Raw genomic sequence first — 144179 nt, 5'->3', positions numbered from 1 at the left:
TTCGAAGTTAATGTTCACTGCTTAAACATTCGATGCATGATATCAACATTGTTGATAAGTAGAAGCTTCTATTGATGGAAATGTTTATAAACACTATGAATGCTGCTGGCAGTTGCTACAGACCGTTAAATTCAAATCGCTAGTGCAAATTCGTAACAATACTTTAATTACTTTCAATACTAGTCAGTTATGGATCCATCTTTACAAAATTGGTATCGCATTACCAATATTCTAATAATATATACTTAACAATTTAGCAGATATACAATTCAACTTCTCTATCTGAATTTGTATTGAAAGCAAGGTGAAGAGTTAGATCATGCATTAAGAAATATTATCGAAATATAGTATTCGGGGAGTATATCCACTAATTCACTTAGAATTAAGGGAAAATATATAGAAATTTCAAACAAATGTCTATCTCAAATCTATTACAGAATATCTATTAAAATTCTAGTATTTTAAATTAAGTAATAGATCGAAAAATCCTCATCGTAATGGTAAACATTTTAACATACAATATTTTGAGCAACTAAAAACTAATAATTTCATTAATATTCCATGTTTTCTTCTAGCTCTCTTTCACTCTCTTTACTTTTGTCTGTGATTCGCTCTTTCTCGCTCTCTCTCGATCTCCCCAAATCTCTTAATTATTGGTGAATTGTATGCAATCGATCAAATGCAAAAACCAAATGTAATATATTTTTATTTTTAGCTTTTGATTTAAAAAAAAAACAAAACTTTTTTCTAATCTGAATTTCAGCCTGTTACATTGACATAGAGAATGACGATGATGCGACCACAGACACAGTTGACGACAAGAATAGAACATATTCAAATTGGAATAATCTGCCCGATATAGTGCTGGAACAAATCTTTACATATTTATCACCCAGAGAACGTTACTATGCGGGTTTGGTAAGTATTTGAAATAATATAAAATACCAGAAATTTTAAATTGCTCTGATTGGTTTCCATTAGGCCTGCAAACAATGGTCACGGGCTTTTTACTTGCCCACCGTTTGGGATAATTTTCTAGTCGATGATCGCACCTTGACCCGGCAAAAATACAATTATTATTCTGGCTGGCAATACTGTTTGGATCACATGCGCACACAGAATTGTTTGGCACGCATTGGCCGTTACTTGAGAGGTTTGGAATTTCGGCCCGAAATTAGTTTCAATAATATCTATCAGTTCATGACCATGTTGTCATGGAGCATGGGCAAGGCTGCCGAGGTAAATGGTCCCAAAGAGATGAAGGGCACTGGCTCACGTATACGTTCGTTGGTGTATGTATTTCCCTGCAACATGTCACAAGCCAATGATCCCGAGGGTATAAAACTCTTTGGTACGGGCGGTCAACTGCTGAAGGGTTTAAAGGATTTGCTATCGAAATTAACGAATTTAAGAACTTTGAAATTAATCGATTTTGTATTGGAGCGTTATGAAGCTAAACATTTGCTGGACGAAGTCTTGGATGCCTGTTGCACGAAAATGCGTGTCTTGAATTTGGTGAATGTGACTACTTTGCATTGCCCCATAATGCATGTGGGTTTGTTTTTAAATTTGCAGGTATTTCAAAAATATGATGAAACAATTTTCGTTTTAATTTCAAAATATCCTTTTATAGAATTTAACCATTTCCCCTCAAAACATAGACGATGATGTCTTATTACTGTTGGCCGATACCAAATTGAAACATTTACATTTATTGCAAAATTGTTATACCCTTTCATATCTCACGATTGGCCATTGCAGTGTCAAGGCCTGGCGAATATTGAAAAGAGACAATCCCAAGTTAAAGGTTCACTTAAGAGTCGAATCTATGAACGATGGTGAAATTGTCTTTCAGCCTGAAGCTCCGGTTTATAGTGTGACTTATGCTGCTCCCAAAACCATGGTAATTTTCAAATTCTGAACTTTATGTATAATAAAATATATTGTCTCTTTTGTATTTGTTAGATCCATCCAGATATTGTTATGAAAATGGTGGATCATTATAAAAATCATTTGGCTGTTTATGGTTATGAGACGATGCCACGTTTTTCTAGTCCCAAATCTTTTCACAATCGTATCGATTCGTTGATGTTGTTAATTTGTAGACAATGTTTTAATTTACATACTTTGGTAAGTTTTGAAATATTTAATACAAACTAGGATTGTAAAGCTATAAAACTAATATTTATTTCTTTAAAAAACCCCAGTTGGTTCGCGAGAAGGTCTCCACCTCAACTGTGCTTTTAATAGCTCGTACTGCAAAAAATCTTCGACGTTTATATGTGCGTCGCTTTGGCACCATAATACGTTGCGATTGGCCCCGACATCCCGAATGGTCCGATGAGTTTAATATATGGCTGCGTCGTTCATCGCGATCGTACGAGTCCGTGGAACGTGAAGTTTCACAAATTTTAGGTTACAGTTGGCACTTTTTAAGCGATCAGGAATACAAACTAGTTACAGCGGACGTTCAAAATGAATGGTGAAATAAATAGTTAAGTAAATGTGATATTGTTATAAAAGAAAATGTTGTTTTTATTTATTTTATTAAATTATTATTATTTTTTTAAAACACTTATGAAACCAACCACTTTTATTTGTATGCAAAGAATTTAAGCATCTTTTCACAAAATTCAAATTGGGATTTACATTTGAGTACAAAGACATGCTCAAAATGACTTTACTAATTTTACAGACTTTTGAAACTATTATCCAAATAAATGAATATCTATAGTAAGTGAAATTTTACACACTTTTAGGTACTATTTGTAATATTTGTAAATTTTCATTTTTTGTAATATAAATGTGGGAAATTTATACAACAAATAATTTTATAAGTTCCACAAACCATGGCCCCTTTAAAAAATTTGTACGTTTTTTCATACAGGCAAACATTTTTTTAATGTAAATTTTTTTAAACACCCTAATTTGTAAGCTAGATTTTGATAAAATAATATTTTTACTGTAATTTTTTTGTATTACTCTTTTAAATACATTGCATTTTATATTGTTTTTCTGTTTTCGAAATAAAAATTTTCAAACGCGCCTTTTTTATTGATATCAATTTGATACAATTTGTCCAATAACCGATCAAATTAGTTGTTATAATATTAGAAAGGTTCCTTCAAACCAAAATTCTTAAAAATTTGTCAAAGTTTCTTTTGAAAATATTCATTAAAATTGGTTGAATTTTCTTTCCCACTGCATGTTATGACACATCGTTCCAAATCTTGTATAAAATTAGTAGTGGCATATTTTTAAACCAAAGATTTAGTAGCATAAGCCGATTTGAGAATAATCAATTGTAAATTCAATTTAACATTACCATCAAAATTTATTTTAATCTACGCATAAAATTCTACAGTTAGAAAATTGTTTGGAAATATTGATTTGGATCTAAAGATTGTATTTATCATATCTTATGTTATGATAGGTACATTAAATCGCATTAAACATCTCTATTTTCTACTCAAAGAACATTAAATAAAGTTCACTTATTGTTAACTTGCTATTACCGATAATAAAAACAAACCTATCGTAAATAATTTATCCCCATAAAATCCCCGAAACGGACAACTACTATATTCGAATTCTAGAGCTTTCGAAGTTAATGTTCACTGCTTAAACATTCGATGCATGATATCAACATTGTTGATAAGTAGAAGCTTCTATTGATGGAAATGTTTATAAACACTATGAATGCTGCTGGCAGTTGCTACAGACCGTTAAATTCAAATCGCTAGTGCAAATTCGTAACAATACTTTAATTACTTTCAATACTAGTCAGTTATGGATCCATCTTTACAAAATTGGTATCGCATTACCAATATTCTAATAATATATACTTAACAATTTAGCAGATATACAATTCAACTTCTCTATCTGAATTTGTATTGAAAGCAAGGTGAAGAGTTAGATCATGCATTAAGAAATATTATCGAAATATAGTATTCGGGGAGTATATCCACTAATTCACTTAGAATTAAGGGAAAATATATAGAAATTTCAAACAAATGTCTATCTCAAATCTATTACAGAATATCTATTAAAATTCTAGTATTTTAAATTAAGTAATAGATCGAAAAATCCTCATCGTAATGGTAAACATTTTAACATACAATATTTTGAGCAACTAAAAACTAATAATTTCATTAATATTCCATGTTTTCTTCTAGCTCTCTTTCACTCTCTTTACTTTTGTCTGTGATTCGCTCTTTCTCGCTCTCTCTCGATCTCCCCAAATCTCTTAATTATTGGTGAATTGTATGCAATCGATCAAATGCAAAAACCAAATGTAATATATTTTTATTTTTAGCTTTTGATTTAAAAAAAAAACAAAACTTTTTTCTAATCTGAATTTCAGCCTGTTACATTGACATAGAGAATGACGATGATGCGACCACAGACACAGTTGACGACAAGAATAGAACATATTCAAATTGGAATAATCTGCCCGATATAGTGCTGGAACAAATCTTTACATATTTATCACCCAGAGAACGTTACTATGCGGGTTTGGTAAGTATTTGAAATAATATAAAATACCAGAAATTTTAAATTGCTCTGATTGGTTTCCATTAGGCCTGCAAACAATGGTCACGGGCTTTTTACTTGCCCACCGTTTGGGATAATTTTCTAGTCGATGATCGCACCTTGACCCGGCAAAAATACAATTATTATTCTGGCTGGCAATACTGTTTGGATCACATGCGCACACAGAATTGTTTGGCACGCATTGGCCGTTACTTGAGAGGTTTGGAATTTCGGCCCGAAATTAGTTTCAATAATATCTATCAGTTCATGACCATGTTGTCATGGAGCATGGGCAAGGCTGCCGAGGTAAATGGTCCCAAAGAGATGAAGGGCACTGGCTCACGTATACGTTCGTTGGTGTATGTATTTCCCTGCAACATGTCACAAGCCAATGATCCCGAGGGTATAAAACTCTTTGGTACGGGCGGTCAACTGCTGAAGGGTTTAAAGGATTTGCTATCGAAATTAACGAATTTAAGAACTTTGAAATTAATCGATTTTGTATTGGAGCGTTATGAAGCTAAACATTTGCTGGACGAAGTCTTGGATGCCTGTTGCACGAAAATGCGTGTCTTGAATTTGGTGAATGTGACTACTTTGCATTGCCCCATAATGCATGTGGGTTTGTTTTTAAATTTGCAGGTATTTCAAAAATATGATGAAACAATTTTCGTTTTAATTTCAAAATATCCTTTTATAGAATTTAACCATTTCCCCTCAAAACATAGACGATGATGTCTTATTACTGTTGGCCGATACCAAATTGAAACATTTACATTTATTGCAAAATTGTTATACCCTTTCATATCTCACGATTGGCCATTGCAGTGTCAAGGCCTGGCGAATATTGAAAAGAGACAATCCCAAGTTAAAGGTTCACTTAAGAGTCGAATCTATGAACGATGGTGAAATTGTCTTTCAGCCTGAAGCTCCGGTTTATAGTGTGACTTATGCTGCTCCCAAAACCATGGTAATTTTCAAATTCTGAACTTTATGTATAATAAAATATATTGTCTCTTTTGTATTTGTTAGATCCATCCAGATATTGTTATGAAAATGGTGGATCATTATAAAAATCATTTGGCTGTTTATGGTTATGAGACGATGCCACGTTTTTCTAGTCCCAAATCTTTTCACAATCGTATCGATTCGTTGATGTTGTTAATTTGTAGACAATGTTTTAATTTACATACTTTGGTAAGTTTTGAAATATTTAATACAAACTAGGATTGTAAAGCTATAAAACTAATATTTATTTCTTTAAAAAACCCCAGTTGGTTCGCGAGAAGGTCTCCACCTCAACTGTGCTTTTAATAGCTCGTACTGCAAAAAATCTTCGACGTTTATATGTGCGTCGCTTTGGCACCATAATACGTTGCGATTGGCCCCGACATCCCGAATGGTCCGATGAGTTTAATATATGGCTGCGTCGTTCATCGCGATCGTACGAGTCCGTGGAACGTGAAGTTTCACAAATTTTAGGTTACAGTTGGCACTTTTTAAGCGATCAGGAATACAAACTAGTTACAGCGGACGTTCAAAATGAATGGTGAAATAAATAGTTAAGTAAATGTGATATTGTTATAAAAGAAAATGTTGTTTTTATTTATTTTATTAAATTATTATTATTTTTTTAAAACACTTATGAAACCAACCACTTTTATTTGTATGCAAAGAATTTAAGCATCTTTTCACAAAATTCAAATTGGGATTTACATTTGAGTACAAAGACATGCTCAAAATGACTTTACTAATTTTACAGACTTTTGAAACTATTATCCAAATAAATGAATATCTATAGTAAGTGAAATTTTACACACTTTTAGGTACTATTTGTAATATTTGTAAATTTTCATTTTTTGTAATATAAATGTGGGAAATTTATACAACAAATAATTTTATAATTACAAACTTCCTTAAGTAAGAGAGTATAGTCGGCGAATCAGACCATATTATTAATAGAGAGAATTAATATACTGAAAGAACAGTTTAAAGTTCAATGAAGCTTTCTTGAATTCAATTATTTGAAGGTATTGGAAATGAACCAGACTATAGGAGCTTGGGTTCAACATAAACTATATATGATTTAATTCAAACAGGTACATCAACTTAATCTATAAAAATGTAATTTTTACCTTATACTACCACTTGGTATATAAAAGTGACGATACTTTTAATTTAATTCGGAGGTTTATACTGTATATATTCCCGTGTCAATCTTTCATTTAGCGCTTCCTATCTTCAAATTCAAACAAGCAAGAAAAGAAAGTATAGTCGGTCCAGCCCGACCATATAATACCCTACACCGCACAGTGGTATAGAATAAAAAGAAGGAAATAAAACTGTAACTTATTAACGGTTAGTTGGGTTTGAATGAAATTTCACATGCGCAAATGTGTTTTCGAATTTAATTTTTAAATTTGGACCTCCTTCCTGACATGGCAAGGGTTCACCAAACTCGGACACCTCGGGTATGTTAAATTTTTAAAACGATCTTATTTCTACGTTTGTGTTTCGATTTTACTTACTACAAAAAACCCATCCTACTCCAGTTTTATTTATAACAGCGGGTACAAATATTTCCCGATTTTCTCCATTTTTTTTGTTGGACTACCAACACATGTATATTAGGATGGCCCTTAATAAAGGAAAGTTTGATTGTTCACAGTCTCAAGAGAACGTACCACCTTACAAGCAAAAAAAGTCACTAATATAAAATATTTTTGCAAGGCAGTTTAAAAAAAAAATCAAAAAAATCCCAATTTTGGGATTTTTGAAAAGTTTTTTTGGGAATTGTGGGATTGTCATTAACAATTTACAAATATTATGGTCATTTTGGATTATGGTCAAACGTTTCTATATAGATGTAAAATTTCATTAAAAACTATTCATAAACAAAACTTTTATTTCATTTTAAAATTGAAAATTTTCCAAAAAAATCAGCTATTTTGGAAAAAAGTATTCTATCAATTTTTTAATTCTTAAAAATGTTGAACATTTTTGAAAAGAGGACAAATTTCGTATAATCCCACAATTCCAAAAAAAGCTTTTCAAAAATCCCAAAAATGAGATTTTTTAGATTTTTGGATCTGTTGAAGGCATCAAGCTCGGAGCTATGAAATCCCTTTTCACAATATTGAAGACCATATTGTGATATACAAATCAGGTTTAATTTTTTGAAAGCAGCTATGTGATTAGAGCAAATGTAGTCTAAAATTTAAATTTACATACAAAAATAGGTCTACTTCGGAAAGCTCTGGACCACAGAATAATACGAATTTTGATATTATTTAGCTTTTATAATATTTCCCAAAATGTTATCTTTCAAAAAAATATAAATTGTACATTATTTATCTTTTTCTTATTTTCTGTATAATTTAAAATTAATGTAAGTACTTTTTTCGAAAAAAAAAAATGGCGAAAAAACGACTTTTTTATTTCTTTTAGGTTTGAATGCACATAACTTTTGACTCCATAAAGGTCTTTACACAATTCTTCTTACTATTATTAATAAATTTGTTGTTAATTCAAAAAAAGATATTTCAAGAATAGGATCCGTTATTAGCAAAAAAAGCAGACCAAGGTAGGTAAAACCAAGTAAGAGAGCTATATTCGGATGAGCCGAATCCTATATACCATTCATCAAATTATACATAAAAATATTTTTATTTAAAAAAAATTAAAATTTTTTTTAATTTTTTTAAAAAGTTTTTTTCAAATTTTTTTTTTTAATTTAAAAAAATTTTTTTTTTTGGAATAAGAATTTTTGATGAAAAAAATTCGGGTTAAAAAATATTTTTCCCGATTTTGACCCATTGTAGGTCCAACTTACTATAGCCTTAAGGTAGGGTCACACATGGCAAATATTTGACGAAAAAGACGTAACCGCTAAATAAAATATAGTTTAATTCTTTTATTTATTGTCAAAAACTCTTTTTACTCCTTTTACAAATATTTAGTATTATTTTATTTGATGCTGTTTGATCTTACAAAACACTTGTAAGAGTAAACACGTCAAACAAATTTGCGCTATAAAAAGTGATTACACTTTTTTGAGTAAATATTTGCCACGTGTGACCGTACCTTTATAATATAAAGTTTATATACATCGTTGAAATGGACTTTGAAATATCTATCATTAGATATCCATATTGTCTATATTAATGACTTAGTAATCCAGATATATGTAGGTCAAAAATAGGCCAAAAATCGAGGTTGTCCCGGTTTCCAAAATGGACCCTTTTTTAAATTTTTTTTTTTTTTGCTCAAAAGAAAGCTTGGGTCTAGTCCTTTAAGATCTATTTGGTCGCTTAGTGGGATGCGAGTGGGATATATAGCAAATTAAATGTTTTGTAACTCAAGATATACAATCCACTCGCATCCCCCTACGAGACCAAAAAGCTCTTAAAGAAATAGACCTAAGCTTTCTTTTGAGCAAAAAAAAATTTTAAAAAACGGCCCCTTTAAAAAAATCAAAAATTGTATATCTTGAGTTACAAAACATTTATTTTGCTATATATCCCACTCTCATCCCACTAAGCGACTAAATAGATCTTAAAGGACTAGACCCAAGCTTTCTTTTGAGCAAAAAAAAAAATTTAAAAAAAGGGCCCATTTTGGGAAAAAGTTCGATTTTGAAAAAAAAAAAAAAGTGAAAAATTGCATGTTTTGAGTTACAAAACATTTATTTTGAAAGATATCCCACTCGCATCCCACTAAGCGACCAAATAGGTCTGAAAGGAAAATATCCAAGCTTTCTTTGAGCAAAAAAAAATTAAAAAAGGGTCCATTTTGAAAAAAAAAAAAAAGTCAACAAAGTTTTTGATTTTGCAAAAAAAGTCAAAAATTGCATTTTTGAGTTACAAAATATTTTTTTTGATAGATATCAAACTCGCATCTCACTAAGCGACCAAATATATCTTCAAGGAAAATATCTAAGCTTTATTTTAAGAAAAAAAGTACCCATTTTGAAAAAAAAAGTTTTTGATTTCGGAAAAAAATATTAAAAATTTTTAATTTTTTTTTAAAATATTTTTTTTTCGAAAGATTGAAGAAATAGCTATCTAAACTATTTGGAACACATTTTGCTTAGAACAATAGATAATAAGTTACATGGATGAGAAAAATCACATGTTTGGTCTAAATGTCAAATTTCTTTGGGGCATTATAAGCCCAAATTCGAAACTTAAACGTTTTATTAAAATCGGGCTATTCGTTTAGAAGTTAGAGATTTATTTATTTATATATTTAGTTCCCTCACTGTGCGTTGGGTTGGACTTTTTAAATTGTTCGTTATATCTTTGGAATTTACAGTCGGATCAATGATATATATTAATGTTTTTGACTCGAGAAGACCAATGTTTTACTCTAAGGGCATTTAGAGCAAAATATTGGCCTTTGGAAAAGTTTCCATTGTATTGTTAACCACTGTATAAGATTCTTAAATTATATTAAAAGTAAATTTTTGATATATTTTTATTATATTTTATAACATTTAGTAAGAGTTTGTTAATTTTCAAGAATTTCAAAATTGTTTTGCTCCCATACGTATGATTGATATTAATTCACACTTAATTAACATATTTCCATGTAATTTTTATTATATTTTTAACTGAACGCTTTTTAAAACTCCTTAGATATGAATTTAGATAATATATGAATGAAGGGAGGAAACAAAATTTTTCTAAAAGGTATAGGACTTCGTTCGTTCCAAAATTGTTAAAACTTTGTACAAAGAATGTTTATGGTCATACGAAATTTGAAGTTGCTCAAAAATTCATAATAATGACTAACAGTTCTTAAGTTATTTAGGTATTTTGCACACACGTAATAAAAAATATGAACATTGAACCTAAATAAAAGCTAAAGCGAATTTTGAAACAGGTTGAATAATTTCTCTAATCTAGTACGAAACTGTCGTTGTCGTAAAACGACTACGCCTTACATGATAAGGCTGATTATCGAATTCAGTAGAGTAAAGGTTTAAAAAATACTGTTTGTTTTATCCCAAAAGTTAAATTAACAAAATTCTAAGTAATATTCAGATTAGTTTATTACAACCTCTAATCATTATGGCACATTTTATCTCTTTCAAACAATTAATAGGTTCACTAAATGATTTAAAACAAAACTTCTTTATCCTTCTTTTGTTAAAAATCCTTCCACACTATAAAGTACACAATCTCTTTTCGTTTATGAATAACATCAAAATTTATACTGTAATTCTTACACGTAAATTATTTTATGATCATTAAAGCCAAATATCACGAATGCAACATTATTAAACATTAAACAAAATTTAGGGGATTTTTTATTAGTTTAAAAAAAAAAAGAGAAAGAATAAATAACAGGCGAGTACTAAAGTAATGTTTATTTTTTTGACTTTTTTCAGTAATAATATTTGCATTTACAATTTTTATAGCAAATATTGAAGAAATTAACGAATAAAAACAGACATCAACAACAACAACAATTGGGAATACTAAATGAATTCGAAAAATAAAATAAAAAAAAAAAATCTAAATCACAAAATTTTACAACAATAAAAATGATGAGATCTTTCTCATCTTCGTCATATTTGCTTTAAAATAATAATGAAAAAAAAAATAAACAAAATTTGTAGCAACTGAATTCGAGTACGAGTATAAATACTTTGGAAAATTAAATTAACACTTCATACGTTAGTTTTGTGATCAAGCGTCGTCGTCAAGCCACAATGAAATTAGTAACGGTCTTCGTATTTGCTCTCGCTTGTTCTTTAATTTTATTGACTCAATCACCAAGTGTTTCAGCCAGTTTGGTTGTGGTGCGACCAGTTCCAGTCTATCATACTCGACCATATTATCACTACCACAGTCGACCCTATTATCCACAGTATCATCACCATCATCATTATCATCATGGAGGATACTACGGTGGATATCCTGGAAGTTATGAATATTACTAAAGGAAATTTTGGTCTAATTTATTGGATTATTTGGGGAATGTAGGTGATATTTTGATAGAAGAGCCTTTAGTATTAATATTTAGAATAAAGTTAAATTTAATTACAATATTATAAAGTTATATTAAGATGATATCAATGTGAATTAGTGAAGAAATAAGTGTGATCACTAAAAATTTAATTAACGAAATTTTTTACTGTGTTTTAATTACAATCATATAAATAAAAACATTTTAATGTTAAATAATAACGTTTTTGTTTAATCGAGTTATCTTTAAACGTGCGCAGTTTGATTACTAAATTCAAATAAATGGACAGAAAAAATATTCCAAATAAATCTGTAACTTCTAGTTGAGGTGTAGTTAAGTTTATGTTTTGAACTTGGACTTTAAACACCAAGGGGCCTCAAGGCCCTAAAGTCGGGTATATCGGGTTCACTCTGGAAAATGCATGTAAATGTATTACTATAAAGTATGTAAGTTTTCATGTAAAATGGAACAATATGCGTAAATTTAAAATGTTATGTGTTGATCTGCAAAAATACAAACAAAATGTAGGCGTTTTTTGGATGGACCTAGTCCGCTCGCAATCAAAAATTTTTTAGATAACTTAAAAAGAAGAAAAGTAATTTTTTCCAAAAAGCTATCGAAAAATCGACTTTTTAAAATGTTTTAAATTAAAATGCATATAACTTTAAAGTCGGTCATGATTTTTAAACAATTCTCTTTCCGTTTAACATATGCTATTGTTGTTAGTCCAATAAAATAAAAATGTAAAATAAATCGGGCAATATTTGAAACCGCTATTATCAAAAAGGTGGAGTAGGGTGAGTAAAAATTTTGAAAATTGAATTTTAAAATGCTGTAAGAGATAATTGAGAGCATTTAGGATCGTTTTAAAAATGTAACATACCCGAGATGTCTTACTTTGGGTACTCCTGGAAGCGCGCTTGGTAGGGCCATGAGCTTCAAACTCAAAACTTAAACTCGACAATACTTCCTCCTCATGTCAAAGCCTTTAGAAGTTGTTGGTTTATATCCCTCCATTTTTTGTTCTATACCACCGCACAGTGGGGCAGAATTAAAATTTTTTGGAAATAAATCTGGCATTGATGTTATTTCTAAAGTAGGGTACCTTCGACATGTAAATTTTTTAAACACGTGCAATTTTTTGTTTCCTATCCGATTTCAAAGATTTTTATATTTTTGGAAAGCGCTCGGCTAGGTCTTGAAAAAACAATTTGGATCAAATTGTTCCTAATATTTGCAATCCTACTAAAATTTTGTTATAAATTTTAGTTTTAGAAACTCAACGAATATGTAATATGAAATAAAATCTTTATTTATTAACGAAACTCAATGAATTTTTTTACGTGTTTTATGTTTGTCATTCTAAATAACAAGGTGTAAAAAAACGTTGCAAAAGGTCAAAGACAATCCCGCAATTCCTAAAAATTGGATCGAAAATCCGAAAAATGGTATTTTTTACAATTTTACCTATAGGGTCCACATTTCCTTTGGGGCTGGGAAAATACTTTGGCAATAAATAGGGAACACATCAAGGTTTCCAAAGCTGCTTTTCGTTTTCTGATCCCAGCTTTGTGCTTTTAGAACATGTAGCCCAAAGTTGAATTTTTGATAAAAAATAAATCAAATTCCGAAAGGGTTAGGGGCGACATATTTGAAAAATTTTACATGTTTTTTATACCAAACTGTTCTCCGTAAAAATACCGTAGAGAAAAACATAAAATTGTTATATGTTCTTAAAGAAAGTTTTTTTTTAATAAATAAGAGTTAAGTCACCTTTTCGCCCAAAAAACAGCAAAAATCTACTATTTTTTTAAATATTTTAATTGAAAATCGTTTATTTTTGAATCCATAATAGATATTGACCTCAAATCTTTTGTATTATTATTATTATTATTTAGTTGTCTAACTAACAAAAAGAATTCGAGTCCATTTTTTGGTCCAAAATTACGCCCTATATTTTTAAAAGACCGGGCCAAGGTATGGCCAAATTTTAAAATTTAAATTTTTAATTGCCTCATGATACAATAATTGTAGAAGGTAGAATCACTAGGGAGAGTTTTCAATATTTGGCCCTATAACGTCAAACTTTGATTTTGATTTTTTCATATTTTTTTATATTTTCTTTTGTTTGACGTTACAAGAATTGTATAATTGAGAATTTATTTTCTACTGGGTGTACCTTATGTTGTTGTATCATGTAATTGCCTATAACTCGAAAATTAGAAGAGATAAACAGCACACGCAAGTATGAAGATTGAAGACCTAGCCGAGCGCTTTTCAAAAATATTAAAATCTTAGCAATCGGATGGGAAACCAAAAAATGGAACGTGTTTAAAATGTTACATGTCAAATAACTTAAACTCGAATGCTCCTTGGCTACGCCCACGTAAAATTTTATACCTATCGACCAAAAAATATCGATTTGCCCCACTGTGCAAAAAAAAAAAAAGGGCCAATTTTTTAAAAAAAAAAAAAGTCAACAAAGTTTTTGATTTTGCAAAAAAAGTGTTTTGAGTTACAAAACATTTATTTTGATAGATATCGAACTCGCATCCCACTAAGCGACCAAATAGGTCTTCAAGGAAAATATCTAAGCTTTCTTTTAAGAAAAAAGGGCCAATTTTGAAAAAAGTCAAAAAAGTTTTTGATTTCGGAAAAAAATTATTAAAAATTTTTAATTTTTTTTCAAAATATTTTTTTCGAAAGATTGAAGAATATACATATAGGTAATAAGAACAATAAGTAATAAGTATGTAAACACATGTTTGGCCAAAATGTCATATTTTGATCCCCTATAACTAAGAGAGTTCTTGACCGATCTTGTTGAACAATTGTGTCTGAATTACTATCCAATAGGTCTAACCTTGGTGCAAATTTCATCCCGATAGGAAGACATCGATTTTAAAAATTGGTTCACTTGACATGAAATCCCCCATACATATATTTGTACGAGAATGAAAAATAAATAGCATGAAGATCTTTTTGGGGAAAAATGTAATAAATATTGCTATTTTAAATGTTCCGAACTTTTCCATCGTTTGAATTTGTTAAACAAAATTTAAAAAAAAATATGAAATTGGCGAAATGTGTTAATCAAGAAATTTGGAAAACTTTAGCTAAACAATATTTTTAATCGATTGTAAATTTTGAAATCTCAAACCACCGAGTGTCAAAAATATGTCAGTTTACTTCCTGCTAACTAAACTGTCAAAGTTGCAGGTCACTTTAATTTAAAGTGTCAGAACATTAACTATCACAAAGGCCCGGTAAAATAAATGGCGTCGATTTCCATTCCCCCCCTAGGCACATGCATAGAAACTAGAATTTAAAAAAAATCCTTTGGGGTTTGCCATTCAACCATAGAGAAACAAGTCAAAAACTCAAAACAAAAAATTACTCAATACAACACACATACATAGGTGTGTTGTTTGACTGGAAAGTTTCCGTTCTATATGTATTTAAACTACATGAAAACATATGTTTAAAAAGCTTTTGCATCTAAAGCTTCACACAAAAAAGCTTTTAAGAAATGCACTTCACAGATTGTGTCCGGAAAAATACGAAATGACCTTGACCATAAAGGGAAAAATCAATAAAAAGCGCAAATCATGCACACAACAAATGCAAGAAAGAGCATAAAAATAGCAAAGAAATGAGAGATGTAGTTTCAACTTAGAGGAATTTTAAATACCCTACAGCTGCATAGGGGAGATTTTCTTGACTGAGTTTTAAAAGTGGCATATTTTTGAATCTAATTGAGATACTTACTTGAATTAAAAATTAAATTATCTAACCAAAAAAAAAATTAGTTCGGAATAAATGTGGATGAAATTGGTCCTAATATTTGCAATCCTATTAAAATTTTTATACAAATTTTAGTTTTAGAAACTCAATAAATATGTAATAAAATATTTATTTATTAACAAAACTCAATTAAATTTGTTTTTTTAAATTTGTCATTTTAAATAACAAAGTGTAAATAAACTTGTCAAAAGGTCAAAGGGAATCCCGCAATTCCTAAAAATTGGAGCGAAAATCCTAAAAATGGTATTTTTTACAATTTTGCTCCTAGTATCCACATTTCCTTCGGTGCTGGAAAAATGCATTGGGAATAAATAGGGAAAATATCAAGGTTTCCAAAGCTACTTTCCGTTTTCTGATTCCGGCTTTGGGATTTTAGAACATGTGGCCCAATGTTGAAATCTTGATAAAAAATAGGTCAATTTCCGAAGGGCGCAAGGCCAACATATTCAAAAAATAGAACATAATTTTAATAGAAAATTGTTCTCCGTAAAGATACCTTACAGAAAATTATAAAATTGTTATATACATATTCTTAAAGAAAGTTTTTTTTATAAAAAAAGAGTAGGGTTTTTAATTTCACCACCTTTTTTGATTCCCGGGAATCGGGAAATTTTTGTTCTACATTCCCGGGTACCCGGCTATTCCCGAAATATAGAATGATAATGTAAATTAGGAATATTATAGCCAAATTTCGTATAAAAACTTAGTGTTATAACTATTATATATCAGAGCTTCGAATTAATTAATACAATTTGAGCTTAATTCACTAAAATCTTAATCCGCAGTTAAAAAATGTCAGCCTTTAATTCCATAAATCCATTCCCAATATTTAATTTTTTAAATTCATTCAAAAGCCTTTGTTTAAACTAATGGCGTTTTCTTTTCTGGCATAAATGATGCCTTTATTCTACCTTTTACCCTTTTCTGTGTTCTTTTCTAAAAAAAAATGTAGTTTGGTAAGGGTATAACGTGTTCTTTTCAAGTAATGTTGCCCTAAAACCCCGAAGATATGCTACACGTTTCACCCTCAATTTTATCAAAGGGTTAGAAATGCAGCACTTTTTTAAACAGCAAAATGTATAGTTTTACAACATTTAGAAGGTACATAAAAGAAAATTGCATAAATGGTAATGGTTTTTGTTCTATTGTGATCGTTAAAAATGTAAAACATTATGAGGGTATGGGTAATCTTTAATAAATGGTACAAAGTATGTTGGCAACATTTTGTGTCAGAAAAGAAAACGCTATAAATTAATTTTGTAGAGAATTTTTGAAACTTTGAATGATTAAATTTTTGTTAATTCAAATTGAGATAACATTTTTTATCTTGATTCAGTTTTGTTTTTACCATTTACAAAATTAATTAAAAAAATTGTCATAAAACTTTTTTAATAGATTTGAATTGAAGAAAAATTTAATCATTTCATACATTTTTGAAGCTATGTTGTGGATTTGAAGAAGAAATTTTAAGAAATTAGAATGATTCAATAAGAAATAAATTCTATAAAAAATGAATTCTGTTTTTAAATTTTCATACGAAAACCGCCATATAAATAATAACGATAATAAGCGGTTTATTATTGCCGACATATAAGCAATAACTGTAAAAAACATTTCACTGTTTTTTGGTGAAAAAATAGAGTTCTAACTAGTTTTCTTTGTATTTTTGCCAGTTTTTAATTCCTGGGATTCTCGACTAAAAATCCCTGGAATCGGATAGTGAAAAATTGGCAAAATTCACGGGAATCCACTGGATAAAAACCCTAAATAAGAGTTAAGTCATCTTTTCGACCAAAAAACAGCAAAAATCTACTATTTTTTGAATTTTTAAATTGAAAATCGTTTGTTTTTGGATCCCTAATAGATATTGCTCTGAAATCTTTTGCGTATTATTGGCAATTTGGTTGTCTAACTCGAGTCCATTTGGTCCAAAAGTACGCCCTATATTTTTAAAAAAGCGGACCAAGGTATGGCAAATTTTTTAAATTTTATTTTGAAATATGTACCTGTAACTCAGAAATTATAAAAGATAAATAGCACACGTATGCATGTTTTTTCAAGACCTAGTCGAGAACTTTCCAAAAATATAAAAATCTTTGTTTAAAATATTTACATATCGAAGGTAACCTACTTTGAGTCCTCATAGCGCCATCCCTGGAGGATTTGTAGGATCCATTTTAATAACTTAAACTCGAATACTCCTTGGCTACGCCCACGTCAATTACGCCCACAAGATCTTATCTTTATTATTATGGATTCTACCAGTTTTGGATAACATAAATTTTCCATTTATAGAGCATTTACATATTTTTCGTTTTTATGTGATTTAAAAACCTCCATATATTCGATACGAATAAAGTTTTTAGAAAAGTTTTATGCTGAATACCCAAATTAAAATTTTATACCCAGATTACAAACGACATACTTAACTGGTTATACATCCTATTACAGTAGGAGCAATGTGGCATGCTTTGTATTGCTTTTTTGCCACACATGCAGCCACATAAAATAGTGAATGTCAAGGTTAAAGAAAAACGTGATAAAAACAGCATGTTAATAAACGTTTATAAGAAAATATCCAAAATTAAGTAAAACAGCACAAAACAGTGAATTTTATAACAAAAGCAATACAAAATCTAAACAATTTACTTTAATTAATTCAACAGCCTAAAAATATGCAACAGTTTTTATAGAGCGTTAACAGTTGACTGTTAAATGTTCGAAAACTGTTAAAATTCAATAAAAACAAAATCATTTTTTTATAGCGCCAGTGAATAAAGTGCATTTGTTTATAAAACAAAAGAAAATCAAGAAAATTCAATTAATTTGCAACTTTGTGTAAATTTTGTGTAAACTATATTTTTGATATTTTATTGAAATTGACCGAGAAAATTTTAAACAAAACAAAAAGTGAAATTTCTTTTTTAGCAATCATTAGTTTTTTATTTCATTCAGTTTTTATTTCAAGTGTCTTAATTCGTTAAACGTTTATTTCTTATATTTCGTTGTTTTTTTTTTTTTTGATTTTCTATTTGTCTTGGCAGATTTCAGAATTTTTTCTTCATAAATGCAACATACGCGTTTTGATCATGACCGACTAAAGAACAAAATTGTGAGCAAAAAAGAGAAAAAAAAGTCAAACAAATTTTGAACTAATTATTTTAGTTTTTTTGTATAAAATAAAAAAGAAAATTGAAACTGAATAAGGAAAATCGCCAGAAATTGTGTTAAAAATACTACACTGTGATATAATTTTTGAAAAAAATTCAAATGTTTTTTTCCCTTATTTTAAGAAAATTGTGCAATTTAAATTTAAAAATACTTAACTAAAGAAATATTACAGCATTTGGTGTTTGTTCAAAGAAAACGTTTTGATCTCAGTTGAACATTTAACATGAATAGAAAATGTTTGCACTGGAGCTATTTAAATTTCAAGGACATTCCTATGGACTTGTACTTGTACGAAGATCTCGAAGAGGTTTATCTTAAGGAAAACTATATTGCTGCCATACCCAAGTGGTTTTTGAATTTGACAACTTTGAAGTTTATCCACTTGGCTGGAAATAACATCACAGCACTGCCCGATGAAATGTATTTGTTGGAAAATCTGGAGTTTCTCGATGTTTCGAATAATCAAATCACCGAATTGCCAGAAGCAATGGGTTATATGACGAAATTGCTGCACTTGAATGTTAGCTCCAATGATTTGACCGAATTGCCAAGCAGTAAGTATTTAGAACGAATTGAAATTATGTGAGTAAATTAATTAAGGATGTTAGCTTCAAAATTTTAATTTTGAGCCCAAAAAAAACTGACGAAATCTAATCTGTTTTGACAGATTAAGATACGTTATTAATTTCACTGACAGCTGTCACTCATTAGGAATATTTTGCCATAAATAAATTTAATTTATTCATTAGTTTACACATTTTCTATTAAAATTTAAGTTTCTATTTATTTTATATTAATTATTGTGGAAATATTGAAAAATCTCGTAATTATTTAATTTTTCGTCAGTCTGAAAGGACTATAAATGGAGTAATATAATTTTTACTGGACAATTATAATAATGTAACTAATACTTATTAGTAAATATTACACTATCTTATAAACAAAATCGTTTCGACTTCTTATCTACATCCAAAACTTTTAAATCCACTTTAAAATAGAGTGAAACATATTTATTTTGTTCATTTGAGTAGAAAGTTATTGTCTTCCATAAGGTCAAGGCCTACACACAACATTGAATTGGCACTGTCAATAGAACTCAAAGATACGAATTTCAAAACATACAAAATACCCCGCCATTGTGTACCACACTTTATCCAAGTACTTTGACATTTATTTGTTATTGTTTATTTATATTTTTGTTGTTTTGTTTTCATATTTAGTCTTGTTGTATTCTGTGTGCAGTAATTTTGTTCAATAATATATTTTAAATACTATACGTACAACAAACATATTTCAGTAATAACAATATTTAAAAATAAATACATTACGTTCCACAATTAAATCAGCAATATGAATATTACCCCCTGGTTATACCTGATAATTTTTTATCATGATAAACTTCAAAATGGTTGTCTAAATAAAAAATTATCAGGTATAGTCTCCATTTATTAGTATTATTTCTTCGTTATGATAAAATTGTTAGTGCTTTTGCTTAGACAACTTTGTCTTGACAACAAATGTCATTTATTGTTATGATGAATATTTGTCAAGTATAGGGGGTTAGGGTTTTTTGGGAAATTTCGAACAACTTGTGGTCGGATTATTGCGATACTTGAAAATCGGAAAATTTAACATATCTGAAATTTAACAAAATTTCCCATCGCTATAGAGGAGGTGTAGTTGAGTTTAAGTTTTGAATTTGGATTTTCAAATTGGATCGAGATTTGACATCATTTTTAATTTTTTATATACCCGATGCAACCCACTTTAGGGTCTTGAGGCAACGACGCCCCTACCCTTGGTAATTAATGTGAAAATTCAAAACTTAAACTCAACTATCGCTATAGACATGAATTATTTTTATTAAAGTAGGACTATCCGTTAAGTTTAGTTTGGAAGAGTTGTGCACTTCCTCTCAGAGACCATTGTGATTCCATTCAAGGGTTAAATTCAGAGAAAAAGTATGCCATGTCTAAAAAATGAGACATAAAGAAAAGAAAAAAAGAAGAGAGAGATTTTTCTTTTTGTTTCTCCTTTTGCTATCTGTAAGACACTACACAGATAGCAAAAGGAGAAACAAGAAGAAAAATCCAAATTCATCGTAGAATATCATTCAAATATCAAACCGACAAAACCCAGTATGTTAGCCAATTTACAACCAGCAACACTCTCAAGTTCATCTAGAAATATAGTATGACTCTATAGTCTCGGTCAGCTGCACATAATGTACTCTACTGTCTCCAACTCCTCTACATCCCCACACACTCCACGAAAATTCTGTATGCTATTATCACATTTACCTATAAAGGACCCAATTGAACAGTGACCTACTAGAATTTTGAGACTAAACCTATCTAACCCAACTAGGGTTTTGATTGTCTTTGCTTCCAGTTCTTATATTCCAGGATTGAGTGGTTGAGTCACGGAATAGTTCAAAGATTAGTTTGTACTAGTGACAAATAAGATATTTTACTAACTGGTTCCTAATACTATGGTCCAGATCTGAGCCATGTCTCGTAAGTTCATCTGCTACCTCATTTCCTGGTATGTTACAGTGCTGATCTGATTGATTAGTGAACTAATAACTCCTCAAGAGATCTCCTGAAGTCTTCCATTATACTAGATTTTAGAGCCTTAAGTGCCGTCTGACAGTTTACCTAAATTGTCACTACATACCCCTATCAAAAAAGGTCCCTTAATACTTGGCTCAACCCTATAAAATCAGCTCAACTCTTCACCCTGTATTTCCTGGTAAAGATCAGCAATTCTGTCTTCGATAGGTTTACACCCAACCCGTTAGTTCCTGCCCAGGGCGAGAGATCACCAAGTGCTGATAGTGGAGAGAAAATTTCTTTTAATCAGGATCACCAAGTCATCCGCTAACGATAGGCGACTATCTTCCTACCTTTAAACTCAATGATTTTGAGAATAGAGTTTAGCCACTAATGATCAGAAAGAACTCCACCTTGCGGTGTGTCTCTTGTAACTCCTCTAATTTTAATATCCCCTAGGGTTGAGTTGATAATGCTGCTATCCAGCATTGAAGCTATCCAACTCACCAGGAAGTCCTGAACCCTAAGTTCCTCTACGAATCCTTAATAGCCTCTATCTTTATGTTATTAAAGGTTCCATCTATATCCAAAAATGCAGCCAAAGTATATTCCTTATGCTTCAAACTGTGCCCTATACAATCCACCGATCCACAATCTAGCATAATGGAAGATGTTTTATAGATGTTTCAAAGTCTGTTTTGTGCACATCTCAAAATTGTCGCATGTCTGGTATTTTCGGACCTCCATGCCCCTACAGTACTGAGCTTGACAATATAATTTAGGACCAATTGTTTCATCATCTGCCAGTGTATCATTACAAACATTACTCGCAATGGATTATGCTGGTACATGAAGGGTCACATGGTCAAATCCAATCTGATACATGATTTATGCGAGCCCTAGACAAGGTGATGGTACACTTCGAGGTAAGACTGTTTAGGATGATATTAAGAGCAATGAGATTGCGAATGAGCATGCCAGATAGGACTCGAAATAATCTTTGTAGGTGAGGAAGGAATTGATGAAACCGGGGTTTTATAGGGATAGATTTTGCTCAGGAATAGCTTCGAATGATGACGTCTACTGGATCTGAATAGAAGCAGTGTTATCATCATGAGTAGTGCTAAGGTCATAGGTGAAAACTAAATAGGTAACTGAGAACCAATATCCTACTACTGTTGTGAAAAACCAAATTCATGACAATGTTTTTTTAATTTTTTCATTGATATTTCCGTCTCAGTTCCTTCTATGAATTTATTCTATGGTTAAGGCTATTAGCACCCTGAACTGTTGTAGGATGTGGGACTGCAATACCACAAATTTAAATGGTTAGGTCGACAATTCCATGAGTGATTCGAAGATTTTGTTGGAATAAGGTGGCATAATGATATAAATATGCTAGTTCTAAAAAGGTAGTTCTTTCGACTCTTCTCTTGTGTTTGTTTGGGACTTAGGTTAGTTTATAAAGGCAGTTAGTATCAACTTGGGTCCATGAATTGGTCCCTTTGTGTTACCCTAAAGGATCATTTCAGAACTGACGCACGAATGAACGAATCCATCCTCCTGACATCCAGAGTAGATAGATCCGCTAGGCCGTGCAAAAATGGACTACATATTGTCGCAGTCCGAGCCCCTGCTAGGGCAGGGCAAAGACAAAGGAGATGTTCAATCGTCTCATTCTCGTCTTCATCATGGCAACTCATACAGAAGTCATTATATGGAGTATTCAGTCTCCTAGCATGCGCAACTATCAAGCAGTGTCCCGTGAGTACTTATATCAGAGCTCGTAGTTTAGCCCGAAGTAGCCCTATGATGGTCAAAAACGGGCCATGTGAGTCTCGATATCGAGCAATTTGTCAAATTAGACCATCTGAGCTGATCAGACTCAAATAATTTACGCTGTATGATTGACTTGTTTGGGACATATTCCTTGGACAATTTTAAAACTATATTATCTTAATATTTATCTTACGAAATATTACAATGTAAAATGGGGCAGAATCAAAATATTTTGGAAATAAATCTGCCATTTCTAACACGAAATTTCGCATAGGCGTAGCAAAGGAGCAATCGAATTTATTTTTTGAAAACGGACCCTTCAAGTCTTAAAGCACTCGATTAGACCTATAAAAATTATAGTTGCATATGCAATTTATCTCTAATTTATAATATAAACGCATTTCAAAAATCAAATATGAAAATTTCGACATAACTTGGACCCGTTTTTCATAATATCGAACACAATATATGACCGATTTCGTAAAAATTGTTAGAATAAATAAAAGCTCATATGAGGAGCAGCAGAACAAAAATTACTTTTTTGAAAATTTAAAAATTTTGGGAAATTGATTTTTTCTAGAAGATTTCAAACCAAATATTATAAAAATACCAAAAATCAATTTGTAAAAAAAATCGAAAAAGTACCATTTCTTCTGCGGCTCCTCATATGAAAAAAGTTTCAAAGCAATATATTTTCAAGTCCAAAAATGATCGAATTTGAATTTTTAAAATTGAGAAAATTTTGAATTTTCGTTTTTTTTTTTTTGCCGAAAAACTGCTATTAATCTTTGGTACCTACAAAAAATTTTCTAGGGACCTTTTAAAGCTTTTATATTTGTTTGATGGTATTTTAACAAGGGTAGCTTTAAAATAGAAACCGCCTAAAATATACTAATAGGCCTTGACAATAAAGATTGTTGATAATGGCCTTGACAGGGTTGAAAATGCATTCCAATTTGCCAATTGTTTAAAATAAATTTTCAGTGATTTTCTTGAATTAATTAAAATTTTAATTTCAAATTCTTTAAGTAAGTTTTAAAATATAATTATTTTATTGTTTTTCTTCCCTTTTTTCAGCTATTACCTACATGAAAAATCTGGAATCACTAAATGTCTCCAAAAACCGCCTAAAACGTTTACCCTTACAAATTTGGGAATGTGGCCGACTGAATGAATTGAATATCAGTGATAACATAGAAATATGGCATATACCGGAAAGAATTTCATACATGCAATCACTGCAAATGTTATCAGCCGATCGTAAGTTTCTTTAAGTATTTTATTGTACTAAAATTTCATTATTCTAATATGTGTTGTTATCTATCTTTAACAGGTTGTTCCTTAATTTATTTACCCGTGGCTTTGGCAAAATTCATAGACTATTTGAGAATCTTTAATAATGCTGCCATCACTCACATACCCATGATATATGAGAAATTCTATCAGAGTTATTATGAGACACCCACAAAATCGGCACACATGTAAGATCATATGATCTTAACTTCCTTGTAAAGTTGTTGAGATATTTTTGAAGTTTTTTTTTAGAAATAACTAAATAAAATTTGTCACTTTAACATTTACTTTCATTTCTTATTATATATCTTTTAGACCTATAACACGCGATGATTTCTTTTGGGTTATAGAAAAGGAAACCTTTACCAAACTCCTACTGCCCATTGGCACTAAGAAAGTCTTTCGAGTGCCCTCAAAAGAGAATCAAGTTACACTTTATGATGACTGCCTAAAAGCTTTGGAATATTTAAATAAACTTACGCAATTTTATGAAAATCCAGTATTGAAGTATATACTGCCCGAAAGGTATATGGTGGATCATATTCGCAATGGACCCATAGGCAGGTGTACGGTATTTAAATGTTCGAATCCACTATTTACAACATACTATTTTATGGTGGTAAAAAGGTAAGAGATTTTTATTTAATAAACTGAAGTAAGTTTAAAATACTTATGATATAATTTCTTTCTGCTATAGACGTGCCAGCAAATCCAAACAGCTGTTTACTTGCTATTTTTGTACAAATTATTGTGCTAATATGTGGTTAATGGATAATCATAAAAAATACTATTGTGTGGACTGGGAGGTGTGTGATGATTAAGTTACTAAACTTAACCCTATATCTACTAATGCTTCAACTACATTTAGCTTAAATTTTTAGTGTCTAGTTAGTTAGAAACCAACATTATAGTACAATTATATTTAAATTGAAAATAAACAGTCTTTTATTAAAATATTTCATAATTTAATCTATTTGGTTTACAAAATGTTGCTGCAGAAAATCCTATCTCTCATCTAGTAAAAAATGTTTCACCTTGGGACTATTTACACAATTCATGAAACGATTAAATGGTAACGGTAAAGCTAATTTATATTATATTGGTAGCGGGTTTTTGGCGGTACATAGAAGTATTTTATATTATTTCGGTAACGGTATTTTAGCGGTGACCGTAGTTGCCATTATTTCACTAACGGTAATTTCAATCTGACTTACATCTGCTTATATATAAAAAGAAATGTACATTTTGATGTCACCACTAACTGCAAAAACGGGTCGACCAATTTCAACCAATTTCGACCAATTTTCAGGGTACGTTGGGGATGGTCTGTAGATGGTTTATGTGAAGTTTGCACGAAATCGGCATAGTGGTTCCGGAGATATGGCTGGACCGATTTTTATCAAATTTTCAGTGAATCTTCAGATTTTTGATTTTCGGTCTGTGGGCACAGGGGCGTGGTAAAATCAAATTTTTATTTCAAGGTAAAAAAAAAAGTTAAAAAAAAATCCAAAAAAAAAATTGTCAAAAAATTATTTTTATTTTTTCATTCCAACGATCAAACAATGCTAAACATTTTAATTCACAGTGGTGTACTCTGAAGCGAATGATTTGGTGTAACATGTCCGGTACATACCAAATTTTCATATCGTTCGATAAAACAAGTAGGCCGCTGTTAACATTGTACTATAAAAGTGCTTTTATATTATCAACCGATGATAAACAAAATTTCCGAAAGTACAACTAATATAGTAAATGTTCACCAAATTTAATTGAGGCAACAATCATCGGTGGCAGATTAAAATGCGAAGACGTAATGATTTCAAGCATACCAAAGATTTCCAAAGACAAAGCATATGGCCAATCGTTGACTATTGCTTACATTTGGAAAATTCATGTTTTGTATGTGGTTTGCTCCCGAGTAAATAAAAAAAAAAAAACGTATATCCCATTTGCCTTAAATACATCCGTGTCTTTTTTTAAGGGCATATTATGCCACTGTACTTATAGATATCTGCTACAACTTTGTCAAATGACCACCTCAGTGTTTCGGGTGCGATGTCAGGTCGACACTGTATATTCAAATCGAGATGTAATATAAAACAGAATTATTGTACGGGCCAGCAACGCGGACCGGGTTCAGCTAGTTTATAATAAAAATTACAAAAATTAAAGATTGACATACATACATTGGTGGTATTATTTAACATTTTAAATTCTGATGCTATCAAAAAACTCTATTATTGAGATCAAAATGTTCATTTTCATAATTTAAAATTTATTATAGGATAACAGTAACGGTATTCAGAGGTAATGATTATATCGTTAACGGTAATTATAGTTATTTCTGTAACGATATCTCAGCGGTAACGGTGGACATTTTCTCAGTTTCAACTTGAAAAGTTGTATTGGGTGTATAAGACCCCTTTCACACTAGGCAATTTAGTTGCGCAAGTCTCTTATGTTTGTAGATGCCAGAGGTAATGCCGGGTTAAGGAGAAGAAAATTTTACATGCTGTTTTGTTGTTGGGCAAGAGACTTGCGCAACTAAATTGGCTAGTGTGAAAGGGGTCTAACTTAAAAATTCGTAGTTTTTTTTTTAATGTTCAGCTTTTATGTTTCAAATTTGTACAATATAAATTTATTCAAAGTATTGGCCATTGTTAGTTTTGACGTTTTTCCATCTTTCTAGCAACATATGGATTCCGAGCCAAAAGAACTGCTCATCTTTTGAGGCCAAGAACGAATCAAGCCAATATCGGATACATTATTCCAAAGTGAAGCGTATCCGACAAAAAGCGTTCTCCATCGATCGAAACAAATAGTAATCGGACGAGGTACGGTCTGGACTATAAAGCGGATGCGGTTAACAGGTATTGCAACATGTGGGCGAGCGTTGTCATGAAATATTACGGTTTTATGTCTGGCCGCATATTCTGGTAATTTTTCAGCCAATGCTGGCTTTGGTGTCGGTGCTTGATTTTATTTTATAGCGTTCAAACAGCGTTTCAGTAATACAAAATCGTATTTCAAGGTCTCTCAGTTTCGTATGGTACCTAATTTCCCTTCTGATTTTTCAAGCTCTTATTAAGTTTTACAACAATCTTCATGGAGTAATGCCTCCAATTCTTGGTCTTCAAACTCTTTTGGCTAGCCGCACATTGAAACCGTGTTGAGTTAATAAAATGACAAAGGGCTCTCAAAACTTTTATTTTCTAATAATATGTGTTAAACTCTGCTTCAATATTTCAGTTTCATCTGACACTTTAAATATCCAATTATGGAAATTAGGACGCGTAATTTATTTCTATATGAAACTTATTTGTGTTGAATTTTTTCGGGATACCAACACTTTTAGGAGTTTTATGCTCGTTTAAGTAATTTTCGGAAGAGGGCCTTATATGGGAGCTATGGTCAATTATGAATTGAATTTTTAGGTGTAATTTATTTGTAAAAATGTTATTTAATATCTATATAAATCAAGTATTTATGACGGATAATGTCTTATTTCTGGAGGACATTTATATGGGGGCTATGTGAAATACATGGACAACCAGCTAGACAGACGCATGGAAGGACATCGTTAAATCGACTCAAACATAAAATCTCGAAAACTGGACGATTTTAACATATTTATGATTTTAGTGTTATTAAATAACTTTCTTCCTCTGGGTAATTTTATAGCAGCAATAATATAATTTTTAGTTAACTATTAATTTTGAAACGAATCAATATAGCACTTCTCAAATATTTTAAATTTGGTAGGTTTTGGTAGTTTTTAATTAGAAATTTGGTAGGAAAAATATTTTATGAGTGGCAACGCTGCATCCAATAGTAATTTTACTCTTTACTACATTCAGATCATGAAAGAGGCGTGTACCAAGATATCATAGTCAATGCTTCTATTGAACGGGATAGTGATATAGAAACAGTTGATTCCTGTTCTTTACAGGAAATGTCTGCAATAGTTGTGACGTGGGTAATCCGTAAGAAGCATAGTCGAATTCATATCAGGAGCCAAATAATTCTTGGTTCTTTTCTGTGTCAGATCATTTTGGATATTCTATAAGTGGAAATCGTAGACCACCTGAATTCCGCCATTTTCAACTGACATTCATCCATCATATTATGTACCGCAACTCTGGGCCTTTTCGGAAAAGCATCACAGCGCTGCATTTAATGCGCATCTGTGATTAGTTTGCGATGCTAATGCAAATCAGCTGAAGGCTCTCTGTTTCGTTCAAGGACGAACGAAACATCAGCTAATTTCCCCTAACGCCTTTATGTCTTGGAACTCATACTAACAAGACAAGGTGTTGTCTATATTGGTCCTGCGAATTTATGGAATTGAGAAGATATTTCGACATTGGGAGCCTTGATTAATATAAGGCTGTTCGCGTAAATTTCAATGGTCGACGTCTTAAGATTTAATTCTCGGATTCTTCTCGGAATAAAGTACAGATACAGGAGCCCATACAGCTACAGGAGCTCTCCACCAGAAATTAAAAGTCATAATAGGTCCATGTAAGGTTTCTTACAAGTATATAAGACACAAAGTGCCTTTTGCTTTCAACTCTCAACTTTACGCTTAGAGTTACGACTAGGTACTCGTATTTAGCTTCCTTTGATAATTCCGTAATGATATCATCAATATAAATTCCGGAATTTATAATTTACTTTAGGAAGGAAGTAAATTATAAATTCCGGAATGGGAGACATGATACCATCCTGGATATCTTGTCCTCTTTCTAGTTTCCGATAATGCCATGGTAGTTGAGGCCCATATTATCTCAAGGATTTCGCATTTGGTTTAAAAGTTTATTTCATACTTACATTGTAAATAATCGAGAAATTGTGCAGAATTTTCCAAATAATGAGAAATATACAGAATATGTTAAAGGAAGCTTAAAAAAACAGGGAAAAATATTGTTCGATATTGCTTTGAACCATCGGAAAATTGTTATATTGCCTCAAACTAAGCGACAGGTAAACATTCCTCGAATCGTTTTTTGTTTTGTAAGATAAATCACTTTCATATGCTCTGGTCAGTTGGGTGGGATCTTTCATATTCGTCCCTAGTATAAGTTATCCTTACATTAACTAAATTGTCTTTTCATTTTAATAACACCATTAAATTGTCAACTGAACAAAAAATCTATAGATTTTATGAACCAACCATATAGATATCTTGTTCTTGCGACCTTGAATTCATCTCATTCAATATACGGTACGTAAAATAATCTGAACTGTCCCAACAAAACACTTTTACTTCAATCAACACTTTACTCATACATTCGTACTCAATACAAAGATCAACCAACAGCGTAAATAATGTCGTTGAGTATGGAAATGTACGAGTGATCATATGGATAGCAATAACGAGAATTTATTTAATTATTTTCTTGACCTTACTCAAATGTGTTGTTCTACGTTCTCCATTCCTTTGTTTAAAAATACACTCATCACACATGAGCACATCGGCATCCTCATCATTGGCAAACAAATATTGAGCTTACGATATTAAAATCATTTTCTCTCTCTTCGATCACAACAGTTTCAGTTTTTTTATCGTCACAACAACATGTTGTTTATTTTTAAAATTTAAATAAAAATAGAAATACAAACATACAAACAAATAAAGAACTACGCAAATCTTTAAAACAATTAAGTAATTAAATTAAACAATTACAAAGTATTTGCTATAATTAAGAAGAAAAATAAAACAAGTGGTTTTCAAGTTATTATTGAAATATCTCAAACCATTGTATAAATTGTGAAATAAATTATAATAAAGATATCAGAGTGGAAAGTAAAATTTAAAATGTTATCTAAATGTAATGATTATCGATTATGAAATGTTATTTCACACATAATGGGAATTAATGGCATTTTTCTGGATGTAATGGAGTCTGTAGGGTCTGTTGTGTATTGGTATTTCTATATGCGGTAATTTTGTTTATTAACAAACCCGTTAAGCCAAAAATATGCCTCATCGCTGAACACAATTTTGCGATAAAACAATCGTTGCGCAAATCGATGACTGATTTTCAAAGTAAATTTAGATAATTTCTTAGCGGGAAGAACTGAGTTTAAAGTGTCATATTTTTTAATCTAATTGAGATATTGACTTAAATTTTTTTTGTAAGAACAAAAATTAACTTATCTAAACAAAAAAAAAAGTAGTTCAGAATATATGTGGATCAAATTGTTTTCTAATATTTGCATTCCTATTAAAATTTTAATACAAATTTTAGTATTAGATGTAATAATGTTTTTATTTATTAACAAAACTCAATGCAATATTCAACGTTTTTTATACCCTTCACCTTCGTGAGATGGATATATAAGTTTGTCATTCCGTTTGTAATTTCCACAATATAATTTTCCGACCCTATAAAGTATATATATTGTAGATCCTTATAGATAGCGGAGACGATTAAGCCATGTCCGTCTGTCTGTTAAAATCAACTTACCGAAGCCCCTAAATAACTTACATACACCATTCATACATCAATATCTCCGCAATTCTTCCGACTCGGTTGCTTAAATTCGAGAAAATCGGTCCACAAATAGCTGAGATATAAGGATAAAACCAGGACAACCTCGATTTTTTACCTATATCTGGATTACTAAGTCATTAATATAGACAATATGGATATCTAATGATCGATATTTCAAAGACCTTTGCAACGACGTATATAAGACCATAGTAAATTGGACATACAATGGGTCAAAATCGGAAAAAAAAAATTTAACTCGAATTTTTTTTTTAACAAAAATTTTTTTTCGCTAAATATTAAAAAAAAAAATTTAAAAAACAAACATTTTTTTTAAAAAATTTAAAAAAAAAACAATTCCAAAAAATTTAAAAAAAAAATAAATTTTCTTTACCTAAAAATATTTAAAATTTTTATTTTGAAGTAAAATTTGGTGAAGGGTATTAAGATTCGGCACAGCCGAATATAGATTCTTACTTGTTAAATTTGTCATCTATATATATAACAAGTAAGAGTGCTATATTCGGCTGTGCCGAATCTTATATACCCTTCACCAAATTATACTTCAAAATTTTAAATATTTTTAGGTAAACAAAGTTTTATATTTTTCCAGTTGTTTTTTTAATTTTTTGGAAAAATTTTTTTTTGATTGTTTTTATTTTTTTTAAATTTTAAATTTTTTTTGTTTTTTGAATTTTTTTTTGTGAAAAAAAAATTCGGGTTAAAAATTTTTTTCCGATTTTGACCCATTGTAGGTCCAACTTACTATGGTCTTGTATACGTCGTTGCAAATGTCTTTGAAATATCTATCATTAGATATCCATATTGTCTATATTAATGTTTTAGTAATCCAGATATAGGTCAAAAATAGGTCAAAAATCAAGGTTGTCTTGGTTTTTTCCTCATAACTCAGCCATTTGTGGACCGATTTTGCTGATTTTAAATAGCAAAATTCTCGAAAGCATGTCTGACAGAATTATTGAAGATTTGGATCCCGATATCTGGGGTCTTCAGAAAACTGATTTCAACAGACAGACGGACGGACAGACAGACAGACAGACAGACAGACAGACAGACAGACAGACAGACAGACAGACAGACAGACAGACAGACAGACAGACAGACAGACAGACAGACAGACAGACAGACAGACAGACAGACAGACAGACAGACAGACAGACAGACAGACAGACAGACAGACAGACAGACAGACAGACAGACAGACAGACAGACAGACAGACAGACAGACAGACAGACAGACAGACAGACAGACAGACAGACAGACAGACAGACAGACAGAAAGACAGACAGACAGACAGACAGACAGACAGACAGACAGACAGACAGACAGACAGACAGACAGACAGACAGACAGACAGACAGACAGACAGAAAGACAGACAGACAGACAGACAGACAGACAGACAGACAGACAGACAGACAGACAGACAGACAGACAGACAGACAGACAGACAGACAGACAGACAGACAGACAGACAGACAGACAGACAGACAGACAGACAGACAGACAGACAGACAGACAGACAGACAGACAGACAGACAGACAGACAGACAGACAGACAGACAGACAGACAGACAGACAGACAGACAGACAGACAGACAGACAGACAGACAGACAGACAGACAGACAGACAGACAGACAGACAGATAGACAGACAGATAGACAGACAGACAGACAAATTTTTTTTATTCGATTCGAAATTTTCAGGAGATGGTTTGTGAAGAAAAAAAATTTAAAAATGACGGCTAAAACCGGCTTTTTTGAGTCCAGTCAACTGTAATAAAAAAGCCCCAAAGTATGCAGTACAAATTTAGATATTTTATTTGCAAATAAATAAGAACAGGCAGGGTTGGCGAAATTTGACGAACTAACATTAGTAAATGCTACCTGGCGAAGCCGGGCGGGGCGGTCAACTAGTTATAAATAATAAAGTGTAAAAAAAACTTGTCAAAAGGTCAAATGAAATCTGCTTACCGTTTTCTGATCCCAACTTTGGGATTTTAGAACAAGTGGCTTTAAGTTGAAATTTTGATGAAAAATAGTTCAAATTCCACTGGGCGTAGGGGCGTCATACTCGAAAAATAGGACATGTTTTTTATAACTAAATATTCTCCGTAAAGATAACTTAAAGAAAAGCATAAAAATTGTTCTATGTTCTTAAAGAAGGTTTTTTTTAATAAAAAAGATTTAAGTCATCTTTTCGCCCAAAAAACAGCAAAAATCTACTATTATTTGAATTTTTAAATTGAAAATCCTCAGGGTTTTTTCCTCTATCTTTTCTCCCCTAAGTTGTATCAATTTATTTAAATTTGCAAGTATCTTATTATAAACAGGCCTGTATTTGCTGCAATACTTATTTTAAGTTAAACCTCAAGCTTGTAAATATAAAAATTGTAATATTTTTTAAGTGTACTGATGATAGAAAAAAAAATAAAAAAAAAATTGAAAATCCTTTATTTTTGGATCCATAATCGATATTGCTCTGAAAGCTCTTGTATATTATTGTCAATTTAGTTGTCTAACAAAAGTACGCCCTATATCAAGGCGAATTTACTTTACAGGTGGCTTTAACAGCACAGTTGATCTACTTTTTTTGTTTCGCCTTGAGGGCAAACTTGTCAAAAGTTGTTTACAAAACGAATTTATTTTATGTAAAAAACTGTTTTGTTTACTTTTTTAGCTTCAAAGAAATTAATTGTCCAAGAGTCTATAATAAAAAACAAATCACAATATAATGAAGATATTAAATTTATGAAGTGTTTTCTCCTTTATTTATTGGGCCTTTTTAATAGAAGCCGTTTGTTTGGCTGCCTTGACAGGTATTGAATTCTCTAATCATTGTTTGTACAAATTGTTAAGACCAAACGTGGCTCCCATGGCTGATGCCTTTAGCATCAGCTGACGTGAGAAACCGCAATCCGAGATGCGATACTTTTGAGCAATTTCGGGAAAAGGCCTACATCAATTATTCCAAATTGTACTCAGCCGATATTTCGGCCAAAATGGATGTAAAATTTACACGGCTAGGATTCCGTACCGCATGAAAGCCCATAAAATCACATTTGCTACTTTTGTGAAGAAGAATGATGAGGAAAAATAGTTTATCATTGTAACACGGCCCGTTTTGCGGCTTCTTATCATTATCACAACTAGCAAAAAGAACAAAATCTCTGTTTCTCGACTGTCAAGGTCGCACATTTCTTCTTCGCACCCATAATTGAATATTCTGGAGCAAATACTTCTTGGAGATATGTTCTTGTTGGAGCTGTCTCTTGTTTTTCATTGGAAAACATTTTAAAAATATTTTTTTATTTTTATTAAATTTATTATTATTTTTGTTTTGCTGCTTTTGACACATTTGCCCCTCAAGCAGCAGTAAAACACAATGTTGTTTTTGCAATGTTGTACTTGTTGTAATATCAACGCCACCTGTACAGTAAATTCGCCTTGCCCTATATTTATAAAAACGCGGACCAAATCATGACAAAATTTTTAAATTTCTGAGTGATAAATGTCAAAAAGTGAGCAGAGTTAACCCTTTCGTAAGTTCTATCGGGCTTAAAAAACCACCTTTATCTACCAGATAATATTAAACATAAATTACTTATTTTTAATACCAAACATATCAATTTCAGATCATAAATTACTAATAGCGAAAATCTTATCAAATAGCGAACTCAAGTGATGAGTAACTGAAACACTTTAGTCAGGGAAATAATAAAAAAAAAACATTGCAAAATTTAAATATTTACAAAACAAAAATATTATAATTGTGTTATTACTATTTATAAACAATATGCAGCAAGTTGGAAATCAATAATATTTATCTAATCAAACTTCTCGGGTTTCGGGAGAATTTCAACGATTTAGCTGTTCGTTCAACTACTCCCAATACCCAATAAAAACAATTTTACACACAACCAACTACGCTATATAGCGCATCACAAATCATTTACTATCTTGTCAAACTTACGAATAAAGTGAAACCAAACTGATCAGTAGCAGAGGGTATATAAACAAGCTGTGCACTAGACCTTAGAAGCATTTAGTGTTGGAGACACGAACATGTTTATAACAAAAATAAATTTGAGCATTATTTTGCTCTTGGCCATATCTAGTCAATTGATTAGTGGCCAGTTTAATCCCAATTATGCAGCGGGCAGAAATACCATAGTGCACTTATTCGAATGGAAATGGGATGATATTGCCAATGAGTGTGAAAATTTCCTGGGACCCAAGGGTTTTGCTGGTGTACAAGTAAGTAAAGAAACTGGTGCCGAATTAACGCATTCGATATCGAGTAAAATCGATCGTAAATTCCTTATTTAAGATTATGGTATTCGATATCAAGCAAGAAATTTAGTACATTTTATTATAATTTCAATACGATTGCTTATTGGATCTCGAATACGATAATTCGGTCCCAGATTGCAAAGTATCCTATGAATGGATTTCAAACGAAAAATTCTAATAAGTATTTATACAAAAATGTGTATTTCTTTTTAATCTAAGGTTTCTCCAGTCAATGAAAATGTCGTGGTGGCCAATCGTCCTTGGTGGGAGCGTTATCAACCCGTCTCTTATCTCTTGGTTACACGTTCCGGCAATGAAGCCCAATTCGCCAGCATGGTCAAGCGTTGTAACAACGTAGGTGTTCGTATTTATGTGGATATTGTTTTCAATCATATGGCTGCCAGTCATGGTTCAGTTGTGGGCACTGGAGGCTCTACTGCCGATCCCAATAGCAAGAGTTTCCCTGCTGTTCCTTTCTCGTCCACGGATTTCCATTCTACCTGCGGCATTAACAACTACAATGATGTGAATCAAGTGCGCAATTGTGAATTGGTCGGTTTAAAGGATTTAGATCAAAGCAAATCTTGGGTTCAAGATCGTGTTGTTGAATTTATGAATAAATTGATATCTTTGGGTGTGGCTGGTTTCCGTGTGGATGCTGCCAAACATATGTGGCCTAAAGATTTGAAGGTAAGTTAAATTGTTTAATTCAAAAGTTTTAAATCAAACTAAACCCCTGATTTTGAAACACCGAGAGAATTTCCGTTCATGTTTCCGGATCAGGCCCGAATCAAACATGGAAGGAAAAATATTTGTAAAATTGTTCAACACCAAGTGAGCAACATTAGTACACAAAACTCAATAAAATTTCGTATTTCTTCCACTTTGCAACAGGTTATCTACAGTCGTTTGAACAACTTGAACACAGCCCATGGTTTTGCGGCCAACAGCCGACCCTTCCTTACCCAAGAAGTCATAGATATGGGCGGTGAAGCCATTTCCAAGTTTGAATACACCGACTTGGGCACCGTCACCGAATTCAGACATTCCGATTCGATTGGCAAGGTATTCCGTGGTAAAGATCAACTACGTTGGTTGGTTAACTGGGGTACAGCTTGGGGTTTCATGCCCTCCGATCGTTCTTTGGTATTCGTTGACAATCACGACAATCAACGTGGTCATGGTGCTGGCGGTGCTGATGTACTCACTTACAAAACAGCCAAACAATATAAAATGGCTACCGCCTTCATGTTGGCTCATCCCTTTGGCATTACGCGCATCATGTCCTCCTTTGCCTTTGACAACACCGATCAGGGTCCACCCACCACCGATGGCAACACTATACGCTCGCCCACTTTCAATGCCGACAACTCCTGCAGTGGCGGTTGGATTTGTGAACATCGTTGGCGTCAAATCTACAATATGGTTGGTTTTAAGAATGTCGTTGGTTCGGCAGCCATTCAAAATTGGTGGGATAATGGCAGCAATCAAATAGCTTTCTGTCGTGGCAATAAGGGTTTCATTGCTCTCAATGGTGATTCGTACGATTTGAATACTTCTCTGCAAACGTGTTTGCCAGCGGGTACTTATTGTGATGTGATTTCGGGTTTGAAATCTGGTTCGAAATGTACTGGCAAATCGGTAGTGGTTGGTTCTGATGGTCGTGCTACGATTACAATTCGCACCTCGGAGGAAGATGGTGTTTTGGCCATACATGCTGATTCAAAATTGTAAATTTTGTATTAATTAATAAGAGATGAATAAAAAGTGATAAATTTTATAAAAATTTAAACCAACGGATTGTAGTTTAGTTAAAGGTTTAAGAGATGAATGATTTCTAAACAGGGGGGTACTTCGTATTTTGATTTTAGAGGGAATAGTGTGAATTTTCAATGTATTTCAACACACTTTCTTTTCGAATTTCTCTTTTGCGCCCCTTATACCGAACAATGGACTAACCAAACATGGTAGCATGTGGTGACTGCTGAAGTTTTGTGAAACTGATGCAGTCGTTAATGGTCCAAATTTTCAAACTGCCATTCATATGAGAAAATATTCCTCAATCTTTCAGGTGGAAATTTACAACATATGTAAGTATTCATATAAGTTTTAGGGGTACAAGGATTATTGTAATAACCGATAGTCAGGCCTTATTATCGTATAAAGTAAGAACGAACTAAGGAAGCACAATTAATTTACATTTGGCAGGATCGGTTGCTTCAAATTCAATTTAAGTTAGTTCACTAAAAACAAATTCTTTATTTAAACAATTTAAAATCAATATTTTGTACGAATCCAAAAATAGGTGACTTTGAAGTAGAATATTGATGAAATTTTTAACCCTAAGTATCACTAATGTAGGGATTCATTCATAGCCTCTATCCTTATGTTATTAAAGGCTCCATCTATATTCAAAAACGCAGCTAAAATATATTCCCTATGATTCAAAATGTGCTCTATACAACCCACCATGAAGCGCACTCTCTAGTCGCCTATGCGGATGACGTGGTGATTTTAATTAAAGGAAAGTTTCTCTCCACTATCAGTGACATCATGCAGGAAGCGCTTGGCGATCTCTTATTCTGGGCAAAAACTAACGGGTTGGTAGTAAACCCATCAAAAACAGAATTGGTGCTATTTACCTGGAAATACAAGGTGGATAGTTTCAATTTGCCGAAATTAGACGGCGTTGAGCTGATTTTATCAGGGGCAGCCAACTATTTAGGAACCTTCCTTGACAACAAATTGTCATGGAAAATAAATACTCAGGAGAGATTTAAGAAGGGCCTTAATGCCTACTATACATGCAGGAACTTAATTGGCACAAATTGTTGTGGTGGGAGGCAATGAGGATACGTAGTTATAGGATTATACTCAACAAAGTTCAAAGGTGTGCTTGTCTGTGTATAACAGGTGTCATTGGTAGCACCCCACAGGCGGCCTTGGATGTAATCCTATACCCATTGAGAATTATGTTGAGAGTTTTGCACCAAGGAACTTTCTCAGGCTATTTGAGTGTTCTTTAGTGAAACCTTTGCGGATAGGTCACACTAGGATACTGCATGAGACAGGTCTTATCGGTCAGGACATCATTCCATCTGGAGTTTCTGATAATAGGGTCACGATCATTAACTTCGGTGCCTCACCCCCAATAGAGTTTCCCAATAGGAATAATTGTGTTGGATCCAAGATGGACTCTGGTACAGGGGCCGGGGTATCAAGGATATCAAACGTTAATATAGACTCGAGTGCAGTGTCTTCCAGGCAGAGATCTTCGCGATTTGGAAAGGCACAGATTTGAAAAAGGCACACGTCAATGAGGGGTCTGTAATGACTATATATGTGGACAGTCAGGCGGCACTTAAGACTCTGAAATATCATTTAATACATTCCAGCTTAGTGGAAGACTGTAGGAGAGCTCTCGAGGAGTTATTGGTACACTACTCAATAATGAGGTAGCAGATGAACTGGCCAGACATGGTTCTGATTTAGATCATGGTACTAGGGAACGGGCGGTAAAAAGTCCTATATGTCACTACTACAGGCTAATATTTGAAAGAATCCGTGACTTCACCAACCAATCCTGGAGCAGTAGGACGGGCCTTTTGGCAAAAACTGAATGCAAATGCAACCAAAACACTGATTTAGTTGGATAGGTGAAGACACAGGATTCTAATAGGAGTGATAACTGATCACACCTCAATTGGGGCCTTGATAGGCAAATGGGATAATGGCACACAGGATTTCTGTAGGGTAGAGCACATTATGTGCAACTGCTCCAGACTACAGAGTCATAGATTTAAATGCCTAGGAAACAGATTTCTTATTGTACTCGGTAGTGTTGCTGGCTGTAAACTGAGTAACATACTAGGTTTTATCAGGGGAATAGGTTGGCTTTTTAAAGAACGATCTACAGTGATTTCAAATCCGCAAAAAAATTTGTTTTCTCTATGCAGATTTGCATTGTTCTTTTTCATCTTCTTTGTTCACTATATACTCTTGAAGGGAATCGCAATGGACCTTATGGTCTCGGAGTGGAAGTGTACACCCCTTCCAAACTAAACTAGTTATTGTTATACCCTACACCACCGTATTGGGGAGGGTATTATATTTCAATAAAATTTGACACATATATTAATTTCGGCCCAAGGACGAAGCCCATACAATTGTCCTCCCGAAATAGGACTTTATATGCTTGATTTATAAAGATATCCACACACATTTTTCCACAAATGAGTTTTATATAAAAATAAATTTCTCCTAAACATTTTGTGCAGATCAATTCATAATTGAACATAGCTTCCACATAAAGTCCACATCCAAAATTACTTTAGCGAGAATAAAACTCTTAAAAATGTTGGTTGGTTTCCAAGGTGAACCAACCAGATTCTCTGATGAAGAGTGGATGCGTCTTAGATCTATACTTGATAACTCATCTAAATACGAGATGAAGGGTGTTCCAAAGATATGTTCCCTTATATGTTCAGAAAATATACATACATATATCTCCAGATATTCGATAATACTTTAGCCAATTGGTTGCACGTTTTATGGCAGTAATTTCCGCCTGAGGAGCAGTGCAGAAGTTAGATAACAGTTAGAAGAAACCTCCACCGATCTAATTACCCCTTTTAGAACAGTCAGTATATACCCCTATGACATCGTCAGGGGACTCCACCCCCTACCGAGAAACCATATACCCGTGTTCGGAATTATAATATGGAATTACATGTCAAAAAATGGTTTTGCGATGCAATAGTCGACATTGCATTCAGTATCTTAGAGTGCCCAACGCCCTTTTTAGTCCACGAGCATCCAGCATTCATTCTCACAGCAGAGTTGAGAGCCATTTGTATCAACACCTAATCAACTGGTACTCCATAGAACAAAATGGGTTTAACAACTGCCTTGAAGATCCAATTGATACCCTTCGGCCCAATACCTCAGTTAGTACCAATTGCCCTCTATGTGGCTATGTAGATAGCCACATAGGTTTGTTAATCCTGTTCTGAATGTTCAGGTTCCAGGATAACTTACATATCACAGTGGTTAACGAGCATAAAACTCTTTAAAATTTTAGTATTAAAAAACTATTAAATATAAGTGGGCTCGCAGCACGGAGGAAAAGACTAAAATATTTGCCGATCACTTAAGTACAGTCTTTCAACCAAACTCGCCAACAACTGTTTTTGAACTTGAAGAGCCACCTGTGTCGACATTATCTAATGATGACATATTAGCTATAAGCCCAGAAGACATTAACGAAGTAATCAAGGATAATATAATATTAAGAAAATCACCTGGAAATGATTCTGTTACACCTACTATGATTAAAAACCTACCGAGTTTGGCAATAATTGTGCTGTCTACAATATTTAATGCGATCTTTAAACATGGAGTTTTTCCGACAAATTGGAAAACTTCTCAGATAATAATGATACCAAAGCCAGGTAAAGACTTGACCGTACCATCCTCCTATAAACCAATAAGCTTGCTTCCTTGCTTATCGAAACTGTTCGAAAAAGTGTTTCAAAAGAAAATCATACCATTTTTAAATGAGAAAAATATAGTCCCAGTTCATCAATTTGGTTTCCGGGAACGCCACGGAACAATCGAACAAGTAATCGTATAACCGGAGAGATAAGAAAATTCTTTGAATTAAAGAAATATTGTTCAGCTATATTTTTGGATGTCGCTCAAGCCTTCGACAAAGTATGGCACAAAGGCCTGGTATATAAAATAAAATGTTTGCTGCCACCATCTACTCATAAACTATTGGAATCTTATCTATCGGACCGTATATTTACAGTTAAGTACAACGATTACGTGACAAGAGAATATAGGATTGGAGCAGGAGTACCACAAGGAAGTGTTCTTGGACCTACCCTCTATTTGAATTACACCTCTGATTTGCCTAAGAGCGATGAATTGACTATTTCTACATTTGCTGATGACACCGCAATTATTAGCTCGCATGAAAACCCATATATAGCATCTAGTATACTAGATGGCTACTTAAGATGTGTGGAAACATGGTTAAACAAATGGAGAATACGTGTAAATGAGTTAAAAAGCAAACATGTTACGTTCACACTGAGGAGGGGATGCTGTCCACCTGTCACACTTAACAATGTTAATATACCTCAGTCCAATTATGTTACATACCTTGGTATTCACTTAGATAGAAGACTTACTTGGCGCCGTCATTTAGAAACCAAGAGACTTCACATGAAGTTAAAAGCATCTAGCCTTCACTGGTTAATAAGTGACCAATCAAAGTTAAGTCTGGACTATAGAGTCACCCTGTATAAAATCATTTTAAAACCAATTTGGACATATGGAATCCAATTGTGGGGAACGGCCAGTAATTCCAGTATTGAGCTTATACAGAGGTCCCAGTCGAAAATTCTTAGGACCATGACGGGTGCATGCACGGCTTCTCGCACAGAGCCAAACCAGATCAAGGCTTTGTAGAGGAGATCTACCACTACGCTAAGATGAGGTCCATGCATTAAGCAATGCTCTCTTTAGAGAGCAATTAGTTTTAATTTTAGTAATAAGATTTAATCACTTATTGTTAGGCCTAATGATATAGGCAGATTCAATAAATAAATAAAAAGTTAAAAAAAAATATATATATGTATATAAATATGTTTCAAATTTCATGGCGATCGTTTCATAATTGGTCATAGCTCCCATAAAGACTCACAAAAATAAATTATTGAAATTTTAAAAAAAAAATATTTCTGCTCATTTTCTAAGTGTAGGGTTTGACCGAATATACTTTTTTAATTGTTTTTTTTTTATCGAAATCGTCTTGCACGTTTGGTCGAAAAGTGCTGATCTTCCTTGATGTTGGGTGATAATAATGTGCTTTTCATTAGAATGAGACTATCATTTGCAAGACAGTTTCTCCTTTATTTTAAGTATCTATTCGAATACTGTTCGTTATCACAGATTTCAAAAGTTAGGTGTTGTTTATCCGTTTTATAAAAAAAGTTATAATTAAAATAACAAATGGATTAAGAAGTACAAAACCAGTGCATTTTATGTTTATTTTTTATAATGGAACCCTTTGAATTTATACAGTTAATAAAGGCTGAAACCTAAACTTGCAATTTCTTGAAAATTGTCAAAAATCATTCTTTATTTTTTTTCAATAAAACATTAATATCTTGATTTTCAAACAAAATAAGTGGTTATTACCTTGGAAACAATAACCTGAACTTTGAACAAACACTTTCAGAATAGGGGTACATATTCCTATAATAACAACATTGATCCCTAGCAACCTTAAAACAAGCCTTGGCAATACTATAGAAATTTCAAATTTTCACAATTTGTTTGTTCTATAATTTTTCTTTTCAAACAAAAATAAAACGAATATACTAACGGGAAAACTATATTTTGAAATAACTTTAAAAATACTTATTTATAATATTCATAAAGAATTTTCAAAGATATAAAAATGTTGCGTATACCGGGCATGCCTTTTTTACCGGGCACGGTATTTAGAGATGTAAGTAAAATTATGATTTTATTTAGAATTTTTTTAAATACTTTCCATTTCTAGATAACCAAAACCCACTTTCCCAAACATCAACATCTTATGCACCATAAAGGCGTTAGCATGTTGTCGGATCGTAAGCCACCAGGTTTAGTAGATGCCACTGGTATGATTGTCGATCCTAATTGTCCACCCGTGCAAATACCTTCAATATATCCACCCAAAGTTGGACCTAAACTACCACCTTGGATAGCTTACGACAAACAAGTGCTTTGTTTCAATGCCTACTTTAAGGAAACTCTTCAAGAAGTCTATCACTGCCCCTATCAAGTGAGAAAAGTTAAGATAATGTATTACTTGGAAGATGGCACTATACAGATAATCGAACCTAAGGTTAAAAATTCCGGTATACCACAAGGATGTTTGGTACATCGTCAACGCATACCGAAACCGGCACCTTGTCAAATGGATTTTATATCGATTTTAGATTTAAATGTTGATACCACAATCGAGATATTCGATAGGGTTTATCATATAACGTCATGTGATAAATTCACGCGTCATTTTCTCAATAAGTCTGGTATACCAGTGCCAGATCCAGTGGATGAACCAGTGTAAGTTAATTTTTATTTGGTATTTTTATCATGTGTAATTTATAAGTTTGTGTACAAGCAAAATTTATTGTTATTCTATATTGTCGACTAAAGAATAAGGTCTAAATTTTGTCCGAATACCAACACATTCAAAAAGAAACAAGTCGGATTGCTATATTCACCTGACAGTCCGGTTTTCAGCTAATTTCTCCGGACGATTGAACATCGTATTATACGTTAAATTAAAGTTGAATTTCTTGGTTGTACACTACCTTTATTTAGATATTTACTTATACAGCCCAATCATGAATAAAAAATCCGCGGGAGTTTTTTCCCTTTTCCCATTTTTATACCCTACACCACCATAGTGGGGAGGGTATAATGCGTTTGTGCAGATGTTTGTAACGCCCAAAAATTAGTCTAACACCCACCTTAAAGTATACCGATCGACTTAGAATCACTTTCTGAGTCGATTAGACGATGTCCGTCCGTCTGGCTGGATGTCCATGTAAACGCAGAGAACAGGTCTCAATTTTGAAGATATTTCGATCAAATTTGGTACATATTATTTTTTCGGCCCAAGGACCAAGCCTATTGAAACTGGCTGAAATCGGTCCATTATTTCACCTAGCCACCATACAAATGTCCTTCCGAAATTGGACTTTATCGGTCATAAATGTTTAATTTATTAATGTATCTCCACAAGTTGCGCTCCAAATAAGTTTTACATATACAAAATTCATGTCACCAAATTTTGTTACGATCGGTCCATAATCAGTCATAGCTCCCATATAGACCCGCTTCCGAAAATCACTTTAACGTGCATACATCGCTTAAAAATGTTGGTATACTCACAAAATTCAACATAGTAAACTTTCATATAGACATAAATCACACGACCTAATTTCATGGTGATCGGCCCATAATTGGTCATAGCCCCCATATAAGGCCCACTTCCGAAAATCACTCAAAAATATAAATTATTGAAATTTTAAAAGAAAAATGTTTTTGCTCTTTTACTTAGTGTAGGGTATTATATGGTTGGACTTGACCGACCATACTTTCTTACTTGTTAACACTGAATTTGAATAGGAAAAATTTAAAAAGGGAAAAAGCGTCCAGCGGATTTTTTATTAATGATTGGGCTGATAGAGTTTTTTTCAAGATTTTTCAGACCTTCTACAAAAAGTTGGGTTATTTACTTGAAACTAACGTCGTTATACAGCCCAATTATGAATACAAAATTCCGCGCTAGTTTGTTCCCCGGGAGTTTTTTTCCCATTGATTTTGAATATGAAAAATGAGAAAAGGGAAAAAACTCGCGCTGAATTTTTATTCATAATTGGGCTGATAATAAATAAACCAGGTCTCGCCGAACATAGAAATTAATGTTAAACACTGTCAACCAATTTCTGAATTCATGATTTAAAATATCAATTAAAAATCTTTTAGTAACAAAACTGTCTTACAACTAATTTATTATTATGGTTTTCTATTCTTTTCAGAGATCCCTCCACAGAAATGCGTAAAAGATCTGGCATTAAAATAAGCAACCCCATTCAAAAGAAACATTCATTTGCACAATTTTTAGAATACGATAGAATGGTTTTAAAATTCCAGGGCTACTGGGATGATCGTTCTGAATTTGGGGATGTAAGGAAACTAGAAGTGTGTTACTATCTATCAGACGATACCATAGATATCAAAGAACATTTTCCTCGTAATTCGGGTCGAGAGGGACCCTCAACATTTTTGAAAAGAACCAAATTGCCCAGGGTAGCCAAAACATATAAGATTTTAATTACATTATTAAAACTGTTAACACAATTATTTCTTACCTCTTTAGGAGTTTAGTGGTCTACCTTTACCGGGTCAACAAACTCCCCAAAGTTTGTTAAATGTATTGGGCACCAATATGCGTAATGTACGCTATGTAACCGATCCTCTAGATGCTGGACGCAAAGAAACCTTATATTACTCTGATAAAGATTTACAAATTGGTACGGTATTAAATGTTTATGGCAGAGCAGTGGTTTTAACCGATTGCGATGAATTCACCAGAAATTATTACCGCAAAAAAGTAAGTTGAAATATAAAATAATTTGTAAAACGTTTTAAATCTGCTCTTTTCTTCCCTTTAATAGTATGGCATAGAAGATTTCAGTCCAGCTCAGGTGCCCTCACGTTCAGACGATTTTGTGCCTGCTAAACCACGTCAACGTATTTTACCTCCTTACAATGGTTGGGGTTCGTATGAAGATTCCGAGGGTAATTGCACTTCGGTGGAACCCAAACCACCTCAAGCTGATTTTAAGAAATTCATACAATTGGATCGTTATGTTCTGCGTTTCGGAGCCAAAATGCTTTCGACCATTAAGGAGAATTGTGAGCGAGTTTTTATTATTTCCTATTATTTGTCGGATGATACAATACAAATATTTGAAATTGCTGCCAGAAACTCTGGTTTCTTGGGTGGTGAATTTTTAAAACGTACCCGCATACAATTGCCGGGTCAAATGAAATTCACTCCCAGAAGACCACAATATTATCAGCCGTATAATTTCTATATTGGTGGCACTGTCAGTTTGAAGGATCATATATTCCATATAGTATCGGCTGATGAGTATACTTTAATTTATATGGAACATCATCCTAATCAGGTGAGAAAGTGAATTTTTATAAAACATAAGCACTATTTATAAGAAAAATGTTGTATTTTAAAAATTAATCACATTCTTTTGAATATCGAAAAAGAATCAGATTCTGATCCTTTTTCCATACGGAAATTAATCAGATTCTGATAAAGTTTCTTTTTTATACCCAAAATGAATCAGATTCTGATCAATTTTCATATCTTTATGGAAAATTAATTCGAATCTGATTCATTTTCTTTTCTATACGGAAAATTACTCAGAATCTGAGCCATTTTCTTTTCTATATGGATCAGATTCTGTTCAATTTTCTTTTCCATACAGAAAATTAATCATATTCTGATCCATTTTCTTTTCTATGCACAAAATGAATTAGATTCTAATTCATTTTCTTTTCTATACGGAAAATTAATCAGATTATAATCCATTTTCTTTTCTATACGGAAAATTACTCAGAATCTGATCCATTTTCTTTTCTATACGGATCAGAATCTGATCAATTTTCTTTTCCATACAAAAAATTAATCAGATTCTGATCCATTTTCATATCTGTGCAGAAAATGTATTAGATATCTGATCCAGTTTCTTTTCTATACGGAAAATTAATCCGAATCTAATCCATTTTCTTTTCCATACAGAAAATTAATCATATTCTGATCCATTTTCTTTTCTGTATACAAAATCAATCAGATTCTAATACATTTTCTTTTCTATACGGAAAATTACTCAGAATCTGATCCATTTTCTTTTCTATACGGATCAGAATCTGATCAATTTTCTTTTCCATACAAAAAATTAATCAGATTCTGATCCATTTTCATATCTATACAGAAAATGTATTAGATATCTGATCCAGTTTCTTTTCTATACGGAAAATTAATCCGCATCTAATCCATTTTCTTTTCCATACAGAAAATTAATCATATTCTGATCCATTTTCTTTTCTGTATACAAAATCAATCAGATTCTAATACATTTTCTTTTCTATACGGAAAATTACTCAGAATCTGATCCATTTTCTTTTCTATACGGATCAGAATCTGATCAATTTTCTTTTCCATACAAAAAATTAATCAGATTCTGATCCATTTTCATATCTATACAGAAAATGTATTAGATATCTGATCCAGTTTCTTTTCTATACGGAAAATTAATCCGCATCTAATCCATTTTATTTTCTATGCACAAAATTCTAATCCATTTTATTTTCTATAGTGAAAATTAATCAGATTCTAATCCATTTTCTTTTCAATAGAGAAAATTAATCAGAATCTAATCCATTTTATTTTCTATAGAGAAAATTAATCAGATTCTAATTCATTTTCTTTTCTATAGAGAAAATTAATCAGATTCTAATCCATTTTCTTTTCCATAAGGAAAATGAATCAGATTCCAATTAATTTTCCTGAAAACGTGTCAGATTCTAATCCAAAACAATCCATACAGAAAATTAGTCTGAATACTTCAAATCCTTAACATTCTACACGAAACTCATTCCAATTTTCTTATATATTCGTATCACTAAGGCTCTGTTTAATTTTACAGTTCCCTCTAGCCGACGTCAGAACAATAATGAACAAAGTACGAGAAGCTTTGCGCCAAAATTACAAAGATTTCGTATGCAAATGTCTAACGGATGGAGGTGATGGCGATCATAACGTAAATCGCTTCGTTGGTTACGAAACTATAAAGCAAGCGCTGGTCCATGCTTTGGGTGATAACATCACCAATCATGAAATTATTACCTTATGTCGTCATTTTTCAGCTGAACAGATACCTCCTAGCACATGTAATAGAGACACTATACGAGCTGCTGTACATCTCGAACTCAAACGCAGTTTATGGAATGCCATGGATGAGCTTAAAGAGCATTTATTCCATATTAATCCCTTGAATAAAGCATTTTTGGCTGAAGTTAAATTGAGATCAGTATTGAAAGGCTGTCGCTTACCATTCACTCAGGAACTAATCGACAATATAATGATGGTATTGAATAGAAATGATTGTGACGAAATAGAAGTGTGCGATTTTCTCAATTTCCTGGATTTGGGTTGTGGCAAGACATCAGATATAACTCCGGTTAATTTAGCATTTGAGCTGTGTCCCAAAATTCCATTCTTGCACAAAGGTAGATTGATTAATTTCCAATGTTTCCTAGATCATTTGGGTTTGGAAGAGACTCTCAAAAAGGATGGTGAATAATGCAAATCAAATTCCTTGTAATTTGTCCATGAGGCACTCACTATCTTAAATAAATTCTTCATGTTTTATACAAAAATTCTTAAAAACACTTTTTATTGTGAAACTTTAAAAACAAAAAATGATTAATTAATAATTAACTATATAAAAAAAGGAATGATTTTCGTTCTAATGCACAATTACTTTAAAGTATTAAGACATTTTTTTTACTCCACAGTCACAATACAGATGACATCACACTTATTTATAACAATTAAAAGGATTGTGTTACAAATAGCTCTCCATTCCACCCAGCTGCTACATTTAGAATTTGATTATTATTTTTTTGTTTTATTTCTTTTACAATTTGGATTCAGTTAGCCAATTAAACGATTGTGGTTTTCTGTCAGATGCAGGGCTAATAGCCACATTAATAATGGTTGGTTGATTTTTCAATTTTTGTGCTTCTTTGACGGCAGCTTGCAATTCGGGAATAGACTTGCAGAAGTGACCTTTCAAGCCGAACATTGTCATCATCTCTTCGTAGTGAACCTGAACACCCAAAGCGGATGGTGGAGTGCTAGAAAATATATAGGAACAAGTTTAATAAGCTTTACAAAAGCTTTCGAATTTGCAACATTTTAATTCTGACTGAGTATTTTTCTGAGATTTAAAACATCATACTTACACTTGTGTCAAATCGCCAGAACTGCGAATGGAATCAAAAGTGTCCTGATCGAAGCCACCATAAATACCATTGTTATTGACAATAACAACAGTGATGGGCAAGTTATAACGGACCATGGTCTCAATTTCCATACCAGAGAAACCAAAAGCACTGTCGCCTTCAACACAAACCACCCGTTTGCCCGGGAAACGGTCACGACAGAAGAGTGCGGCTGCAATGGCAAAACCTGGACCAACACCCATGGTGCCAAAAGTACCGGCATCCAAACGGTGACGTGGCAATGTATTCAAAAGCATAGAACGACCAATGTCCATGGTATTGGCACCCTCACTTACAATGATGGCATCATTGGGAATCTGTTCACGCAAATGATGGAAAACAGCATAGTAGTTGAGAGGCGTAGCTGTATCCATTGCCATTTGATGGACGGCATCACGATTTTGTCTGCATTTGGCAGACAAAGTTTTCCACCAGTCATGGTCGTTGGAGAAACGGTAATTGATGGCATTCATTTGCTCGAACAAATGTTCGGCAAATGGTTTAATGTCCGATTGTATAGCCACGGAAGCAGTGACGGAATTGTGCAATTCTTCAGCGCAAACATCAACCTGTATAGTTTATTTATTATAATTAAAATAAGGTATTAAAAGAGTCTTATATTAAAAACACTTACTTGTATAAATTTAACATCCTGATCGAAGCGTGGTGGCTTGCCAAAATGCAAAATCCAATTCAAACGTGCACCCAACAACAAAACAACATCAGCTTTTTGCAAGGCCAACGTACGTGCCGAAGACACACACTGGTCAGCGGTATCGGATACCACACCCTTGCCCATGGGTGTCGGCAAGAAAGGCAAATTGGTATTTTCAATAAAATGTCTTAAAATATTTTCAGAATGAGAATAGGCGGCACCCTTGCCAATAATAACCAATGGACGTTTGGCCGAACGCAACAAATTGGCAGCTCTCATGACATCCTCATGCGAAGGATAAGCCAAAGGAGCAACGGGATAAGCTAAAGTCTTGTAGATTTTCTCCTCGGGTGCTTTAGATTGCAACAGATTGCCAGGGAAGTCCAAATAGGCAACACCAGGACGACCATAAGTTGTATAACGTACAGCTTTCTCGACATGCAATGGAATGAGAGCCACAGTTGGTGGGCGGGCCGCATACTTGCAGTAGGGACGTGACAATTCAACTTGATTGCACTCTTGGAAACCACCAATACCTTCGTGATCTTGATTGGTCGAGCCGCCAATAACGATTAAGGGCCAACAGTTGACTTGAGCATTAGCCATACCACCTGAAGAATAGATGTTTAAAATTAATGTTTTTTATAGTCATATTTCAAAGGGAAGGAAGATCATTTTTTGTATTTCTATTTGTGGAATTTTTTCTAAACAGCCATTTGACTTATTTATTCTTAGTCTAAACAATGTTTCCTGCATAGATTATAACTATTGTTTCCTGGTTCATAAATTCATGCCATGCTACACAGTTGATCCGGAAAACTGACGCTATTGGCAATAAGGTTTGCTCTGAGAACCTTGGTTCTATTTCGCAATTTGTGAGCGATTGTACGAGCATGATCGAAGGAGATAAAAGGCTGTTAAAGGCGAACTCCGAAATTTCCACGACGTCAATATTATGGTTTACCTCTCTGTCCCAGTTTTCGTTGTTGGCAATCTTTGGCCGAGACTCGTGTCGTTCCGGAGCGAAGATAGTCCAAGTGTTGTTGAGTTACGCGTAATGCAGTTGTGTATTTCTGTGTACCATACGTTGATGACCTACATTAGATGCAGTGATGGCTAAAAGGTTTTGAAGTTAACGAATAAAACGTTATTTCGGCTTTTCTGTCTTAGTGTGATGATTAAAAAGCCCGAAAAATACAGGCAAGTACCATTTGGGTCGGATATTCGCAAACTTATTATAGACTATACTGTAGACTACAACTTGCCAACTCCTAAACTTAAGTTGGAGTGCTTCGAATTATAATTTTTTTACCAACCTGCTGATATCGCGATTCAACCGGACGATGCTTAAGGCTATTCTGGATGTCCTGCTAATTCATAAACGATACAGGCATCTTAAGATCATTAATGATTCGATCGCTAAATTCTTTGAAGCCGTGACATTGTGCTTTTTGTGGATTGAAATAATTAGGGCGCCCTAATTGAACAATTTTACAATAATCAATCTGGATGTTTTGGGGGTTCTGAATGTTATTCAAGTCCAAGAAATTGTGCTACTTCAACAGGATGAGTCCATAAATCCATAGGACTGAGTGAAGTAGGGTTGGCTGAACAGTTAAATATGTGAAGGGTGTCATGAGGACCCTGACCACATGCTGGGCATAAATTAAGGACGGCACGGTCTATGCGGGACCAAAAGGCATTAAGTCTGTTGCTCCATCCTGACCTAAGTTGTGCCAGGACGACTCTTGTTCCACGCCGCAAAATTTTCTAGGCGTCTGCTATCGGTGGTGGGCGACCTCGAAGTACGACATTCATACGGTATCCTGCTACAGCGAAATTGATGGCGTCTCTGTGAATGTCGTTCAAAGCAGTCATATACGAGCGACGATCAAATGGATCCTGCACATACCTCTATATGCTCTCCTCCTATTTCCGTAGGTCCTGTCTGACATGCCTCTTGGGAGACTCCAACTGTGCGATGTTGAAGTTTGGATGACTCCTCCTGTGACATTCCAGAAGGAACTATTGCTTCAACATGACGTTGTATTCCTTGACCGTTAGAACCTTGGTTTCCTCGTGAAGGTGGCGTTCCGAGGTAATTTGAAGGAAGCCTGTGACAGTCCTTAAGGCTGCGTTTTGATCGCTTTGAATATTTCTAAACTGGGTATCACTCAACGAAGGCGACCACACTGCGGCGTTGACAGTTTCAGCGTTTAGAGAAAACTCCATAATTTTAGTAGAGTTAAACGATATTTTTAGTGATTCTGCTAAAAGGTTGTATATCCTAACTGAATCACTAAAAGATATCGTTTCAATTCAGAGCGGCACAACTCAAAATTTGACGGGTAAATTACAGGCGTCAAAGCAGGCGATTGTATAGGGTCTTTAACACGAAGAAAGCATCTTAGGCAGTTTTGGAGAAAAGGGACTGTAGTTAATTATAATACAATATTTTGTATCTTGTTATCTCTCCTATTGGTTTTAACTAATCAGAATGAAATATTTCAACCATTTTTGAGAATTCGAACCCACGTCAAGAGAGTAATTGTGAATGTTTTTTATCTATGTATCCCCTAAATTGTTCTGATGGTCATAGTGATTAAACTGCAATAAACATGCATTTTTGACGACTGCCATGACTGTCTACTATTTCTTAGATCATTGTTCCTCATAAATATAAGTAAATGCGTACATGTTAAACTCATTTTTATCTAATGTTTCACTAACAATTCAAATTTATTTTAAATCAACCTTTATTCTGCATAATCAATCAACAACAACAATTATATAATCAACATGATTGGAGAAATCTTATCTAAAAAAAAATAACAAAAATAGTCCCTAATAAAATATACAACTAACCAGTTTAATTTAACTCAACTCAAAAAAAAACCTACTACGCCTAAACGTCATAGAAATACAAAAAATATATACAGTAATTGCAATAGAGAAGATAAAAACCACCTCAACCTACCTGTAACATGTAATAAACCAGGACCAGAGACCACCAAACAAACACCTGGTTTACCAGTTAAATATCCAATTGCTTGAGCAGCATAACAAGCAGCCTATTCAAATATTTATATGAATGTGTAAGAAAGTTAAAAAAATAATAGTAATTGTTAATCAATTGCAACTAATTTGAAAATAATGAGAGGGTTAAATGTGTTTTTAAAGGCAATTACTTACTTGTTCATTGCGCATACCAATGTATTTTAGGCCGGCCGCTTGAAATGCCATAGATAATTCGACAACCGGAATGCCAATAATACCGAAAACATATTCGACACCCTTTTGGAAAAAGAAATAAATAAAGTTTATTTAAATAAAAAACTAACAAACGTATAACGTTTTTCTGTGAAGATACATAATATAAATAATAAATGAATACTTTATATTATATTTACTTTTAAACCAGAAAATTTCAAGTCATATCGGTAGGTATAATTACAAATATCTTAACCACAGCATCACAAATTTTACTGATATATAGAGCCTATTAAGAGATTTTGGTCGAATTCAGTATGAACAGAGAGACGAAAAATCAAATTTTAAATGTACATGACCCTAAATTTTGTAGTAAACTTAAACTGGCTCTATTTTAAACCCAGTTTAACAAAATCAAAAAGTATACAAAAACTGGCATTGTAAACAATTTCCAAATCCGAAAATTTAACATCTCTGTTAAAAGTCTATATAAAAATAGTTCAAATTTGTTGTCTTTTTAACATTTTATTGTTGTTTATAAATATAATTTGTTATCAAAAAATACTTTTATAAGGCCAAAAATATAACTACATACAAGAATATACAGACATGTATGCATTTAAATAATGTATATAAGCCAATTAGAAAAAAAGATTGTAAAACTTTATCATATACAATATGAATTAACATGAATTAAGTACCCCAATGGACTTTGGTAGCACTTTAAATAAAATAGAAAAACTTAATAGTCACGAAATATTTCACATAAAAATCCATAAAATCATTTTCGATCGCTCTTTGTCTGCTATCATTACAACTGCGATGATGGTGGTCACAAAATTTTAATTACTTTTATTTTCTTTGTCACCTCCTTTCTTCTCCAACTAACTCACCTGTTGTACCAATGATTCGGCTATAACTTGCGGAGCTTCTATTTCGGACATTTTGTTATCTTGTTAAATAGCAGTATTTGTTTAAAAACTTGGTAAAATTTATGATTTTTTCGTTCTTGTAATTTGTCTTGTTGGCCCAGAACACTTGTTTGCACGTCCAATCGCTGCAGCTGTTTATTTGCAGAATGTTGAGAATAAAAAAAAATATAGAAATAAAAAAATACGACGATTAATTTCAATTTTGCAAGAAGAGGAAGCTAGACACATTCAACCAGGTTTTATTAGTGGAACAATAGATTATAATGTTGTTAATTTGTTGTGTTATCGAACTGTCAAAATTTAGTTGTGTTTCTTCTTACAACCAACACAACAAAACTGAAAATAACAAAAACAACAGGCTGCCATTGACATCTACATGTCATATACAGTAAAACTAAATGCGTTGTTTTCGTACTTTTTATAGTTGTTGGTTAACTAGCACTGTCTTGTTCAGTTGGCCCTGGAAAGAGGAAGCAATTTCAGATAAATCACAGCGAGTAATCGGTACCCAGTGTTGTATTTGCAATGTCACAGGGTTGCCGGCACTCATAATGATAAATATATGATGTGATGCCAGATTTCAGAAGATCCAATTAGATTTTATTAAATTTTAATAGCCAAGTCGAATATTTAATAATTCGACAAGGTTTTTTAATGAATGAAAAATATTAATTTATGTATGCATTGATTGGGATATTTAAAAAGATTTTAGGTATTAATCAAGCTTACCAAAACAGCTTATATATTTTTTCGTGTTGATAGCTCTCTAAATTGAAAGATTGAAACGTGATTATTGAATGATCTGTCTTAGTTTAGGAATAATACGACTTAAAAAATTTATGTACTGAAAATATCTACTATTGTATAATTAATAATTTATCTAAACAATATGTAGTGTACATAGTATGTATACTAGGGTCGGTCGATTTTTTTCACGAAAAATCGTATAGCAGAAACACATTCTATGGAAAATTCTAAGAAATTTTCCCCAAGAAACCATAGGTCTAAAATCAAACCCTATCTTGCGCATTTCGTCTTTTATCCAATGATATTTCAGTATTAATTATACCCTTCACCTTCGTGAGAAGGGTATATATAAGTTTGTCATTCCGTTTGTAATTTCTACATTTTTCATTTCCGACCCTATAAAGTATATATATTCTGGATCCTTATAGATAGCGGAGTCGATTAAGCCATGTCCGTCTGTCTGTCTGTCCGTCTGTCTGTCTGTCTGTCTGTTGAAATCAATTTTCTGAAGACCCCAGATATCTTCGGGATCCAAATCTTCAATAATTCTGTCAGACATGCTTTCGAGAATTTTGCTATTTAAAATCAGCAAAATCGGTCCACAAATGGCTGAGATATGAGCAAAAAACCAAGACAACCTCGATTTTTGACCTATTTTTGACCTATATCTGGATTACTAAGACATTAATATAGACAATATGGATATCTAATGATAGATATTTCAAAGAAATTTGCAACGACGTATATAAGACCATAGTAAGTTGGACCTACAATGGGTCAAAATCGGAAAAAATTTTTAACCCGAATTGAAAAAACAAAAAAAAAATTTTAAAACAAAAAAAAAAATTTTAAAATTTAAAAAAAAAAAAATTTTAAATTTAAAAAAAAAAATTTTAAATTTAAAAAAAAAAAAATTTAAAATTTAGAAAAAAAAAATTTTAAATTTAAAATAATCGAAAAAAAATTTTTTCCAAAAAATGAAAAAAACTGGAAAAAAATAAAATTTTGTTTACCTAAAAATATTTAAAATTTTGAAGTATAATTTGGTGAAGGGTATATAAGATTCGGCACAGCCGAATATAGCACTCTTACTTGTTTTTTAATAGTTTTTTTACTGTAGAAAAGACGAAATGTGCAAGATAGGACTTGATTTTAGACCTATGGTTTTTTGGGGAAAGTTTCATAGAATTTTCCGTAGATTTCGTTTCTGCTATATATATTGTTCCTGATTAACAAGAATGAAATACATTATTTTGCGGATGAAAGCAAATATAACCTTATCAGGTGTGATAGGAAGTCTTGCGTTTGGAGAAATTCAAAAATAACGGACTTCCTGAATGAAATGTCTTTGTTCAAATGTTGTCGACAAAATTCGATTCTTCGTCTTCTATTAACAGCATTTATCAACGGCTTATTTCGGGCAGTACTTCCATCAAAATTTGCCTCGCGCAGAACCTTTCAAACCTAAATATTTTTCGACTTCATTTCTTCATCTTTGAAGCAAATAAGCTGTAGTCACTGTATATTCTGGATCGATATAGCCATGACTGTCTTTCCGTATGTTGAAATCAACTTTCCGTAGACCCCAAATAATTTACATCATGATTCATACATCAATATATCCACCATAGACCCGATTTGCTATTTAAAATTGAGAAATGGCTGAGATATAAGGAAAACCTAGGACAACATGGATTTTCTACCTATTTCTGATCAATACCATTATCAAATTATCATTAATATATATAATATGGACCTACAATGGGTCAAAATCGTGGAAAATATTATAAATTATAATTTAGTGAAGGGTATACAAGATTCGGCACAACATAAAACGTTTTTATGTTTTTTCCAATATGTTATAATAAATAAAAATTTCAGTTTTAATAATTTTATTTAGGAAAAATATTTATTTAAAATATATATGTCTATTATTTGTTTGCGTGTGTTAATAATATTGTTATTACTTATAATTTTCTTTTCGCATTATCTTAATATTCAACACATTTATTTGTTGTTTGTTTAACATTTAAAAGTTTATTATTTTTAATCAAAAACAAAACTTAATTGCAGATTATAGTTTTAGTTCGATAATTAAAACATTAAAATGCTTAAAATTAAAACAGTAAAAATATTAACATAGAAATTTAAAGAAACTAGTAAATTAAAACATAAATAAAATAAAACCAAATTAAAGCAAAAATTATTAAAGAGAAACAATAAAAAATTGTTAACAATTGACCAGGAAAAATAAGTCTTAACTATTCAATTAAAAAAAGGAGGATCTTATTTTAACATAATAATAATAAAAAAATTACACTGGTTTAATTAATAAAATAATTGTATAATGATTATTATATTTGTTTTTTTTTGGTTAGAAAAGTTTTTAATTTAATAATAAAAAAACATAAGACATGCTCGGCAGATTAACGAAAGCAGAAATGTCTTCACAAAAATATTTTTTGTTCACATGTTGAATAAAGAATTGAGTTATGTTATATATAGTTTGAAAACTTTCTTCTATACGAAAAATCTGTATTTACGGATTCTGAACGCAATATAATAAATATCATACAGACATATTCAAAATGAAAAATTGTTTGCTAACGAGTGACTAACTTTGTTTAGCTTGTGGAAATTTACACACAAAATGTTAGCAACACAGTTTTGACAAAAGATTTTGGTTTCCAAGAAAGTTTTTATAAGAATATTTATTTCTATTTCGAAGTTATCTTTATTTTGCCTTTATTCTTCATCTCTGAGTTATATATATTTATATTCAGTCAAAAATTACTCAAAAATGGTGCAAATTATCCAAGATTTTGACAACTATTTCTCTTAGAGAATTAAAAGTTGTGTCAGAATTTACAGATTTGTGTTCCCGTACACTCTAAAAACTATGTCTCGTTTATCGGTAATTAAATACGTGAGGCATTTCCGATCCAATTATAGCCATCTATCTTGTTTTATTCAAGGCGAGTAAGAGTATTTTCTTTATGTTTATGTTGTATATTATGAAAATTGCCTTTTTAAAACTATATGACTATTATAATCACAAACCTATTTTAGATTCGAAAAATTCTCACAAGTTACTGAAACGATTTACTTTTAGGTACGAAACAGAGCTGTTGTATATGTTTAAAAGCCATTTCACTTTTAAATTTTATAAATGGTTTACAAAATAACTTATTTTTAAACCAAACCTTAACATATTTATGTTATCATTTAACACTAATAAATAAAGCAAAAAAGAGAAAAACATTTGTATAATAAAAGGAAAAAATAGCAGTTACTAAAATTACATTTAACAAGTCTAAAATCTCTTAGAATTACCACAAATCAAAAGAAAAACCTATATAAAAAGTATAAATTGTAATATAAAAAACAGATTTATTGTTAAACAATAAAAAGGCTACTTTACTATAATAATGGTAAATTATTAAATATTATTACCAGCATATGAGTGATATATATAAAAAATAAATGGTGTTTGGGATGGATGTGGGGTGTGATTGTATGTTTATATACCAATGAAAGTAAAATGTAATAAAATGTTTTATATTTATGCTTCTTCAAAGTGCTGTTTGCTTGCTTACTTGCTTGTGGTGAGTTTGTGTTGTAAAATATTTAAAAATTCATATTAATTACTTTTGTCGGCTACAATGGGAAAACGTACAACACGTATTTCATTGCCATAGTCACAGACTACAGAATCATAGGCCAACATCATAATTTTCGGGCATAAATGTAAGTTGGAAAAGTCCAATTTAACTTCTCTGGCTGGTTCGCCCGTTCTCACATCCCAAACAATAAGAGATCCTAAAGAGCATTAACAAATCAAATAAAAATTTATAAAATCCTTGTTTATCATTCAATTACAACTTACCCATTTTACTTGTTACCAGCAGGGATGGTGTCAACATTAATAGGCTTGAATAGGCATTTGATATATTAATTGTTGTCAATAGATTACCCTGAAAACGTTCCCACACACAGATACGCTCATCCGTACCCAACGATATAACATAACTTGGCGCACATGCCAAACAGCTGACGGCACCATCGTGTGCTTGTATATTGTACATACAGGCACCGGTAAAAAGATCCCATACACATAGTAAACCATCTTGGGAACCAGAGCCTCCTGTGCCCGGTTGCCATCTATCGACGAATAGACATGTTATGGGACCACAATGTCCATGTAGTGTGTATTCAACATCTGTATTGTTTAAGCTGTACACCTGTTTCGGGAAATTTTAAAGATATTATTAGTGAAACTTTTTTGCAAACAGTTCTTCAAATGATATTAGAGTTTAGGTTGGAATGATTTCCGTATGAGAATTATACGGACAACTGTCAACATATCGGTATAGTAGGGAAATGGGGCGGTATTATTCCTCAAGAGTTTAGGTTGGACTGATTTCCATATGAAAATTATACGAGCAACTGTCCACATATAGGGAATCACTAGTTGGTGAATCGAGAAACGTAGAAGAAAAGTAAGTTACTGATACTCTTTTATGCTCCGGAAGAGGTGGATTGTTGATTGGCAAATAATTCAGCCAAAAGGTTAACTTTATTATGCCAGGTTCTATGGCTCTGACTGCAATTTTGCACTTATGATTACAACATAACATATATCCCAAAATAATTGTGTTTTCAAGCATTTGCATAATGGCATTTTCATAATTGTCTTGAAAACAGTTTGCAAATTAAATACTGAAAAAAATTGTTAAGCTCAGCACTTTTCGTAAATTTAAACGTTTCATAGATGTCCGAAATTCGGAGAGCAAATAGAAGGCATGCTGATCCGGATTATTAGGGTGTAAATTAAACTAAAATAATTCCTCAAGATTGTTTAACAATTTGGACTAGAGTTGTTCTTTGACTTGAATGGTGAGGCCAAGAAGTGTTGAAAACATTTAAATGCTCCGACAACTCTTCAAAATCTTCGATGTGGAATCAGTAAATGAATCGCAATTAGTTATGGTAAGATATAAAGAGTAAGTCGAAAAAAACGTATACACGCTATTCCAGCCAAAACTTATCCTTATCAAATTATATTATAATCGCGTTAGCTTTTAAAAATATGTCAGATATTATATTTTCTAAACCATTCATTTACGACTGTTATTTCGGTTAAAATGGTCACCAAAAAAGTACGTGAAAAAAAATAATTAAAACTTTTCCAAAAAATCCAAGGGACTTTAAAAAATAGCAAAAGATTTGAATATTCATCGTCATACTCTTTCAAAATCCATGAAACAGTATAAGGAAGACTTGAACATTGAAAGGAAACCTGGATCAGGAAGAAAAAAGGTCTAAAGTTACGTTACACTGTTGTCAGATTGTCAGAAAAATGCTCAGAAAATTATTAACACAACCATGAGAACTTATGTTGAAGAATATGGTTGTTAACCGTTTATTGAACATTTTACTAACCGTGTATCAGAGGCCTAACAGATATTGATAAAGCAAAAGAAGTCGAACAACTCTTCAACAAGAGCACCAAACACTTCTATCAGAAAAGCAGCTCGTAAAGTAAAATGTTCTGATTCTTTTGTGCGCAGAGCCAAAACTAATGCTGGGTTGAAGTTGTATAAAGTTCGGAAAGTTTCAGATCGCAATACGGTAAAGAACTTAAAAACAAAAGAACGAACGAAAAAATTGAGGTAAAATTTTATAAAAAAAATACATCTCTTGTGTGATGGATGATGCAACTTATGTACTGGCAGACTTTTGACAACTTCCTGGTCAAGATTTTTATGTTTTTTTTTTAAATTTTCAAATTTTTTTTTTATTTTTTAATCTTTTTTTTTGGAAAAAAAAATTATGACAAAAAAATTTTTTGATGAAAAAAAATTTGGGGTTAAAAAATATTTTTCCCGATTTTGACCCATTGTATGTCCAACATACTACAACCTTATATACATCGTTGCAATGGACTTTGAAATATCTATCATTAGATATCCATATTGTCCATATTAATGACTTAGTAATCCAGATATACATAGATCAAAAATCGAATAAAAGAACTCAAGAAAGGTATCCCAGGACACGTCCGATTTTAAGCGTAAGTGGACCATCTCGTTCAAAAAGGTAATGGAAGCAACTATAAAATCTTTAATGGGAGGATTTCCGGAAAAAGTGGATAAATTCATAAATACCGAGTAGAAGTATAATTTTTGTTTGGCAACAAACAAGAACATTTTTTTTTCAAAATTTTGTTTTTTTAATTTATTAGTGAAAAATTTTATGACAAACTTTTTTTTTAAAAAAATTCGGGGTAAAACATATTTTTCCCGATTTTGACTAATTGTAGGTCCGACTTACTTTGGCCTTATATACGTCGTTGCAAAGGTCTTTGAAATATCTGTTATTGGATATCCATATTGTCTATATTAATGACTTAGTATTCCAGATATAGATCAAAGATCGAGGTTATCCTGGTTTATTCTTTATATCTCAGCCATTTGTCGGCCGATTGTGATGTATGAATCATGTATGTAATTTATTTTGGGGCTACGGATTTCAACATATCGACTTCGCTATCTTTGTGGGGTCGCAAATGAAAAATGTAGAAATTACAAACGGAATGACAAACTAATATATACCCTTTCCACTCATGGCGAAGGGTATAAAAAACAAAAAGCAATAATTAATTATATCTAGTTATTGTTTTTAGGGGTTACTGCTAAATAGCAAGGTTGGCTACCGATTCAAATTCACGATAATGGTGAAATTTGAACAAATCCTTAGCAGTAAGTTACTACTAATATTAACATATTTTCCCTCTATGACACATCGTGCCTTTAAAGTGTATTAATTGTTTATAAACACATATTTTTGGATTGGAACGATTTTGACAATTTTCAATGCCATACATTTCTGCTCAACACTGAATATTTTGGGTAAATTTCACTCCTCCCTACAGACGCACATATGTAGCTAGATCGTCTTAGAATTTTAAAAGAAACTAGAATATACATATATATAGTTGTGGGTCAAGGACCAATACGTCGAAGTGTTACAAATGGGATGACAAAACCAAAATCCCTTATGTTTTTAGTGTTGTGTTAAAATTAACATACATTCAAAAATATTGTATAAAAAAATAAACGTTTTTATACACATTTACAAAATATTAAACTTACTTTAAGTGTATGATCTTGACTGCCCGTGAAAACCATATCATTGACCACCTCCATGCAAGTTATAGGCTGTTGATGGGCCAAACGTACACCTCTTAAAGTACATTTCATTTCCTCTTTGGTTGCTCTCTGGTTATCATTGCGTTGCTGCTGTTGCTGTTGTTGCTGCTGCTGTTGTTGTTGATGCAGCATAAGACCAATGCTGCCCGTGGAATTGGTTCTAACATGAGCTAAAAACCCAATAAAAAATACATTTAATTAATCTATTTTAATTGTTAAAAAACATCACAACTAAACATACTTCTTCTATAGGCAGAGGTAAAACCCCAATCAATTTGTTTGCCCTTGTAGTAAGTTTCCAAGCGATAAAAATCTAAACGTCCGCATAAACGAGCCACTATAACGCGATCACCATTCAAATTTATATGAGTTATACCCTGATTACGCTTGGAGTCTTCATGATAAGTGCACTAGAAACAATTTAAAATTTATTTATATGTTTATTGATTAAACAGTTTTTTTTTTATTGTTTGTGGGTTTTCTTTTTGTGCTATTATTTACCTTTAGAACACCAGATGGCATTTCCCACAATTCAATGCGACCGTTTGCACAGCCCACAGCAATTAAATTGTCAAAATAATCCAAACACCAAACGGGTGAAGAATTTAATTTCTTTACGATTACATCGCCATCCTCACGGTGCGTGGTAACTTGCATGTCACCGCGATTAATGGTGGTAATATTTTCACCGCTACGAGCATCCCAAACTTTGATTTGACCCTTGAGGCAACAGCTGATAATATTGGCCCCATCAGACACCAAACATTCTATGCGATGTTTATGGCCTGCTATTTGAGTGGGTACACCCTCTAGAATTTGTTCGGTCTTTTGTGAAAACTCCGAAGATTCGTTCCAGCTGGAGCGCCATTCGGCATAGTTGCGTGTACATATACAACGATAAAATACTACCATGGTATAGCAGAGTACGAATACACTAATGCAGCAAAGAGTGATGGCGAAAAATATTTCCATGGGACTCTTGGGAAAGAGGGGCGTGCCACCCGGCATGACCATAGGGGATTCACGATTTTCGTCATCATTAAAATCTAGTGGATCTAAGGCTGCGGCCAAAGCTTTCCATTGGAAATTTTGAACCACTTTCTCGTATGGATTACGGCCATGTACTGCCTTTTCGGGACTAATAGCATGAGACAATTTAATGGTGGGTAGAATGGTGATATAATTGCCTCGCAACGAAACATTATACTGTTTCATTATGGTGGACCAGTGGAAATTCGAAAGGAAATAGTTTAGCTCAAAGTCGGGGTAGAGTAGACGTTTAAGTTCGGCTTCTGTTTCGTTGATATGACTGTCAATAGAGGGACCTGCAAATGGTTTAAATCATTAAACACTTATGTTCAAATTAAAATTTATCAATTTATTTCCCTACCTTCATGACCAGCATTTAAGGATCCCGCTTTATTAGCATTATTTCCAAATACACTACTGCCGCCCATGGGACTGCGAGGATGTTCATCATCATGACCACTGCCACCAAAAGAGCCAGCATTAATGACTGAATGGACATTTGAAAAGAAACTCGATACAGCACCACGACCAACCTCCCAATTACGTTGAAAATCATCATTGCGAAACGTGCCCGTATGATTACTATCGACCACAAATAGATTCTCCAAATAGCCAGAATTATAAATTATGGAACAAATCCAAACACTCATCCATACCATAAAGGCGCGTTGAAAGAAGCGTGTGCGTGCCCAAAAGTTAACAATCTTCAAACGTTTAGGTATCTTATCCGGACCATTATTCGCACTTAAAGCAATGGAAGAACGTTTTGTCAGCTCATTGGCATTGTTGAGATTGTTAAAGTCGGCAAAGGCTAATTTCGGATGGGACTGAGAACGATGAAAGCTGCCAAATGGTGGTGGAGAAAATGCTCCATTACTACCACCAGCTGCACTACCATTTGCTGCTGAGGAACTGCCAAAGAAACGGAAATCAGGACGGCCATTCGAAAATCCATAACCACTGCCGCTGGAGGTGGGCGAGTGATTGCTATTGCCAGCCGCCATAGAATTGCCCGTAAATGAGAGCATCATTTTAGGCAAATGTTTGGCTTCCGTTGAATACTCAGGTCTTCTAATGTTCATGGCCAGTATGGTGGAAAACAATAACATTTGCAGCATATAATCAGAAAGCAATCCCACTATGGCAAACACACAAAACTCTTGTATGACCGGCACAAAGGTAGCCAAACCAATAGTCAATATGGTTATTTCGGTTAATAGAGTCTTGGAGATGTGCCAGCCCTCTTTACTCAAAGCCTGGGCCACACGAATTTTCACATCAAACGTCTCATCTGTGGATACCACACTGCGTGTGATAACCAGACAATTTTCCAAACCCAACAGTATCACCAAATAGGGAAATATATCCTTCGACTGTAGACTAATGGTTAGGCCAAAGAAGAAACACAAACCCAACGACATAACCAAACTGCCCAGTATAGTGATGGCAGCACACAAGGCCAACAGAAACCGCGAACGTATAACATCAATTTTTCTCACCGAAAAGTACACGTAGGTAAAGAGCAAAACAAATGCTATGGAGAGTGGCAGAAATTCCCACATCTTAAATTCTCCTGGATAGAAAATGTAAGTTATGGACGATTTTTCACCTGGCTGCTGTGCTTGTGGTGTTCCTTGATTTATTTGCGGCGGCGGATAGTAATTTAGAAGTTTCTCCTTTAACGATTGTATATATTCGCGATCATTTTGTTTGAGTATTAAAGTCAAGGCAAATTGTATGATGCGTGAGCGAGAGCGCAATGGATATCGTTTAAAACCGGTATCTTGTATGGGTAGACCAAAGAGCATTTCTGCGGTTGATACTTTTGTTTTTTGAAGATTCTGGAAGGAAGAAAAAAAAATAAATTAATACTTTTTAGATAAAGGATGTGGCGAAATGCTTTTTCGGAGCTGTTTTGTTACTAACATTTATAATTTAAGCGAGTTTATATGGGAGCTTCTAAATATTACAATATTCAGATTCGTTTCGATGACCAAATTTGTTGCTAATTAAACTATTCTATTATATCCATAGATTTTTTCTTTGCAACAGATATTCAGTTGGCAAAGAAGCATTACGGTTGAAATAACCGAATTTTTTTCACTCAATCAATCAAATTTAAAGTTTTTGTTCTTAAAGGAATTGTTAAGGTGCCTAAAATTACAACTTTTAGGGATATTCATATTTACAGAAAATAATAACAATAATAGTGATTTAAATTGGTTTATCTACAATCTGATTTGAAAATTTTCTCTTTCGTAACTAACTATCCATGTTTAATGGATTTAACATAGTCGAAATTCTTAAGCTTTTTAATTAAACAAAGAATTTATTGATTTTATACTGATTAAAACTACGAGTGTGACGAGTGTGAAATGAACAGTAAGAGAGCTATATTCGGCTGTACCGAATCTTATATACCCTTCACCAAATTATACTTAAAAATACAAAATTTAAAAAAAAATCAATATTGTTTTTGAAAATTTAAAAAAAATTTCAAAATTTAAAAAAAATTTTTTTTAATTATTTAAAATTTTTTTTTAATTTTTTAAATTTTTTTTTTAATTTTTTAAAATTTTTTTTTAATTTTATTATTGTTAAAAAATATTTTTCCCGATTTTGACCCATTCTAGGTCCAAATTACTATAACCTCATATACATCGTTGCAATGGACATTTTTTATCTATCATCAGATATAGATAAAAAATAGGCCAAAAATCGACGTTGTCCCGGTTTTTTCCTTATATCTCAGCCATATGTGGGCCGATTTTCGAATTTAAATAGCAACCGAGCCGGAAGAATTCCCGATATATTGATGTATCAATCATGTTTGTAAGTTATTTGGGGGGCACGGAAAGTTGATTTCAACATACAGATGGACATGGCTATATCGACTTTGCTATCTATAACGATCTAGAATATACAGTGACGGACAATACAATAGAATCACTACATATGAATTCGATTAAAGCGGTAAAACTACAAAATTTGATTTCAAAATTTAAAATTTGTTCATTATATATTAATGCTCATAACGTAAACAATAAATAGAAAAAAACAAAATAAAAAATAACACATTCTTATGTTAAAAACGATCTCAAATCTAAAAGACTAAATAAAATATGCGACAATAGAATCAATCAATCTTAAAATGATTAAAAATAAAAAAATCATCATAAGAATTCGTTGTTTTCTTAATATTTTGTTGCATATCAATTATTTCTAATAACAGCATCAAATCTTTTGGGGATTGAATTTAACAAACTTTCGCATGTAGATCGGGAAATTGCATACAATATTTCCTGAATTTTCTGCCAAATTTCTTCCTTGTTTTTAAATTTTTCAGGTCCGAGTTTGTCTTTTACTATTTTCCATAGGTTTCTGGTTATTGAGACGGCCATTCCATAACATGAATTTTGTCATATAAAAACCATTTTTTGGCAAGACCTGATGTGTGCTTTGGGTCATTATCTTGCTGGAAGAGCCATTTTAAGGGCATATTCCATTCTGCATGTGGCTTTATAACATTCTCCAAAATATTTACATACAAGTGCTTATCCATATTTTCTTTAATCCAATAAATTGGACCAACGCAATACCAAGAAAAGCATCCCCATATAATAATATTTCCGCAACCATTTAAACGTTTTTGGTTTTTGCCATTTTTTGGACGTCTAACCCATGTCTTATCATCACTACCAATTAAATTAATGGTCGTTTCGTCCGTCCACAACACATTTTGCCACTTCTTTATATTTTCTGGCCCACACCAATCCTTATGATTGCTCCTAGTTTTAAATGAAATATTGATAGTGATTCTATTGTAATGTCCGTCACTGTATATACTTTGGGGTTTTATTTAAATAGAATAGAATTCATTCACCGTTGAATTAACTCATTTTGAATTTAGGCCCTAATTTTGTAAATCACGCCACCAAAGTGATATTTATATGGAAAGCAAAAACAAAATTTAAAAAATTTGAAAAATTTGTTTTTGTTTTATATACAAAATTTTCAAATTATGAAAGGCAAACCAACGCTTGAATTTTGGTGCGTTTGTTCTGTTAACAATTTGTATATAAAACAAAAACAAATTTTTCAAATTTTTGAAATTTTGTTTTTGCTTTCCATATAAATATCACTTTGTGACGTGATTTACAAAATTAGGGCCTTAATTCATAACAGAATTCATTCAACCTTTGAATGATTAAATTTTTTAATTCAAATATTTTTATACCCTTCACCTTCGTGAGAAGGGTATATATAAGTTTGTCATTCCGTTTGTAATTTCTACATTTTTCATTTCCGACCCTATAAAGTATATATATTCTGGATCCTTATAGATAGCGGAGTCGATTAAGCCATGTCCGTCTGTCTGTCTGTCTGTCTTTCTGTCTGTCTGTCTGTCTGTCTGTCTGTCTGTCTGTCTGTCTGTCTGTCTGTCTGTCTGTCTGTCTGTCTGTCTGTCTGTCTGTCTGTCTGTCTGTCTGTCTGTCTGTCTGTCTGTCTGTCTGTCTGTCTGTCTGTCTGTCTGTCTGTCTGTCTGTCTGTCTGTCTGTCTGTCTGTCTGTCTGTCTGTCTGTCCGTCTGTCTGTCTGTTGAAATCAGTTTTCTGAAGACCCCAGATATCCTCGGGATCCAAATCTTCAATAATTCTGTCAGACATGCTTTCGAGAATTTTGCTATTTAAAATCAGCAAAATCGGTCCACAAATGGCTGAGATATGAGGAAAAAACCAAGACAACCTCGATTTTTGACCTATTTTTTTACCTATATCTGGATTACTAAGACATTAATATAGACAATATGGATATTTAATGATAGATATTTCAAAGACATTTGCAACGACGTATATAAGACCATAGAAAGTTGGACCTACAATGGGTCAAAATCGGGAAAAAAAATTTTGAACCAGATTTTTTTTAAAAAAAAAAAAAAAAATTTAAAAACAAAAAAAAAAATTAAAATTTAAAAAAAAAAATTTTTTAAATTTAAAAAAAAAAAATTTTAAATTTTAAAAAAAAAAAAATAAAATAACAATCGAAAAATTTTTTTTTTCCAAAAAATTCAAAAAACAACTGGAAAAAAAATTAAATTTTGTTTACCTAAAAATATTTAAAATTTTGAAGTATAATTTGGTGAAGGGTATATAAGATTCGGCACAGCCGAATATAGCACTCTTACTTGTTCATCATTCAATTTGTTTTGTTTTAATCATTTACAAAATGAATTGGAAAAAAATTGACTTAAGTTTTTTTGTAATAGATTTGAATTGAAGAACAATTTAATCATGCAATACATTTCAAGAAAATTTTAAAGATTTAATTAGGAATTAATTATATAAAGAATGCATTCTCAAAGGAATGATTTCCATGCTTCTGAAGTATAAAGGAATTAAGCCTATGAATTAATTCATTATGAACTCATTAACGGAATGGTTAAGAGATAAAATTTATTTTGATTTCGAAAATAGTATTAAAAAATTAAATTAATAAAGTTATCATCGGAATGGTTAAGAGATAAAATTTATTTTGAATTCGAAAATGTTATTTATAATTAATTTTTCGAACCTTTGATACAGAGTACTGTCGTCTGTAAATACATTAATGTGTAACAAATGACGCAAACAAAAATAATGAAATGTCGGATTGTTACAATTATAAAATTCTTTAGTTGTTTTATGCAAATTATTAAAAAAAAATATTAAAGTGACGTACTCTCTGAATTAGCTTTTTATTAAATATTTAATTGGAGGAAAAACAAAAAAAATGTTAAAATCAATATGTCATTTGTTTGTTTTGATTAGTTTACTATTTTGAAAATTATTATTGTCTAAATAAGTTGCTGTTCGACTAGACAGTTTGAATCATATCTATTGCAGGTGCTTGTTAATCCTATAGTTAATGAGTGACCACTGGAAAATTGTCTTTTTAGAAGAACTAGTTATATTGTTTTAGAATTATTATAATTTTTTATTGATTTTCTTATCAATATAGCATATTTTGTGCTCTTATTGCACGTCTATCGTTTCGTATTACAAAATTTGAAACCCTTTACATCTCTAAAATATAAATAAAATAAATTGCAAAAACTCAAATTGCATTAAGTAATTTTAGAAATAATTATTGTAATACAAATTAAAATGACCCAATAAACATTTCCTCAATTATCATATGTGATTTTGGATCCTTATTGATAGAGTATTCGATTTAGCTAATTATACATCAATATACCAAATATGGTTTCGAAAATATAGCTTTTAAATAATCAGTCAATAAATGTCCCAGATATAGTGGTGAGTTAGAACTGTTAGAAGCTTTGAATAAAGTTAAGTCCAAGTCTGTCGGCACTGATGGTTTATCAATTTGCTTTTTAAAAATGATTTTCCCATATATATCCCACGTGATTCTTCATTTTGTAAATTCAATTTTAACATTCTCAGTTTTCCCCTCTGCCTGGAAAGTAGCGCGTATAGTTCCCATACCTAAGGTCAAAGTTGTACATAGTCCAGATGATCTCAGACCCATTTCCATACTCCCCGCTTTATCTAAGGTTGTTGAAAATGTTATTAAGGCCCAGATGAATGACTTGGTTTCTACTAAAATAAGTGATTCACAATATGCCTATCGATATGGTCTCAATACTACTTCACTTCTACTTAGTCTTACTGATTCTATCAGGGAGAATGTCAATAGCGATAGGTTGAGTGTTTTGATTTCTATGGATTTATCAAAAGCCTTTAACTCTATTAATTTTAATAAATTGATTTTGAAGCTGAGGGATGCGTTTGGTTTTTCTAGGTCTGCCTGTCAGCTTATAATGCCGTATCTGGTTGGTAGGTCGCAATTTGTTGTAGTAAATGGTGTTTCTTCTAGTTTACTTCCTCTCCACACGGGTGTCCCACAGGGATCTAATTTAGGTCCTCTCCTTTTTGTGCTTTATGTGAATGATGTTGTTGACGTTATTCAAACCAGTAATTGTAAACCTTTTCTGTTTGCAGATGATGTTTTTCTTTTATTTAGAGGTAATAGAAGATTCATTGAAGTTCTTGAGAATGATATTAACTCTAATTTGGAGCATATTAGACTTTGGATGACTGCCAATTCATTAAAGGTTAACACAACTAAGACTAAAGCCATGATGTTTGGTCCTACTAACCGTTTCTTTTCTAATTTAGATGTGTTCTTAGGTGATGATTCTATACAATTTGTTGAACATCATAAATGTTTGGGTGTGGTTCTAGACTCTAAACTCTCATTCAAGAATCATATTGACACTGTGTCGGGTAGAATTTGGGGTTCTTTATGTAAGATTTATCGTACTAATCTATTTTTATCTAAGGATGTGAGAACGAAATTAGCACACGCGATTCTGATGCCACAGATTCTTTACTGTTTTGAAGTTGTATCCGGGACTATCGGTTTGTGTCTTACTAGATTGAAGCGCTTGGTTAATTCGATAGTTAGATTTGCTTTTAACATTCGACGTAGAGATCGTATTTCCGAGTCTGTGAAATGCTTTCTTGGTTGTTCTTTTAATGAATTTGTAAAGTTTCGTAATTTGCTAAAGTTTTATAAAATTATGAAAACTGGTAGACCTTCTGTTATATGCGATGCATTTATTTTTTCTCCTCGCAACAGGAATCCTCACTTTGTTCCCCCTAGGATATTTAAATCTTTTTTCAGTAGGTCTTTCGTTGTTAGGATCACAGGTTATTGGAATAGTCTGCCATTAGAGTTGCGTGTTTTCACGCACTCTAATAATGTTTTCAAAGTAAAACTTTTACAATATTTTTCAGACCCTTTGTGATCTCCTCAATTAATATTGTTCTTGTTTTCGTTATCCCTAACTGGACCGTATTTCATTTGTCTCTTTTTTTCTATTAAATCTTGACATACTTATCTATACTTTTTTTTATCACGGCTGGGGAGCCCATTTGAAAGTATTGTAACATGAAATTTATTGAATATTTAAACCTTGTTTTTATACTTAGGTTTATTGTATTACTATGTAATATTATTTTGGCCAAATTGGCTTTTTATTACTGAATAAAATAAAAATAAATAAATATAGAACTCTAACTTTCTTATTTTATGAAAGGTTCCCAGTCAAAGGCTCGAAATAATTCTTAATTTCATTTTCTAAATCAAAATAAATTTTATATCTTAACCATTTCGTTAATGAGAATTAGAATTTGGGTATGGATTTATGGAGGGAATGACTGATATTTTTTAATTCCCAATTAAGATTTCAGCGAATTAAGCTCAAATTTAATGAATTAATTTGCAGCTCTGTTCCCAGTAGTTATTTGTAATTGATTTTTAAATACTTATTGGTATATTTTACAATATATTGTGGAATACTGCAGCTATTTAAAACTAGACAAACGTATTCATAAATATTTATTAGTGTAAATATTACATTAGTTTAAGTGAAAAGGAAACGCAAAAAAAAACCATAAGGTAAACAAAACTTTTAGAATACAACAATTGAAAAGAAAATATTTGCAACGACTCCAATACAATAGTGATATAATAGCAGCAATAATATTTTATTAAAAATAAACAAATATTTAACAATTCGAGTAAAACAAAACTCAATAAATAAAAATAGAAACAATGCAAAAAGGCCCTCAATGTTGAAATGCGTTGAAATCGATAAGTGATTGGAATACACACATATTTAGTTAGAGAAACAGTGGTGCTGATATTAATAGCACATGTTTCAATATTTAAATGACAATGGCTATTAGTTGCTAAAAGAAGAGTGGTTATAGTTACGATAGTTATTATTGAAAACATATCTTTGTTCTATTTGAAGATGACTTAATCAAATTTGGGATATTTTTTATAAAAAAAAACATTTTGTTTGCTGAAATTCAAGTTTGAATACAAGTGTAATTCAAATCTTGAATACAATTTATATTGATGCTATTTTAGATCGTCAACTCAAATTACCCCCATTAACACGAATCTTTATAGAAAGCGGAGTCGATTAAGTCATGTCCATCTGTCTGTCTGTCTGTTGAAATCAATTTTCTGAAGACCCCAGATATCTCCGGGATCCAAATCTTCAATAATTCTGTCAGACATACTTTCGAGAAGTTTCCTTTTTAAAATCAGCAAAATAGGTCAACAAATGTGAAAAAAAACAGGACAACCTCGATTTTTGACTTATATCTAAATTACTAAGAGCCAGTTTTTGACTTCGTATTTAAATATGAATTATATTTAAGTTCTATTTAAATGCGAAAATGAGTTTCTCAGTGCTTTTTTAAATGATACTTAAATGGCCAACGTTGGTCATTTAAATTCTATTTAAGTTTCATAAACTACCATATGTTTTTGACAGCTGACTTTTGTTGTTTGGTTTTTTTTCACTCTATTGTAGTAAAAAAAAAAAACAAACAACAGCGTCTTGCAAAAACTACAATTCCGATGCGGGGCAATTGGAGCTTCTTTTGTGCATTTTCCTACCAATAATTTTATTGTTTAATAAACTTTTATTTCTTATTGGGCAAAATGTATCAATTTTTGTTTTGGTGGAACAGCTGTTTTAAGCAAAACTATCGATAAATTTTTGATATTTAGTAGTGCTACCATACTTTTATCTTATTTAAATAAGACAAATTATGTAGCACTGAAAAACTCAAACTGTATTTAAATACAACTTAATTTTAAGTTAAAATTAACTAAATACGTATTTAAATAACAAGTCAAAAACTGGGCATAAGTCATTAATATAGACAATATGGATATGAAAAATATTTCAAACCTTAGCAACGACGTATATAAGACCATAGTAAGTTGGACCTACAATGGGTCAAAATGGGAAAAAATATTTGTTAACCCGAATATTTTTTTCACCAAAAAAAAATTTAAAAAACAAAAATTTTTTTTAAATCAAAAAAAAATTTTTAAACCGAATTTTTTTTTCACCAAAAAAAAATTTAAAAAACAAAAAAAATTTTTTTAAAATTAAAAAAAAATTTTAAAATAATTCGAAAAAAATTTTTTTCCAAAAAATGAAAAAACAACTTTGGAAAAAAAAATTAATTTTGTTTACCTAAAAATATTTAAAATTTATATTTTGAAGTATAATTTGGTGAAGGGTATATGAGATTCGGCACAGCCTAATATAGCTCTCTTACTTGTTTTCAGATTTTCTTCAAAAAAAATTCAAAGTTGGATGGAAAATTCTCAGCGGCGGGATCTTATTGGAACCAGTAAGTAAAACACACCGCTTCCGAAACTGCAGAGTCTACAAATGTCAAGCAACCACCGCATTGCCAAGTAAAAATGACCTGTGTTTGCCTCGAGTGTCCTGTCTGATCTGCAACTTATTCGGATTATACGATTTGACTTATATTCCGGAAAAGGTGGTAAGACATATAAGGAATTGAAAGTTTATAGGCTCCCTCGATTTGAAAACTCTCGAAAATGATTGATGTTCATCTGTGAATGTTGATTAGACCTCACAACAAGCCTATATGATGGCCAATTCTGCCGAGACGGCCCTCCATACGATTGAGAGGACTCCAGAACACAGGAAATATACATTAGTGGCTTTCTTGGTTATAGAGGGAAGCTTTAATGATGACACCCCAGATTTGAATACATTTTTTTAAGTTTTTAGGTCTATATGTTATCTGTTATGTCGATTTTGCTGATTTCCATTGCCAAAATTTGTATGAATATATAGTAAATAATCATGTGGTAGGTTACTGTGGCATCAATATATAAAATAATAAACTTCTGGTAAAGGGTTGAAGTATGTTTAAATAAAAGTAAGTACATAAGCATCATATAGAAAATATATTTGCTATTTATTTGGCCAAAACTATTTAACATCATAGCTGTAACTTGTGAAGAAAATAAAAACTAGAAAAAGTTTTATATTAGTTTTTGTTTATTTTCCAAATTATTTATTAGTTAAATAAAATGTTTGTCTAATACATTACTAATATTTGCATTTAAATTAATGTACATTTTTGCATTTTTTTTAAACCAAGTAAATTATAAATTAAATCATTTTATAATATTTTAAATAAAGTATATTGAGGTTTTTTAAAAAAAATTAGTTTTTCACCAAAATTGGAAATAAATAAATTTATTTTTCCAAAAATTACTTGAATAAACAAATGCGATTAATATGCAACAAAATGAATCCACTAGCGATCGTTGGTTCCCTTCATTATCTTTCGTTCCAAAATTAATCGACCTACATGTACACTCAGGTCTCGCTTTATGCGGATCCAAATTTATGCGATTTTAATGATTTTGAAATTTTAGATGTTTTTTAAAGCTTTTTTTAAACCAAGTTTGCATCACTGGCACTACTTGGCATTAGCGAGCTGCGTTGGTCTGATGCAGGAGAACACATGGCCAGTGATGGTCTAACCCTGCTGTACTCTGGAAGAAGAGCAGACGAAGTTAGCGCAAGTGGTGTAGGGTTTTTACTCTCCAAGGAAACACGTCGAGCACTTGTATGTTGGAAACCATGCTCGGATCGGATAATAACTGCCACATTTAACACCAGAGCTAGAAGACGAACTTGCGTCCAGTGCTACGCTCCTACTGAAACATCGGAAAGATCAACTAGGCAACTTGAAAGGGTTTTAGCTACTGTTAATCGCGGGGATATACTAATGGTGATAGGCGATTTCAACGCGCAAGTTGGTGCTGAAAACTCCAGTATGGAGAGTACGATGGGCAAACATGGCTTAGGGAGAATGACGGAAAATGGGGAACTATTTACTGAAATATGTACTACAAATTCTCTCGTCATTGGTGGCACACTATTTCCTCACAAGGGGATTCACAAGGTTACTTGGATTTCACCTGACCATGTCACCGAAAACCAAATTGACCACATCACCATCAGCCAGAAATGGCGGGGGTCTCTTTTGGACGTACGCAATAAGAGAGGGGCCGACATTGCCAGTGATCACCACTTAGTAATTGCCACACACCGAATGAAGGTCGCTGCCTTAAGGAAGAACAAAACATTGTCAAGGGTCAAATTCGATATAGATAAACTGAAGGATACCGGCGTTGCTAAGAAGTACAGCGAAACAATGGAAACCGCAATGTCAAGCTATATCACTTCCACAGAATATAGCTGGGCGAAACTTGAACACTTGTTGGGCGACACTGCCGTTCAGAATATAAAAGAGAGGAGACGTAGGGAATGGATGTATGAGGAAATATGGATCGAGCTGTCAAGAAAAGCGCAAGACGCGATAAGAGAAGATGGACCAAGGATGCACAAAAGGCTGCGGAAACAAATCGAAGCAGAGATTTGGAGATATACGTAAGCTAACAAAGACTCCTGTACTCGGTGGAAAGCCCTTAAGTAATGATAATGAGGAGCTAACAACATTAAAGGATGAATAAATGCAGCTTTGGACAGATTTTTACAGGAACATGCTAGCGCAAACGCCCTACACATATGCTTAGGCACTGTGCGACTGCAAGTCACATGAGGTAAACCGAAATATCACCACGGAATGTCCCTCTATTCCCGAAATATGTGAAGCTATAAAAGAATTGAAGAACAACAAATCTCCAGGTGTGGACAATATCCCTCCCGAATTGCAGCTGGTCGATCCAATGATAAGCTCAAGACTACTGCTACCGCTCATGGATGGATTTTGGTCTTCCAATTATTTACCAGATTCACTCTTGGAAGGTGTGATCATAAAAATACCGAAAAAAGGAGACTTATCAGAACGTAGTAACTGGAGGGGTATCACTCTTTTAAATATGATGCTGAATGTTATTGCCCACATCATCAGGAAAAGGCTTTGTGATGCAATCTCTCCCGGTATGAGGAGAGAACAAGCCGGCTTCCGCCGCGGAAAATCCTGTGTTGACCATGTCAACAGTCTCAGGACAATAGTCGAGCAGTCCGTTGAATGGAGATCCCCATTATATCTCCTTTTTATAGATTTTGAAAAGGCGTTTGACACGCTCAACCATACAGCAATTTGGAACGCGTTAGCCTGTAAGGGAGTTCCACAACAGATGATATCTCTCAGAAAATCTATTTATGCTAATGCCACATGCAGAATATAGCATGAAAACTAATTATCTTTTAAGATAAACATCGGTAAAGGTAAATCGGCTACAACATCAAGAAATGGAATTGTGTGGGGTCTTCAAGATATACTTGAAGACCTTGACTATATACGATATTTGTCTCCTCACACATTTTCATGCTGGTATGGAACACAAGTTGGGCAACATTGTAGATCATGCCCTCACTGCTGGTCTAAAAATAAACATCGGTAAAACGAAAATAATGCGTATTTTTACTGAAAATAATACCCCTTTTCACACAACTTGAGGAGGTAGAATCCTTTTGCTACCTTGGAAGCATAATTGACAAGCAGGGCGGCTCTAGCGCAGATATCTCAGCACGGGTAAATAAGGCAAGGCAAGCATTTGGAATGTTGAGCAACGTGTGGAGATCGTCCAATATTTCTCAAGGAACGAAGCTCAAAATCTTTAACTCCAACGTGAAGTCAGTTCTACTATATGGGTGTGAAACATGGAATGCCGCCAGCTCTAATGTTCAATCAATGCAAGTTTTTACCAAAAACTGTCTTCGCAGACTTCTTAAAATATACTGGCCAAATACAATCTCCAACTCTCGTCTTTGGGAAATAACTCAACAAATTCCAATACAAACGGAAATAAGTAAACGAAAATGGAAGTGGATAGGTCACACACTTAGTAAAGATGATAACGATATTGCCAAGCAGGCAATTGAATGGAATCCCCAGGGAAGCAGACGTAGAGGACGACCTGCTCATACATGGAAGCGGCAGATTGAGGTGGAATTGTCGAGAGTTCGTAAAGGCTGGAGCGAAATTAAAACCATTGCATACGACAGATCAGAATGGAACGACCTAGTTACGGCTCTATGCTCCTTATAGGAACAATAGGAATTAATATACATGTATGTATATATACACCGTTTTAGAGTTACGCTAATATATGTTGAGCAACCTCCTCCATTTTCGAAATAACAGTATATCTCGAAAGCAAGAGTTAATATAATTAGGTTAACACGACGAGTGCCCCGCTTGACAAAAAAAAAGTGTCAAATTCGTTCACAATGTTATTATCCGTTTTTCAATAATATGAAAAAAAAAAATAGTTAAGTTTTTGCAAATATTTGGAATAAAAATATTAATAATACACAGCTATGTTTATAATGCATATCACCCCATCTAATTTTAAAGTCAAATAGTAAACGTAATATTGTCTCGCATATCTAGTTTTACATAATTTAGTTTAATATCTCAAACAAACTCCAATTAACTTTAATTTTATCTAATCTTTGTTGGCAAGTGGATTTTATTATAAACAGTTAAATGTATGTGATTTAATTTTATTTTTTTATCTAATAGATATTATGATACTAAATGAATTGTAACATGCGTCATTAACGGACTGCTATACTTTTGAATATAACTATCTGGTGCTAAAAATATTTCCAGATTGGCAAACTGGTAACCTAAACAATAGTAATGAGTCATGGAAATTCTATGAAGAAATTGTGAACATTAAAAGTACAACAAAAATCTTATCTAATATTTAAGTGGCAAGAAAAAAAAAGTGCTAATTAAACGTTGGTTCATACGTATTGAATGTTTATTTCATATTTTTTAAGCGTTTTGTTAAATTGTTAGTATTACGTGGCTTTTGTTGATGAAAAGCTAAATGTTGTTTACCACAAACAAATATTGATAATGTATAGAGCCTAAATCAACTTATTGAAAAGTTAAATTTTGTTTGGCGGCAAAACTGCTTTCAAAAAGTCCACTTTAAAATGGAAATATTTTTATCAATTTTACTGACCTACCTTATCATATCTAAAACTACTTCAATAAAAAAAATACTTTCTTTTAAGTTTGATAATTCAAACCAAACAACAAGAGTTTAAACTGAGCAAGTACTTTCACTACAATTTCAAGTTCAGCAAAAAAATATTTATACAAAAGTATGATGATGATTAAAAGAAGTGGTGGTTTAATTTTAAGTTGTTAGTTATCAATTTAAATTTAGTAGATATGATTAAAAAGAACTTGCAGGTGTTAAGTGATAATAAATCTATTGATGTATAGGTTGTTATAAAATTGTGCTGTATTAGAGTGTTATTTAATAATAATCATATTAAAAATCATGTAGTTAGTTGATAAATAATTCAATAGTTTTATATAAGGGACAAAACGTTGTGGAAGTAGCAATGCGTTATAAATAATTTAGAGCCAAATAAGCTAGCTCATACAAGATGGAGGCACGAAACCACCTGTATAATCACCAGAATGATATGGCCAAGGTTGAAACAATTGCGAATACGTTTATTAAAATATTGTTCCTGCTCTTAAATTTAGGCCTGACAATAAGTAATTAAATCTTATAACTAAACAATTATTGCTCTCTCAGTAAAGAATCATATTTGGAAAATTATTCTCAAATTATATGAGTGGTAAATCAGCTCTACGCAGCCTTGATTTATAGACTTCCTAACAAGTGCAGCGTCTTCCAGACAGAGACCTTCGCGACCTGGAAAGCCACAGAGTTGATAAAAGCACACGTAAATAGAGGGTCTGTAGTGACTATATATGAGGACAGTCAGGCGGCACTTAACGCCCTGAAATGTCATTTAATTCACTCCAGCCTAGTGGAGGACTGTAGGAGAGCTCTCGAGAAGTTATTGGTACACTACTCAGTAAGATTATGTTGGGTACCGGGGCACTGTGATATACAGGGAAATGAGGTAGCAGATGAACTGGCTAGACATGGTTCTGATCTAGATCATGATACTAGGGAACGGGGGCCAAACTGAATGCAAACACAACCAGAACAGTGATAGATTTGGATAGGTATAATCTCAGGATTCTAGTAGGATTGACAACCGCTCATTGCTCAATCGGAGCCTTCAAGGGTTAAATGGGATAATGCTGCACAGGACTTCTGTAGGTCGTGTGGGGATGTAGAAGAGCTAGAGACAGTTGGATAGGTATAATCTCAGGATTCTAGTAGAAGTGATAACGGGTCATTTATCAATCGGAGCCTTCAGGGGTAAATGGGATAATGCTACACAGGACTTCTGTAGGGCGTGTGGGGATATAGAGGAGCTAGAGACAGTTGGATAGGTATAATCTCAGGATTCTAGTAGGAGTGATAACGGGTCATTGTTCAATCGGAGCCTTCAGGGATAAATGGGATAATGCCACACAGGACTTCCGTAGGGCATGTGGCAATGTAGAGGAGCTTGAGACAGTAGAGCACATCATGTGCAACTGCCCTAGGTTACAGGGTCACAGACTTAAATGGCTAAGAAATAGATTTCTGGACGAACTTGATAATGTTGCTGGCTGTAAACTGAGCAACATACTAGATTTCATTAAGGGAATAGGGTGGCTATTTAAAGGACGTTCTACAGCGATTCCAAATCCGTAACAAAATCTTTCTTTCTTTCCTTCATTCTTTTTCTATTTACATGGCGGTTTTGGACTCTTCTTTTATTCTAGATTATTAATCACAGTTTATATCGACAATGGACGTCGAGGTCTCCGAGTGGAAGTGCACATAGTGTACAACCCTTCCAAACTAAGTAGCCTTGCAAACGGGTTCGGATGATGATCTAATTTTGACATATAAGCTTCACCAAAGGCACATCTAAGTCTCTGTGGATGTTCTCATATCTTATGTACCATGGAGCTCCCGTTCTAAGAATTTTGATTGCGCTTTCTGCAGGGGATCTTCCTGTTCTCCATAATTGGATTCCGTATGTCCAAATTGGTTTTAAGACTGTCTTATACAGGATGACTTTACGGTTAATGTATAATTTCGATTAATGGTGGATTATAAGCTTTTAGTTCCATATGGAGCAGCTTGGCTTCTATGTGCCGACGCCAAGTAAGGCGTCTATATAAATGAATACCAAGGTATATATCGTAATCAGACTGTGGGATGTTAACACTTTTTAGTGTCACAGGTGGAAAACATCCTCTCCTAAGTGAAAACGTTATGTGCATACTTTTGATTTCATTTATTTGTATTCTCCAATTTTTGACCACGTCTCCATGTGCCTGAGATAATTATCTAGGTTTCTAGATGCTACATTTAAGTCCACATGAGAACTAAGAATTTCAGTGTTATCTGCAAAGGTGGAAATGGTTAATTCTTCGGACTCGTGCAAATCAGAGGTGTATAATAGGTACAGGGTTGGTCCTAGAACACTTCCCTGAGGTACATCAGCATTGATCGCATAGTCGCTTGTCACACAATTGCTGCATATTATCCCAAACAAGCGATCCGATAGGTAAGACTCTAGTCTTTTGTGTGTACTAGAAGGCAGTAGGCATTTAATATTGTGCAAAAGCCTGGGCAACATCCAGAAATATTACAGAACAGTACTTTTTTAATTCAAACGATTTTCGTATCTCTCCTGTTAGGCGGTTAACTTGCTCAATTGTTCTGTGATGCTCTGGGAATCCGAATTGATGATCTGGGATAATGATTTGACCATTTTAAATAAATCTAATATTTTCATTTAAAGTATTTTTGATCTAGTTACAACGTCTTGTGTTTTATTGAAACCTAACCTATCTTATCAGTATTCGCCTAATTATAAAATCAGGAAACTTGTTTTTAAAATGTTTAAAGTAATAACAATCATTTAAAAAATAAGTAAACAAGTTACTAAACACTATAAATTAAAAAATAGCTTACTTACATGATACTGAAATATGGTATTTAGTATATTTGTATCTCCAGTAAAATTCTGTATACTTTGACCCCACAAATTGGCCGGCGATAGAAGTAAACAATCGTATTCAGGGAATATTTGCTCATTTTGTGAGCGTTTAACATTGTCCACGCGCAAACAGATTTTATCCAAAGTGCGTTGACTACAACAGAAAAACAGAATAAAATTAAATAACAATACAATACAATCATTACTATTATTGTGGCTTCACATAAATATACATAAGTCGCTAACAACAGATAAAGCTAAATTCACATACACTCTTATTCATTCAAATTAAAAGAAATTTAAAATGACTTAATAACAATAACTGCTAATAGAATAGTTTAACAAATATTAACAAATAATTCTACTGAATATACTATAAATTTACAAAGAAAGATTATACATACTTTTCAGTTGTCTCGTGATTGCGTACAATTTCCAATAAACGAAACACTTCATATAGGGGCGCACGAAATGCATCCATCAATTGCATTTGGTCTGTCCACGGTAATACACTGGAACGCAATGTTATTTGTTGTACATACAAGATGGGTGAGTTTTGTGCCCAGGGTAAATGCGGTTCATACGAGACGTTATTGACATTAAATATATTTTTGACCAGCGAAAAATTTGAACGTTCTCCTTCACCAAACAAAGAGTTCTTGCCATCGAATGGTAGAACAATTTTGGTGGGTATTGTTCCCGGTAGTGGTATGTTGATAAGGGGATAACTGAAATTGGAAATGTGGATATGCGATTAATATTTAAATTATTTAATTGAAATATTAAATTTATTGACGTTTTCCTAAGTAAAATCTTGAAACTATTATTATATCTTCTAAATTATAGCAAAACTTGTCTATGCTATATTGTGTCTTTGCTTCGTATGTGTCTTAGCTAAATGTCTTTAGTCACACGTAAGAACAAATCTATTTGTCGAGAAAGACGATAAAGAATATTTCCATACATTTTTTATTTACAAAATCATTTTGTTTCTACTCCGAAACGAATATACGGTCCTACTCAGAAAACATTTCTACAATTTTCTTTATTGGAACAACATCATCCAGAATTGCAGCTCCGCATCCTATTGTCTTTCTCGAATTTGGATAAGATTATGTGGTTGTCAAATGATTCCTTTGAAGAAACTGTTGCCACTCAGAGACTGGTCTTACTCTCTGACTTGCAGCATGATGTGACTGTGATATCTGCTCACAATCAGATAGTAGAGCCATGTCCTTCTATCGCTATGGTTGTTGTTGTAGCAGCATGAACAGTTTTACATTAATCAATCTGGATGTTCTGGTGGTTCTGCATGTTGTTCAAGTCCAAGAAATTGAGCTACTTCAACAGGATGAGTCCATAAATCCATTGGACTGGCTGAAGGGTGTCATGAGGACCCTGACCACATGCTGGGCATAAGTTAAGGACGGCACGGTCTATGCGGGACCAAAAGGTATTAAGCATGTTGCTCCATCCTGATCTAAGTTGTGCCAGAACGAATCTTGTTCCACGCTGCAGAATTTTCTCGGCGTCTGCTATCGGTGGTGGGAGACCTCCAAGTATGACATTCATACGGTATCGAGCTACCGCGGAATTAATGTCGTCTCTGTGAATGTCGTTCAAAGCTGTCATATACGAGCGTATGTTCTCCTCGTATTTCCGAAGGTCCTGTCTGACATGCCTCGGGGGAGACTCCGACTGTCCGATGCGTCAACATGACGTTGTGTTCCTTAACCTTCCTCGTGAAGGTGGTTTTCGGAGGTTATTTGAAGGCAGCCTGTGACGGTCCTTAAGGCTACGTTTTGACAGCTTTGAATATTTCTCCACTGGGCATCACTCAACGAAGGCGACCACACTGGAGCAGCATAGTTGACCACTGACCGACTAATCGTCTTGTAGGTAGCAAGCAAGGTTTCTTTGTCCATACCCCAAGTACTGCCGTCTAGTGCTTTGAGGACCTTGTTCCTATTTCGCAGATTATGCGTGATTGCAGTGGCGTGTGTTGAGGAGGTAAAGAGGCTATCAAAAGTGACACCCAAGATTTTCGGGTGGTTCACTGTCGGAATTTGTACGCCGTCGACCATGATGCCTAAGTTCAGTTTTACCTCCTTCGTCCAGGTGGTGAAGAGTGTTGGCGATGACTTCGTTGGTGATAACTGCAGGTTACGTGCAGTGAAGAAATTGTGGATTTCATTGAGATAACCATTTACCATACCGCAATGCTCATCAACGTTGTGACCTGTTGCCAATATAGTGCAGTCGTCCGCATACGAGATTATCTCTACGCCGTGTGGGGTCACTGGGAGTTTAGAGAGGTAGAAGTTAAACAGGAGTGGCGTCAGACCCCGCCCTGAGGAACTCCTTGTTTAACTCTACGGGGTCCTGAGCATTTATCTCTAAACTGCACGAACGGCTATCGCTATGGTGGGAGATATCAGTTACTTGACATCTCTGGAAGCATGTGAACTTGACACAAAAAATGTCAGAATCCGGAGATCCTGCTATTCCGGAGATCCACCTATTAACATCGACCCCCATCCTGCTCAACAGAGTGGGGGCGATATTCACTGTCACAATATAAAAACTTCTGGAGATGATCAGCGTTCTACATTGCAGAACTGTATTGGGCACTCAAAAAAAGGACCTTCCTACAATGGAGTCTAGTAACCTTGCAGGATTATTAGAAAAACAATGGAAGATATATCAGATTCACATTGGATCAGAAGTCTCTTGCCAACATAAGAAATTGGGGGTGTTGTCAATTTCGACCTTCGACTGTAAAGTTTCAGTTTTATCCTTGGAAAGTAATAAGATAATTTCATTTCGAAAACTGGAATAATACTGCATTATACTTTGTAACAAAATTTTTTATTAAAATAAAATTAATTTACACTATTAATTTTGATTATTCCTATGTTCTTTTCTACATATTTTCCATTTTTTGAGCTTTTTTGCTTTCTTATCTTAAATTTGTTTGTGCGAAAGTGATTAAATCCGATTAAGGACCGACAAACTCAATGAGAACCAAACACAGCCCAGAGGCATGAATATACATAACCCGTTCATTTAAATTTAAAAACCAATACCTTATAATTTAATGCATTTTTTTTTTGTTTTCTCTGGTTAGAAAAATTGCGATATCAGCTGGTTGGTAATTAAGGAAAAGCGTGCAAAATGATTAAGTTATTTAAAGAAATTCAACATAAATTCGGGAGTCGGCAAGTTGTGGTCTATAGTTTAAACTCTCTCCAACCCGGAGGAGAAAGACGTTAGAGTCATGATTAAGATTGGGGATACCATCATATCCAACCCTACACGGCGTTCGGGTTTATTTTTTTAGCTTTTTATTAAGCACCCTGAATATGACAAGGCAAAACGAATTATTGTTCACAAAATTTTCAGTTTTCTATTGGGTGTATGACTTAAACATGTGGGATTTTTAGCTTTTATTTTGAAAAATTTGTACAAAATAAAGTTATTCACAGTATTGGCCATTGCTAGCTATGACCTTTTCCCATCTTTTTGGCAACATATGAATTCCGAGCCAAAAGAACTGCTCATCTTTTCAGGCCAAGAACGAATAAAGCCAATATCAAATACTCTGTTCCAAAGTGAAACGTATTTCAGAGAGCATTCTCTTACGATGGAAACAAATAGTAGTCGGACGGGGCACGGTCTGAACTATAAAGCAGTTGAGGCAAACTTCTCAACTACTTCATTCTAAATACTTTTTAACAGGTATTGCAACATGTGGCCGAGCGTTGTCATAATGGAATATTACGGTTTCATGTCTGACCGCATATTCTAGGCATTTTTCGACCAATGCTCGAATCAATTGCGTTCGATACTGGTTCTCTGTAATGGTCTGGCCAGATTTCAGCAGCTCATAATATATAGGACCATTTTGCTCCCACCAAATGCTTAGCATTACCTTAGCGCCATGAATATTTGACATTGGTGTCGTTTCGGCTGGTTGGCTGGGCTTCACATACAATCTCTTACGCTTCGGATTATAGTAATGGATCCATTTTTCATCACAAGTAATGATTCAGTGCAGAAATGATTTCCTTTTATAGCATTCAAGCATCATTTCGTCTTTATTTCGTCTCGGCTTCAATTCGTATGGTACACAATTTCCCTGCTTTAGGAGGAATCCTGCTGCTCGCAAACGTTTTAAATTTACTGGTTGAGTAGCTCCCAATGATTTAGCAAGCTCTTGTTGAGTTTTACAACAATCTTCATGGAGTTATTCCTCCAATTCCTGGCCTTCAAACTTGTTTGAGGCTCACCACAGTTTTTTTTTTTTTTTTATTTTATTTTTAATACTTTTGTACCTACCTTGTAACGATCTTGTAGCGATGCGAGGGCTTAAGTACACTCTGTGATCTAACTCTCCTTTGTGTATGTGCAGGTTCTAGATGAATAGATGGTTCTGCACTCTGAGGATGAGCACGATATCATTGCGATATCTGCTCAGAGAAGAAGGCTGTCCACATGGCGCTAAAGTCGCCAATCTTGTTCGGCAGGTCGCCGTGGAGGAGTTGGCTAATGCCCCTCCATGTGTTATTGAGAATACCAGACAAACGAAAGAGGATAGGCCCACAAATGGCATCAGAAAATCTCTGGCCTTTCTATGATGGGTCATTTACCGCAAAGCAGAAGTACCTTCTCAAGAAGAACAGGCAGGACGTCGTCAGATTCGAAAGAATCTACGGCGCCGTGAGTGTACTCTTGGAAGAGTCATCTTCTGAGGACCAGCAGGTTGGTGCTGCTATCGAAATGGCTAATACCCGTAAGGGTATAGGGTCGGCAGCTCCAACCACTAGCAATTCGGAGAAAACTAAGGAGGCTGACTCCTCTACCACCGAACACCTCAGGGCATTGGTTAGAGCTGTGGATGGTAGTAGGAAATCACCTACAAAGGTGTCAGGTGTGAAGGGAGCAAGGAACCTTCCGGGTGTTTCCGATCATATGGTCGCGATCCTAAACTTCGGTACCTCACCCCCAATAGAGTTCCCCAGTAGGGATTATTGGGTTGGATCCGATCAACTGTTCGATGGGCGTGCAGTTTTCACTGACGGAACCAAGATGGACTCTGGTACAGGGGCTGGGGGTTATCTGGTCGACAAGGATATCAAACAGTCAGGCGGCACTTAGTTGTCTGAAATGTCATTTAATACATTTTAGTTTAGTGGAAGACTGTAGGAGAGCTCTCGAGGAGTTATTGGTACACTACTCAATAAGATTGCTTTTGGGTACCGGCGCACTGTGATATACTGGGGAAAATGTTGACGCCCTGTGTTGTTATAAAATTACTTCCCTTTGTTTATTATATGGAAATGAATAAAAAAAAACTTAACACCTATTATTTTAATTAATTTAATTTAATTACTTAGAAAAATATTCCAAAATATAAGCAATTAAATAGAATACTTGATTATTAGAATTAAATTAAAAACAATGTTTCTTACTAAACATTTATGAATGAGTAAGAAATTGTGTCTGGCTTTAAGAGCAAATTAATTATTAACCTTTAAGTTAATAGAAATGATTTGCAAAAAAATTTATATTTTTCCGCCAAGTTAGAGTGAGAGAAAAAAGCAAATTTTTGTAAATATTTAAATTATTAAAATTTAATAACAAAAAATAAAAATCTATCTATTGTTTTGGGATTTTTTTGTTAATCAAACATTTGGCACGCTTCAGTTTTAAAAGACAAAATAATTTGTGTGGAAATTTTAATCTAACCTTTTGAGCTTTAGATTAAAGAAGCACAGCTTAGTCACATAATCACAAAATATATGTATGAAAACAATTCTAAATTTAAAGAATATTTAATAAAAACAAATTTAAAGCTTGCTACTTGAATTAATTGTATTTATTTAAACTATTGTGGGAAGAAAGAAATATTGAATCAGCGGCATTTACAATGAAAAAACTGTAAGTTCACTCACTACCGTTAAATTAAATTTCCATAAGGAAAAGTTCGAATGTCGTTAGTTGGCATAAAATATTTCATTTCAAATCTGGAATTTTAAGGGAGATTATATAGTTAGTTATTAAATTCTTTTCTCGCAGTAAATTAGAAACAATTTGAATTTATTTAACATATTTTTTTTCATTTTCACTTCATACTTTATAAAAATGCAAAATTCTTATCAATGCTTTTGAAAAAGATTATATTGCAATGACGTATAGCATTTGAGTTTACAAATCAATATTGTTGTTATACAATGTTTTATTTTTCCAGCAAAGGTAGACAATTTTCAAAACTTGATTCTAATTGTACATGTTTAAAAGTACATATTTAATAGTTTAACGACCACAATTGATTTGTATAATCCATAGCTGTTAATGTGTTTAAATATAAAATTGTTTTTACTAGATAGACACATTTTTTTTGTTTTCTGTGCTAATTCTAAAAATCCATAAATGATAATGTATCGATATTTTTATGAATTTTTATTTATTTATTTGCATTCATTTAATTTTCTTTTCCTCAGATAAGTACATAGTATGTTCAAATATAGAAAGATTCATATTTATAAATTTGTATAAAAAAACTTTTAGCGCGTGCATAAAGATCAGCATTATGATTAGAGAGAGGTATGCAAAATAAGTTAGAAAAACAAAATATAGAATTTCTTTTTTTAATCTTATCATTTCTTTTAAATTCTAATTAAAATCACAAAAAAAAAAACAAGTGTCTACATTTGGTTTTATACAAAAATGTTGTTGTCATACACAATAACGATGAATTGTTGCTGTTGTTGTTGACTTAATTGACATAAATTAATTGAATTTCTTAAGTAACAACAATGACCCTGCCTGAATGTGAAAAAAACGTGAATGCAACTTAATAAATAGAAATAAATGAATGAATGTATGAATGAATAAACCAAAGAAAGGCAATAATATAATAAAGATGATATTAAAGAGAACTAAACTTAAATAAAGGGCGTTGTAGCAATGGTTGTAGATATTTGTACTCCATGTGTTAATATAATTTCCAATTTTAAAATATCCATATTAACTAGGTTAGGTTTCATGCTCAGCCACTCGTCAAGCAGCTCACTTAGATTCATTCAAAACTGATCCCAAAAGCTAAACAGCAGGGTCTTTATAATAGTTCAATTGTCTCCGAGGTGAACAAACCAGATTCTCTGTTGAAGGAATCTTAGATTCATCCTTGATAGCTCATCCACACACGATAGAAATGGGATTCCGAGGATAAGTTACCTTAAGTATGTCAGAGCCGGGCATTGGCAGAATAGATGAGACACTGTCTCCCAATCTTCTTCATTATGACAGCTTCTATAGTAGTCATCAGGCGCGGATACACGGGGCGGGGGAAAAGGAAATTTCCCCCCATTATTAAACAGTTTGTTGTTTTTTCATATAAAATAATTTGTTGCAATTAGTTTGTGTCTAACCTAATTGTGTGTTATATATCGCTACCTTAATATAGAATCGTCCTAACTAGTTTTTTTCACAAAATTTAGTTTTTTGCATACTTCGATAGATAATCCCGTAATACACCATTAATAAAATAAAATTAAATTCACAACATTAAATTGGCTGAAGACCTTCATAAAAGTCTGTGTTAAAAAAAAATTGCAACTACAGAACTTTAAGGACCTGGCTCACTAAATGCGAACGAACATTTTCTTTCTTATTTTATATTGAAAACAATAAAAAAATTCAAATTTAGTTGTTGTTTTCAATATAAAATAAGAAAGAAAATGTTCGTTCGCATTTTTTGAGCCAGGCCATAAGTTTCTAAAGTAATTAAAATGTTAGTTAGGGCCTCTCTATATTAAGGTAGTAGTCTTCGAATAGTGGATCCAATATTCCGTTTTTTTTTTTGTTTGAATTCGTAATATCGAGCCCTTTGCGCTAAATTATCGTAAGCGACATTTTCTAAATTTTTTTTTATTGCAAAAATTAAAATTTTATGGACCGACTGATGTTTTAGCGTTCTCAGAATATCAAAACTGTTAATAACTTAAAAATTATAGCGGGTAAGATTTTATCGTAAGACAATGTTTATATTTTAGAGAAAACGAATTTTATAGTAAGCGACACACTGTGGTATCGAAAAAAAGAGGGAAATAAATCTGAAACTTCCAGAAGTTTAGATTGGTGCGCAAAGAAGAAGTGTTGTCGAGTATAAGTTTTGAACGTGGACCTCATGTGCCCACAAGGGACGCGAGCAAGGGTCCTCAAAGTAGGACACCTCGGGCATGTTATATTTTTAAAACGATACAATTTATTCGTTTGTGTTCCAATTTCCAAAAAATTACACACATACAATCTTCTCATCGAGCACTATAAAAAATAGCTGTCAAATATCTCTTATAGCTCAGGAGGTATTCGCATTTGAAAATAAAATTTTCAAAATTTTTAACCACCGCACTCCAGTTTTTTGATAACAGCGGGTCCAAATTTCTCCAATTTTCGTTTGTTAGAGTAACAACACATTTATGTGTCAAATAGAAAAAGAATTGTTTAAAAATAATGATTAATTCCAAAGTTATAAACATTCGAATTTAAAAAATTTAAAAAAAAAACGATTTTTCGATTTCTAAGAGAATGTATAAGGAATATATACTTTCTGAAAAATAAGTTTTCATAAAATATTTTAAATGAAAAAAAATTAAAAAATTATTGTTACCGAGGGGACCAGGTCCATTCAAAAACCACCTATTTTTTATGTAAAATTAAATTTTAGGGCAAAAAATCTAGAATCGCATATTCGATATCAAAATATAGTAACCAATTTTAGGTGGCCTAATATGTTTCTAATTATTTTGTAAAGGGTTTCGATAACCCCGACCCTGGTATGGATATTATTGCCAAAAAACTAAAAATTCCCATTTTTGGATTTTTTCAACACTTTTTTGGGAATTGCGGGATTGCTGATAATAAATTTCAAAATTCATTTTTAGTTTTCAATTTTAATTAGAAAAATCTACATTTCTGTGAAATTTCATTAAAAACTATTCATAAATAAAAATTTAATTTCAATTCCAAAAATTTGTGTCTATGCAAAAATGCAATAAAAAACATTTTTTGTCATATTTTTCTATAAAGTATTCCATGAATTTTTAATTGTAAAAAGTTATCACTATTTTTGAAAAATAGACAAATAGCCTGATCGAAATTATATTATAACGCATCATAACATTATTAATTCTATGTATAAATTTCAAAATAATAAAAAACCCTTCTCCTGTAAAATTTGTGTTTTGTCGCTTACGATAATTTGGAGCTAAGGGCTCGATATAAATACAAAGTGTTTATAATAAAAACACTTGTTTGTTGAAAGTTTTAGAAAATACAAGTAAATTTTTATTTATTTATTTAATTTCAATATAGTGAAAGTATGTGCATTATAGTGAAAGTATGTGCATTTTTGTGTTAAAAAATTTGGTGCATTTGTACGCGTCCATGTAAAACTTTTAAAAAATTTAATTATCCTCTTAAAAACATTTAATTTTCACTATTAAAATTATTGAACAAAAGTTAAGGATAAATCAGCCCAACCAAGTATAATTTTTAAAATAAATTTTTTACAAAAATTAAAGTCGTTTACACCAATAAAAAAAGTAGTAGTTTTCTCAAATTTCTTTAGTTTTTCCATGCAAATAAAAAAAACCTTATTTCAACCAGTTTTCATAAAAACCAAATAAAAACAAGTAAGAGAGCTATATTAGGCTATGCCGAATCTTGTATACCCTTCACCAAATTATACTTCAAAATAAAAATTTTTGGGTAAAAAAAAATTATTTTTTTTGCAGTTTTTTCATTTTTTGGAGATACAAATTTTTCGAATTGTTTTTATAATTTTTTTTTTTTTAATTTTTTAAACTTAAAATATTTTTTTTTTAAATTTAAAATTTTTTTTTTTGTTTTTTAAATTTTTTTTTAATATTTAGCGAAAAAATCGTCATTGTAAAGGTCTTTGAAATATCTATCATTAGATATCCCATATTGTCTATATTAATGAATTATTAATCCAGATATAGGTCAAAAATAGGCCAAAAATCGAGGTTGTCCTGGTTTTTTCCTCATATTTCAGCTTTTTGTGGACCGATTTTGCTGATTTTAAATAGCAAACTTCTCGAAAGCATGTGTCTGACAGAATTATTGAAGATTTGGAAACAGAAGATATCTGGGGTCTTCAGAAAATTGATTTCAACAGACTCCGCTATCTATAAGGATCCAGAATATATACTTTATAGGGTCGGAAATGAAAAATGTAGAAATTACAAATGGAATGACAAACTTATATACCCTTCATACGAAGATGAAGAGTATAATAAGAGCTTATATTGTAAAACCCAGCACCAAGAAACAATATATTAAAAAAAGTATTTTATTTTGTTTTCTGGCTTTGGTTTCATTTTTTATTTGAATTGAAAATTTTTTAATGTTTTGTTTTTCCATATAAACTTTACTTTTTATTTAAATATTGTGTAAGTTATTACACATAGTACAAAATGTAAATATATAAATTTAAAAATATATAGAAAATATTTAACATTTACAGTAGATAATAATAAGATCGACAATTTTATGTAGAATATAAGTTTTATTTCATAATTTTAAAAGATTCCGTCGGTTTTCGAGATTTTTTTAAACTTGTATGTTTTCAGAAAAGTCTTGTTTTTTAACAGATTTACTTCAAGAACTTGGATAAAAGTTTTTAAAATATTCAATATTTTTCCAATTTGAATACAAAATATTTATAAAAAGTTGTCTAGTTTCTGTACTTACTCATTTTAGCTAAACTCCTGTCTCTTTAAGTAAAACTGCTAAAAAATACATCGATTTTAGTGAATATTTAAAAGTGCAAATATCTCGAAAACTAACTGTACTACTTTAAAATGTTTGTCATATTTGTTATCAGCGTGACCTCTTCAACTTTTTTTATTTTTTGAAATATTTATTTTTTAAATAAATAATATAGTTTTGAATGAAATACATGTAAACATAAAATATTTGAATGTATTTATTAAAAAATATGAAATAAAATCAAATACAAATTTAATTTCAATAACATTAGTTTAATTATCTTGAAGGATTAAACATTTTTTCTAAAAAAAAATTAAAAATGTCCCCTTTCCCCCAAATTCTTTGGCTGGATCCGCGCCTGGTAGTCATTGTACCGTAGACCCAGACTTCTAGCATGTGTCCCAATTAAACAGGAAACAATTAGCCTTATGTGCTCACGGCGGAATTCCATAAGTAGTCCTGCGAAAAAAAATTATTTTTCACCAGGACAATGCAAGGGCGCACACAGATGCAGTTTTCATAACAAAACTCCATGAATTAGGCTAGGAATTATTCCTACATCCGCCCTATTCTACAGGATTAGTCTCAAATGACTATTTCATGTTTCCTGAAGAAATGGCTCAGCCGAAAGCGATTTGACCCCAACGATGAAATTGCATAACAAACAAATACCAATTTTGATGATCTCGATGAACTTTTAGATAAAGCTGGTCTAATTTTGAGTCAGTATTTTGCGATCTACTATTTTCCATAGGTTTTCTATGGTTAAGGCCACTTTAAAAAAACGTAGCTGATTAGATTGTAACTTAAATCGTGCTGGAATCTATAAAATAGTAACAAAAATATTTGCTCCTCAAAACTTGCATGGAAGGAGAGAAAAATGTCAATAAAAAAATCTAACAAAATTGCTCTCTCCTCATGAATTAGGTTTATGACAACAGACTTAGTTGGTTTGATTTCAATTACCTATCTAGTTGTCATCTATGATTGATAACTTCCCTGGTAGTTATTTTTGGGAATTTCTTAAACTCTCTTGCTATAAAATGATCTTGTAGCTTTACGAGAAACTGAATATTTACAATACGTATCTATTTAGCGAATTTTTGTTTTAAATTCCTGATTTATTAATTGAATAATTATCGCAGATGAGCTTCTCCTTCAATTTAGCATTAAAATCTTTTATTATTCAGATTTATAATTTTCTCAAATCAGAGTCAAAATTTTTTTAACCAAATAGGTATCTGAAAAACTTATTGTGCGAAAAATAAAATATTTCATTCAATATGTATAAAGATAAGCAAACGACCAAATCATATACAGTTCTATACAAATATTTAAACCATTTAATAAATAAAATATTAAAATTTTCTTTATCGTTTTCATTAAAGAGTTTTTGTTTCTTTCTGCCAAACCAGTAATAAAAAAATTACGACATGTGTGCTTATTTATCACTTTCTGCAACACTCTATACGAATTTAAAAATTAATAAATGTATACCTACAAAAGTTATTTTTGCATTCATTAAATTTTGCTTTTATTATAAAAGAAATCTATATATTTTTAAAAGAAATTTTTTAAGATGAATAAGAATAAAAAGAAAATTTAATAACTTACCATGAAAATAATATGGCCACTATAGCTATACTGGTGGCACAGGTTGGATAACTTGATAGGAAGAGACCATGTTTATAGTAAATATGTGAAACAGCTGCCGGTAAACCAGAGGCAGATGATGTTTTCGACTTGTATGTAGAATTTACAGCCGAAGTTGAGGAACTTGACGAAGACGATGACGAAACCGATGATGTGTATGAGTTAGATGTGGAGTGTGGAACTGCACCCGTAATAGATGAATTTCCGGTACCATGTTCCGAAATAGACATGACGATACTTGTTCGTTAGTCGTTTGTTTAAAAATAGGTAGGCAGACAGGCACTCGTAAAAAAACCAGAAAATATACAAATACCAACAAAAATTAAAGAACACTGTGAGGCAAATGTTTGAAAGAAATGCTCGAAAATTGTGGTATTTTCAAAATTGTATGCGATTTCCAACAAAAACAATGGCAAATGTTTCTTAAATATTTTCACAAACGTTTTAAAAATATAAAAAACCAAAAACAATTCTTAGAAAACCAACAAAATGCAATTTGTTTGTTGAAGTTAGCTAAATTGTATTTGTTCTCAAATTAGATTGCCGATCATGTTGTTGTTTATTTAAGCACTTCATGACGTTATTTATTTAGCAGTTTATTTTATTTATTTTTAAATATATAGCTACACAGTTAATTTGTATATAAAATTCTTTAAAGTTGTTCATTTCCAATTCGATTTTAAATCCATTTTTTGTTTTTATTTGTTTTATATGAAACACGCTGTTAAGGGTTTAAAAGGGGGTGGTAATTATTTGTTATTGTTTTGATTTTAGTTTTGTTGTGGGTGCTGATAGCGGTTCTTTTTGGTTGTGCAGGTGTTTATTAGCATTTGTGTGGAGATTGTGTATGTGTAGCTAAACCAATTTTGACACTTGTCACTAATGTTATTAATTTTTTATTATTCTTTATGAATTTTTAATAGAATCAATTCCTATTTAGAATCTATACATTTCCTCAATTTTTTTTATAAACAACCACATTCATATAGATAATTAGATGCGTTTTTTATACACGTTATTATATTAAAACACTAGTGGCGCGCGCAATAAACGATAATTAATATTTGCATTTATCAATTTCAATTTTTTTTATACATATATTTTTTATATGACGTTTGTACAATTTGGTTGTTGTTTGTTTATCTGCGGTTATGTTTTGTTAGTTATTTTTCTTTCTTTGCTCTTTAATTTCTTTGCTTTTTTCTATGGCATTCACTGCAATAATTGGTCAGTCAATAAACACAAACACTATGTATTTTTTAAAGCCATAAACGGCATAAGAATTTTCATTTTAATTGCCACGCTTGCAAAACATTATAATTTTCTTATTTTTAATTCATTATTAAACAATTAGATCTTTCACATAATCAGGAATATTTTTAACACATTCTTTAGTATTTTAATCATTAATTAGCAATTTTTTTTTCACTCTAAAATTTTGCACGTTTTTTACGTCATTTTTTTCCACTATACACTAGCTGTATTAATTTCTTCACTTTTTCTTTTTTAGTTATTCACAATATTAGTTTGATTTTATTTATTATAATTATTGTATTTCTATTTAGTTTTTTCCACTATTTAAAATGTGTTTTTGTTACGTTAAATTTATTTAATTATAGTTTTACTGCGTGCTTTTGCGTATAAATTTGTTAAAGAAATGACAAGTTATTCTAATCAGATTTTTTTTAATTTCCCTTCAGCAAAATTTCCTTTTTGCTAATTCTTAAGCAGCTGTCAAATTTGTACATTGTATGTAGGTGTAACAGAGATAGCAAGCCATTTGTTTTGGGATTTTTTTTATTGTTTTAATCGTAAGGGTTGCCAGGGCATGAATAGGTTACCTTTATTTATAGAGTTGCATGTACTAACTTTTAACTAAAAGATAATGCAGTGCAAAAGTACTCAAAAATACAACTCTCATGTGGGGTTCTCAAATATTTTAAAAGTAAAATACGTTAGGTTTTTTTTTCTTTACTTCATTAAATCGATATTTATGATATAATCAAAATACACAAGTTTTTTTCAGATTATGTATATTGTGCCTGTACATTAGTGTATGTAAAATAAATATTTGTCAAGTATAGACAGGGAATAATTTTGTATGTTAAGAAACAAAAATTACGCGTGGAGATGGTGCTTTCCTTAATCATGCTGTTTTGTCATTTATTTATTCACTGCATTACCGACCACAACAAAAAGTGAGGGAATTAAGAAAATGTGGAAACAAATCTGTAAATTCTAAACGGATAGTCTGAGTTTAAGTTTTAAATCTGAAAGACCAATTTCTTCAAGACCATTGCTCCTAAGTGGTGCAACTGGGGTATATGACATATTTAAAACGATTCACTATGGATGATCTGAAAATAGTGAAAATATGTACATCTGTAACTAAACGTATCGTGCGATTTTAATAAAATTTCCCATGGTTATAGAGGAAGAGTTGTTGAGTTTAAGTTCAAATGCCTCAAAGTATGGCACCTCAGGTATATGAAAAATTAAAAATGATGGTCTACTTACGCTTAAAATTAGACATGTCCTGGGATACCTTTTTGTTGTTTTTAAATTCTTTTTTTATAAGATCCCAATATCTCTCAACAAGTCGAAGTTCTGGGCAGCTTCGTGGATTTGCCTCCCGTGTTTCAAAATTGCCATTATTGTTTGAATACCACTCAAGGGCTTTTTTTCAATAGTGGCATGATGGCAATTCGGGCCAGAAATATGAAGGCACTCTGCATAGGGTAACATAGAGACGAGACGAAATTGTCAAAAACCTATCTCTTGCAACAACAAAATACATGCTAGACAATGTATTTTGTTGTTGTATCAGAAATATTATTTGTTGTATTTTTGTTTGACAAATCCGAGTGTCTCGTCTCTATGTATAATTCTCTATGGCACTCTGTGGTTTTTTTAAGAAAGGTAAAAGCCGTTTTTGTATACACTCCTTAATATATATTTTTGTGTTTATCGTGCCTGATGTCACAAATTATTGGCTTCTGTCACTGCAAATGGCTTGCCACACAAGAAACTTCGTGGGAAATTTTTTCTGGCCGATATTGTTCTTGAACATTACATCGTCGATCAGCTACATAAAAATCTTGAAACGGAAGTTGTTTAAAATCTGCCAATACATAAGTTTCATCATCCATCCATAAAATTTGGCTTAAATTTTTCAATTTTTTTCTTTCTGAAATTTATACGACTTCATTCCATCCAGCATTAGCTTTGCCTCTGCGCAAAAAAGAATCAGAGCATTTAACTTTACGAGCTGATTTTCTAATAGAAGTGTTCGGTGCTTTTCGTTGTTCGACTTCTTTTGCCTTACCAATATCTGTTAGACCTTGTTTTCTTCCTGCTCCAGATTTAATTTCAATGTTAAAGTCTTCCTTGTACTGTTCAGATCTTTTGCTACTTTTGACCGAAATAACAGTCGAAAATTACTGATTTAGAAAAGATAATATCTGAAATATTTTAAAAAGCTAACGTGATTAAAAATATAACAATTTGTTGGTCCAAGGATAAGTTTCTGAAGAAATAGTATGTATACGTTTTTTCTGACTTAGTCTTTATAGTCTGGGTCCTCATAGGATTCTAAGACGGTCTAGCTATGTCCGTCCATCTGAAATACTCTCTGTTGATGTGGTATTGAAAATGGACAATATCGGTTCAAGATTTCATCTAGTCCCCATACAAAATTTTGCACAAATTAGTTCTAAGTACGCTGAAATTATACTGTAAAGTATGGCGAAAACCGGGCAACATTTATCCCTAGTTCCCATACAAGATTACCCTCAGAAAATTACTTGAACATTTATAATTGTCTTATAATAATACTGTCCAACAAATTGAGACTTTTTGATTGGAACAGACTAGCGACCCTATAATTCTGAAAGGTCATGTTGAGTAGTCTTTATAGTCCAGCTGATCTTAATTTTTTTTTATAGTGGGTCAAAGTTTAAATTTTTTTATAGAAAGGAGCATTATACTAACTGAAAAAAATGTTGTAAGTTAATGTTTGTGAGAATTCTTATTGTCAGAGTTATATTGTGAATTTGTATGGGGATCATTTTTGTGGAAGATCTTAATCGTCTATCTCCTCTCTTTAGGTGTCAATTTGACCATTTTTTTTGAGAAAATCAAAAAAAGTTCTTTAAAAATACATTTAATGATTAAAATATCCTATGAAAGTTTTAGATGGAAAATTTCAGTGGGGGTCACCAAAGATGCCAAAGTTGTAAATAATGCTCTTTACGTTTAATTAGCAAAATTACACGCCATCTCGGGTCTCACATTTTTGGAACAATTTTCAAAAAAATCCAAGTATGATCGTAATGAGCTGAAATTTAAAATATAAATAGTCATTAAGGAGATCTACAAAAAACATGTATACTTACATATAGTAAGTTATCTCTTTTAGTTCAAAAGATACATAGGTTTATTTATTTATAACTTACAACTTACTAACAGCTAATTATAGGGTCGCTATTCTGTTCCAATCAAAAAGTCTCAATATGTTGGAAAGTGTAATTAATATCGTTATGAAATTGGGCATAAACAAGTTTTGTATGAACCTAAATGATTTTACTAACTTTTGTGAAGATCGGTCCATAAACAAGTTTTGTATGAACCTAAATGATTCTACCAACTTTTGTGAAGATCGGTCCATAATTGACCGTACCCTATAATAGAAAAATATTTTGTTGTCACCTATTGATGGTGGGTATACAAGATTCATCACAGTCGAATGTAATACTCTTATTTTTTTATGACAAAAACCGATTTTTTTTTTTAAAAAATACACTTTTTCGGTTAAATCGGAAACCGGTTTCTTAAATTTGTTGATTTTTTTGACACTTTAGCTAGCACTAAGCTAAAAAATTTAACTAATTTTGTGGATTTAGAAGAAGATGTGAAGAAATGGTGATATATTTTTATAATATTAATATTTCTTCTTGTATTTTTCTGGATTTTATTTAATTATTATATATAAAACTATATATTCGTTATTATATAGATATATACCTAAATAACAATTGTTATATGCTAAATACACTACAAATATGTTTAATTTTTATATTAATGAATTGAAGGTTCTATTTATTTTTAACAGAAAAAAATTAAAACTTTAGAATATACTTGAGTTTTATTTATATTTTATTTTATAATTAGTTAATTTTTTTATTAGTATCTTATATTTTTTGGTTTTGGGTTAAAATACGTTTATTGTAGTTTGTATATTTTATTGTAATCACATGTTTTTTTTTATTAATTTTCTTGTTTTCTTTACGGTTTTATATTATGTATTTATATAAAAAGAGAGAATTTCAAGCCATGAGTTTTTAACAGCGTTTTAATAAATTTTATTTGATTTAAATTTTTTCTTTTAACAATTTTACAATAGTATGTATAAAAAAACTATTACAACCAAAGAAAACGAAACACAAAAAATGAATTATTAAAAACTTGTTTATAACTTTTTAGGAGTTTGTTTTTTTATATATATATTACACTATTCGGTGAGTCCGACCGATTTGTTTGAATTTACATAAACTATATATGCAAACCGAGGGAGTCAGTAATATAAAATGGTATTTTATTTTGTCTTTCATGAGAGGAGAGTGGAATAAACTTCATGATTAAATTAAAATTAAAGGAGTTTGGAAAAACAAAACTATTTCCAATATTTCAACAGGTAAAAAATACGTCAACAATCGGCGGAAGTGTGGATTGCAAGTATTTAAAAAGCCACCTTTCTATGGATGAAAATGTTTGAAACATAGAGAAATACACATAGAGCGAAAACTAGAAAAAACTCAAACAAAAAATTATTCATAATATTCACACGCTGTTGTTTTTGTTTTCACATTACTTTTTTTTACTTAAACATTCTCACCACTTAGGTTTTTGACAACTGAGTTAGGCCTTTGACAGGATAGTTTCTGTTCTGTGTATATTTCTCTATGGTTTGAAATCGGTTTTGAGTGAATTTTGGGTTTTGTTTTGAGAAATAAATAATTTTAATTAGAAAAGTTTAATAATAACACAGGGCAACAAAATCGAAAAAAAATTTAGAGGCTTTTTAAACCAACACACAATTTTGATGTATTGTGGTTCCAGTAGTACACATACGGTCCAAATTTTAAATTCTATGCAGAAGTTTTTTTTAATTTTTTTTTTTTTTGTAAAATTGTGAATTTTTTATACGTTTCTCCACATAATTTATGATAACTCAAAAAGGGTTAGTCCGATATTATTAAAATAAACTTAGAAAATATTAAATTTACATAGCCTTTAATCCCTTTATATATTGTGTTTTAATCGGCTCTGTAGTTTCGGAATTATATTAACAAATTGAAGCAAAAAATATATTTTTACGTGAAAATAGCAAATTTTTGTGTTTTAAAAAACTTATGAAAAATTTAAAACGGCAGAAATTGTTCTGGTTTAATGCATTATCGCAAACCCACATATAGTGGCATCGATCATAAAAATCGATTGATTCTTTTCGAATTTATTCACAATTAAGTGAATTCGCTCATTTTAAAAAATGTTGCTCTTTTGTTCGATATACATAAAATTGAGTAGTTAATGTTCTTTTTTCGATTGATTGAATTCTGAAAACATTTTCCCCATGCTATTTACAAATTTTAACATATATACTGCGTTTCAATCAGCTCAGTAGTTTCGAAGTTATAATACCAAATTGAAGCCAAAAATATATTTTTTACGTGAAAATACCAAAATTTTTTGTTTTAAAAAATCATGAAAAATCGAAAACGGCAGAAATTGTACAGATTTATTGCATTATCGCAAAACCATAAAATTCGATGGATTATTCCAAAACACAAAAATTTCCTATTTTCACTTACAAAATATATTTTTTGCTTCAATTGATTATTATAACTCCGAAACTACTGAGCCGATTAAAACGAAATACAGATTAAAGGTTATGTAAATTTGAATTTTTCTAAGTTTACTTCAATAATATCGGATTAACACTTTTTGAGTTATCATAAATTACGTGGAGAAACATCTAAAAAAAATTCTCAATTTTAGAAAAAAAAATTTAAAAAAAAATCATAGAATTAAAAAAGAATCAAACGATTTCTGTTCAAAATTAAGAATTTATTTGTGAATTAAAGAATTTATTTTTAAAATTCAGAATTTCCTTTTCAAAGTTAGCATTTATTTTAAAATCTAAACTACTCGAATATGTTTCAATTCGCAATTTTTTTCTTGTAATTGAGCAATTATTTAAATTAGGATTTTTTTTGGAATTTCAGAAATAGCTAATTTCTTATTTAGTTAGTAGTTTTTTAGGGTAAAGGAAATTTATTTTTTAAGAAATTTTAATAAGATTTTCAAAGAAAAACAATTTTATAGCGTTCTATAGTTTTTATTACTATATTTTCAATAGGCCCTGTGTGTTAATTTCGGGTCTTCCTGGTGTAAAGTCATTGAAAAAGATATTTCTAGTAAAGAGTTCATAAAATCTGAACAAATTTTTCAAACATAAGAACAATATTCCAAAAAAAAGAAAAAAATCTCGGCATATTGGAATGGATTTTACCCAGAATCGGTGGTTAATATTTTTCTTTTATAAAATTGCCACAAACTGAGATTTTTCTTGTTTGTCTTGAGCATAGTATAAATAACTAATGTTCCGAATCGTTATTTTAAAAATACTTCTAAAGAAATTCAATAATTTTTAAATTTTTTTCACTTAAAAAAGACATGTAATTAGAACAGTAACACCACAATTTTAAGAATCTTTTTTTACTTCATATCAAGTATTCCGAATACTATATATGCAGATTCCAGCAGTTCTAGGAGACAGTACCGAACTAGTGATTTTACTCATCATTTAGGCTGGGAGCTAGTTACTTCAATAGCCACGTGACTAGTCATTTTAACACAGGCATGTCCTAAGCAGGGGGTCAACTGTCTCTTTTTGATTACAATGGGACTGTCTAATAGCTGGTCCAAAGTAGGCATTGGCTTCACATGCTGGTTACATATCGTCCATTACCTTACTAGCTTTGTAACTGGTTACTTGATCAGCTACTTTACTAGTTATTTTAACACGTGCATGTCCTAAGCAGGGGGTCAATTTACCCTTTTGATTGCAATGTGACTATCTGATAGCTGATCGAAAGTAGTCAATGCTTCTGGTGGGTAAAATAAAGTGCAGTACAAAAAAGTTTGAAGTGACTTCACCATAGGTTACTATGAGACACTAAAGTGACTATTGACTACATGCTATGTTACATGGGATATAAACAAGTATAAATATATATTTATACTTGTTTTGATTGTAATGACAGTTGCTACAGTACTCATTATTCTTTGTAAGAACAATTAAGTCTCTTAATTGATGGCTATTGTTAAGATCGGTCGGACAGTTAATAATACTCTTTGAAATTGCTTTAAATACTAATCAATTTTAGTCGTGGGCATTGTATACTCAGCGTTCATAGACGCTGACGTTGCAGACGTGGCTGTGGGATCTTCAATGACTTCCATGTCCATGTCGTCTGGTTCAAGTATATAGTCGCCTTTAAACACAGCATCTTTCTTTTCGTGTTGTTCTTGTTGTTGTTGATATTGTTGCTGATGCAATTGATGTTGTGGTGAGTGATCATGTTGCTGATAATCTGCTGGATTTGATTTACGATTTATTAGTTTTGTTGTTTCTGTTCTTCTATCATCTGGATAATATGTTGTTTCACTAATGGCCGGTTGTTGTTGTTTTTTATGTAATGTGGTTGTAGTTGTTGCTGTTAACTTTGAATATTGTTGTTGTTGTTGATGGCTTTGTTTTTTAGTTTGTTGCATGTTACGCCTTGTCATAACATTGTATTGTATACTCTTCGGTGTACTAAAAATTAGTACCGTCAGTTTATTTAAAATGGGACAAAGAATTGACTCATGTATCACAGCGGCTATACGATAGTTATCGCCTTGAAAGGGATCCGATTCAGCGGCACATAACATATGATTTAAATTGATGCCAGTCCGCTAGAAAAATTTAAAGAAAATTTTTATATTTTGATTGTTAGTAAAATAAATTATTCAGTTTGTGCAACCATTAATTAATGGAATCTCGTAAGTTTAAATTTGTGACTTTGAAATCATCGTTTCAAAAATGTTAAGGATTTTCACTTTTTCGTTAGTAAAAGATTTTAAATATTCTGAAATTATTTGTTTAACTGTGTTCATAAACGAAACGATGACCAATAGAAAAGCGTTCACACGACAATTAGATCTACGCTCCGGTACGACCGAAATCTCATCGGCCAAAGAATGTCAACCTAGCAACAGATTTATTAACCGAACTGTTTTTCCAAAAAAAAAATAACTGACGAAAGTGGTACTATTACAACACCAACCCAATCCGTAATATAGTGAACAAGGCGAGTACAGCATAACTTTGTTGATCTGTGTAGATGTCAACTCGAATCAAATTATATGGATTCAAAGAGGTGAACAAATTGGTTTGCAATAGGAGTTTAGAGCCTATTTTCATTTTCAAATATAAGTAAGGTTCCTGATTAAAAGATAGCGAGTACTGAGCACTCCACTTCCTTGGTGGAAACCTAAACTTTTAAATGGGGAAAAAAGGATGGGGAACTGATCAACCTACAAGATATCAGCGAATTATTTGAACTTGAGAAATGCGTAGATGGAGGCTTGGAAGAACTTCTGTAGCTTTGTAGAAGAATCTTTCAAGATTCCGGTATCAGGGATAATGCAAAGTACCTTGGCGTAATTCTAGACAAAAGATTATCCTGAAATCTAAACATTCAGAACAGGATTAATAATTCCTAAGTGACCATATACTCCTGTAAAAGGGCAATTGGTACTAACTGAGGTATTATGCCGAACCGTATCAATTGGATCTTCAAAGCACTTGTTAAATCTATGTTTTTCTATGGAGTATTGGTGTGGTGGCACGACTTGGATAGTACTACTCGCCGGAAGGCCGTTGAACGAGTTCTAAGGACTATCGCGATACTGATTACAGGCGTTATAAGATTTACCCCCTCTAAGGCACTGTTTACTATTGTAAACTGGTTACCAGTTGATTCGATAGTGATACAAATGTCTATCGACTCTGCTGTGAGACTGAATGCTGGCTGTTCGTAGTCTGGTAAGGACCATGGGCACTCTAAGATACTGAATTACTATGGACACATACATACATAGTAATGTTGATTACTGCATCGCAAAACCTTTTTACGATAGGCATTTCCATATTTTTATCCCGAATAGGGATTTATGACAGCGCGGACTCTTTCCCCTGACGATGTCAAGGCTCAAAAAGGTGGAGATTTCTTTATTAGGATAAAATTCTACTTCAGGCTACCTAACTTCTGTACGGCTCTTCAGGCGGAAGTTACTACCATTAAACGTACATCCAATTGGCTGAGGTTTTATCCAATTTATGGTGATATATGTATATTTACTGATTGCGGAATAACGGGTGTCTTCACGACATCTAGGTTAACCGAGGAATGACGGGAATCCCTTAATGAGATAGAGAGATATTCTAGGATAACGCTTATATGGTCCCTGGACACGATGGAAATCAGGGTAATTGTATAGCAGATGAATTGGCCAAAAGGGGTGCGATGATGAATGATGAGGCGATCAACCCCTTTTCTGGTAGAATTTCCCTTTCTAGATGCAAGATGGCTGTACAGCAGAAACTATATGAGACTGCACAAAACAAGTGGTCTACTTGGCCCCTATATGATGCCAGCAGGACAAATCTACTTATGGAATTTCGTCCTGAGCAAATAAGGCTAATTGTTTCCTTCATTACAGGACACTGCATAATTGGGACACATGCTAGAAGACTGGGATGTCACAATGAAGAAGAGGAGGAGACTGTGTCTCACCTATTCTGCCAATGTCCGGCTCTGATAAACCTGAGGGAACGCATTCTCTGAATCCCATTCCTATCATGTTTGGATGAGCTATAAAGGATGAGTCTTAGACGAATCTGCTCCTTCATCAGAGAATCTGGTTGGTTTAACTTGGAGACAACGGACGTATAATAAATACCCTGTTGTTTATCACTTGAATGGGCCCAAGTTGGCTGCTTGATGAGTGGCTGCCCATGGAACCTAAACTAACCTATCCGGTAACGTAAAATACTACCAACCACTGTTGTTGTACCAAACTATATTCTTAAACCCTGTGTTATTAGGATCTTAATGGAAACTGTCCAGTCCGTCTCCTTTTTACTGGAGCGTGGAAGGATTTTTTAAAATCTCAAATTATACCAAACTATATTCAAAAAAATTTAAGTAGCTGGAGCCTGAGTAGAAGTAATATGTTAGTGGGCATTGATCAGGCGTCTTCATGTTACTGATCTTAGTGGACACTGTCCAGGCTGTCTCGTTCTCATAACTTGTGTATAAACTCTCTTAAACAAGAATAGAATACACAGGGCTCTAATACACTTCAAATCACCGGGTTCGGGTGGTAGTTATCAGCAGACCTTTTGAAAAATCAGGATCTCATTATAGCATGGCAGACTAATGTATATAAATCCACATGTTATACTAGATGTAAAGTTACCTTTATCTTTAAAGGGGGTAAAGTATCCCCAAAAGACTCTCAATTATCTTGCAAAATTTCTACTAAAGACCTTAGAAGGCGTCATTGATATTTCTTTGAGTAGTAGAATGATCTTAGTAGACACTTTCCTAAGGGATCTGTTCAAAGAGCTCTTCATTCACTGAGAGGCTTTACGAAAGGGTCGCTAGCGCATATAAATTGTTAGTTTTTTAAAACGATTCGTGGCACTCTGCAGGGAGAAGTATTATCTTCCCTTTGATAAAACATAATTTAAAAAGCCTTGATGGTTTAATTGGCATGAAAATCTTGTTAGAGTCCTTGCTAATTATAAACGAAGAACAATTTTCTAATTCTTAACAACAGCAATGGTTTTCTTCCAACATCCTCGCTTTATTAGTTGCACTAACCTGTTGTGTATTTTACTAATTATACTTACTATTGAAAAAAAGTTTAATACTCCAAAATGATATATTAATTGTGTTTCTACACCTATTATTGCCCAATTAAAGTCTTTTATATCTTCCACTTGATAAGCCCCCGTTCTTATTATGTAAACCGGTATTATATACAGCATGGCATGTTGAATCCAATATGTTGCCTGTTCAAATGGTAATGTTCTGCAATCAACTTCGGGGAATACGAATGCCAAAACTGGTCCATTTAAATTGTTCATTTGTATTCTAAATAATGTTATAGTCAATTTATTAGGCTTGGCGGCTAAAAGATATATCTAGAAGGAAAACCACAGTTTAATTAAGACACTTTCACAGTTAATTACAGTTATAACTTACTTGCACTAATGTTTGGATATGACAAGGATTTAAAACGAATATCACAGATCTATTTGCCAATTTAAAACCCATTTCTATGCCAAAAATTAAAGTCATAAATATCAATAGCATTAGACGTGTCGTTGAATGAGGTTTCTCAAGTTCTTTGGCATCTGGTATATGTATGGGTTCCATACGTTTCGTAGCCCATTTGATAATGCAAGTGAATAGAATACAAAATAAAACAGCCTCTATCCAACGCCTACGATCGGTCATGTAAGCTTCACATTCGGGACCCATGGTACGTGGGGTTTCATTTGTTACACCATCAACAGCCCAACTCCAATCCATGGTGTTTTATTACTAATCCTGTAAGCTTTACGTTAATACAAGTATTTATTTTAAGCTACAAGGACTTTTGCTATAAGTCTGCTATAATTTTAACACTAAAAAGGCCTCCAGTTTTTCAATTTCTTAAATTTCAGCATAAAAACATGTTATTAATGTGACCTGGAAAACAAGAAATGTGAATGGTTAATAATTATTATTATGGCTTTCATTTCAATAAGTAATAAATATAAGTTTAATTGGAGTATGTAAATGGTGGGAGAAATTTGAGGTTTGGAAGTAAATTGGCTGTCATAAGATTAAAGCGGCGAGTTGAAATAACTTCCCAGGGAGAAATTAAATACCCCACACAATTTTGTATACAAGTTAGTTATTTCATCTAAAGCTTCACTCAATAACAAATTTATGGGATTGCCGGCCTTGTCCTAGCTCAAAGATTGTCTCCAATTTACCTCCTTACCTCAAATTTGCCCACTGTGTATTTAAATTTAGAATTTAACAAGTAAGATTGATATATTCGCCTGTGACATTTATTATACCCTTCACCTTCGTGAAGGCTAATTTGTAATTTCCATAATATAATTTTCCGACCCTATAAAGTATATATATTCTGGATCCTTATACATAGCGGAGTCGATTAAGCCATGTCCGTCTGTCCGTCTTTCTGTTGAATACATTTTTCTGAAGACATCTTCGGGATATATTCGGGATCCAAATCTTCAATAATTCTGTCAGACATGCTTTCGAGAAGTTTCCTATTTAAAATCAGCAAAATCGGTCCACAAATGGCTGAGATATGAGAACAACTTAGATTTTTGATCTATATCTGGATTACTAAGTCATTAATATAGACAATATGGATATCTAATGATAGATATTTCAAAGACCTTTGCAACGACGTATATAAGACCATAGTAAGTTGGACCTACAATGGGTCAAAATCGGAAAAAATATTTTTTAACCTGAATTTTTTTCATAAAAAAATAAAAAAAAATTAAATTTAAAAAAAAAAATTTTAAATTTAAAAAAATTCAAAATAACAATTCCAAAAATTTGTTTTCCACAAAATTAAAAAAAACTGCAAAAAAAAATAAATTTTGTTTACCTAAAAATATTTAAAATTTCTATTTTGAAGTATAATTTGGTGAAGTTATATAAGATTCGGCACAACCGAATGAGAGCTAAGCAGCGTTGCCAATTTAGCCCTTTTTGGGCTAAATTTAGCCCTTTTCAATCTTGTTTAGCCACAAAAAAATTAATTTAGCCTTTAGCCTTTTTTCTAGCCTTTTTTATTTTCATTTAGCCATATATATTTACTCTAATGAAAATTATATATTTACTCTAATGATCTGAAATTTTTGCTGTTGAAAATTAGTAAAATCAGTTCCAAAAAATTGGCAGGGATATTATGACAAAAATTAACTAAAAATGTTGAACCAGTAAACATTTTAAGCTCATACAAATTGTTGGACCTTCCATACATTAAAGAAATGCCATAACTAATATATAGAAAATGGAAGTTATTGTTAATAAATATGTTAATGTTATACGCGCGGGTCCGGGCGTTTATAAAATCATATATAGGGTTAAAGAGAATACTTTTAACTTTATCTGGGCGATGTATTGACGTAAATATAGTACTTTAACAAATATTTTATAACACATGCCATGTAGTATACCGTTTTCAAAGACTACAATCCAACCAATTTAGAAAGAAAAATTCAGTTCATTATCGATAATAATTTAGCTATGATAATTTTTATCTGATCAAATATAGAAAATTAACTTTTTTCCAAATTTATATTAAATATTTATATTTACATATTTTGGCTATCTTAGTTTTGATATGTTTACTAACTTATGTTTTTGCTAATGAAAATCAATTCTGTCCGGCGACGTGTATAATTTTTAGAATATTTTTTTCTGCATTACATGAGAGGCATATTTGCCATATATTCACTTATCAAAATATTCTCCATCGAAGTTATCACAAAGGATTACTTTATACATAATTTGTCTTTCATATAAAAAAATTAGCTTAGGAGCATTTTGCAGGCCAGGTGATAAATACGAGGCTTTAAAAAAATCGGTATATGATATACGTGTGGCCCCATATTACGTTATTTTAAAGTTAAGGATCGACATTCAGGAATAAATATTCTTATTTTCTTGCATTTGAACGTGTGTTATATTCATACATTTTTGTTTGTCTATTCGGCATAGCCAAATGTAACATTCTAAGTTGTTTTTTGTGTCAAATGTATGTATTTTTTTAATTAAAAATTTTAGCCCTTTTTAGCCTTTTTTTAGCCCTTTTTTAGCCTTTTTTTCTAAGTATTTAGCCCTTTTTGTTCACCATGAATTGGCAACACTGGAGCTAAGCTACGTTTCCGTATACACCACACCGTTATCGGCACCGAAAACGAAATTCCATACATTAGCAGCGAAAAAAAGTTCGTTTCAGAAATCGGCAACGAAAACCGATCAGTAAAGAAAACCTGTCATTTGGGGCCGGAACAAAATCAACTTCAAGTAGGTTGTTTTCGGTGCTGTAGGAACGAAATTATTTTAATTATTTTTTTATTTCAAATTTAAAGAAAATCAAAATGAATAAAAAAAATTAATTTTCTTTATTGGAAGAGAAAAATATAATAGATTTTGTCAAATCCAAAATTAAAAAATAATTTCGTTTATGTTTTTTGCCGCAACGCCAACTGAAACGAAAACAATTCAGAAACGAAACGGTAACGAACACCAACGTTTTTCAGTTTTCGTTATCGGCGAGGATTACAGTGTATGCTGAAACCCAGCTTTACTTGTTTTTTTTATAAAATTTGTCTTCAATTTCCGTGCTCAGCCTTTGGTCTCTAAATTTTTAGCAGAGTTCCGGTCGAGATCTTTTTGAGCCTTGTAGGTTTTTAAACCTGTATTGGCTTTAACTTTTCGTGTTCTGAGCTAACCGGACTGCTTTCCTACCGGATGTGTTAGAGATCTTTTGAAAATGTGGACTATTCCACTACCTGAACCAGATTTTATATCAACGAACAAGTTCTACCGATACTGTTTAATAACATTGCAATCAGTTTGATGGCAGATCTTTGATTGTTTGGCCAACTTTTAGTAGGACCAAGTGGGGTTTTGTTGAAAAAATTTAATAATTTTAGTACGAACATAATTGACATTAAAAATAAAAACTGACATACTTTTCATAGGTAACTTGATCGAAAAAATCAAATAATACTTGGGTTAAAAGTTTGTTAAGATTTTTTCGATCTCACTCCTTAGCTGTAACTAGCAATAAAACTTGATTAAATAGTTACAAAATATCACTTAGGCATCGCATTACCGATCGTAGGACCATATATAAATCATAATAAACAACACAAAATATTTAGAAAATCTTGAACATACAAATTTCATAATTTCTTCTATTCCAATGAATATTGAAATCATTTCCTTAATTATTTATAATATGGATGGCGAACAAATTACTATATACTACATATATCTATATATGGGATCATTATAGGTTATGATTTTGCTCAACAAGCAAGCAAGACAATTTAAATAGAAATCAATTTTCTAATTTGACCATACAAAAACGCTGAGAATTATACTACAAACATGTATATATGTATATAACAATATATAAGTATATGTATGTATGTCTGTATAATCAGTTTAGTCTGCGCTAATAACGCTCTATTTCCTTAAATCTACAGGTAACCAAATGTATTCCAATTTAGAAGTCTTTATCAAATGAATTATTTGCTAACAATATTACAAAGGAAATGTTAGAGACACAATGCACACTTCAACCACAACAAACTATTAGATAGATTTAGTGCTTGTGGTGGCGGTGGTGGATTTAAGTTTGAAAACATTTTAAAAACTATTAAATACCCATGTTCGACTATATGTTTGTGTAACCGTGCATACATTTTAGGTTTTTTCATTCGCATTTTTAGGCCAGAATTTGTGTGTAAGGATATTTTGTTTAGACAAGTAGAAAAGCACAGTTGTGGGTATATTTTATGAGCAATAAATACTTTTAGAATTTCCTAATATTAAGTGTGTATAAAAGTCTAACCAACATGTGATATAACGTGAAGAAATGACATGCCTTTCGTATGCGGGAGCTAAATATAATGGAATGGCTAAAAACTTTTTAAATTTTAGGTGGATTGTCTCATTCTTAATCGTATTAAATTAAAGATTTCCCCCGACTGATCAAGGGAAATAAGTATATTTTCTAGAACAGAGAATTACAGACAGGTAAATCTTAATAGGGCGAATAAAATAGACTGGATTCTGTCTCTCTGTCCTATAGACAGCGACTTAGAGTATATAAGAAGGAAATAAGATCTACAAAACGTGCCTTTTGGAAACATATAATACACATACAATAAAGATCTTTTAAGCAACTCCCTGCAAATTAGGGTATTACCCAAGCCTTAAGATTAAAGGTAAGATTAAATAATCAATATATTATTGAGAACTTTCAGATATCCCAAATTGTTTAGAGTCTGTTATGTTCTGATGCTAAATTGTGGATATTACAACCTAACATTGCTTGAATATGTATGCCATGTGAATCGGAAGGACCTTATGCTAAATAAAATATTTCAATGACATTTTTCATAAGATAAACATTCGCAGATTTTTACATTACACTACTTGGAAATTTGTATTCGATATATACATGTTTTGTCAAAACGGGGTCCCTTCGACTCAACCTGATTGTTCGCACGCATTAACTACCATGTAAACCAACCAGATATTAATGTATAACTATGATTTCGGGAATGTGGCCGACGCGGCTAGCGCGTACATGGCTTAACCTGAAGGTCCAATTTTCGCACATACAATTTTCGTTAGAGTTTCCAAAAAATCGAAGAATTTCAAAACCGCGGTTTCGGTTTTAAAAAATTTAAAACCGATCGGTTTCGGTTTTATTTCGGTTTTGTGATAATTTGTTAAATATTAATGTTATAGAAACAAAATCAGTTAATAATATAGGAAATGCTATACAAATTTAAAATTCAAGAGGATAAAGGAAAATTTTTACTCTTTCATTTAATGGTACTTTTTTAATATGTATTTTAAATTCGTTAGCTTATATATATTAACGTTGGCTAATATGCTTCTCAGTAATGAAATAATCAATAATTGGGGGCTCAATGGTATTATGATACTAAAAAAGTAGAACTAAACCAAACTATGGAGTACTTTTTCGTTCTTAAAATGATACTTTCTGACGATTTTATAATAATAAACCTAACAAGTAAGAGAGCTATGAATCTTAGATACCCTTCACCAAATTATACTTCAAAATAAAAATTTTAAATATTTTTAGGTAAGCAAGTTTTTTTTTCCAAAGTTGTTTTTTTCATTGATTGTTAAAATTTTGTTTTCCAATTATTTTAATTTTTATACCCTTCGCCATGAGTGACAAGGGTATATATAAGTTTGTCATTCCGTTTGTAATTTCCACATTTTTCATTTGCGACCCCATAACGTATATATATTCTGGATCGTTATAGATAGCGGAATCGATATAGTCATGTCCGTCTGTGTGTTGAAATCAACTTTCCGAAGCCCCCAAATAACTTACATACACGATTCATATATCAATATCTCCGGCTCGGTCGCTATTTAAAATCGAGAAAATCGGTCCACAAATGGCTGAGATATAAGGAAAAAACTAGGACAACCTCGATTGAAAAAAAACGGGTTTAAAAAATATTTTTTCCGATTTTGACCCATTGTAGGTCCAACTTACTATGGTCTTATATACATCATTGCAAAGGTCTTTGAAATATCTATCATTAGATATAAATATTGCCTATATTAATGACTTAGTAATCCAGATATAAGTCAAAAATAGTTCAAAAATCTAGGTTGTCCTGGTTTTTTCCTCATATCTCAGCCATTTGTGGACCGATGTTGCTGATTTTAAATGGGAAACTTCTCGAAAGCATTTGTGGCAGAATTATTGAAGATTTGAATCCAGAAAATTGATTTCAACAGACAGACGGACATGGCTTAAACGACTCCTCTATCTATAAGGATCCAGAATATATGTATATACTTTAAAGGGTCGGAAAATTATATTGTGGAAATTACAAACGGAATGAAAAACTTATATATACCCTTCTCACGAAGATGAAGGGTATAAAAATTAGGCACACATGATTCTTAATGAGTTAAAATTCACCAAATGTAACTTTAGTGGTACCTTTCTTTAGCATTGTCTATAATAATGGACCCAGAATAATGATGTTTTTTTATTCTAATAATATGTTTCAATTGAGATACAATCCACTTTACAATGAATCAATTAACATGGAACTAGTGACGCGTTATCCTGAATTAGTATTAATTCACAAAGGGAGACTTAATAGTACTATTTCTTTCTTCCAATTGGGGTGGCAAAGCACACCGGGCGGGCCAGCTAGTCCTCAATACATTTATCTGATATTTGAAAAAACTAAGTCTCTGTTACAAAAATTTTGCATTATTGTTTTTAAATTAAATAAATAGTCATTTGAAGTTTAATTGTCAGGAAATACTCGTATGATCAATATTTTTAAATGAGTTTGTGTCATTCTTTAGTAACAGGTTTCCTTGCCTAGCTTGCGAAAGGTAGCTTGCAACATCATCTGAAGCAATTATTGTAATACAATTTAAAAAAAATTAAGGAAATCTTAAGATATTTGAATGAAAATGTTTGTTTTTCATTTCTAAATTTTGAAATTTTCTACTGAAAATAAATTTAAAGTGAAAACCAAAGAATAATTGTCGGTTTCGGTTTTAGGCCTTGAAAAACCGCAGTTTCGAAACACGAAACTCTAATTTTCGTAGCCTAACGTCCGCAATATCAGATCCACTAGGGCCGCATTGTGCATTTTGAATGGTCTTTCCTTTCCTAGCTATCATGAAATGGAAGACTCATTTCGCTGGCGTCATATCAATCGATCGATGACAATCTGTTAACCACCTTGACTGTGCATAATCATAAGACTGTGCATAATAATAAGACCAGCGAAAGGAGCATTCGATGGCTTAGTTTGTATTTCAGATTTTCTCAAACCATGTGTGACTTTCAGAAAATCACTTTTAGTGAAAATCTAACAGTAGAAATATCTGGAAAACTGGCCGATTTAAAAATGTTTAATATATTTGTGCTCAGCATATCAAAAATACGTACTTGATATAGGTAAGGTATCAAACTTCGTAGAGTGTCACGTAGGTCAGCTATAGCTCCCGTTGAGAACCCATATCATGTCAATCGGGTCAATCATTACCTGGTAGTGGCAGAGGAGTTTCTCCATCGTCTTATCATAGATTCGCCCCTCTATGATTGTTTGTTTTCACGATAAAAGCGTCAAAGTTCAGCCTCATCATCCAGGACAAGATAGGATGTCGTGTAGACACTCATGAGAGATTTCAAGACTGTCTGGCTATTAGTGTAAATCCGAATATTCTCTACGTATATTCAGTCAAATCCAGTCAGTTCACTGCAACCTGTAGAATAATACACAGTCCCGTAGTCTAAAATTCACACGAATTCCTCCACACCCGCCTTCGACTTTGAAACATCGGTGAAGATTTATCATATTATCTCAGCAGTATGTTTGGATGATAATAATATATTTTGAAGGATTAGTTTTATCTAAATGCAATTTTACACAAGCGGAGTTTACTATTAAGTGCGAATGGTCTTGCATCATTGCAAATGCAAAATTTTACAGTACAATTTTGTATTTGCAATAATACAAGACCATTCGCACTTAATAGTGAACTCCCCTACAGTTAAACCCGCTATAATATCAAAGGCAAGCCAGTTCAGCATGATACAAAGGCCCCGGCATCATATCAAATGACCTTAGGTTAGGTTACGTGGGTTGCCCGCAAATTATCGAGTTCACTCGAAGGCCCTGTGGCCCATTGCGGTAGCCTTAAAATACTATACCCCTTATGCTGAGATTCCCACCCTAATTTCGTCGACTGTGTGATTCCCGTGAGAATCAACCGGTACTTCTAATAAAACTGATCATCTTTCCTAGTGACACATCTCTGACACAGTCCAGATCATGAAAAAGAGCGCTACCAAGATGTAGTAGTCTTTGCTCTTGTAAGGCTGGGCAGTCACATAGAAGGTGTTGCACCTATTCCTCCTCCTCTTCATCCAAACAACTTCTATAATAGCCATACGTTCCGACATATGTCCAATCATTCAGTGCCCAGTGATTACACCCGTAAGAAGTCTAATCGAATTTCTACTAAGAGACAAAAGAGTTTTGGTCCTATCCCTTGTCAGAGTGGGCCACAGCATTTTGGATGTTCTACAAGTAACGATATTCGACCATCTGAGTTCTGTCTCACTCAAAGCCCATTCATCTATCAATTTCGATACAGTCATCAAGGTAAATATCCCTTTGCTCAAGACTTATGTATGTCTAGAGACGACCCATTGGTTGCGCATTCATCAGATATTTCATTTCCCCTGATGCCCTCATATCCTGGAACCCATATCAACTGGACTACTACAGCTGGATTTGCTACGGTCGGTGGCCACAAGCAAAACGGAACTATATCTCTCTACGAGGAGTTACAGAGATAGTACGCTTAACATACAATTTAGTAATGGTATTGAATTTCACTTATTTCTTGCTTTTCAATTGTTCTTTCGATTCCTCAGTTTGGAGTCAGTTTCAGAGAATGGTCTCAATAAGAAGTACTGTCTATAATGTACATCGCAATGTAGTGGAAACTTCTGCAGTCATTGTAAGATTCTAGGAGCTTGAGCCAGCAATATATGTACATTGCATCGTGGGAATTGGATTTTGAAAAAAGGAGGAAGAGAATGCAGAATATATATTATTCCAATATCCGCCTCACGGAGCAAATAAATGATTTACTTTGAGATCGGTTGTCTTAAGTAAACAATCTGATCTATTGAAAATTGAATTTGAGCTTATTATGAGCTTCTTAGTCCCCATCCATACTGTGAAACATTTGCTGTAAAACATTTGAGTTTGTTGATGAATGGGGAAAGAGGAATGGAAAAGGGTACTCTGTTTCATGTACATGAAGTTTTTGTTGAGTATGTCATCCGCATTTATTCGTTCATATTCGTTCTATACAGAAATGTCAAAAACTGAAAAGCAAAAACTTCACCGTGTGGACACGAATGCGGTTTCAAAAGAGAATTTAAAAATGTTTTGCAGCAAATGTTTCACAGTTTGGACCGGGACTTAACGTTATCGGATTTGGGCACTGCCTAAGTACATTTGATTTATCTATGGCAACCACCTTTACCTAACCTAGTTCCATTCCAGCACTCGTTTTAAATTGTGTCGCATTACGAAACGTTCTGATGAGGTGTATTAGTAAAAACATTGACAACCCCTTTAACAAAGGTTATTTCGTCATATACTTGGTGAATTCGGAATAAACCATCTGTCATAAGTTATTTAAACACTCGCTATTAATAATTCCATGTAACATTTGCCCACCAATTCAGTAAATATTTAATTAATAAAATTCAATTACCGTTATACATTGAAATCGAATGTTAATTATGAATTATTTGCGACTAAAGTTAAAATTAGAAACAAATAAACTGAATTATTAATTGAGACTTAATGCATTTAATCAATATACTTTGGCAAGAACATCTTCGTTAAACCTTGAGTTGGGCAAATGGACAATAGCAGTCAATTAGCCATTCCATCACCACCATCGCAATCACCGAATAATTTACAATACTTTGGCATAATGCCAAAGAGAAGAAAATTATGCGGAAATAATTGATTTAGAAAGGAACACAAAAAACAGGTTGATATTAATTTGTTCCCTATTAAATGATTACACACAAAGTAGTCAAGTTTATTTAAAGCCATAAACACAGCTGCAGGCAGGCAGTAACCTAAATCGGCATTTAGTATGTTTGCGTATTTTCCAGTTAATCTTTAATCGCTGCTATAATTCAAACGATTAAAGTATTTAGTTGTCACGCAATATTGTGTTTAAAACTCAAAATGAAAATCAATAATGTGTCAATTATGTCAAATGTATGGGCAAAGGATGGATGGATGGATGACCAACCAACTCAGTTGAAATTAATTTTTGGAGGGAAAAAACTAGCAAGTTAACACGAAATACAGACAGTGTCTTTAGGTGAATGAATGATTTTATTGTTTTTATTTATTTATTGTGTTTTATTTTTATTTGTATTAACGGAACTAAAATTTGTTTGTCCAACAATGTCAGACGGTCAGTCAAGACAATGAAATGAAATAATAAATAAATAAATCAAATTAAAGAATATAATAGACTCACGTGTTCTTTCATTCAATCCTTAAAATTGGTCTGTTCTCGTTTTAAGCCAATAAAAAATTAGTGTTCTCTTGGTGGAGGTTTTCGTTGTCCTTTTTTTACTTTTCCAAGTAAAAGAGAAAAGGATTTTTACTCAAACACGCTCACGAAAAACAAACAAGCAAACAATTTAGAAAAGCTTTTGTAGTAAATCTGGCACCATGTGGTTTTAGGCAGACACTGCCTACCATGATGTAGTACTTGGTTATTTTTATAATTTAATCACTTTAATACGCAGACTTCTTGCTCTTTTGTTTTTTTTATATTTTTTTGGAAATTTAATGCAATTACTGTTTTAAATTATTGGCAACTCTGTTGCACTAAATAAACATCGAATGTTTTAAGGGATGCTTCAACAAAATTTTTGGAAACGTCATCTTCAGAGTTTATATTTAGTTTTCATTTTATTGGAAGTATTACTTAAAAATGCGGGAAAATAGCTTTTATTTTGAAACATTTGTACTATAAATTTATTGAAAGTATTGACCATTGTTAGCTTTTGAGGCCGATAACGAATCAAGCCAATAGAATACTCTGTTCCAAAGTGAGAGAGCGTTCTGCATCGATCGAAACAAATAGTAGTCGGATGAGGCACGGCCTGGACTATAAAGTGGGTAAGGCAAAAATTCGCAACCACTTCATTGTAAATACTTTTAACAATTATTGCAACATGTGTACGAGCGCTGTCATGATGGAATATTACGGTTTCATGTCTGGCCCCGCCAATGCTCGGTACAAACGAATCAATTACATTCGGTATAGATTCCCTCTGATGGTCTGGTCAGATTTCAGCAGCTCATAATATATAGGAACCTTTATTTATCGCAAGTAATTATTCGGTGCAATCGGTGTGCATCAGCGACACTTTTTTATAACCTTCATCTTCGTGAGAAGGGTATATATAGTATGTTTGTCATTCCGTTTGGAATTTCCATAACATAATTTTCCGACCCTATAAAGTATATATATTCTGGATGCTTATAGATAGCGAAGTCGATTAAGCCATGTCCGTCTGTCTGTCTGTTGAAATCAACTTTCCGAAGCCCCCAAATTACTTACATACACGATTCATACATCAATATCTCCGGAATTCTTCCGGCTGGGTTGCTATATAAAATCGAGAAAGTCGGTCCACAAATGGCTGAGATATAAGAAAAAAACCAGGATAACCTATATCTGGATTACTAAGTCATTAATATAGACAATATGGATATCTAATTATAGATATTTCAAAGACGTTATAAACGTCGTTGAAAGACGTATATAAGACCATAGTAAGTTGACCTACAATGGGTCAAAATCCGAAAAATTATTTTTTAACCCGAATTTTAATTTTCACCAAGTTTTTGTTCCCTAAATATTAAAAAAAAAATTTTTTTTAATTTATAAAAAAAAATTTTAAATTTATATTCCGGACAAATTTTTTTTCAAAAAATGAAAAAAAAACTTTAGAAAAAAAATTTTCTTTACCTAAAAATATTTAATATTTTTATTTTGAAGTATAATTTGGCGAAGGGTATATACGATTCGGCACATCCGAATATAGATCTCTTACTTGTTTTAAATAAGTAAAGCAATACTTCCCGCACATGATGCTTTGTTGATAGAAAATTCAACATTTTCGAACAAAAAAACTTTTGTTCAATAACTAACTAAAGCGCACCATACACTATCAAAATACTCATCAAGCACTATGGTAGTATTAGTGAAAATGTGTTTGTATGTGTGACACCGACAACGCTTGATGGAAAATCAAAAACATTTTGATTTTTAGCATGCTTGATGTCACTTTTTGGTAGTGTATGGTGTTTTTTCATCAATCACGAAGTCATTTACAAAAATATTTCAAGGCGTTAGGTTGATGAGGGTGTCGGATGAAGAGAATAATTTTTTATATTACATATTTCGCTTATTATTTTTGATTTTTTCTTTATTCTCAACATGTTCTCGTTATTGCAATTAAAGTTGCATCCGATATTGACATTTTTAAATACATTTTAGTGCAAATACAAATTAAATATAATTCCCGCTATTGGTGTTAACACCACAAAATCAAAAATAAAATGCAGATTGACGAGTCATCAATCAAGTGTATATCAAAGCATCAAATTACACGTACAAGAAAGTGACATCAAGCATTTTGATAGTGTATGGTGCCCTTAAGAATAAATGACAGGTATGTATTTACTAGGGTATTCGAATTATTCGATTTTTCTCTTGTTCGAATAAAACGAATAATTCGAATAAGAGATTTTAACTTGTTCGTATAATTCGATCACACATTTAAAATTTATCGAATTATTCGAATAATTTTAATTTTTTTATAAAAGTAAAGAATGAAGTTTTGATGTCGGGTTTTTAATATTTTATTGTTAAAGAAAAACAAAAAATAACTTTAAAGTTAACAATTCAAGTATTGATAACGTTAAAAAAATTCGAAAACAATGTCCATCATTAAATTTTCAACAAAAATATTCGGATCAGATTAACTCCCGAACAATCTACAAAACAATTGACTAGCAAACCCTTCAGTTTCCGTTTTGGAGCTATTCTTTAAAAAATTTGAGATAGTTGGACATGATCCTGAATTCAAATACAATATAAATGTATTAAGAACTTTTTTATGTCGTTCATTAATTCGGGTTTTAAATTGAGTAACTAATTCTTTAGTAAATTAATTATTCACTATTTCTAAATTATTTACATATGTATAACAAATTGTATTGTACATCAAGTTCTAAAAAGGGAATCTGTCCAAAGTTTGATATCATTGTCAGTGAACGTGGCTAATTTGAAGTCAGACAGTGCATGATTGACGCATTTACAAATACGCAAAAAGTTTATTACCATGTTAGACATATATTTTAAGATCATGGCCTTCATCTATTTCAATGTAATCATTATAAATGTCATCCTCAATATCACTTTAAACGACCGTTTTAAAATCACATTCTCCATCACATTCAACTCCACTTTAACCCAAGTTAAAATTTTGATTATTAATTGCGATTCTTCTAATATTTCGCCAGCTATATTTTCATTGGTTCAAGTCCTAAATAAAAAATTTTGAAAGATTTGTTTTTAGAATTGTAACTTTTTGCAGCAATATTTATAGAAGGAGCTATCGGAACACTCATCTACAGTGATCGAAAGTCCCTTTGTCTTTAGTTATTTGTCGAATTTCAGAAACTATACAATTTTTGTGAGTCATTATTATTTATTTAAATTTGAAATTATGAAAAATTTTAAGCAATTTAATAAATTTAAATATATATGAACATTTATACGTTTTATTCGATTATTCTACATAAAATTGTTCAAATTATTCGTTATTCGAAAATGGCCATTTTTAAATTGTTCGAATAATTATTCGTAAGAAATTATTCGATTAATCGAACGATCATTAGTCGAATGAATACCCTAGTATTTACCCTTCAAAAAGTTTGTTTAGTGATGTTTTTTATTACATTAATTTGAAAAAAATAATTATTTTTCTTATGATACATGAATTTACACATATCCATATGTAATAGTTTTTGATTTTGTCATTCCGTTTGTAACACACCGAAATATTCAACGCAGAAAATTATATATAAATTCTAAGACGATCTGGCTATGTCTGTCCGTCTGACCAACTGTCTGTCTGTTGAAAACTCAATAGGGCAAAAACGAAATGAGCTCTCACAAATACTGTCTGTTTATAAGTTTCGTTTGGTATTGAAAATGGGCAATATCGATCCATGATATCACATAGCCCCCATACAAATGTTCCCCCGGAATAAATATGTTGATTATGCGGCAATCCTGACACAATTTTGCACAAATTAGTTCTAAGTACTCTGAAATTATACTGTCTAAGTACTCTGAAATTATACTGGCGAAAATCTTGCAACAATTGATCCTAGTCCCCATACAAAGTCAATTCATAATTGTCTTATAATGATGAAATTGGACATAAACAAGTTTTGTATTGTATTATGTGATGAAAGTATCAATACAAACAACATTTCAAAGTTAATTTTGATAGTGATTTATGCAGAACTACATTTATGCAGTATATATAGTAAGAGATAGGCCATGATTTTCAAAAGAAAAAATTAAAAATCTGCTAAAGTTAAGAGATTACAAAATGAGAATTTTCTAAGCTTTCAGAAAAATATAAAATGTTTAATCAATCAAAAAACAAATCACTGTGCGGTGTGTGATTGGGGTTATTGTCGAGCTGTAAGCTCAAAACAAGGGGAATATTTTCCTCAGCGTATGGATACATAAAATCATTTAAAATGGATCTGTATCTAATTCCAGTCATAATATATTATATGAATTGGACCAATAACTTGCCCTGAAGAAAGGCCAACACCACTGTCTCGATCAGTTTAAATGTTCTTTAGAAAATTGTGCCGTACAGCTCGTATGTTTTTTTGAAATAAGAGGTTTTTTCGCTAGGCGACTTAAAAATGAGGAATTTTCAATAGATGGCGTATCTTCTGAACGCGGTTTTTGTTTTTAATAACTTATACATACATATGTAATTTTGAAGGGTACATATCTGTTATTTATTCTATCTTAGTTAATGATTTATTTATTCTATATTATTATAGTGTAAGAAACAAATTTTTTTGTCGAATTTTGTGCCAACAAAGCGTCCTGCGAGTTTTTCTTTACTTCTTTAATTTGAAAAAAGTGTCGCTGTTTCTTGCAAAATCATTGGGAGCTACTCAATCTGCAATTTCAAAACGTTTGCAAGTAGCTGGATTCATCCAAAGGCAGGGAAATTGGGTACAATACGAATTGAAGCTGAGAGACCTTGAAAGACGATTTTGTATGTCTGCAATGCTACTTGAACGCTATAAAAGAAAATCATCCATTTGCGATGAAAAATGGATCCATTACGACAACCCGAAGAGTAATACATCGTATGTGAAACCCGGCCAACCAGTCGAATCGACACCAAAGCCAAATATACTTGGCGCTAAGTATTTGGTTGGACCAAAAGGGTCCTATCTATTTTCAGCTGCTGAAATCTGGCCAGACTGGTTCATTTGAAGCGAGCATTAGCCGAAAAATTCCCAGAATATGCGGACATGAAACCGTAATATTCCATCATGACAACGCTAGGCCACATGTTGCAATACCTGGTAAAAACTATTTAGAATGAATTGGTCGCCTTGTAGTCCAGACCTTGCCCCGTCCGATTGATGCAGAACGTATATCTATTTTACAGTACCTGTCTCACGAAATATTTTTCGCCAATCATCGCAGATTCAACGAAACGAAAAAGTGCTATAACATAAATATAAACAAGTGGAAATATTGTACTTCAACAGTTTTTACAACACGACTTCGAAGAGAGTAAACTAAATTTAGTATTTCGTTTTTAAAATATAAAGTAACACATAGTGGGGCAGAATCAAAATTTTTTGTATTCGAGTTTAAGTTATTAAGTGGGCCCTACAAATGATCCAGGGGCGGCCCTATGGGCGCTCAAAGTAGGGTACCTTCGACATGTAAAATTGTTAAACACGTGCAATTTTTTTGTTTCCCATCCGATAAATTTTGTTAATATTTTATTCAACAACAAGTCATTGGTTCTGACTCAGTCACATTAAGAAAATGTATACAAATTTTTTGGTATGAAAAAGTGCAATATTTTTGAAGGACGGAGTTTTAAAGTGGCATATTTTTTAATCTAATTAAGATATTGACTTTTTTTTTGTAAGACCATAAATTAAATTATCTAAACAAAAAAATATAGCTCGAATCAAATTGGTCCTAATATTTGCAATCCTATTCAAATTTTGATACATATTTTAGTTTTAGAAACTCAACAAATATGTAATAAAATCTTTATTTATTAACAAAACTCAATGAAATTTTCAACGTTTTTTAAATTTGTCATTCTAAATAACAAAGTGTAAAAAAACTTGACAAAGGGAATCCCGCAATTTCTAAAAATTGGAGCGAAAATCCCAAAAATTTTATTTTTTTACAATTTTGCCTATAGGGTCCACATTTTTTTCGGGGCTGGGAAAATACTTTGGGGATAAAACACATCAGGATTTCAAATCCCAGCTTTGGGATTTTAGAACATGTAGCCCAAAGTTGAAATTTTGATAAAAAAAAATATGTCGCATTCCGAAGGGTGTAGGGGCGACATATTCGTAGAATAGGACATGTTTTTTATATCAAAATGTTCTCCGTAAAGATATCCTTCAGATAAACATAACATTTTTATATGTTCGTAAAGAAACTTTTTTTAATTAAAATAGAGATAAGTCACCTTTTCTCCCAAAAAACAGCAAAAATCAACTATTTTTTGAATATTTAAATTGAAAGTCGTTTATTTTTGAATCCATAATTGATATTGCTCTGAAATCGTTTGTATGTTATTTGTAATTTAGTTTTCCAACCATTCGGTCCAAAAGTACTACCCATATTTTTGAAAAAGCGGACCTAGGTATGGTAAAATTTTTAAATTTCTATTTTGAAATGCCTATAACTCGGAAATTATAAGAGATAAATAGCATACGCATGTTTTTTCAAATGCCAGATTTATTTCCAAAAAATTTGATTCTGCCCCACTGTGTATTGTCAGGAAACAAGTCAGAGCGTAATTTAGTATTTCGTTTTTAAAATATAAAGTAACGGTACAACAGTTTAATAAAGTATATATGTGGGGTATTCACACGGTCTACTATTTGGTCATATTGTCATAATGTCCTAATATATTGGTAGTTTAAACAAATTGTTGTTGTGTTTCAAACAAAAAGGTTCTAAACTAATAACCCCCAGTAACACGAAGTCTGGTTATGTTTTAACTAATAGTTATACTGACAGTTTTCATATAAAAATAATTTTAACCGACAGTATAACTATTAGTTAAGGCATAGCCAGACTTCGTGTTGATGAGGGTAAGACTATTTGAACTATGCTTATTGTTTTGTCATAAAATAATACTTTTTTTTGTTTAAAAAACAACAACAGCTATTATAATATATTAGAACATTATGACAATATGACTAATAGCAGACGGTCTGCTATTAAGTCGTATTGTCACTCACTGTAGATATATATAATAAAAAAAATTTCTGATCCGACCAGTTACTATATTCTACACTAAAAATAAAATAAATATATTTCGAAATTCAACAATGTAATTTTAAAACTGGCTAAAATATTAATTTATTACATACATACCTAATAAAAATGTTTACTGCAAATGAATTTTCTACTTAAATTATTTAGCTGAAATCAAATAATCCGATAGTTAGGATATTTTTGGAACGGTAGCCATTTTTTAAATACACACACATATTGTAAGTAGGTATATTACATTATTAATATTTTTATTTTTTTTACAGGTTTTTATAATTAATTGTTTCAGGATGTTTTATATATGAATAACACTATTTACAGAAGTTATGTTTTCAGTTTTAGTTTATTTAGCTATTATTTTCTTGACACTGCTTGACAAAAACACATATAAAAACACAAAACCATTAGAATTGTTATTGTTATTTTCACATGCAAAACTATTATTGAAAAACACACAAAAAATAAAAATACCAAACCACAATCACAAATAGAATAATGGGTGTAATTACACAGAAACTGTAAAAAAAAAGCAAAAGCTAATAATAATAATGATAAAAAATTAAAATAAAACAATGCAAAAAGTACAGTACATATGTAGGTATAATGAAAAGTAAATGACAGGATCTAAAACTACTTGAAAATTCATTACAAAGATGCCTCGTGCGTACAATTGTCATCACAGTTGATGCTTTTAAAATTTATGGCGAAAAAAAGTATAGAAAACATTTAAAACGTACTACATATAGCTAACAACAAAAAATCAATTGTTTTTATTAAGATACATTTAATACTGGTAGTATGTAATTATTATTATTATTCATTTGTTTTTTTTTATTATTTTATTTTTGAATATACACAGGATTGGTAATTGACGTACATATACATACAAACGTTTGCATTTGAGTGTGTATGCGTGTATGTATGTACAATTTATTTTCCTTTTAATTTCTTCTTTTATTTTTCATTTTTTTAATTCTCTTTTCACTTTACTATTGAATTTTCAGAATTCTTACATTTTTTTTATTTATAATTTAATTTATATACACTGTGTATTTTTTGTACACTAATTAACACACTTCCATTTATTTTTATTATTATTAACAAAATATTTTGTTTTTCTTTAGTTTTACTATTTATTTCATGATTTGCAATGTTCACGTTTTCATTTTTACCGAGAAACTGTCCAAAGGGAAAAAAATCATGCTATCATACCTTCTTAACTGGAAGCTTTTTTTTCATTATTTTCGTTTGTTTAGAAAGCATGTCCTTTTTTTGAAAATCTCTTTTTCTTACTCTCACTTACTCACTTACTGTACTCTTGCTTTATGTCTCTCCAAATGAGAGGATAAACAAACCAGGAATAGCAGTAAAAAGCTTTTAATCATAACAAACAGTTATTAAACATGTTTGTAAACAATCACAACTGGCAGTTATTTTTGAAATGAATAAATGATTGAAACACATACTTATTTAGTAGTATGTTGGTGTATAATAAAATATGTATTAGAATTACATACATAGTATCAATAATATACACATATCAATTTATCGTTAGACCTTGTTAAATAAAAAACTTACAATAAAAAGTTTTTTGTGTTTTTCTATTTGGAAATTATGCTTTGAGATTAAGTTTTTATTTTCTTGTAGCAATAACCGTTTAACAATGTTTTCCGTTTCGTTTTCGTTATAAAACTAAATATTCTTTTAAAAAAAATGTTTGTTAAATTAAATATAACATTTGACAGGCTTACATACACTACATACAGTGGGGTGTTGGTCAATAGAAATTGCATTAAAGTATTTATTTTATTGTAACATTTCAGATTTCTAGATATAATTTATAGAATAGTCCATATCTGAATATTTTAGTAATATCGAATAATGTGTCGCATCGCCTCTGAAGTTTTGTTTATGAATCGTTTTTAATGAAATTTTTCACTTACATATCACAGTGGGGCAGAATAAAATTTTTTTGGAAATTAATCTGGCATTTCTAAACGACTCATCCCATCGGGATAAAATTTGACATGGGCGTAGCCAAGCAGTATTCAAGTTTAAGTTATTAATCCCATCCGTTTCCCATCCGATTTCAAGATTTTTTATATTTATGTAAAGTGCTCGGCTAGGTCTTATGTTAGCGTGTGCTATTTATCACTTATAATTTCCGAGTTATAGGCATTTCGAAATTGAAATTTTAAAATTTTGCCATACCTTGGTCCATTTTTTTAAAAATATAGGTCGGACTTTTTGTCCGAATGGACTCGAATTTTTTTTGTTGGTTAATGACAATGCTCTTAGAGCATTATCATTATGAATTATCATAATGAATAATGAACAGTGCAGGTTTTGCGGACTTCATGCCGAAACCTCTGAACTGGCTGCCCAATGTAGCCATGGGAAATCCACTTTTTTTTGCTATTCCCCTACTGTACGATAGGACCTAGAGCAAAGGACAAATTAATTCCCAAAATATCTCTCTATGATCCATACGCATAAATATCTTATAAACATAGTTATCAATATTAATTTTGACACAATTAATCCTAATCCACACGTTTTTTTCTCTAGATATGCACAATATAAAAAATTATTTCAAAATTATTTCGTTTTAAAATTAGCCGAATTTCGGCCACCGAGCGATTCTAATATATATAAATCGTCGTACAGAATTTATTAAGATCACAAAAGAAGTTCTAGATTAATTTGACGTTTATTTAAATGAACATAAATGAACGGGTTCTAATAACTGAAACGCTTACTGTTATTTTCATTTTAACCTTTCCCTTGATAGTATTTGGTTTTTCTTTTTGTTATATATTTCTTTCGCCAGCAATTATGTATGTCTCCCTGCTAATGTTAACCAGCGATACAAGTAATTTATTAAAAATGTAGGTACAAGTTTATCGATGGACGGATGGATGGATGTCTATTGTGTATTTGATGTATCGATAACAAATCAGTGTTAATTTCTTGATAAAGTATTTTGTTTTTTATTAGATTTAAAGGCATTTAAGCGTTAATGATTTACAAATAAAAAAAATACAATTAAAGCAGTTCACGCTAGCTAGAACTACATATAAAAATAAACATTAACTTTAGAACTAAATGTCAAACAGCAGACGTTATAATAAGTTGGAACCAAGGTGGATAAAAGAACGATAATTGTCATCCATTTGTTTACTACTCATTAGCAATATTCTAACTCTAACCTTTAAAGTACCTAAACCTGTTTGATTTACAGTCAGCCATTTCACTGAACTGATCCTAAGCTTCCGTCCTTAAAATCATTCAGTTGCTTTATATATGGAAGGTTTTTTCACTGTCAATGTGAACACTTCATGAAGATTATTCGTGCTTTTCGTTCATTATTTCACTTTCATTGTCATTGTCACACTACAACATTGTCTTATACTTGTTATTGTTGCTGTTGCTGTTTGTTTTTGTATTTTAATGCTTAATTAAATAATCAATAATCAATACTTTTCAAAGATTGGTCGGTTATATTTTGTTTTTAAAACATCAGATGTGTTCACATGACATTTTCCCTATACGGCTTAAGCATAATAATATATGTTTGTATGTAAGTATAGTGGGTGGAGAATGCAAAGGAAGGAATAATGGTTATTGCTTAATTACGCTAAATACTGTAAAGATTATTTAACCTTTAAATTTATGAATTTTTCATACTTTGTTTTACATGTTAGTTAATATTGTGCCATAACATCAGTTTCAGCATGGCGTAACAATCGAACGTTGTTTATTGACATGCTGAATCCAGAAAAAATCATGAAAAAATTATTTAAGTCTTCAGTTCCCTACCACACAGTGGTTTAGAAACTTTTTATTAGGTAACTCGTGGATTGCAGATATCTTAATGAAATTTCACATAGGCAGTGCTGAAGTGCTTTCATGGGCTCGTATTTGGAATGGGGACTACGGTTTGGTTCTTAAGTTACTCACCTCGGATCTGCAGCATTTAATCACTAAAAATTCAGTTCTTATCCGAATATCAAGAAATTTTATATTTAGATAGTACATACTTGAAATTATCTATATAAGCTCATATGTGTGGGTTATCTCTTTAGGTCAAGAGATATTTGTGTTGAAATTTTATAAAACATTTTTCGCCCACTTTTTCAGTTTTTATACCCTTCACCTTCGTGAGAAGGGTATACATATATAAGTTTGTCATTCCGCTTGTAATTTCCACAATATAATTTTCCGAACCTATAAAGTATATTTATTCTAGATCCTTATAGATAGCGGAGTCGATTAACCCATGCCCGCCTGTTTGTTGAAATCAATTTTTTGAAGACCCCAGATATCTTCGGGATCCAAATCTTTAATAATTCTGTCAGACATGCTTTCGAGAAGTTATTATATATTATAGCAAATATTTGTCGTGTGTGACCCTACCTTAAGTCATTAATATAGACAATATGGATATCTAATGATAGATATTTCAAAGACGTTTACAACGACGAATATAAGACCATAGTAAGTTGAACCTACAATGTGTCAAAATCGGAAAAAAAATTTTAACCCGATTTTTTTTTCTCAAAAAAAAATTTAAAAACAAAAAATTTTTTTTTAAATTTAAAAAAAAAATTAAAATTGAAAAAAAAATTTAAATTTCTTTAATTTAAAAAATTTTTAAAATTTAAAAAAAAAATTAAAATTGAAAAAAAAATTTAAATTTCTTTAATTTAAAAAATTTTTAAAATTCGAAAAAACAAAAAAAAATTGTATTTTGAAGTATAATTTGGTGAAGGGTATAAAGATTCGGCACAGCCGAATATAGCTCTCTTACTTGTTTTATGTTGTATTTTTGATAAAATTTCATATAAAATATAAGCAACTTCCATACACAGAAAAAAGAAATTCATAATTGGAATGAATTTTGTAATAAATATTATTAATCGAACTTGACTTTTTTTCCCAAACTTATTTCATTCAAAATAAGAACATGTTCATAAATATTATAAAATTTTACATGACGGAAATGTTTGCTTTTTTTACTTAATTTTTTTAATAAATTGCATTATAATTGTATTATATAATGAATTAGTGCAAGAATATTTGCATAATAGCCATATATTGGCCAATATTTTAAAAATTATCATTAAACATAATAAAACATTCATAAATATAAAAGCATTTCATCCTCTTAAATCAATTTAATCATTTTCGCGCTTTTTATATCATTTTGTAGCTGAAAATCGTAAAACAACTAAAAATTTTCCATGAAAAATTTCAAACATTTTTGAACAACATAAAAATAAAAATGAAATTGAAATTATATTTTTCAAGCCTTCTAGATTTTATTTCAAAACATAAAATATTAAAAAAATCATACTATTTAAGAAATTATTTATAAATGTTATGAATTGAAATCAATGAATTCGAATCATAATATTTTTGTTGAAACTTTTTTCTGTGTATAGTTTCTGATCCCTTTCAAAATTTACACACAATTTTTTTTTTTTTTTTTTTAAAAAGCTCTTATTTTTTTTCTTATGTTGTAGAAAAAAAATATTCGAACTCGAATATATTTTGTATATGTTTCTGAAAGAAAACTTAACGTAAATGCGAGTAAAATAAAAATTGTTCCATTTAAAGGAACAGAGCCCCCTCAATCATATCCATACTTGGCTAATTTTGAAGAAAAATTTCTGGAAGGCTCTATATGTTATTGAAATTCACCAATATATTATAAGATATCACACGTTTAATAAATTAAAATTGGCCTTTCGATCTACACGAATTTTAATTTATATTACAATATCGAATATTTCACTAATTCAAAGTTGAAAAATCATGAAGTCTCATTTTTTTCTTATGTTATTCCTCTCCTAAAATTTCAAATAATACCAAACACTGGTACGTAGAACTTATATCTACCATTTAGGAAGCTCACAAACCTCCCCTTCTATTTAAATTTTTAACACATTATTTAAAAACTTTTTTAAAACTTCAGCACTGACTATGTGAAATTTTATTAAGATATCGTTCACGAGATAACGAATATTTCCAAAGATTGAAAATCTCAATATCAATTAAAAATTTAAAAAAAAGTTGCTTAAGGATCTAGTACAATTGAAAAATAATTAAATTTTTTGTGGAGAACACATTTTTAAAAGTGCATTTGCATCGTAAATGATTTTTTTGAGAAAAAATTATTTGAACGATATTTGGGACCAGAATATGCTAGGAGACTATAGTTGGAGTGTTGTGAGGCAGACAAATGCAAATATTTATAACAAGTAAGAAAGTATAGTCGGCCAAGCCCGATCATATGATACCCCACACCAATCTAATTATGGACCAAGCCATAAAATTAGGTGGCATGACTTCTGTATATATGAAACCTATTTGTGTTGAATTTTATTTTAGTACCAACATTTTTAAGAAATCTATACTCATTAAAATGACTTTCGGAAGTGGGCATTATATGGGAGCTATGAATAATTATGGACCGATCATTACAAAATTTAGTGACATGACTATTGTATAGATATAAATTATTTGTATTGGAAATAAAGTGATTTTCGGAAGTAGGCCAACATGGCTGCTATGACTACTTGTGGACCGATCATCACAAAATAGGGCAATCGTATGGAGGCTGGGAGAAATAGGCTTCGTCCTTGGGGCAATGAAAGTGCTAGTACCAATTTTTTTTCGAATTATCTTTGACATTGCGTCCTGTAGTTTGATTACAAGGTTTACATGGACGGACGGGCGGACATTTATGAATCGACTCAGAAAGTGATCCTGAGCAGGTTTGTATACTTTAAGGTGGGTGTTGGGTCAATATTTTTGCACTAACCCAATATACACCCCCACTATGGTGGTGTAGGATATAAAAACAAAAATTTCACTGTTAATTTTTATTTGTAGTTCCAATTTTAATATTGTTTATATTGTAGTGTATTATTTCCTACCTACATAAATATCTCAAAAGTTTGACGTCCATTATTTTTCCCGAAGTCAAACGACCTTAAATAACAAACCCATATATTTTTCACACAATGAACAAACACATTATAAACTACACTTATAACTAGACAACAATAGTCCCACTGTATACATTTTAAATGAATGTTTGTTTTACTCATACCATATATTTTTCCGTTATGAATTACTCCATACATCTCAACCAGAGTAAAGTGAGGGAGATATTACTAACTGTATCATTAAAACAAAACATCATCCGTATCAAATATTATTAAATTAAATTGTTTGAAAAATATTGTTAACGAATGTCAAACAAATGAACAATTGTTAACAGTTCCGTTTTCGCGATGCCAACTATTTTCAAACTAAAAAAACATGAGATAATCCCAGAAAATACAACCCTGTTAGAAAAAAACGTACGTGAGATTTGACACGTAGCTATTACTTCCAAGTGAATGCTATGAGAGTACTATATACAAGAAACAAATAAAATAAAGAAAATTAAAAAGCCGCAGTGCAATAGTTTAAAAAGAAAAATTACTTCGGATAAAGCAAATTCCTTCCTCATATAAATCGAATACTATTACATATAACTTTTCTATTGACTAATTGAAATAAATGTGTTTAAAATTTGTAACCAAATAAACTTAATATTAAAGTAACAAAATATACTGCTGCATGGAATTAGAAACGATTACGAAACGAAAATTCTGGATAGTCAATAATAAAGGGGAGCAAACACTCAGCACAATAGAAAATAATTTAATGCATGCTTGAATAACAAATTATTGGATATAAAAGGATTTTCAAAAGCAGTGGGGTGAGTTGCTAAAAATAATTGCATACAGTTTTACTTTCAATATTGTTTTTCGATAATAGAATAATAAGAAATGTGAAAAACAGCTGTCGCTAACAAGCACAACGTGACTTTTTATTCAGATATAAATGCATTTTGTTAACGATATTTATTATAGATGTTGATGGGTATGAACGAGTGCATGTACATATGAATGTATGTTTTTATTAAATTAACAAATTAGACAAACATTGCCGGTCTATTTTTAACATCTCACAAAAATTCAGTTCAGGGTTGTTTGTTGAGTAAAATAAAGCAAAAACATTATATTAGTGCAAAATTTAATAGCAATATTATGTATGTAGGTAAAAATCTCATATTGATTATTTGTTAAGCTTTTATATGGATTTGATCAAAACTTTCTAATCTAACATAACATTCCAGATAAGCAACTTCCATACCCGAAAAACTGAGGCGAAAGAAGAGTTTGTTGTGAGAAGGAAAATTTTCATTGTCTTTTTTAATTAAAACAAATTCTTGACGTACGAGATAACACTTGAAACATAAACACTATGGTTACTGCGTCACATTATAGCACGGAAACCGTATTTGATTATTCCTGGAAACAAGTTGTCCAAGCCTATTGGAATCGTTATCCCAATCCTTCCAGGTAATTTAAATCTATTAAATGTTTAGTTTATTTTTAGTATATGTTAATAACAATTTTGAATTTACAATTGCAGTGCTCATGTTTTAACAGAGGATACAATTTCACGGGAAATACGTGATGGAAAATTATACTCGCGTCGTATTTTGTCCAAAACAAATCATGTTCCCAAGTGGGGTGAACGTTTTTATAAAAATACTCCCGTTAAAATCATCGAAGATTCTGTTTTAGATCCCAAGAAGAAAACGTTGATAACTTTTACGCGAAATATTGGTTTTAAGAAAATTATGGTAAGTTTTTTTTGTTTTGTTTTTGAGTGTGTGTGTTTTTTTCTTATTTAGAAGGTCAAAGTCATTTTCTTGTTGATTTTGTTTCTATTATTGGACTTTGTACTAGAGTTCTGAGCCGATTAAAATTCAAAGCGACGGCGGTTGACTCGAACAATTTTGGCGGCATCTTTAAATGTGCTGAAAGCCGACTTATAGAATGTACTAAATTAAAATAGTAAAATTTTGTTAATTTTATGAAAGAGCAGCGACTGTTTTCAGTGCGATTTACCTGGCATTTACACATGCAAGTAAAATTTTGAAAATTCAATACATTCACACTTCTTCACAAATACAATCTCATGCAGCCAACTGCAGTGCACCATATAAATTTAGCTGAACCGTGATTTTCGACACTTTCAAGTGAAGTTAAACGGAATTGCAAATAAAAAGTTGTTTTTTAACTTATTTTATGTACTGATATTTGTTAATAAAAAATAGTACAAATGGCCATTAAGGCGTATTGCTTTCGGTAATAATAACCATTTCATAAGTTTTTATAAACTAAATTGTTAACACAAACATTTTCCCAAGAAATGTTTGTTTAAATTATGGTAACACTTTATTGTAATTAATAAAAATAATAAAATTTGATTTCAAGCCGTAAATGGACTTAAAAATAACAAACGCAGATATAAAGATTTATTTAATTCGCTATAATTTTCTTATAGTTGTGACTTTTTAGCGACATTCTCCTACACTAACATTTAAAAAATTAACTTTTACTTGCTTTTGTAAACACTCAAATAACATGTAGACATTTCCATGTATTTTTCAACATTTATACATAACAATACGTATTCTCATCTTTAATCAATTTACTTGCATGTGTAAATGCTGGGTAGAACATTTTTCAGCGGCTATTCAAATGTATCGGCGGCTTCATTTAGCCGTCTATCGCCGTTCGGCACATGTATCTTGCTTTGTACTCTTTAGCTTTTATATGTGCTTCTTTTTGTTTATGTTGACATTCATTGTGAAATGTTATCATAATTTGCATATTTTTTTAAGTGACTAACGGTAAATTGATTGTTTACATTTATGATTAGGGGAGATTTGTTTATTTTAATGAAGATAGATTAATAGGGAAATAATCGGCCCTATTCGCGAAAATGTGCATTATTTTTGTTAAAATAAATTGCAAAAATATGAAGTCAAACATAATTTATAGAGTTCAATTTTATTTTTATATTTTTAATAAATAATTGGTTCAAAATGCAAATACAAGGTAGGCTACAGGTTAAAAGGTAATGATACCGTTACATTGGTTTATTTCAGTTACGGTAAAGGTATTTGTTAATTCGGAAACGGTATTTTAATTATAATGCTGAATTGATTATTAATTAATAAAATATACAAACATTTTAAAATAAGTTTGTCGTGTTTTACTATATTTTAAATTTTATATTAATTCAATTATGTATTGAAAAATGTAGAATATTGGTAATGGTAATTTCAGTTAATTCGGTAAATGTAGCTTAGCGATAACGGTAATTGATCTGAAAAGGTATTTTAGGGGCAACGGTAACTTAGTGATAACGATAGCCACACTTGTTTAAATCTAAGATAAACAAAATTTACATATTTCAGAATTTTCGTATTGCAGTTCAGAGTAGAGCTCTCTTGTTTTTCTGAAATGCTTAATTCTATTTAAAAAAATCTAAATATATGAAATGGGCAAATTCTGAAAACTGTTATTAATGATTTTGCGATGATTATATTTTCTCTTTCTTATACCTACATATATCATTTAATTAATTTAATTACAGAAAGTTGATGAAATTGTCGAATACAAAGAACAGAACGATGGACGTACCGTGGCGATCAGGAGAGCATACATTAGCTCACAAGTGTTTGGATTTTCACGAGCTATTCGTGCTTTTGGCATAGAACGTTTTAAATCAAATTGTCAGAAAACTGCCAATGGTTTTAATCATGTTCTAACGAGAATGTTTCCCAATCATAAATACATACCCATAAATCGCAGTAATACCACAGAAGCTATAAAATCATCAACATCATCATCTACGTACGATCACCATCACAATCACACACAAAGCAAAACTGAGACATTTAAAAAGGGTTGCAAGAATAGTTATGAATACGTAAAGAATCAAGCTGTTAAGATAGCTCAAATGTTTTCAGTTAAAAATTGAAATTTAAACTGATAAGAAAAACCAAAATACCATCATGATCCTTAACACCAATAGGCTAACTTAAAGCCACCCATAAATAGATGGTAGCTAAATTCTACCACCTATAATGGAGTTTTGTATTAAAAAAGAGGAAAAGGTGGAGTATACAAGTCATAGATGTCCATCCATTGCAAGGATGCAAACCATCTTCACATAATCGTCATTTTATATTAGTAGTAGTGGTAATTGTTTAATTATAAGATTGTCAATCAAGTCTATAAACTAAGTACATGACTACTAAAATCAAGGACGAATAAATTGCAATATAATAATGTGGCTAAGGAATTTCTAAATTAAAAATATTTTTTTAGTGATTTCTTTGCCAATTGTATAATGCAACGATTTTCATTAAACCACAGTTTAAAACTGCCTCATGTTGTTGCAGTTTTTCGCAATAATTCCACAAGTACAGTTAATACATATATAGTGCTACATAATTAAGCAAATATTATTTTTGTCTACTGTAATAAAGAATTTTGTTTTGATTGCCGATAATGTACGAATTATAAAATTTACATATTTGACGATAATTAGTAATTCGTTTGATAAAATTTTATAAAATTTTTCGAAAATTTATGTATGTTGAGCAGAAAAAACAAAATATATTTCATTCCAATGATTACGAAATCTCTCCCCTTTGTTAGTCTCTTCCTAATTTTGTCCTTAGTAAAATGAAAACAACCCAGTCAGCGTGCTTCTTATTGTGAGTCGTACTTCTAGTTTAGATGCTACAGAATAATGAGAAATTATATTAATTTGTAATGTAAAAAATTATTTTTTTTTATTTGTAATCAAAAAGAGAAAAATTTAAAAAATAAACTATGTATATTTTGTATATTTTAAGTAAAAATAAAATGATATATAATATTTAGTAAACATTTCTTTGTTTTATTAAAAAAAAGGGGAAAAACTACAATGTGAGCTTTGGAAGATGTATAAGATTGTTATGCGGTCGTGTAAAGTTATAACGATTATCTGAAGCGTTATTGTTGAAATCAATTCGAAAAAAAATTAATTTTTATGTTTAAATCACAAATTCGAATGATTTTCGAATCGAATTTGACAATAATCTCCCTGTTAAATCGAATTTTAAAATATTTATGATTTCCCTTTTCTAATTTTTCCTATTAAAATTCAATGGGAAAAAACCCCCGGGGAACAAACTCCCGCGGAATTTTTTATTCATAATTGGGCTGATAATATATCAATCGAAAGGCCTTGCCACTTTCAAATGATATCCATAAATGTGTGTTATAAACCACAAGAGAGCAGACATTTTTTTTACATTTAGAAATTCTTAGGGTTTAGGTTTTTAATTATAAACAATTTTTTAAAATACAAGCTGTTTCGAAGATCTTCATGAGTTCCTTTAAATATTTTTGATTTCTTTGTCCAATTTTAACAATTCATGAACATTTAGTGTTAAATGATTAAATTTTTATAATATTACGCCGTTGTAAAATTTGAACGGCACAGAAATTTATTCGGATGACAGGGTGATACAAAAACATTTCTTTTAAAGTGTTTTTGAGATAAAAAGATTTGTTATCGACTTTTTCATCGAAAAATCGATTACGTTATCTTAAGAAGTCGAACGGTCGATAAAAGTCGAAAAAAATATAAATTTTTAGCTTGTTATTTTTTTAATCCTAAAAAACATTCAAATTCATAAGTTTTTTCGTGATTTTAATATATGAGGGTCATTTTAAAAACAATCGATTTTTCTTGAAAACAAGATTTAATTTTTGATATATGAGCAGCCGCAGAACAGAATGTACTTTTTCGAATTTTTTTACAAATTGATTTTTTGTTATTTTTATAATATTTGGGTTGAAATCTTCTAGAAAAAATCAATTTCCCCAAATTTTTAAATTTTCAAAAAGTACCTTTTGTTCTGCGACTCCTCATATATTCTGTTTCTGTTTTCCGTTTCCACTTGGCGCCGTGCCCTTAATTTAATAAGTGAAAATCGCTAGAATTCTCAATACTTTTCGTCGCCAAACTGTTTTAATATCGCTATATTAGCTAGAAATCTCTAGAAAATCCGCCAAATTGACACCACTGCTCTATGCCGCTATTTTTTGCATGCCGCTGCTTCTGTAGTGTTACTACTTTTTTGCAACTGTTAACTGAAAACGACAACACAGACTGCGCTGCTCACGTCATGAGCCGTTCATATGAACAAAACATTTTTTCATATAGGGTTTTTCGTTATGAGAATTGGGGGTCTTCAAACAAATCAGTTTCATAAGAAATACATGTTGTGTGTGTGTGTTACACTGTTTGACGTGAGCCGGAGTGTATCTACTACTACTTTTATGCAACTGTTAATAGAAAAAATGTTATTTTTTGGCGGAACAAAACGCAGCTGAATTTACCAATTTTTGCAAAAACAAAATATAAAACTATTCTAGTTTTTGTGTTCATACGAAAAGCACCTAAAAATAATAAATTATTTGTAATAAAACGTGTATATTTTTTATTCCAAGGAATTTTATGTAAAAAATTAAAAAAGAAAGTAAATAAAAACTAAGAAAATTTAGTTGAATTGTTCTATTGAACAATTATTCTTCACATTTTTATTTTTGTGCTTCTTCTTACCAACAAAGCGAAAGTCTGGCAGACGCTTCTTTTGCTTTTGTGAAAAACATATTTTTAACAATTAAAAACTGAAATTAATTCAATAAATTTGTGGTAAACACTTAAACCAAACCAGCAAAATGTCGAAAGAGGAAACTAAGGCAGAAGATCTGGAAGCTAATGAGGAAAATTCGGTAAGAAATGTGCAAAATTTTTTCACACGCCAGATTGTTAAAGAAGAAAAATAACAACAAAAGAAATGAAAAAAAAGTGAAGCGTCTTTTTAGCGGAGCACCTTTTTATCACTGACGCTCTGTTTTTAAAGTTTACAATGTTTTTGTTTTCGTTTATTTTCTAGAATGAGACCAATTCGGAAACAACTTCCTCTTCGGGAGAAAAGGAGGTAGAATTTGACAATAAAATGCAGGCAGATCGTACCAAGCGGTTTGATTTCTTGCTCAAACAAACGGAAATTTTTACTCATTTCATGAGTAACAGCACCAAGAGTCCCACGAAACCCAAGGGTAGACCTAAGAAGATCAAGGATAAGGAGACAAAAGAGAAAGAAAAAGATAAAGACAAGGATAAAGATTCAGGCGGCAATGCAGAGTAGGTTATTAATTGTTAGTGGTTCAAATGTTTGTTATTTAACTCGATTTGTGTTTTTTTGCAGTCATCGTCATCGTAAAACAGAACAGGAGGAAGATGAGGAACTCTTGGCCGAAGATACTCAAAATAAGGAAATCTTTCGCTTTGAAAGTTCTCCAACTTATATCAAGAATGGAGAAATGCGTGATTATCAAATAAGAGGCTTAAATTGGATGATTTCGTTACATGAGAATGGTATAAATGGTATTCTGGCCGATGAGATGGGTCTGGGTAAAACTCTACAGACCATTTCTCTGTTGGGTTATCTCAAGCATTTCAAGTGAGTTGAATTTATTTTGTATGAAAAATTTGGTAAGTTACTGGGAGGCGCGCATCAGAAAAAGCATTTTTAGTATAGGGAGAATTCAAATAATTTCGAACGAATTCAATGATATTTCTCTTTTATGTTTTATAAAAAAGTTTTAATTATTTGTTGTCCTTAATTTATCGAAAAGGATTATCAATGATGTCCTTGCAATTTGAAATTGTCGTTCTTTTATATATTAATATCCTTAGAAGTTTTAATATAACCCATCCCAATAATTATTTTAAGAACTTAAAATTTAAATTTTTATTAAGTCGTCCTACTATTATTTGCGTTTTATTGAATTTTATTGAAGCAAAAATTAAAGCAATGTGCGAAAAAGTGGGTATCGCAAACAACTTTGCCTTTTATCAAAACAACGATCCCAAGCACACATCAGATGTTGCAAAGCTTTGGTTGTACAGAGCCCAGACTTTAATGTAATTTATCATCTTTGAGAGGAATTAGCTAGAAGAGTGTATCCAAAAAAAAAATAACACGTTAATTCACGTTAGAAACATGGAACTCAACAGAGCCAAAACTTAGTAAAATCGATTCTAAAGGGATTACAGGCCATTATAGACAACAAATATTAATCGCACAGTTTGGAACACCTATTTTACTTTGTCCGATCATGTGAGAAATTAAGTTATTTTGGTTTTCCTGTAAAAATTAAAATGAAACCTAAGTTTCAGTTTTTTGTTAGGTTTCATTTTAACAAAAAATTTCTGGCAGCTTTAGTGACTTCTTCTCATTGACGATGCCTTGAAACAATTAAAAAAATTCGTCACATTTAAAATATATTGCCATTACCTTAAACCTTTTTCTATAAAGATTTCTTCGAGGTATAATTTTGAGTCCGTATTTTACGATCTACAATTTCACATAGGTTTTCTATGGGATTAAGATCTGGCAAATGGGAAGTCCACTTCAAAATCCGTACCTCATTGGATTGTAAGCACTCGGTTACGACCCTAGAGGTGTGTTTGAGGTCATTGTCGTACTGGAATCTACAAACTAGGGGCATGATTTCCTCAGCGTATGGATACATAACATTGTTTAAATTGAATTTGTATCCAGTTCCAATCATAGTATCTTTTATGATATAACTTAGACCAATATAATATTGCCCTGAAAAACAGCCCCACACCATAATATAGCCACCGCCAAAAATGGCTTCGAGCTCTAATTTCCAATTTTAAATTATTGATAACCTCCCGGGTAGTAATTTTTGGAAATTACTTATACTATCTTGCTATTAAAGTTATCTATTCTGGGAATAGTTTTATGAGATCTTCATCCCAAAAAAGTTTTTATTGTATTTCCACTCACTGTTTAATTATACAATTTTAAGATGATGAGCCTAGAGAGAAGGACCTAGCAAATGTTCTCCAAATATTTTCTGTTGATTAGAAATGTTTGGTATTTAAAAAGGCAGTTAAAACACTTTCGGGCCTAAACAAGGATTGCCTGTTAGTGACCACTTTATTTCGCATAGAGGGAAGGACCTATTGTTATAATTGTAGATCATAAATGTTTGGTATTGAGAATGGGCAAAATCGGACCAACTAAAGTAAACGTTCCGTTCGATGCTTAAAAACGCATTTAAAACACGATAGAGTCTAAACAAGGATTGCCTGTTCGTGGCCACTTCATTTCGCATAGAAATATTAACAAAACCAATCCATGTATTTCATATATTTTTACATTTTCAGTAATTCTGCTGGACCACATATTGTTATTGTTCCCAAATCGACCCTACAAAATTGGCTCAATGAATTTGAAAAATGGTGTCCCTCCTTGAGAGCAGTTTGTTTGATTGGCGACCAAGATGCTCGTAACACCTTCATTCGTGATGTTCTCTTGCCCGGCGATTGGGACGTTTGTGTTACCTCCTATGAGATGTGTATACGTGAAAAGTCGGTCTTTAAGAAGTTCAATTGGCGTTACATGGTCATCGATGAGGCGCATCGTATAAAAAATGAAAAATCAAAATTGTCGGAAATTTTACGTGAATTCAAAACATCAAATCGTTTGTTGATCACCGGTACTCCATTGCAAAATAATTTGCACGAACTGTGGGCTCTATTGAATTTCTTGTTGCCTGACGTTTTCAATTCTTCGGAAGATTTCGATGAATGGTTCAATACGAACACCTGTTTGGGCGATGATGCTCTTATACAGAGATTACATGCTGTCTTGAAGCCATTCTTGTTGAGACGTCTCAAGTCGGAGGTGGAAAAGCGTTTGAAACCGAAAAAGGAAATTAAGATCTTCGTGGGTCTCTCTAAGATGCAGCGTGAATGGTACACAAAAGTTCTGATGAAAGACATTGACATTGTCAATGGAGCAGGCAAAGTGGAGAAGATGCGTTTGCAAAACATTCTTATGCAGTTGCGTAAATGTACCAATCATCCCTATTTGTTTGATGGCGCCGAGCCTGGTCCTCCCTATACCACCGACACACATTTGGTGTTTAATTCCGGAAAATTGGTTATTTTGGATAAGTTGTTGCCAAAGTTGCAGGAGCAAGGTTCCAGAGTTTTGATCTTCTCTCAGATGACCAGAATGTTGGATATTTTGGAGGATTATTGTTTGTGGCGTTCTTACCAGTACTGCCGTTTGGATGGTCAAACTCCTCATGAGGATCGTAACAGACAAATTCAGGAATTCAATATGGACAATAGTTCGAAATTTGTTTTCATGTTGTCAACCAGAGCTGGTGGTTTGGGTATCAATTTGGCTACGGCCGATGTTGTCATTATTTATGACTCCGATTGGAATCCCCAGATGGATTTGCAGGCTATGGATCGTGCCCATCGTATTGGTCAAAAGAAACAAGTGCGTGTTTTCCGTTTCATTACCGAAAACACGGTGGAGGAAAAGATTGTCGAAAGAGCAGAGGTCAAATTGAGGCTTGACAAGTTGGTCATCCAACAGGGACGCTTGGCTTCCAATACGGGCAATCAATTGAACAAAGACGAAATGTTGAATATTATTCGTTTTGGTGCCAATCATGTATTTGCCTCTAAAGATTCCGAGCTAACCGACGAAGATATTGATACTATTCTAGAGAGAGGAGAAGCGAAGACGGCCGAAGAAAAGGCAAAACTCGATACAATGGGCGAGAGTTCTTTGCGTACATTCACTATGGACACACCCAACAACGAAGGAGCTCCCTCGTCTGTTTATCAATTTGAGGGAGAAGATTATCGTGAGAAACAAAAAATGAATGCTTTGGGCAATTGGATTGAACCGCCCAAGAGAGAACGTAAAGCCAATTATGCTGTTGATGCCTACTTCCGCGAGGCTCTGCGTGTCTCGGAACCAAAAGCACCTAAGGCTCCTCGACCACCCAAACAGCCAATTGTACAAGATTTCCAGTTCTTCCCTCCGCGATTATTTGAGATACTCGATCAGGAAATATATTACTTCCGCAAAACGGTGGGCTACAAAGTTCCCAAAAACCCTGAACTAGGCTCGGAAGCCTCCAAGGTGCAACGTGAAGAACAGCGTAAAATTGACGAGGCTGAACCGTTGTCAGAGGAAGAGTTGGCCGAAAAGGAATCATTACTGACACAAGGTTTTACCAATTGGACGAAACGTGATTTCAATCAGTTCATCAAAGCTAACGAGAAATATGGTCGCGATGACATCGAAAACATTGCCAAAGATGTTGAGGGCAAAGCACCGGAAGAAGTTATTGAATATAATGCAGTATTTTGGGAAAGATGCCATGAATTGCAGGACATTGAACGTATAATGGGACAAATTGAAAGGGGAGAAGCGAAAATTCAACGACGTTTATCTATTAAGAAAGCCTTGGATCAAAAGGTAAGTGTGGAGGGAAGAAATTTTAAAATTTGAAACTTTTTTAAGTTATGGTTATTTATTCCTTTTAGATGTGCCGCTATAGAGCTCCATTCCATCAGTTGCGTTTACAGTATGGCAACAATAAGGGTAAAAATTACACTGAAATTGAAGACAGATTTTTAGTCTGCATGTTGCATAAACTGGGCTTTGATAAAGAAAATGTTTACGAGGAATTACGGGCAGCTATAAGGTGAGTTTTTTGAAAATGTATTTAAGTTCGACAATCCTTATAATGGTAAGAAGGCTGCATTAGCCCAAAATATTTGATCTCATCTTACTTTTTATACCCTTCACCTTCGTGAGAAGGGTATATATAAATGTGTTTGTCATTCCGTTTGGAATTTCCACAATATAATTTTCCGACCGTATAAAGTATATATGTATATTCTGGATCTTTATAGATAGCGGAGTCGATTAAGCCATGTCCGTCTGTCTGTCTGTTGAAATCAACTTTCCGAAGCCCCCAAATAACTTACACGATTCATACATGAATATCTCTGGAATTCTTCCGGTTCCGTTGCTATTGAAAATAGAGAAAATCGGTCCACTAATGCCTGAGTTATAAGGAAAAAACCAGACAACCTCGATTTTTGACCTATTCTGGATTACTAAGTACTTTATATAGACAACATAGATATCTAATGATAGTTATTACAAAGACCTTTGCAACGACGTATATAAGACCATAGTAAATTGGACCTACAATGGGTCAAAATCGGAAAAAATATTTTTTAACCCGATTTTTTTTTTCACCAAAAGTTTTTTTCGCTAAAAAAAATTAAAAAACAAAAAAAAATTTTCAATTTAAAAAAAAAAAAAATTAACAAAAAATCTAAAATTTTTTTTTTCTAAAAAATTTTTAAATTTAAAAAAAAATGAACAAAAAATCTAAAATTTTTTTTTTAAAAAAAAATTAACAAAAAATCTAAAATTTTTTTTTGTAGTTTCTACATTTTTCATTTGCTATCCACAGCCGTATATAGCTTTCTTACTTATTTTTTTATTGTATTTTTAGAGCATCTCCCCAATTCCGTTTTGATTGGTTTATTAAATCCCGTACCGCCTTGGAATTACAAAGACGTTGTAACACTTTAATCACACTGATCGAAAGAGAGAATCTCGAATTGGAAGAAAAAGAACGCCAAGAGAAGAAGAAAAAGGCGGCCAAGAATTCCAATACACCGGCAACTACACCACAAGCTAAGACTAATCAAAAGCGTAAATCCGAAGTGGTTACAAGTGAGAAAAATGCCAAGAAAAAGAAAAAATAAATTTAAAAATTTACACAATACATACATACTGACAAACATACATATTTTTATAAGTTATCAATTATTAGAGTATATAATGAGATTAATTTTATTTTAATTTCTGTAAGTTTTAAATTAAAAAAAAAATATATAAAAAACAAATACATAAATACTTAATGAAGATGAAAACAACATTTCCTTAATAATAAAATATATGAAAACACAGCGACAGACAAACATTTCAACACAAATTAAACACTTCATAACATTGCAAATGAATGGAAAATATTTTCAATAGTTTTTAATTAACATCTAATCTACGCACACATAAACTTTATTTCAATTTACATATTTATTTCCTGAAAGTATTTTTTCTGTTTCATTAAGTTTTTAAACTTTTGAAATCCTATATTTTTAACAATTGCTTATTAAACAAATAACACTTAATACATTTAACGCATGTTTAAAAAAAAAACAATTTTTAAAAATATATTTTTATTGCATTGTATTCAAACAACTAAAAAAATTAAAGTTTTTTATTTACAATGTTTTCTATTAATGGGAGTTATTAAAAATAAAACTTAATAGGGGTTTTTAAATGATATTTTTGTTTTTTGATTATTTTACTTGTGTAAATTTATTGAAATATATGATTAATAACAATAAATAAATCTAAACTATATTGTTTCATTTAAATAATTTGTTGTTACTAAGTTACAAATTATTTAATCTTAATTGTAAAATTTCGTTTATTTTTTTAATCAGCTCAGATAAGATACACAATTTAAGTACTTCTTAAGAATAGTAATCTTTTCATATATGTAATATATTTTGTATGGAGTATTTGTAATGCAATCAGTTTTTCCATATTCTATCTGGTCTTGTCTATAAAGTAATTTATGCACTTGTCAGCCGAGACGCTAATTAAAAGTTTTATACACTTAAGTACAAATTTTACAGTCTACACGAGACTTTGCGACAGTTTAATTAAATTAATAATAATGATGAAAGTGAAAAAATGATTTTGTTTGGCGAATTAAGTTATTAATGGGGATTTCTTTTTGTTAAATTGATAATATTTTTTATCATTGTCACGTTTTCTTTGGTAAATGTGGCATAATATTTAGGTTTTTGTACAAAATTCAACGTAGTATTATCTAAATATCGAAATGTTATATTTTTTTAAAGAAACTACATACAAAAAGCAGCATGTGCCAGATTATCACATTTTAGCGGGATTGTGTTCTGTAAATCGAAATCGAGTGATTTCGAATTCACATATATTGGTGCTCTGATTTATATGATTTAATCGATTTTAGTCTAGTTTGCACTGCTCTATTTGCACTTCCACTCGGAGACCATAAGGTCCATTATGATTCCCTTCTAGAGTCCTATAGAATGAAAAAATATGCCCTTCCTTGGTCGCAAACCAAGTATGGTGCATATATGTATATTACTCATTAAGTGCCATCTTTAATTTCTTCTGAGTATTTATTGTATCTAAATACTTGGCTCTTCGTCAAATTGAAACTCACAACCCTGTATTTCATGGTAAAGAGCACCAATTCTGTCTTCGATGGGTTTACACCCAATCTGTCAGTTTTTGCCCAGGGGGGCAAATTTCTATAGGATTGAGTTGATAATCCTGCTATCCAGCATTGAAACTATCTAACTCACCAGGAAGTCGTTAACCCTAAGTCCCACTAACGTATCCCTAATAGCCTCTATCTTTATAATATTAAAGGTTTCTTCTATATCTAAAAAAGCAGCTAAAGTATATTCTCCTATGCTTCAAACTGTGCTCTATACAACCCACCACCTCATGAA

The 144179-nt window shown here is 31.9% G+C and overlaps 10 protein-coding genes across 12 annotated transcripts in view; 7 read left to right on the top strand and 3 right to left on the bottom strand.

Moving 5' to 3' along the window:
* Window positions 1-2572, top strand: part of LOC135960931 (F-box only protein 39-like) — an 8545-nt gene extending 5973 nt beyond the window's left edge. Inside the window, exons 2-6 of the mRNA XM_065512337.1 lie at window positions 764-918; window positions 982-1575; window positions 1634-1903; window positions 1966-2130; window positions 2208-2572. Of these exons, the coding sequence (XP_065368409.1) occupies window positions 764-918; window positions 982-1575; window positions 1634-1903; window positions 1966-2130; window positions 2208-2486 (1463 nt within the window). The 3' untranslated portion in view covers window positions 2487-2572. The remainder of the gene's footprint in view (window positions 1-763; window positions 919-981; window positions 1576-1633; window positions 1904-1965; window positions 2131-2207) is intronic.
* An 854-nt stretch (window positions 2573-3426) lies between these two features.
* LOC135961171 (F-box only protein 39-like) lies at window positions 3427-6172 on the top strand. Its single transcript, XM_065512665.1, has 6 exons — window positions 3427-3433; window positions 4364-4518; window positions 4582-5175; window positions 5234-5503; window positions 5566-5730; window positions 5808-6172. Exons 1-6 carry the CDS (start codon window positions 3427-3429, stop codon window positions 6084-6086), a joined length of 1470 nt encoding a protein of 489 aa, XP_065368737.1. The 3' UTR covers window positions 6087-6172.
* A 12129-nt stretch (window positions 6173-18301) lies between these two features.
* LOC135961106 (leucine-rich repeat protein SHOC-2) lies at window positions 18302-25058 on the top strand. Of its 2 annotated transcripts, XM_065512597.1 has the most exons (6): window positions 18343-18421; window positions 18653-19034; window positions 23889-24071; window positions 24145-24292; window positions 24420-24731; window positions 24802-25058. In XM_065512597.1, exons 2-6 carry the CDS (start codon window positions 18704-18706, stop codon window positions 24923-24925), a joined length of 1098 nt encoding a protein of 365 aa, XP_065368669.1. In that variant the 5' UTR covers window positions 18343-18421; window positions 18653-18703; the 3' UTR covers window positions 24926-25058. The 2 variants fall into 2 exon arrangements, with proteins under 2 accessions (XP_065368667.1, XP_065368669.1); XM_065512595.1 differs by having other exon boundaries at window positions 18302-19034.
* Window positions 25059-34591: 9533 nt separating this feature from the next.
* Window positions 34592-36708, top strand: LOC135960028 (alpha-amylase A-like). Its single transcript, XM_065511211.1, has 3 exons — window positions 34592-34876; window positions 35132-35602; window positions 35807-36708. Exons 1-3 carry the CDS (start codon window positions 34685-34687, stop codon window positions 36644-36646), a joined length of 1503 nt encoding a protein of 500 aa, XP_065367283.1. The 5' UTR covers window positions 34592-34684; the 3' UTR covers window positions 36647-36708.
* Window positions 36709-42292: 5584 nt separating this feature from the next.
* Window positions 42293-48304, top strand: Efhc1.2 (EF-hand domain containing 1.2). The gene is made up of 6 exons (XM_065511441.1): window positions 42293-42431; window positions 42486-43033; window positions 44518-44788; window positions 44859-45092; window positions 45157-45672; window positions 47209-48304. Exons 1-6 carry the CDS (start codon window positions 42381-42383, stop codon window positions 47863-47865), a joined length of 2277 nt encoding a protein of 758 aa, XP_065367513.1. The 5' UTR covers window positions 42293-42380; the 3' UTR covers window positions 47866-48304.
* Hacl (2-hydroxyacyl-CoA lyase) lies at window positions 47942-137424 on the bottom strand. Of its 2 annotated transcripts, XM_065511443.1 has the most exons (7): window positions 137415-137424; window positions 53327-53436; window positions 52416-52517; window positions 52201-52294; window positions 49203-49834; window positions 48530-49137; window positions 47942-48421 (listed from the first exon to the last, which is right to left on the bottom strand). In XM_065511443.1, exons 2-7 carry the CDS (start codon window positions 53375-53377, stop codon window positions 48202-48204), a joined length of 1707 nt encoding a protein of 568 aa, XP_065367515.1. In that variant the 5' UTR covers window positions 53378-53436; window positions 137415-137424; the 3' UTR covers window positions 47942-48201. The 2 variants fall into 2 exon arrangements, with proteins under 2 accessions (XP_065367515.1, XP_065367514.1); XM_065511442.1 differs by lacking the exon at window positions 137415-137424 and having other exon boundaries at window positions 53327-53582.
* Window positions 55994-94265, bottom strand: SCAP (SREBP cleavage activating protein). Its single transcript, XM_065511710.1, has 9 exons — window positions 92539-94265; window positions 80532-80855; window positions 80107-80281; window positions 62714-64193; window positions 61825-62648; window positions 61565-61733; window positions 61267-61493; window positions 57999-58353; window positions 55994-57931 (listed from the first exon to the last, which is right to left on the bottom strand). The coding sequence occupies exons 1-9, from the start codon at window positions 92805-92807 to the stop codon at window positions 57753-57755; spliced, it is 4002 nt and encodes a 1333-aa protein (XP_065367782.1). The 5' UTR covers window positions 92808-94265; the 3' UTR covers window positions 55994-57752.
* Window positions 100890-105430, bottom strand: LOC135961790 (transmembrane protein 164). The gene is made up of 3 exons (XM_065513383.1): window positions 104955-105430; window positions 104600-104893; window positions 100890-101595 (listed from the first exon to the last, which is right to left on the bottom strand). Exons 1-3 carry the CDS (start codon window positions 105282-105284, stop codon window positions 101011-101013), a joined length of 1209 nt encoding a protein of 402 aa, XP_065369455.1. The 5' UTR covers window positions 105285-105430; the 3' UTR covers window positions 100890-101010.
* prel (preli-like) lies at window positions 130218-133729 on the top strand. The gene is made up of 4 exons (XM_065513487.1): window positions 130218-130533; window positions 130954-131179; window positions 131253-131466; window positions 133272-133729. The coding sequence occupies exons 2-4, from the start codon at window positions 131082-131084 to the stop codon at window positions 133656-133658; spliced, it is 699 nt and encodes a 232-aa protein (XP_065369559.1). The 5' UTR covers window positions 130218-130533; window positions 130954-131081; the 3' UTR covers window positions 133659-133729.
* Iswi (Imitation SWI) lies at window positions 136155-143029 on the top strand. Its single transcript, XM_065511440.1, has 6 exons — window positions 136155-136471; window positions 136636-136886; window positions 136951-137205; window positions 138945-141063; window positions 141132-141292; window positions 142118-143029. Exons 1-6 carry the CDS (start codon window positions 136418-136420, stop codon window positions 142371-142373), a joined length of 3096 nt encoding a protein of 1031 aa, XP_065367512.1. The 5' UTR covers window positions 136155-136417; the 3' UTR covers window positions 142374-143029.
* Window positions 143030-144179: the final 1150 nt, after the last annotated feature.

The sequence above is a fragment of the Calliphora vicina genome, chromosome 5, assembly GCF_958450345.1.
Source record: "Calliphora vicina chromosome 5, idCalVici1.1, whole genome shotgun sequence".
NCBI lineage: Eukaryota > Metazoa > Arthropoda > Insecta > Diptera > Calliphoridae > Calliphora > Calliphora vicina.
The sequence above is the reverse complement of the archived record's forward strand: the minus strand, read 5'-3'. Positions and strand labels throughout refer to the sequence as shown.

Bases quoted from the DNA above. Each gene is read 5' to 3' on its own strand.
- LOC135961171 (XM_065512665.1), top strand. The intron at 5,504-5,565 runs GTAATTTTCAAA...TGTATTTGTTAG, and splicing joins ATGCTGCTCCCAAAACCATG to ATCCATCCAGATATTGTTAT. The intron at 5,731-5,807 runs GTAAGTTTTGAA...AAAAAACCCCAG, and splicing joins GTTTTAATTTACATACTTTG to TTGGTTCGCGAGAAGGTCTC.
- LOC135961106 (XM_065512595.1), top strand. From the start codon at position 18,704: ATGAATAGAAAATGTTTGCACTGGAGCTATTTAAATTTCAAGGACATT. The intron at 19,035-23,888 runs GTAAGTATTTAG...CCCTTTTTTCAG, and splicing joins TTTGACCGAATTGCCAAGCA to CTATTACCTACATGAAAAAT. The intron at 24,072-24,144 runs GTAAGTTTCTTT...TATCTTTAACAG, and splicing joins GCAAATGTTATCAGCCGATC to GTTGTTCCTTAATTTATTTA.
- LOC135960028 (XM_065511211.1), top strand. From the start codon at position 34,685: ATGTTTATAACAAAAATAAATTTGAGCATTATTTTGCTCTTGGCCATA. The intron at 34,877-35,131 runs GTAAGTAAAGAA...TTTTAATCTAAG, and splicing joins AGGGTTTTGCTGGTGTACAA to GTTTCTCCAGTCAATGAAAA. The intron at 35,603-35,806 runs GTAAGTTAAATT...ACTTTGCAACAG, and splicing joins TGTGGCCTAAAGATTTGAAG to GTTATCTACAGTCGTTTGAA.
- Efhc1.2 (XM_065511441.1), top strand. From the start codon at position 42,381: ATGTTGCGTATACCGGGCATGCCTTTTTTACCGGGCACGGTATTTAGA. The intron at 42,432-42,485 runs GTAAGTAAAATT...TTCCATTTCTAG, and splicing joins CGGGCACGGTATTTAGAGAT to ATAACCAAAACCCACTTTCC. The intron at 44,789-44,858 runs GTAGCCAAAACA...TTACCTCTTTAG, and splicing joins AAAGAACCAAATTGCCCAGG to GAGTTTAGTGGTCTACCTTT.
- Hacl (XM_065511443.1), bottom strand. From the start codon at position 53,377: ATGTCCGAAATAGAAGCTCCGCAAGTTATAGCCGAATCATTGGTACAA. The intron at 49,835-52,200 runs GTAGGTTGAGGT...TCTATTCTTCAG, and splicing joins TGGTTTATTACATGTTACAG to GTGGTATGGCTAATGCTCAA. The intron at 48,422-48,529 runs GTAAGTATGATG...TATATTTTCTAG, and splicing joins TCTGGCGATTTGACACAAGT to CACTCCACCATCCGCTTTGG.
- SCAP (XM_065511710.1), bottom strand. From the start codon at position 92,807: ATGTCTATTTCGGAACATGGTACCGGAAATTCATCTATTACGGGTGCA. The intron at 62,649-62,713 runs GTAGGGAAATAA...AACCATTTGCAG, and splicing joins CTTAAATGCTGGTCATGAAG to GTCCCTCTATTGACAGTCAT. The intron at 61,494-61,564 runs GTATGTTTAGTT...TTGGGTTTTTAG, and splicing joins TACCTCTGCCTATAGAAGAA to CTCATGTTAGAACCAATTCC.
- LOC135961790 (XM_065513383.1), bottom strand. From the start codon at position 105,284: ATGGATTGGAGTTGGGCTGTTGATGGTGTAACAAATGAAACCCCACGT. The intron at 104,894-104,954 runs GTAAGTTATAAC...TTTTCCTTCTAG, and splicing joins ATATCCAAACATTAGTGCAA to ATATATCTTTTAGCCGCCAA. The intron at 101,596-104,599 runs GTAAGTATAATT...AAATTTTTCTAG, and splicing joins TATTAAACTTTTTTTCAATA to CGGACTGGCATCAATTTAAA.
- prel (XM_065513487.1), top strand. From the start codon at position 131,082: ATGGTTACTGCGTCACATTATAGCACGGAAACCGTATTTGATTATTCC. The intron at 131,180-131,252 runs GTAATTTAAATC...TTACAATTGCAG, and splicing joins CGTTATCCCAATCCTTCCAG to TGCTCATGTTTTAACAGAGG. The intron at 131,467-133,271 runs GTAAGTTTTTTT...ATTTAATTACAG, and splicing joins TTGGTTTTAAGAAAATTATG to AAAGTTGATGAAATTGTCGA.
- Iswi (XM_065511440.1), top strand. From the start codon at position 136,418: ATGTCGAAAGAGGAAACTAAGGCAGAAGATCTGGAAGCTAATGAGGAA. The intron at 136,472-136,635 runs GTAAGAAATGTG...TTTATTTTCTAG, and splicing joins AAGCTAATGAGGAAAATTCG to AATGAGACCAATTCGGAAAC. The intron at 141,293-142,117 runs GTGAGTTTTTTG...TTGTATTTTTAG, and splicing joins GAATTACGGGCAGCTATAAG to AGCATCTCCCCAATTCCGTT.